The sequence below is a fragment of the Arachis hypogaea genome, chromosome 7, assembly GCF_003086295.3.
Source record: "Arachis hypogaea cultivar Tifrunner chromosome 7, arahy.Tifrunner.gnm2.J5K5, whole genome shotgun sequence".
In the NCBI taxonomy this organism is placed as follows: domain Eukaryota; kingdom Viridiplantae; phylum Streptophyta; class Magnoliopsida; order Fabales; family Fabaceae; genus Arachis; species Arachis hypogaea.
This window is the reverse complement of record NC_092042.1, coordinates 1025506-1160625: the sequence shown is the minus strand read 5'-3', so window position 1 is coordinate 1160625 and position 135120 is coordinate 1025506. Positions and strand designations below refer to the sequence as shown.

Genomic DNA, 135120 nt, shown 5'->3' with positions numbered 1-135120 from the left:
CCAAACTTTTATTAAAAAAATTAGTAATATTTTTTTAAAAAATAAAAAATAGTTCAGTTGGTTCAAATATTTTATTATGACTTAAAATACCAAAGTTCAATCTTCATCTCTTACTTTTATTGTACAATAGTTTTTAGTTTTAAACATTTAAAACATATTGGATTTCGACTGAATTGAGTGTATTCGCATTTCGCAACTCTTTATTCAATAAGTAACACTTACTCTACTTTTGAGTTCAAATATAAAAAATTAAGTATTTTTTATTTATGTAATTTAATATTCTTTTATATTTTACGGTTTATTTAATTTAGTTTTTTATATGATAAAAAATATTAGAATATTCAATAAGTATTGATATTATTGTATTTGTATAAATTGATAAAAAAATTCAATAAATATTATAAATTTTAATATTTGTTCTTCTAATTTCTTTTTTATATATTTTACCGGATATATATTCAAATTTTTATATAAAATAATCATAAAAAATCAAAGAGTTAGTTGATGATGCATTTTTTAAGAGGAAGGCTAATATTCAAGAAAGAAATCATATAACTTTTACAATATCAACACATAGTTCTTCTACGGTTTCAAATTTGGCAATATCACCCAATATCACCCAAAAGCATCTTAACAATTATCTTCTATTTGGCCCCCCACTGCTAGTAGGCACTATACTGAATTAATATTTAGAATTAAGAAAAATTTTTAGTAAAAAATACAATGTAAACTTTTTTTGCTATAAATTTTTATAGAAAGACATATATTTTAAATTGTCATTTTTCAATTTTTAATGGTTAAAGTATGCGTTATCTAAATCGAAAAAAAAATGTCAAAACAAATTTTACTCTTTAGAACTTTACATCATTGTGAGTTTGTGAGATGTAGTTTATATTAGCTTGGGTAACTAAAAAGTGAGAATTGTGCGATTGAATCTAGTCTATTACTAAGACGTGTTAAGAGATAACTGCCAAGTACCAACTTCGGATCTAAACACACGTACGCAAAGAACTTCTATAATCTATCTAATTCTAATCATTAATCACATAGTGATCCTATATTTGATATCTATATCCCTTAAGCAATTGAAAGATGAACACCACTTCCTTTTGGATAAAACTTGCGTCCAATCTCCAATCACGTTTCTCCATTGCATTAATTTTTTTCATATTTTAAAATATATTTATTGATTTTTTTACACATATGCTTGAACAATTGTCAAGAATCAAGATAAAGCTAAACTCTCGAAAGCCATCTTGAAAAAAGAAACGAAAAAAAAAAAGATTTTTAGTATAATGACCCGTTATTCCGTTACTCCCTTTCTCTGTTTCCTTTTTGTCTCATCAAATTCGAAAATTCTTATCAAATATCAATATTATCCAAATCCATGTGTCTTACTTCTATCATAAATCCAAACACATAAACAGTAACAAAAATATAAAAAGAAAAAATGCTGAGCAAATTTGGAAGAAATTAAGGATAACACAAAAAATCATATTTTTTAAAATAAAAAATTTAAAAACTTCTATTAACATCATAGTTAACCTTAATAAATCTGGAAAAACATTAGCGGCATTGGAACAGAGAAGAGAATAATAATTGATTAGAATCCCAATAAAAGAATCCTAATTACAATACACAATATCCTAAAAAAAACAATAAAAGAAATTCACAGAATGATGAACAAATAAAGCAATAAAAAAGTAAGTACTAATTTGAATGAAACTAGAACAATGGTGGCGGCGCCGGATAACCCAAGAAGGGTCTTCCGCTTCCACCACCGCCACCGCCACAATCATCGCAGTAACTAACACTGTCCTTCAGCTTATGGAATCCATGCTTGAAAACTCCGAACCCAAAGAGAAAACCAATGGCAATCACCACAAGAACCAGGCACGTGCACAGCATGCATATTCTCGCCCCACAACACATCTCTCACCAACAATCTCTGAAATCACCAAAGTTTGAATCTTTTCCTTCTGGGTATCTCGGATCTGAGAAAATTCTCGGGTGGGTTGATTGAGAAAAAATTGTGAGAAGAATGCTGAATTTAAGAAGAAGAAGAAGAAGAAGTAAAAAGGTGGTGTCTGTGTCAACAATTTGATGAAAACGTTTTGACGCTTTTTATTCGCTTATAAGGAAAGCTATCTAATCCATTTAACAAAAACTATTTCCCTTTACACATTAAAAAAAAATGAAAAGGAAATTTAAACTTGAAAAAAATATTTTGTGATATTTTTAAATTTATAATTTAAATTAAAGGATTTATTAATTTGTTTAGACTTTTTAAAATCTTTTATTTTACAATCAATTAAAATACTTATTTCCATACCCTCTATTTCAATAGTTTATCTAATTAGTAAAAGTTTAGTGTTAATTTATTTTTTTAAGTATGTTTTATTAAAAAGATATACGTTAAAATTTAGTTTCTAAATTAATTATGAAATATTTTTATATATTTATAAGTATAATAATTAAATTATCATAATAAAATTAAAAAAATTTTAATAAATAAATAATCTAAATTGCTTACAATAATATAATAATTGGTTTTATTATTGTAACGTATTATTGTGAAATTGGTTTTGTTTTATTATGAAAAAATAGGCACGAAGAAGGTGTTGCGTTAAAGGAGGGAGGTGTGGTGAAGTGGTTGAGTTAACTCAGTTACAAACTTAAGCAAAGCAGCTTCTATGGCGCCTAAAAATTAGGTGATTGGGTCCATCGTGAAGCTGACTAATTGCTTGTTTTATTCCATAACTCCATCCCCATGAAACGTTTCCAGTTACTCAATCACACATCGTTAACAATAACGTCTCTCTCTTTGCTTTTTTTGTTGTCTTTCTCTGTTCTTTGCTTTTTCTTCAAATCATTAAACTAATCATAGTCACACTCTCCCCCACAACTTTCCTCTTTTTTCTTTTTTCTTTTTTTTTTCTTTTGGTTTTGGCACAACTTCCGATTTATGACAGAAGCAGGTTTGAAAGTTTGTGTGTTTTTAAGGCCCATTGTTTTTTATATTTTATTTTATTGTATTATGGACAGAATTGCATTTATTTATAGTTTTATACTCATCATTTTATTTTTTTTGTAATGATTATAACCATAGCCCATTTAGAACATGGGCCTATGTAGAAAAACTTGGAGCCAGCCCAACATAACTTTTAACTTTAGGATTGGGAGTTCGAATCCCACGACAGATATTCAGCAACAATAAACTCCTAAATTTAGTGTAACAAATTTGGGTTGGTCGAGTGATCAATTCATTCTTTCGCCTAAGTAAGTATCAGGGGTTCGAATCTCTCCTTGTACATGCGCAATTCATTGGCCAACGACAAACTTTTAAATGGAGTTCAGATCAAATCCGCAACGAATTAATCCCGACCGTTGAGTTGAGAGATACTGTGGGCGAAAAAAAAAATTCTCCTAAATTTAGTTTAAATTCGTGACCAATTATTATTGTTGTGTTCACTCTTTTAAGTTCAAACTAGGTAATTCATAGGCGGCTAGTTAATTAATTAGGCTAGGCAGGTATCAATTCACATTTTTCAATTAATTTAAGTAATAGTTGTACATTATTTTCAATTAATCTTTAACTGATATTCTACGAGTATTTGAAATAAGAAATCATGATGGAACATTTTATGGTTATATAAATACACAGCACAAGCTAATTATACGTACCCAATTATATAATATTTTGTCAACAAAATTAAATTTAATTATTTTATTAATTTTTTTAATTTTATTAAATTTATAATTAGATTTATATATATATATTTTTTAATTAAATTCTTGTATTGCTTTTAATTTTGTAATTAGGTCCTTAATAGTACAAAAATATTAGAATTAACGAAATATTTTTTCACACACTTTAAAAAAAAATTTGTTAATTTTAACGTTTTTTTATACAAAACTGATTTATGTTACAAAATTAAAAACAATATAAAAAATCAATTAAAAAAAATATATAAATCTAATTACAGAAACTTAAAAGACAAACAAAATAACTAAACCTAATATTAAATTTTACTTCAATAATATGAATAATTATTTAATAGAATAAATGTAATTAATTAGGGTTGGCAATGGGTAGGGTAAGTTTGGACTTTATCCTAACCCTATCTATGGGTTAAAAATTTTTTTAAAATTCTATCCTACTCTACCTCTGAGTTGAGAATTTTTCAACCCTAATCCTACTCGCACCCTAAAATTCTAAATCATACCCTATCTTATCTTACCTGCAGAAACATAAAAAAATTTTAAATAAATATAAAATTCAACCATTACAAATTTTATATATATTAATAAAATAAAAAATAAAAAACTAAGTTCAAATTAAAATTAAAAATAATAAAATCTTAAAGAAATCTAACATAAAATTACCAATAATATTATCATCAACTAACTTAGTCGTAGTTTTTATAAGAAGAAGATTGTAGATTTAACACTCACTTTATTCGTTATATACATAACTTTTACATATATATTATATAATATATTAAAATTGCGGATATGGTAAGATAGGGTATATCCTGAATCCGTACCTTATCCTACCCACAGGCAAACTCGCACCGCACTATATCCTATCTATAGCGGATAAAATAGACAACCCTATCCGAACGGATTGGTGTAGATTAAATATCCGCAAATAGAATATAAATTATCAACCCTATTAATAACTATATAAAATATTTTACAACTGTAATAATTACCTCAAATTAAAGTTTATACATAATAGACAAAAGCAATTAACTTGGTGGTGGGGCATAAGGCAAGAAGGGCCTTCCTCCGCCACAATCAAGACAGATACTAAGTTCGTCTTTGAACTTGTCAAGCTGATTTTGGAACACTCCAAATCCAAAAAGACATATAATAATGATAATTATCATAGCCAGGCACGTGCATAGCATGCACACCCTCCCTATGCAGCAACACATCTTTTGATTAACAAGAGATTAATTAAGAAGAAGAAGAAAAAGATTATTGGTTTCTTTGTCACCGGATGAAAATAATGCTTTGCCTTTTGTACGCTTATATAAGAAAAGTTGTGTATAGGAAAAGAAAAACCAAAATCTTGTTTTCTGTTTTTATCCTTTTAACAACCCTATCAATTATAGACTAAACCTAACTAAACCTACACTTCATCGTAAGGCTTTTTTAGTGTGTTTTTGTTATTAAATTTATTTTAGTGCGTTATTGTCAAAATTGGATTAACACATACATGAATAATTTTAACTACTAGCTGTTATGTATAGTAAAGTGGTTGAGTTTGTTACAATAAAACAATGTGTGTGTATATTTAATAAACTCAATCACTAAAACAAGAAACATATATATTTAATAAAAATTTCATTTATAGAATAAGTTAATAACACAGACATATAGAGAAAATGGTTATCGTAGAACTTCTAGCATAATAATCTTAACCATATTTTTTTAAGCCTACGAAATTTGTTGCAGGCCTGAACTCCATTTAAAAGATTGTCGCTGGTCAATGAGTTACTGCATGTATAAGGCAGGATTTGAATCTCCGACACTTATTTAAAGTGACTAGTGAACTTACCACTAAACTCCAAACTTAATTTGCAGTGGGAATTTTTTTTGGTTTTTTGTAGTGGGAATATATATCATTTTTTTGTTTACCCAAACGGTATCCTCCAACCCGATAGGTTAAGGACTAATCCGTCGCAGTTCTGAACTCTATTTAAGGGTCTGCCGCTGGCCAATGAATTGCTGCATGCACAAGGCAGGGTTCGAACTTCCGACACTTGTTTAAGCGGACGAGTGAGCTGACCACTCGACCAAGCTAAGTTTTTTTTTTTTGTGACTAACCCAAGTTGGTTGTAGTGGGAATATTTTATCAAAGGGACTAAACTACTTTTTCTTTTGGACAAAAAGGACTAAACTACTTTTGTCTTTGGTAAATGAGCACAATATAGAGTAGTTTGTGTTTTTGCAAAGAGTTTGCAGATTTTATCCAACAAATTATTTGGACTCAAAAGCTAAATTGGGCTAAAATAAATTGGGCCCACAAACGCATCATACAAATGTTTTAAAATTGAAGGGAAAAAATGTGTCAAAGCCCAATATATGAGAGATTGTGAATGTGACCGAGGTACCTAGGATCGGGGTTATTCAATCCACCGACAAAAAAAAAAAAAGCCTTCTCTAACCAACCAAGTTGGGTTGGTCTAGTGATTAGCTCACTAGTCCGCTTAAGCAAGTGTCGAGAGTTCGAATCCCGCCTTATGCATGCAGCAATCCATTGGCCAGCGACAAACCCTTAAATGGAGCTCAATACCGCGTCGGATTAGTCTTTGGCTTGCTGGGCTGGGCTAGAGGATACCGTGGGAAACAAAAAAAAAGCTCTCTCTAACCAACTTAGGGTTAGTCGAGTGGTCAGCTTACTCATCTGCTTAAACAAGTGTCAGAGATTCGAATCCCCTTGTGCATGCAGCAATCTATTGACCAGCAACAAACTCTTAAATAGAACTTAAATTTACAATAGATTAGTCTTCGATCTGTTAGATTGAGAGATACTATGGGTAACAAAAAAAATTAAAGTTCTCTCTTGTTCCAAAACAAATATTTAATTAGTATTATATTGTTTTTTACCAATTATGATAGAGGCACTAAATCGGTGAGGATTTAGGTGTCTTTATGTTAAGGGGCTTTTAGTTAATTGAAGGTAATTAAAGTCTCTGCATTGATGGCGTTGTTCCCCACTTCCACTCAGAGTCTTTTGAACTAAACTACATACTAAAGATGTTATTATGTGTAGAACACTTTAGTTAGCGTAGAAAAGTAATAAATAATAATGTTATGTATACGTTAAAATTAGTTATTAATCAATCACTGAATAATAAATATGTATTGACTCTCATAAAAAAAGTATATTATTATAAAAAAATTTATTTATTTATTTGTTCAACTTTAGAATAGATATAATATTTTTAGATAATAAAATTAATATATAGTATATGAATAAATTGTGCTTAAGAAGTGAGAATATCATTGTCTACCTAAATAATATTTGCAGCTTGTCCTTTTCCTCAAAGCAACACCACAGATTCTTCTTATTACTTATGTTATATTTATTTATAGGCATAGCTAACGTGATTTTTCATCCTACCCTCATGTGTCCACCGTTCATTATTATTGTCATTGATATATATACACTCTATGATGAACAATATCATATTGTTTTTGTCATTTTATAATTATATTTTCAGCCTCACAGCAATGATTAGGGACAAATGAGCCGCTAGTGGCCCACTAAACAAAAATATTATTTATAGATTAAAATTAATTATTTATTAATATATTTATATATAAATAAATTATTTAAAAAATTTATATTTAAATATATATTTTTTAATTTATTTTTAATATATATTTTATATTAATAATTAATTTTTGTGTATATGTGATATAATGGAAATTAGGATGCCTTTATATATGTAACATAATTACTACACAATATGAATATATATTGATAACGTAAACATTAGGGTATAATTTGTTCTTTCTATAATTTTAGTAAACATTAGATATTTAATATTTAATTAATTGATGCCATCTCGATTATAGCCCTTACACACGTATGTGGCATACCAATAATTGTTAATTGTTAATATGATTGTAATGTTTAAAGCAAAGCTTGACTAACATTTCTCCACAAATAAATAACAATTACTTAGCTTGCATGAATGAATAAAACTACAATTAGCACGCAATAATACATTCTCATAATAATTATAATAAACAACTTGATTACATCAAGTGCAAAAAACACAGTAACATACACGCAGGTTGTGGTTGGCAATGACTAGTATATATGTATATTATTACCTATGTAATGCATTCAATTACAATTAATATCAAACGGACTAGTCAACTAGATATGCCAATTATTACAACCTTTTTAGAAGATGCCAAGTTGGATCTCAATTGCAATCTTAACCACCACGTCACTGCCACGTACTTTTTTCAAATTTAACGTATTTGGTAAAAATTTAAATGCAGTCGACTTCACTTGAAATTAATAGTTAAGAATTGTTAGATAATTTAATCGATTTGATTAAATTTTTATCTAATAACTCTCAACTATTAACTTCACTATTAACTTCACGTAAAATTGATTGGATGTCTTTTTTGTTTAAAGAGGTACTCCTTTTCCATAAATAATCATCAACTACTTATATATAGGGTTTATTCAATTCAAACTAATTCAATCCAAGTTTAAAAACCACTAAACTCTAATAATTTATATTGCATTGGATTGAATTCCACTATACTCTTAACAAATCATATAAATTTGATCTTTTTTCTATAATATATTTTATTTTTACTTAAAATAATATTTTATAAATACAAATGAGATTTTAGTTCTATTCTTGAATATTAAAATTTCATTTTTTTTATAAAACCGAATAATCGGATCTAATACCAATTTCAGTAATATAAATTAAATTTTAAAATAAAATCAAACTAATATAATTTAAATTATATATTTAAAATTGGATATAATTTTACCCTATAAACTATAGATTAAAACAGAGAGTATGATGCTAATAAGGTATAATTCAAATGATATAGAGTTTATTTGGATGTTATTTTTAAAAAAGATATTTTTTAATGATATTTTTTTAAATAATTTTTTATAAAAATAAAAATAATTTTATGTTCGAATATTTTATATAAATTTTTTTTATTTATTAATTATGTTTGGATAAAATAAAATAAAAATATTTTTTTATTTATTTATTATGTGAAAAATATTTTTTTTTTAATTTTTTTTTAAAAAATATAAATTATAACTTTTTAAAAAGATATTTTTTATTTTTTTAATATTTTTATTTTTATTAATAAAAATTTATTAAACACATTAAAAATAAAAAATAAAAAATATTTTTTATTAAATTTTCTTTTATCAATTTAATAACGTATAAATAAACACATATTTTTTTAATAATTTCTTTATATTTATTTTGAGGTTGTAAATTTGAGTCTAACTCTTAATTTAAAAAAATAAAAAGGCAGCATGATATTTAGGAAGGAAGGAAGGCAGAAAATCAAGTTGATCCAACATTCATCAAGTGTCACGTGTTGTTGTTGGCCCTACTGGTCATTCATTCGTTGTACCTTAACTCAATTATCACCGATATTTTCTCTTACTAAATACTAAATATTAACCCCAACTATTCATAGATTTTATAGGAAAAGACAAAAGGCAACTATTTCAATAAGGATGATAAAAATATTTTTTTATGATAATTTTTGTTTAAAAAATATAATTTATTTAATTATTTATATTTAAAAAATTTAAATAAAAATAATATTTTATAATATATAAAAATTAAATTTTATCATTTATCATCTAATAATTAAAATAAAATATCTTCACATGACAATAATAAAATTTTTATTACAATAACCACCAAAACAAAATCCCTTCACGTAACCATCAGTGCCACGTGATTTCACTTTTATCATTCAGATATTTTTCATGCTTCGTAGCTGTACCCTTCCAATCTTTCTCCAAATCAAGAAACGTTTTTATTATTATAAAGTGAAAAATTGAAGAGAACAATAATTACTTTCTCATACTTAGTAGCATATAAGGTAGGAAAGTCCAATTGTCCAATGTCAAAAAAAAATATTATGAATTTATGATTATTTGAATCTGGATGGTTTAAAGTTCCGAGAGCTGATCAATTTATGAAAAGTGGCTAGCTAGATTGCAAAAGTATATAGTTTCCTATAATATATGCTACCATATTTTTGTTTTCTATGTTAATTAGTGGCACTGACAAAATCCCAATAATTGTAACATTATTATTTATATTGTTTCTTTTTTTTTTGAAACTACTCAAACAAAGATATTCAAAATGTTTTTTTAATTATTTTTTAATAATCAAAATTAAATTAGACAAATTAGTTTGACCAAAAAAATAATATATTAAATTTTAAATTATTCTAAATTAATATAATTTTTTTATAAAAAATCACTATAATACTTTTATTATAGAAAAGGACTAAAATGTTCTTATTATATATATTAATTTTAAAAATTCTAAATTTTTACCATTTACTTTTCTGTCGTCATAAGATTAAGACTTATATTTTTTAAAATTAATATATATATATAATAAGAGTATTTAAATTATTTTTTATAATAAAAATATTGTAATCATTTTTTATAAAAAATAATATTAATTTAAATCGATTTAAAATTTAATTTATTATTTTTTGATTAAATTAATTTATCTAACTTAATTTTAATAAAAATAATATAATTTAATTAATTATATATATTAAATTTTAATTATTAAAAAATATCTTAAAAAAAACGTTTTAGACAAGTAGCTCCTTTTTTTTTTACTTATAGGTCCCTAACATGTTGGTGTGTAGTTACGTGTAGATTATGATTTTCCAATTGCTATAAATACCCACCCTTGATCTGTGTTTTTTTGTATTGTATTGTATCTCACGTATTTTTCTCTCTTCTATCTATCTTTCTATCTATCTTACAATTTGGATTTGAAACAGCAACACTCTCTATCCTTTGTGTGTTGCTGTTGTTGAATTCAAAGAGAAGATGACAGTGGGAGCAGGAATAAGTGTTGCAGATGGGAACTTGATGGTGTTGGGGAAGAAGGTGATGAGCCATGTGAATGACAATGTTCTTGTGACTCCAGCATCATCTGATGGTGCCCTTCTCAATGCTGCATTCATTGGTGTTCATTCCCATCATAAGGGTAGCCGTATAATCTTCCCAATTGGGAAGCTTGAGTAAGTTTTGTTTTCCTTGTCTTTTTCTTTGGTGTTTTTTTAGTACTTTAAGGATGTGATTGTGATCATGGAAGTGATGTAGGGGTTTGAGGTTTATGTGTTTGTTCCGGTTCAAGATGTGGTGGATGACACAGAGAATGGGGACATTTGGAAAAGATGTTCCAATTGAGACACAGTTCTTGTTGATTGAGACACATAATGGTTCTGAAGACCAATCTTCCTATGCAGTTCTCTTACCACTCTTGGAAGGTGACTTTAGAGCAAGTCTTCAGGGGAATCATCAGAATGAGATTGAAGTTTGTGTTGAAAGTGGTATGTCTCATGTCTTGTATATCCTAATAAGAATTAAGAACATGTTTTATTATGTTGTGTATGTGTGATGAAACATGTGTTTGATTTGCAGGGTGTCCTTCTGTGGAGGAATTTGATGGGACTCATCTTGTGTTCATTGGTGCCGGATTAGACCCTTATGAAGTCATAACCAATGCTGTCAAGTAATTAATTTCAATTCTCATGACATGATTCAAGTTCTTATTGCAATGTTTCTTATAATTGAGTTGAATTTTGTTCAGGACTGTTGAGAAACACATGCAGACATTTTCTCATAGGGAGAGAAAGAAGGTAAATCTCATTGTGTGTCTTAATTCTAATGTTTGTTAAATGTTAATTAATCATAACATTTTCATAACTTTGTGTATTCAGATGCCAGATATATTGAACTGGTTTGGATGGTGTACATGGGATGCTTTCTATACCAATGTCACATCAGATGGTGTAAAGCAAGGATTAGAGAGGTGTTATTCCTTTTCCATGGACAAAATTTCAAGCTATGATAATAGTTAGATTTTTGTATAATATATGTTTTTTAATGCAGCTTTAAGAAAGGTGGGATTCCTGCTAAGTTTGTTATAATTGATGATGGATGGCAATCTGTTGGAATGGATGCTAATGGTATTGAATGGGAAGCTGATAATTGTGCAAAGTGAGTACTTCTTTTTCTTGATTTCATTGTGTGGATTCTAGATTTTACAACATTGAACATGTTTGATTGATTCATTGTTCTTCGCCAGCTTTGCGAATCGATTGACAAATATCAAAGAGAATCATAAATTCCAAAGGGATGGAAAACAAGGCCAAAGGGTAGAGGATCCAAAATTAGGACTTAGTCACATAACCAATGAAATCAAACAAGAACATGGCTTGAAGCATATATATGTGTGGCATGCAATTACTGGATACTGGGGTGGGGTTAAGCCTGGTGTTTCTGGCATGGAGCACTATGAATCAGCAATGGCCTACCCTGTTTCGTCGCCTGGAGTTGAGTCGAATCAACCGGATGAAGCCTTAGCAACTATAGCCATCAATGGACTAGGCCTTGTGAATCCTGAGAAAGTTTTTAGCTTCTATGATGAACTCCATTCTTACCTTGCTTCTGCTGGCATTGATGGTGTCAAGGTTGATGTCCAGAACATTCTTGAAACACTTGGTGCTGGCCATGGTGGCAGGGTGAAGCTTGCAAGGAAGTACCAACAAGCATTAGAGGCATCAATCTCTAGGAACTTCCCTGATAATGGAATCATTTGTTGCATGAGTCACAACACAGATGGGTTATATAGGTACTAATTAAGGATTTGCTTAATTCTATGAACATTAATCTTTGGATTCAATCAAGTTAGCAATGGAATTTCTCTTGATTGTTTTGTTTATGTAGCGCGAAGCATTCGGCTGTTATTCGAGCTTCGGATGATTTCTGGCCTAGAGACCCTGCATCACACACCATTCACATTGCATCTGTTGCTTACAACACAATTTTCCTTGGTGAATTTATGCAGCCAGATTGGGACATGTTTCAAGTAAGTTCAAATTTCAGATCCTAACATCTTTTTTCAAAAGATTTTACCTGCTTGCTTTCTTGACAATTTGATTTATCATCTGAAACTTTTCTGCATTGTAGAGCTTACATCCAATGGCTGAATATCACGGCGCGGCTCGAGCAGTTGGAGGATGTCCTATATATGTCAGGTAAATGGTGATGAACTAATTAAATCTGTCAAATCATTTAACGACTCTCAGCTATCAACTTCATATATGAAATTAAATGCACCTGAGTTTCCACCTTTAGTATAATGTATTAAGTGAATTAGGGTAATGATTCTTAATATTTGGATATTGTTACTTGATTCAGTGACAAGCCAGGACACCATGACTTTAATCTTTTGAAGAAAATTGCACTTCCTGATGGTTCTATATTGAGGGCTAAACTTCCTGGTAGACCAACTAAGGATTGTTTATTTGTTGATCCTGCTAGAGATGGAAAAAGGTTAGAGAATCAACAATTATACTTGGACTAATTGATGTAACATATTTATTGTTCTTATGGTTCATTTTCATTTTTCTCAGTCTTCTCAAGATTTGGAACCTGAATGATTTTTCTGGAGTTGTTGGGGTATTCAACTGCCAAGGCGCCGGGTGGTGCAAAGTTGGAAAGAAGAACCTCATCCACGACGAAAATCCGGGGACAGTTTCCGGCGTGATTAGGGCTAAAGATGTTGATCATTTATCCAATGTCACTGATGAAAATTGGAATGGAGACACTATTGTATTCTCCCATCTTGGTGGTATGTTTAATTTCTAGGCTTTATGGTGGAAATTCAGGTGCAGTCGACTTCACGTGAAGTTGATAATTGAGAACCGTTAGATGATTTGACTGATTTGACTAAATTTTCATCTAACGATTTTCAACTATCAACTTCACATAAAGTCGACTTCAATTGAGTTGTTACCAGGCTTCATACATTATACTTTTAATTTAAGGCATGACTAATTTATTCTTTTTATGATGTTAATTTTGCAGGAGAGGTTATTTATCTTCCAAATGATGCATCAATTCCAATTACAATGAAATCCAAAGAGTATGAAGTATTTACAATTGTTCCTGTGAAGGCATTGGAAAATGGTGTCAAGTTTGCTCCTATTGGTTTGATCAAGATGTTCAACTCAGGAGGTGCAATCAAAGAATTAAACTATGAATCCAATGAAACAAGCACAAATAATGTTGTGATGAAAGTAAGAGGGTGTGGCCAATTTGGAGCATATTCATTAATTAAGCCTAAGTTGGTAACAATTGATTCAGAGGAAGTTGAATTTAGATATGAAGAAGATTCTGGGTTGGTCAGTGTTGATCTGAGAGTGCCAGAGAAGGAGTTATACCAATGGAACATTTCTGTTGGCTTTTGAATCATAGAAAATGTTTTGTCTTAATGAAATAAATTTAATGTAAGAGCTTCTATAAGCTACTTTTTTGTAATATAGATTTATAGAATGCAATAGAAAAAGAATGGCAAGCACAGGTTACCTATACAAAATTTTTCCCACAAAATTGTTTCAATTTTTTTCTTCTCTTATTTTATTCATGGTTCTCATCATTGTACATTTGAGTTCCGCTAAGAAACTAACTACTAGTAAAGCCACCTCCAACTAACTAGTTGAAAAACAAAGGTTTAATTGCTCTGTTGGTCCCTATAGTTTTGTGAAATTTTCAATTAGGTTTTTATATTTTTTTTAATTGAGTTCCTGTACTAATTTTTTTTTTTCAATTAAGTCATTCTTAATAGTAATTGGCTTAATTTTATAGGGACCCAATTAAAAAAAAGAATTGGTATAATAACCTAAATAAAAGAAAAAAAAGGTATAAGGACCTAATTAAAAAAAATTTTGGTGTAAGGACTCAATTAAAAGAAAAAAAAGTATAGGGACCTAATTAAAAATTTTACAAAACTATAGAGCCAATAGAATAATTAAACCAAAAACAAATTCGTTATAAAGAAGAAAAAAAAAACAATCTTCTACTATTCTAATTTTTCGAATTTTAAAATCAGAAATAAAAGAGATTTGACTTAATTAGCTTATATTATAGTTGGTACTTTAAACTTTTTCTATACATTTTGATTTTTGATCATGAAGAATATTATACATATCCAAAACATTATTTTTTGTGTATAATATCACAACTCAATGCTAAAAAAACAGGTACGGTAGTCAAAGTAAAAGTTATAGATCAGAGGAATAAAAATTTTGTAAACATTATTATTTTTTTAAACATTTGTCAGGTTAAAATATTCATGATAAAAATAGTAATTTACTGAAAAAAATAATAAAAGTAAAAGTGTTTAGAGAAATAAAAATCAAAATGACATGTCTCATATTTAGAGGGATTAACAACATATGTAAATCCAAAAATAAAAAATAAAAAACTTCTTAGATTTATTACCAAAAATCACATAATTTTTTTTTTTTTAAAATTATGAGTGAGACTCGAACCCACAACTTATAGATTAGTATGAAAAAATCATTGACAAAAAACCACATAACTTTTGTGTAAGAAAAAAATAATAATTATTTAATTGAGTATCTCAAAATTAAATTTGATCAAACGGTATGTGTAGTGACCTTCAAATTTAAAAATATAAATACAAATAAATTATAATTTATTTTATAAAACTAAAATTTTTGTTTTTAGAAAATTATTTTTATTATCAATAATTGAACTAATTTTATAATAATTTAAATTTAATTAAATCTATATTATTATTATTATTATTATTATTATTATTATTATAAACATTAGATACAATTGTCATGAGTATTATATGTATTATAAATTTATATAGTTTTAAATCCTAGTATTATGTATTCATTATTGTTATTATATTCATTACGTTGTTGTTATTATTATTATTATTATTATTAATTATAAAGGATGGAAATTAAAGGGGGTTTATAATTTGGATTAAGTTATATATATATATATATATATATATATATATATATATTCTCACTATTATTATGCATATATACATACATATAAATATATAATAATAATAAAGAAAGCTAAGGCGGCTTATAAGCCTTTACAACTCATACGTATATATATATAGATGAACATCGTAAGAAGAAAAAAGGAGAGAGAATAGCGTAACGAAGAGAAAAAAGAAATAACGTAAATTTCTTTGAATTTTTGGTTTCGATTTCTTACGATCCGTAACTCCAATTAAAAATCTAATTCGGTAACAGTATTCGTAATCTTCTCCTCTACACGTTGACACCATTTTTGATTAGTGGAAGTTGACAATGATGTAGCTCCTCTTTTCTTTGGGGTTTGGCCAACGAGAATTTTAGGAGGCATAGACGATTCTGGACATTTTCTTCTTCGATAGCTCAGTCAGAAAGTTTCTCCAGAGCTTTGAATATTTTGATTCCGTACGAATGTATGGTTTTGGTCTCTCGTAGTTAATGTCTAATGTCACGTGAAAACATAGGCTAGAAGACCTTAAGATAGTAGTGAAATGAATGAATAATTGATGAATTGTGTATATGGTATAAAATGTGAGATTTAGCTGTTGTCAATAATTTACTGTTGAAATTGGTCGGTTTGAAAAAAGATTTAATATTAGTATTTGTTTGATTATGAAATAATTTGTTACTGGAAATGATTTGAGTGACTGAGAGGTATTTGGTTTGATAGTTGGGACCCTTGAAGGGTGGCAGAAATTTGAGTCTTAGAGGAGATATTGCCAAAATTTCTTTAAGAATTGGAGTTTTGATTTGAGGTAATATTTTAAAAGGGAAAGATATTATTATGTGGTTTGTGTATTTGAGACTATTTGTTGACCCTCTGTTGCAAGATGTGACCGTGCACTTTAATTCCCCGGATTCCCCCATGGGCATGCATATAAATATGAATATTGAATATTATTGAGTTTGGAGTTTAACTCCATGGAATACTATATTATTGAGCTTGGAGTATGACTCCATGAAATATTATATTTGAGCTTGGAGTTTAACTCCATGGAATATTATTGAGTTTGGGGATGCGTGCACAGAGGGACTGTCCAATTGTTAACTACCATGACTTGTCGGGTTGGCTGTATAACCGACAGATGAGACTCATTAGCCATAGGACAGGCATACATCATATGCATTTATTTGTTTGCTTGAGTGTGCATTATTTTAGTTTGCCTAACTGTTTAATTCTGCTTATCCGCTACTTGTTCTACTTGCTGTAAATGCATCTCTACCTGTGCTTTTCTTGCTTGAACTATATGTGTATGCTTTCTGAGAAATCCTTCTTGGTGAAGGTGTGAGGAGAGATGATTGTTCCACCAATGATTCGGAGGATTAGAGGAGACAGAACGTGAATTATTAGGTTAAAGTTAGATTCAAAATTAGAATACCTTAGACAACTTACCTAATTTCTGGTCTAGTTGAATTCTTGAGCTGAAATCTGAGTGTCGAAGTTCTAGGAATGCATTTGGCTTTCTTGAGACCTTTTATATTAACTATGCGGGCACCTTTACCATATTGAGAACCTTCGGTTCTCATCCCATACTATGTTGTTATTTTTCAGATGCAGGTCGAGAGACACCTCGTTGAGCGTCTGAATATCCTCTTTTCAAGCGAAGAACTACCTTTTAGACTGTCATATCTTTATTTTGGGCTATGTATACATGTTTATAGAATCTCCACATGTATATTTTGTGTTTTGTCCCTCCTAGAGGTCGACTTGGAGATACAGGGGTTTATTTTGTGGTTTGAGTTTTATTTTGGGTTGTATATATATATATATATATATATATATATATATATATATATATATAATCATATACTCTGGCCGGCCTTAGCTTCGCAGGTCGAGTTTGGAGCTTGCTATCTAAGTTTTGGAACTCTGATATGTATATATATGTTTTCAGCTTCCTTTTGATTTTTTTTTCCTGTCCGTTTTACAAATGTCCATGCGAGTGTGACACGATTTTCTATTTATCGTTTTTAATTAGCTTATCCTTCAAGGCTCCTATATATGATTTCATCCAACTATATCTATGTACATATCCTTTTCTTTTAGAGGTCGTAATACCTTGCCACCTCTACTTTACGACTTAAGCGTAAAGCTCTGTGTGATAGGGTGTTACATTACGTAAGATGAATCTATAAATAATAAATTAAAATTGTTTGATAAAATAACTTTTAAAAAAAATTGTTTCTGACTTTAGTTTTGAAATCTAAGAGTATTTTTAATTTGAAAATACTTATAAAAATATTTTTCAAAAATTAGCAGGTGTTTTTTATAGTTAAAAAAGATCTAATATAATCTTATATTTTAATAAATGTTTCCATTTATTCTTATTTTTATATATATTAAAATTATTTTAAATATTAAAAGCAATCTAAATATAACTTTTAAGTATAGTGTACTGCCATATAAAACTAATTTATCCAAGTTTAGAATGTCAATGACGTTTATGTATATATGGTTATTACTAGGGGTGTCAAAAATTTTCAGGAGGCGGGATCTCTGCGGAGATCGTTTCGAATGGGACTCTGTTGGTGTGGAATTTTTTTTGTGGGGATGAAGATGGGAAGCAAAATTTTTCTGAGACAGCCGCGGAGATTCGAGTGGGGATTCCCGCCCCATCTCCGATAATTTCCTGAATGTTTGAAATTTTTAAATAACTTTACTTTATTTCTAACATAGGTGGATTTTCTAGTAATTTCACCAATTAAAAAATTTTAACCCTATTATCCTGTCTTTCCTACTCACTGTGTTGTATAATTTTAATTTTCTCTCCTTCTATGTATCTAAAGCAATTAGACATATAGGGTTTATAATTTTAAAATAGTTAGGATTTGATTTTGAAATAGTTGCTTGATTTTCTCTCCTTTTATGTATCTAAAGCAATTATAATTTCTCTTGCTGAGAATACTGACGATCAAAGAATACTTGATGTTAAAGACTATATCTTATTGCTTTTTTTAGAATGGAAGTTGTATTTTAAAATTTTATTTTATGGATTATAATTTGTTATGTTATATTTCTGGATATATAATCTTGGATAAGATATATTTGTGTGTTTGTAATAGTATTTTGTAGTTTGTTTTTTATTTTTTTGATATTTTTTACTATAATTTTCATATAAATATTAAATATAAGGGGATGTGAAATGGGATCCGCAAAAAATATGGAGAACGCAAAAAATGTGAATGGGAACAATTATCCTCTCATGATAGAGATCAAGGCGGAGATGGAAATTAATTATGGAGGCGAAGACGGGAAGTAGGGAGACATCCTCCATCTCCACCCGCCTCATTCACATCCCTAGTTATTACTTACATGGATCTAATATTTGAAAAAGAAATGGTTTAGTGTCTAAAATGATGGTTAGCCACTAATTAACAATTGCGTCAATGGCACCAATAGAATAAAGATTTCATTTAGTAATATTTAATAGAACTTGATTAGATTGACATTGACGCAATAACTTGCTAATGAGAATCACTAAGTTAAAATTTCTACTTGCTAATGTAATTCAATAACTTGTGGTTTTAAAATGTTTCATTTATTTTAGCAAATCAAAACTACTAATTAAGTTCCTTATTTTCATAACATGTTAAAGACGACTTTATTAGTTTTTTGAAATTTCTAATATACTTCTTCTTTTTACTCGTTTTTCTTCTTCTTTTAGTGTTCTATTTAATTATGTATTATACATTTATACTATTCTTTTGTGAAATTTGTAAATATAAATTCAAAAGAAGCAACCAAACCCAATTTTCATGTTGTTCCGTGTTGGAATGAAGAAATGTCTTTTGTATAAATATCAACTCAAAATGCACAAATATAATTAGGTGGAAACTCAGGTGCAATCGACTTCATATGAAGTTGATAGTTGAGGGTCGTTAGATGAAAATTAGACAAATCAGTAAAATTATCTAATGGCTCTCAATTATGAACTTCACTTGAAGTTGTACCTGAGTTTTTACCATATAATTATATAAATACCCTTATATTATTATTTTTCTCACAAACTTAAATCCTTAGTTATTAAAAAAAATATCACGATTGTATAAATTCAGATATAAAAGCTCAAATACTCAATGTATTTCATGTGCTTTACAACATATATTTTTTCCTTCAATATTCCTTAAAAAAATATATATTATATTTATTTTCATTACATATACCCTCTTGCTCTACCTTGTGATTGTTGAGAAGAGAAAAATCAAACTTTTGAAAGAAGAATTTAAAGAATGGTTGATGAATTGATGGAGCAATTTCCCTTGATTCATCAAAGCTGTTCTTCTTCATCTTCAGGCAATAACGTGACAAGAGAGCCTCCTAAGAGAATTGGTAAGTAATTTCAATTTTGTTCCTACACTTAATTTTATATACAGATTTTCTAATGAATTCATTAATAATCTTCAAGCAATCATAATGTATCAAAAGCAAAATTCATAGTATTGGAATTGCATTCTGGGATGGAAATAAACAAGTAGTGCAAAATTAGTTATTAGACTAGTAGATATGAATGGTAGTTAAGATAACCAATAATAAAAATTGATTCTCAATTTCAAAATCTTAAACTCTAACCAAAATTCAATCTCAGTCTTTATATATAACCAACATTCATATTAAGAATTTAATTTCTATCCATTGAAAATATTAAAGTAGCAAGCAACAAAAATTAGGTTTAATTATTACGTCAATTTCTATAATTTCATTGAATTTTTAATTAGGTCTTTATATATATATATTTTAATTAACTCCTTATATCATATTAAATTTTGTAATTAAATTTCTGTCGTAACAAAAACCTTGAAATTAATGGAATATTTCTTTCGAAGGTAACGTATGGAGTGCAATAGCGCACATAATAACAGGAGTGATAGGGGCAGGGGTGCTGTCTCTAGCATGGTCGGTGGCGCAACTTGGTTGGATTGGAGGTCCGATTTGCATTGTGTTATTTGCAGGCACAACCATGGTTTCTTCAACCCTTCTTAGTGACTGCTATAGACACCCTCATCCTGAGTATGGTGCAACCAGGAGTTCCTGCTTCATAGATGCAGTCAAATTATTTTTAGGTATTAAATAAGGTGAAAACTCAGATAAAGTCTACTTCAAGTGAAGTTGATACTTGACAGTCATTGGATGAAAATTTAGTCAAATCAGTCAAATCATCTAACAGCTCTCAGGTATCAACTTTACGTGAAATCGACTTCATCTAAATTTTTACCATTAAATAATTATTTATTTATTTATAGTTGCATTGGATTGGAGTGAATGAATACATAAGGGGTGTTATGAAAAATGATGATAGGAGAGAAGAAGAAACATGTGTGTGGAGTCATGGCTTATACAACCATGTTTGGCATTACAACTGCCTTTGTTATTACATCTGCCACCAGTGTCAAGTAAGCTCCATTTTTTTATTATTATTATTGATTTATTTTTTTCTTGCACTTTTGAATTTTTTTTTTCTTTTTGTCTGAATTTTGGATGTTTGCAAATTGCAATGACTTTGAGTTTTTTATATACATAGAAGAATAAGTACAATAAATAAGCCTAATTGGGCTCAGTATTTAGGTTCAATTTGAAGAGATACTAGGTGGAGAAAAATGAAGTATATTGTATCAACCTAATAGTCATAGGCTTCATAAGAGGTTTAATTAATACACAAGGCCCAAAATAATATCTCTTAGAAGCTTCGTTATGGGCTCTTTTCATTTCCAATGATTCTATCTCATTTAGGATTTCTCCAATAATCAATTTACTTCTCTATTTAAATAATTATTAAAAGTTCAAATTTTTATTTTGTGTATACAATAATTGATTAACTAATAACAAATTTTTAAATAAAATTTTGATCCACGATAAATTAAATTTTGATCTATCAAATTAGAAGATACTATAAAAAAACACCAAAACAAAAAAATACCACAAAAATTCTATAAATAAATAAATATCATTTTCTTTTGGATCTATGATTAGTGATCTTTTAATTAATAATTTGGGTTAGTTAAGTAATTAGTTCATTCGTTCATTTAAATAAATATTAAAATTTAAATATTTTTTATACATACAACAAACATTAGTCAACAATAAATTTTTAAATGAATAAAACAATCTGTCAAATAAAAAAATAAAGTCAAAAACAAAAAACAAGTCATCTTTTTATTTTATTTATGTTCTCCAATAATAATATTTTTTTACGTAAATATTTATTTATTTGACGAGAAAACATCACAAGTATATGTTAGGACAAAATTTTAAATAATCCTAACAATTATTTTGAAAGACAACAAAATTCTAATAAAAAACATTTTTTTCGACTTTTGATCTTTATTTTTACGGGACTTGAATCAATGTTTTTAATCTTTAACAAATCATTGACACAAGGATTAATTAGTCTCATAAAAATAAAGATAAAAAATTGAAAAGAGTATTTCGTTTGTTTGAGAGCCTCGTAATTCCTTTGAAATAATTATCGAGGACCGGATTGAATATTTATCCTATATGTTATTATAAATTCTATAGTAATGTTAATAAATTATTTTTAATTTAAATGTTATTTTAATTTTTCTAACAATTCGTAGGTTAATTCTGGCAAAAATTGTATAACTTCTTTACAGTTGTGTGATTTTAATAATAATTTTTTAATATGCATGATAAAATCCTAATTAATTTTTTTTCTTGAACAAATATCTTGTTTTAATTATTATTTCCGCTGGTGCATTATTTTAGTCTATATCATTGACATATTTAATTAAAAATGAGTTTCCATTTGACACTCAATTCTACTAGTACTACTATAAGATAATGATGAGATTGTGTTAATTATTTAAAACAAATAAGATAACCATATTCTAAAATTAGATAAATTAATTAGATAAACTATAAAATTCTGAGTATGGCTTTGTTGATGCACATGTGATTATGCGAATGTGTGATTTTGTCCTCTTTGAAGAAAACACATACACAGTAATAGAGACTTAGGTACATTCAATTATTTCATAGATGTCAAAGATCATGTTAGTAGAGTACCCCCACTGAACTTCTACTCGTCAACAAATTCAACTACTACTTTACTTTTGATTTCAATTCAATTTATATCTTTGCAAAATGTCATAAAGAATGTGAATTATTTATTTATATGTAGGGGTGAATGTGAATTAGATTAGATTTTGATTTGATCTTTATTAAAATTATTAGATTGAATCTAATATCCATATATTTTAAGTTTGGATATGATCTAATCCCATAGGATAAAATATTAGATATATCCATAAAATATAAAAATATTTAAAAAAATTTATTTTTACTAAAAATATCAATAAAATTCCTTTTTCTTTTTATTTTTTTAAATATGTTTATTCTTAAAATATTATTAAATATATTTTTAAAATAATAAAAATAAAATAGAATAATTATTAGTTGAAATAAAATATAAAAAGAGTATTTATTTATTATTTATTTATTTACTTTGTATGGATCTCTGGATATGTGGATATTTATTAAAAATCTATAATTCGATTCTATTAATGTGCAGATTTAATTCGATCTGATTCATAACCTTTTAAATTGGATTCATATCCACAATTTTTATATTAAATTTGGATAAATACCAATATATCATAGATATACGAATCAGATTCGATCTATAAATACTCTTATTTATATATAAAAAAGAAGTGAACATGAAAGTTTTAAGTTCTTTTTAGCCTAGGTATTAGTAGTAGTAAAAATAATTTTGATGAACATGAAAACAAAAGTGTTATTTATACATAATGTATATAATTGATTCTAAAGCAATTAATTAAGCAGCTTTTAATGGTTCAAATAATAACATAAGTGACATGAAAATACAACATATATATATATATATATATATATATATATATATATATATATATATATATATATATACGATAGTGGTGGGGTAGAGTTGTTTCATTTTTCTTGATTACTGTTATGTTCAGTAGAATGCATCATTGTAGCAAATACGTATGGGCAACATTATTGGGTATTGCATGTGCTTCAACAACTTGTCAAATATAATCAATTCATAAGGTGTATTTTATACATACAAATATTTAAAAAAAGAATTGAATTTTTGCAATGTTTTGTTATATTCAGTGACCACTTATTAGATAACGATGATTGGCATGCCGGTAGAGATGACCCTCCATGACTTAGTGGTTGACTTAATTAGGGCTATCAAAGGAATGTGTGAACACAAAAATGTGAAAGAAAAAAACTTTGATGCTTATTATAGTATTGGAATTATTTATATCAAGTGGCTTTCAATTATTAAAAAGTCGGTAGGAAATTTGATATACATACAAATTTTTTTTAAGTTCAGAGTGAAACTCAAATTCGTCAATTTGAAATGTTTTGAATGAGAATAAGTTGATTATATGTCATATATAATTTTTTTTTGTGATTAAATAACGGTAAAAATTTATGTGTAGTTATTTTTATATAAAATTAATATTTAATAATTATTAAATAATTTAATAAATTTAATTATTATTTAACTATTCTCAATTATTAATTTTATATAAACCAACATAAAATCTTTTCGGTATCAACTAGAAACAACTTTTTTATTAGCGAAAATACAAAGATTCACACGTAATTACGTAAAATTAATAGTTTAAGACAACATATAAATTTTGAACTAATAAAAAATATTATTGTAGGTATGCTAAAATGGGAAAGAAGCCCTTGTGATTATTATGAATATAGTAGGCGTTTGTTTCTTAAAATTTTATTTAATTTTTATTGAATTTTTATAGTTCAATAAAAGTTTATAATCGAATTTTTATATAAGATAAAAATTTAGAAGTTATCTCTAAAAGACAGAATGTTCATAAAAATTTCATCTCTAGAATATTTTACTATTTATCTTATATAAAATATGTAAATAACAAAACAAAAATTTAAAAAATAATTGCTATTTTTGTTAAACAAAAAAAAGTTTAAAAAAATTTAAATGCAATGATATTGATTAACACAAAGTAGTAGCTTTTACGCCATTGATTTCGCATATACTGCTTTCAAATTCAGAAAGCTAAGGTCCAGGATCAATGGAAAAGGTTTAAGTACTAAGGAATGGTTGAAATTAAACCTTAACCTCCCACTTACGGCAAAAAGACAACAATAATAATATTCACATCAAACTTTATAGTCTACCACTGTACAAGGCTGCCCTCAATTCAAATGAGAGAAAAAATAAATTAACAATATATATTTATTATTTATATATATTACTTTATATATTTTTTATAAAAAACTTATATTTTAATATATTTTTTATGTGAATAGTACATATGATTGACTAAAAATTAATTTTATATGTAAATGTATGATGTAACAGGATGAACACGGATGGAAACGGATTAGATATAGCCAAAATGTCAATCTGATCCGCATTCAAATTATCGGATTGGATACAATATATTCGCAGAACATATAAATATTTTAAAAAGTTTATTTTTATTAAAAAAATAAAATATTATTTTTTTATTTTTTAAATATATTTATTTTTAAAATATTATTAAATATATTTTTTTAAATAATAAAAATAAAATAAAATAATATATATAATAATTATTAATTAAAATAAAATATAAAAAATATTTATTTATTTATTTTTGTAAATCTACATATATACGAATATTTACATAAAATTTATAATCTAATTTTATTAGTATATAGATTAAATTAGATTTAATAACTTTATAAATTGAATCAATATTCATAATTTTTAAATTTAATTTTTTATAAATAATGCGAATATATGAATATATGTTACCCACATGGTTGTCGAAGGCTATATTCACTTTCAAAGAATTCCACATTGGTGTGCAGAAAATAATAATTGAATTCTCTCTTGATTCAATAATTGAGTACTTGAGTCCTCTCTATCTGTAGGCCTTTGTTTTCTAAACATACTGTGCATTTGTTTCGGTTTTTATTGAAAAACTAAAATTTTATAAAATAATCTAATTTTTTAAAATAACTTTTATTAAAAATTAGTTTTTCACTCTCAACTACATTTAAAAATATATTTAAAATGTCAAAGGTAAAATTAAAATAAATTAAAAGTATTTTTAAAATTTAAAAAACAAAAAGTATATTTTTTTATTATTCTATTCAGTAACAATAACAAATTAAACGCCAATAATTATAATTTAAATGACATAAGCTACCCATAATTATGTAAGAAGTAGCAAGTTCGAGTCTCCTTATTTTTAGTAAAAAAATATAATTTTTTATTGTTCTATTCAGTAATAATAACAAATTAAATGCCAATAAATTATAATTTAAATGACACAAGTTATCTATAATCATGTAAAAAGTCGCAAATTCGAGTCCCCTTATTTTTTGTAAAAAAAAATAACAAATTAAACTTTAAAAATATCATCACAACTTGCATCATTCATATCATAGAGCATTACCTAACCATTTTTTCAACTAGATCACACACCCCTATATATAAATCTTATTTAATTCATTACTTAAAATCACACTACACTTATAAATAATTATTAATTATTATTTTTAACACGGGGTTTGTTCTTTTTGTGTGTGTGTCAGAGTAGTTTGTAACCTTGTATGTTACAGGTTTTCTAATTTTTATACACTGATTTAGATCACATTAGTCCAATATGTACCTAACACATGACACATGTCAAGGACAATGATACAGAGACACACATGCATATGTTTTAGATTCATTCTCATGCAACAACACGTTCATTAGAATTCTAAAACTTTTTAGTGTTGCAACAAAATATACATTAGAATTCAAAACAAAACAATAATTATAAAATAGAAAGAAAGAAGAAGAAAAAGGTGGTACATGCCACCTAATTTTTTTTGATTGGACGTTGTTTGATTCATGTAGTCAATTAGATTTAGTGGGATAAGACTCTGTTGTCGTTGTTGTCGTTATCGTCGTAGCTATCATAGGCTTACCCGTGAGGCTTCAAATTGCAGTGACTTTAGTGGTCTATCTTTGAGTTGAATTCTTGGATTGCAAAAATGGGAGTGCAAGATTCTCTCCAAATAACAAGAAGTGGTACTGGAACTTATGATGATGATGGCCATCCCAAAAGAACTGGTAAAACAAAAGATCCTCCATAGGACCATTATGCTATAACCATTCCAATTTTCTTAGGTTCTTGAGTTTGAAAAAATCCTGAAATTTTTTTTATTTGTCCTTGTTTGCATCAAATTCTACTATACCAGGAACTCTAAGAAGTGCAGTGGCTCATATCATCACTGCTGTGATTGGTGCTGGTGTTCTATCCCTAGCATGGAGCACTTCTCAATTAGGATGGATTGCAGGCCCAGTTTCATTGCTTCTATTTGCAATTGTCACCTATATCTCTTCATTCCTCCTTTCAGATTGTTACAGAACTCCAGATCCTGTTTCTGGCAAAAGAAACTACTCTTACATGGATGCTGTTAGAGTCTATCTTGGTATACTAGTCTTTTAACACATCAATCACTCTAATTAGCCTCAACTAAACTATGCCATCATCATAATCATACCATAATCATAATTATACCTTCTAACTCAGTTTAGTGTTAGTTTAGGTAGTAAAAGGACATACTTGGCTGGCTTCCTTCAATATTTGACCTTGTATGGGACTTGTATAGCTTATGTTATTACCACAGCAAGCTGTATAAGGTACTTACTTTAGTGTTAGATTAATTATTAGTATCTATCCTTGTTACTATTTCTGATATAGTTTTTGTTTCAAATTAATGCAGGGCTATTCTGAAATCAAATTGTTACCACAAAGAAGGGCATAAAGCTCCATGTAAATATGGGGATACATTGTATATGATGCTATTTGGAGTTGTTCAGATTGTGATGTCATTCATACCTGATCTTCACAACATGGCATGGGTTTCAGTTGTTGCTGCCTTAATGTCCTTCACATATGCTACTATAGGACTTGGACTTGGCATCACAACTGTCATAGGTAAAAAGCTATTATATGTTATGATATTTGTTTATAATTATAAGACTTAATATGGTTTGTGTTGTAGAAAATGGAAGAATTATGGGAAGTATAACAGGAGTAGCAGCTTCAAGTACTGCTGACAAATTGTGGTTAATCTTCCAAGCACTTTCTGATATTGCTTTTGCCTATCCATACTCAATCATACTCCTTGAGATACAGGACACTCTAGAGGCTCCTCCATCAGAGAACAAGACCATGAAGAAGGCCTCCATGATTGCCATATTCATCACAACATTCTTCTACCTCTGCTGTGGATGCTTTGGATATGCAGCTTTTGGAGATCAAACACCAGGAAATCTCTTAACTGGCTTTGGTTTCTATGAGCCTTATTGGCTCATTGACTTTGCCAATGCTTGCATTGTTCTTCATTTGATTGGAGGATATCAGGTACTACCAAATATTATACACTTAGGTAGCGTTTGTTTTTAGATACTGAACTTCAGAAGATTCCAAAACTGGAATTCAATATTGTGTTTGGTAGTTAGAGATTGTCGAGACATAAAATTTTAGTCCTTCAGTAACTCCAGAAAGTGGGGACGGGACTGAATTTTTTGACAGAGACTGAAATTTTAATAACATTTATTCTAAAAAATATTATTATTTAACTTTTCAAATTCCAAATATATCCCCTCAATCTCAATATTTATCTTAAACTAAATATAATACTGAGATATAACTCAGTCGGTATATTTTATACCAAACACAATATCTCTAAGTCTTTGTTCCAGTCTCAGTTTTCCTACCAAACGCAGCCTAATATATACTTCTATTTTAGCAAATTGTTTTTAAATATGTCTATATACTTATAAATATGTGATGTTTATAAATTTGGGGCGTTTATTATTGATCAGATTTATTGTCAACCAATATACAATGCTGTTGATAGATGGTGCCAAAGAAAATACCCAAACAGTGAGTTTGTGAATAAATTCTACAGAATGAAGCTACCAAAGTTACCAGCATTTCAAGTGAATCTATTCAGAATATGTTTCAGAACAACCTATGTTGTTTCCACAACTGGACTTGGAATATTATTCCCTTACTTCAACCAAGTTCTTGGAGTGTTAGGGGCCATAAGCTTTTGGCCATTGGCAATATATTTCCCAGTTGAGATGTACTTTGTGCAGAAGAAAATTGAAGCTTGGTCAAGGAAATGGATTGTTCTTAGAATATTTAGTTTTGTTTGCTTTCTTGTCACAGTGTTAGGTCTTATTGGATCACTTGAAGGAATAATTAGTGCAAAACTTAGCTCATGAAATTCATTAAAGACTCTTGTTTAGCGTGATTATGTTTCTAGTTTGTTTGCTTATATATTATTGCATTATTATATTCAAATTTCATGTAAATTCAACATACATGGAATTATATTGTTTGCTATTTGTACAAGCAAGTGTAATGCTACAGAATTACTGAAAAAGAAATAAAGTACATGTGAGAAATTTGTATACAAATTTTGGATACGTATAATAATATTATATATTATATTATATAAAGTATTTGGAAGATGTTTAAGTACCAAATAAAATTATTGTATTTTTGGATATTTTACTCTTTTGAGTATTTTCCCTCCATTTTGGACATTGATAGTGAACTTAAATTTGTTTAAAAAATTTAACAATTCTTTTACACGTATATTTTTTTTTTTATAATAGACACTATTTTGACATAAATATTTTTAATAATTAATAAATTTTTTTGTTTTTTAACTCAAAATAATATAAATATTCAATTAATTAATAACTATGTTTTTATATAAATATAAAGAATATTTAGTATATGAATAATATTATTGAATTTTTAAATAGTGAGAATATATATATATATTTTTGGTGTAGTAAACAGGACCTAGGCCCAAGAAAAGGATTACACACCCATATCTTTAATGGGTTTCTAAGTGGTTTTTGGACAGGCGAAAAAAAAGAAGCCCAAAAGAGAAGGCCCGAAAGAAAGCCTTGTAAGGGTTTGTTGTTGCGCGAGCTGAGTTGCAGCTTCACTCACAAAAGCCACCCGCCGGCTGCAGCCACCTCACTCCGGCGACCTGAAACAAAATTCCAAACCATAAATATTTCAATTTTTAAAAAAGGTTTATCTCTTCTCTTCTCTTCAATTGTGAGCATGAAATGAAATGAACTAATTCATCAACCAAATCGATCATTGTTGCAGAGGCCACGTGGCAGTGATGTATTTGTCGAGAACGTTTGGGCGAACACTGTTCGCCGCAGCTGCTAGATCCAGAACCTATGCTTCCTCCGCCGGAGCCGCCACTGCTTCCGGCGACAAACCCCGCAACCCTCTTGAGGAGTTCTTCGAGGTTGACAGGGACATGGAAAGTGATAAACCTATTGTATATGGTATCAACTTTGCGCTTCTTTCTCTTCCTTCATTTCCATTGTTATAAATAACTTAGGGTTTCTGTTTGTTTTCCAAGTTGGTTCTAGCTATAGAATTTGATTCCCACCAGTTTTTGTGGTTGGTTAGCTCACTAAACTGTATCCAAATCAAAGCTTATATCTACTAATTATTGTGCTAATTGGCCTAAACCTAAATTTGCATTATAGAATACTCCTGAATTGCTATAATTATTTAAAATTGTGGTTGTTGTAGCAATTATTGTGTTTTTTCGGAAAATCATAGCTATTTGGGATGTAATTGCTATTGTGATTGCATTGCAGAATGCACCACAATAGTAATATTGCTGCGCAATTGCAGTTGCAGACTGCGAGTTAAGATCAAATGACCAATGATAATAACAAGATTGGGAAATGTTAACTGAAATTACATGATTTCACTGTGTTTGGATGTTCATTTTTGTTGCTTGTGTGTTATGAATGTGGTTTTCTTATTTGCAGCTGTAAAAGATGTACCAATTATGCTCTAGTGATGGGTTTGTTGGTTAGTTACTTGGTTTATGTGCTGTTGTTAGGTCGGGGTTGGAAGGCCTCCGAACTGCGTTTGAAGTCTTGGGATGATCTTCATAAGTTATGGTATGTGTTGTTGAAGGAGAAAAACATGCTCATGACTCAACGCCAGATGCTCAATTCCCAGAACCTACGATTTCCTAACCCGGAACGCATCCCCAAGGTATATATATATATATATATATATATATATATATATATATATATATATATATATATATATATATACATATATATGATTTCTCTACTTGTTTACATAATATGTGGATACTTCATAGAACAATGGTTATGGTGATACTTTTGTGGTTTGAGTTTAATTTTCATGTTCTGTGTAATTATTTTTGCTAATGTAACATTATGTGATTGGATGCCGTGTAAAATGGTTTTATCCCAACAGTACATCAAAATTAAATGGTTTTCTCGTAGGAAATGTTTGCATAGGACAGAATACAGATTAGAGAGAAACACTAGGTGATTAGTTTAAGTGTTTTCTTGTTGAGAAGTTTGTTTGTGAAATCAGGTACGGAAGTCAATGTGCCGCATCAAGCAAGTACTTACAGAGAGAGCAATAGACGAACCGGATCCCAGGAGGTCTGCTGAGATGAAGAGAATGATAAATGCTCTCTGATGATTCGCAATAGAACATTATTGAGAAGGACTCTTGTCTTTGATGGATTCTTGGTTTGCAAGCTTTGTTTTTGCAACAAGTGGTTTACATTGAGATGTACCAGAAAACTATTGAGGCTATTCAACATGAAAGATAAGCATGTATGCAGTATCTATATTCTCTGTTACATCATTATTGGTAGTTATCTAGGTTTTGAATTGGGAATGTCTCATATATTTTCACAAGGAACTATTAAACAATCCAAGCAATTAATACTCGCATATTCTTAGAGCACGTTAATGCGTGCTATAGCCTATAGCCACTAATTACAAGCTCGCTTACCTTAGGCGTAAGAAACTCACCTATAGTCGATTTCACATGAAATTATTTTTGGATGGTTGACATGTGTTACTATATGGTTAAAAAAAAACAGTTTATTTTATACAAATGATTTTTAAAAAAAAAACAATTCAAATTGGACCAGTTACTTTTATTCCCTTCTTCGTTGTTTCACATTTAAAATTCATTCTCTTCCAATCATTTTCTCAAAACTAATATCAAACTTTGAATTAGTATCTTCTTCTTATTTATATTTCTTAATAAGATTTATTATTTTAAATGTATTTTTTAATTTATGTTTTTATTCACTTTTCTATGAATGATAAAAATTATTTAATAAATACGTAATTATTTACGTTTGAAAATTTTACTGTTTATATTTTTGTCTAAAGTCAATACAGAAATTTATTTTGGGAGTTTTATCTTTTTTATTTTATTAAAAAAATAATTATATTAGCAAATAGAACACATGAAAAATATTAATTAGTTTTGAAATTTTGTGTCAATGGTTACGTGGGATCGTGTTTAACATAGTTGGTTAGTATGAACTAAGAAGATAGAAAGAAAAAACAAAAATAGAGATTCGGAAGATATCATAAATGTCAAAATAATTCATCGTAATTTTAAGTGATGGAAGACAAAAATGTTTTATTGTGATGATATAGTGGTAGTGTAATTGTCTGAGTTACGTCCTTTTTATTTTGTTAGATTTTTTCTATGCTATCCTATTCTTGATGGCAAGATATTTTCATTAGTTGTTCTTTTTTTTCTATTTTTGGGTCGATTTTATTTTGAAAAATTTTAAAAAAATATTGTTTCAGACAAAATTAATAATATTATATTCAATTATTTAAGGAGACCAAATTAATATTTTGATTAGATACTTTTATTTCATTGAAAATAAATTCTAATTTGTTAGTAAAAATACAAAAGCATGTATGACAGGAAAATTATAATTTCTAGACAAATAAATTATTGTCTTATTATCTTAAAAAAATAATTTATTTATAGAATAATCTTGAAAAATCAACTATAATTTGCATGAAAATAATTTATTAGTAAAATAAAAGTTAATTGATTGATTACCATGAAATTTAATTTTACGGTAAATTTGTAATTGAACATATTTTTACAACTTAATTTAAAATCTGTTTACAGCTTAATTTAAGATTTGTGTTAGAGAAGAAATTTAGCAACTGAACATGTAAGTCATGGGAAACAGATGACACTATTTATGCCATTTCTATAAAAAAAAAAAACGTGAATTTTATTTCTTTTTCAGAATACTAAGTTTTACTTTTTCAAACAATTTATATACATATATTTGATGAAAATTAAATAAATAAAAGTTTAAGATAAATTAAAAAAAAATTGGTCAATAAGAATAAAGAAAAAGAACTACCAAATTCATCAATTAGAAATTTAGGAATAATACGCAGATTAAATGTAGTTATTTGATTTACTCAAATTAGTTTTTTTTAAAAAACCATTTGTATAAAATATATTAGTTTTTTTTAAACCATATGATAACGAATGTAGTTTTCGGTTACATAAGCTTCGATTAACAAGGTGTGCTGAGTACACTTTGAATAGTTTAAGATACCATCCATAAGAAGATCTCAACGTAGATTTGTTACCGATCCGAGATAAGTTCCGTATAATGCTGGATTGATTAGTCAACACAGATTACGTGATACTGTTTCGTACTTGTGCCAAACCAATCTTGTGGTTCACAGACTTTCACGTTCAGTTTTATAATTACTGAAAAAACTTGTATGGGTTCTGTACTTGATAAGTATCCTCATATTAAAAGGATAAAAATGCTATTCATAAAAGGGGTTAGGAATAAACTATATCCAGCCAGCGTTGAAAAAAAATTAAATTAAATGAATAAATAAATAAATAATGCTAAAAAATTATCAGAATTGATTATTTTTTGCTATAACTTTTAATCATTAACTTAATTATTTTAGTCTTATAATTCAACAACATATTTTTAATACACACTTTTAAACATCGATGGTTAATTTATGACTAAAAACAATAAATTTTGAAACACGTTTTCCATCTACATGTTGATCATGTCATTCTCACGTTACATACTTTAATAATACCAACAAGAAACCTCATAAAAAAAGAAGTAATAATTCATGCTCTGTCAATAAAAGTAGAAAACCTTAAATGCGATTCGTTATTATGCTTTTATAGTGAGGAAGAGGCGGATATAAAGAGTCAACAACTTCTCATCTCTATTGAGGATTGATCTCAACAAACCTTAAAAGCAAGAAACATACATGGGGTTAGCAGCAGAACCAGATTCAAGTAATGGTGACAAGACACCATTGTTGCTCTCTCACCCTCTCAAAAGAACAGGTTTGTTTTTGTCATGTCTCAAAATCTACATGTAACGGCCGCAATAATAATTGGTGCAGAGCCAATTGCCAAGACAGTTGGCACTGCAGCAACAATATTGCGGCCGAAATGTAGAAGAATGAATGAACGAATGAACGAATGATGAATAGGGACGGTGTGGACGGCGGTGGCGCACATAGTGACAGGAGTGATAGGATCAGGAGTGCTGTCTCTGGCATGGAGTGTTGGACAGCTTGGATGGATTGCAGGGCCATTCTCCATTCTCATCATTGCCTCATTCACTCTCATTTCTTCTTTCCTTCTCTCCAACACTTACCGTTCTCCACATCCTCAATTTGGACCTCACCGTAGTGCCTCTTACCTTGATGCTGTTCATTCTCATCTAGGTACATTCTCATCGTTACTTTTCTTTAGTGGTTGTTTTGAGGCACTGTAACAGAGATTAAGAGACTGAGACACAGTATCATGTTTGTTGGCTTAAAAACTGGTACTAAAATTTCTGTCTCCGTCCTTAAAATTTCAGTATTTCAGGGACACATGGGACTGAAATGTTCAGAGACGGTGACTGAAATTTTAATAATATTTTATATCTAAAATACCTTCATTTTAATTAATTAATTTCAATTTTATCCTTTGTACAAATTAAATTAGAGTTTTATTCTTATTTCAATTTCTGTCTCTTACTTTGCACCAAATAGAATACTGAAATTTATTTCGGTCTCTGTCTCTTAGATTATTCTTACTCTTTTTAAGTCTTTGCATCAAGATTCTTGTTGGCTGAATTACAGGACTAAAGAATGGACGGTTATGTGGCCTTCTTGTGAATATAAGCTTATATGGTTTTGGAATTGCTTATGTTATTACATCAGCTATCAGCATAAGGTGCATCATCTTAGACTTATAGACTAGTACTCTCTTGTTATATGCATTATTGCTGATATTAGTTTAGTTTGTGACTACAGAACAATCTTGGTTTCAATTTGTTACCATACCAATGAAGAAGAAGTAGCCTGTGAGTTTGTAGATGCATATTATATGCTAATTTTTGGGGCTATACAAGTTGTACTCTCACAGATACCTAACTTCCATAACATTGAATGGCTTTCGGTTGTTGCTTCAATCATGTCATTTGCTTATTCTTTCATAGGAATGGGACTTTCCATTCTGCAAATCAAAGGTATGGTCTTTACTCTTTAGACAGTTGCTTGATTCGTGCGGTTGCAAGCTACAATTCAAAAGCATTTAACTTTCTTACTCTACAATTTGATGCAGAAAAAGGGTATGTTGAAGGTAGCATTGAAGGAATCAGAAGCAGGAGTAGAACTGAAAAGTTATGGCTTGTTGCTCAAGCACTTGGTGACATATCATATTCCTATCCATTCTCAACAATTCTCTTGGAAATTCAGGTATATCTGTTCTATGATCATACCAGAACTTAACTACTATAGATTCTAATATAAGTTGCTTTGATTGTTGAAGGATACTCTGAAGTCACCTCCACCGGAAAACCAAACTATGAAGAAGGCCTCTGTGATATCGGTGGCGATCACAACGTTCTTCTACCTTGGCTGTGGAGGAGCTGGATATGCAGCTTTTGGTAATGATACACCAGGAAACCTCTTAACAGGTTTTGGATCCTCCAAGTATTATTGGCTTGTTAACTTTGCCAATGTTTGTATTGTGGTTCACCTTGTTGGTGCATATCAGGTACACAAATACAACATAGTCTTAGTATATATATCAAACGATAAATTTTAGAATATTACTACACATCTAAGTCTTTTTATTAATCATAGTCCAACCAAAATAAACAATAAGACTTAGAATAATACTAGTCATAACTGCTTTTCGTTATGTTAGACCAACTTAGATAGACTTAATTAACAAAAAAAACTTAGATATATAGTATTATTCTAAATTTTTTATATGGTTGTCTAATTTCACTGTTGGAGTAAACTATCATCAAATAATTGTGTAGTTTATCATGTCTCCTATGGTATTTTCTCTGTTTTAAAATAAGTATCTCTTTCACTTTTTTGGTGCAGGTGTATAGTCAGCCACTTTTTGCCATTGTTGAGAATTGGTTCCGCTTTCAATACCCGGATAGTGAATTTGTGAATCACTCATATTTCTTGAAACTGCTATTTTTACCGGATTTTGAACTGAATTTTCTGAGGCTTTCTTTCCGAACCGCTTACGTGGCATCAACCACAGTGATTGCATTGATGTTCCCTTACTTCAACCAGATTTTGGGAGTACTAGGAAGCTTAATCTTTTGGCCATTAACCATATATTTTCCAGTGGAAATGTACTTAGGTCTGTCTAATACTGAAGCATGGAGTGCTAAGTGGATCATGCTTCGGAGTTTAAGCATTTTAGGCTTTGTTTTTGGTTTGTTTACTCTCGTTGGTTCCATTCAGGGAATAGTAACTCAAAAATTAAGCTGAAAACAAGTCAAAGAATCCCAGAGAAACTACTCACTATTCATTTTCATATATCATTTGCATATGTTTAACACAAGTTTTATTATATGTTCATTAAGAAGGTAAAAAGATTTTTACCAGATAAAGGGACTCAAATCTGCAATCTTTTAGCTGAGTATGAGAAAATTATGTCATTTGAGTTATAGTTTATTGGCAACAAAAATGTTAAATTAGTTGTTATATATTTACGTATATTTATTTATACATATTGATTTACACATTTTTTTACTAAATAATTAGAATAATAATAACATAATAAAAAAATTGAGATATCAAATACAGATTCCTATATATTTATTTATTTGTAAACATATGATTCATTGGTTAATTGAGAAGAAATGTTACTTAAGAAAAAGTATAAAGGCAAAGCTAAAGTAAAGCAGGGAATAAGTTAAAGGCAAAAGGGAAGAGGTGAGTTGAAGTTTAATTTGCATTATCTGTGAACTATCTCTTCCATTTTGATGGCATCAGTTGCGGTGGACAGCTTGATTATGAAGCTGGCGCGGTTACTGAATGAGGAAGTGACGCTGCTGAGAGATGTGCGGACGAAAGTTGAAGGAGTGAGAGATGAGCTGTGTTTGATCCAAGCTTACTTGAAGGATGCTGATGCCAAGGCAGATACTGCTGACACCTCCTCCCACGCCGTCAAGGTTTGGGTCAACCAACTCAGACGTGCTTCCTTTCGCATCGAAGATGCCGTTGACTTTTACATCATCAAACTAGCACCTCACCCATCTCAAAGGCAAGCATTTGATTTGCATAAATGTTAGAATAGGAAATAAACAAAGTAGCGAGAGAAAAGGTAGAAACTTACGTGTATTTTTTTTTTTACCAAAGATAGGAGATTCATACCCGCAAACTCTTAGATGAGTATGGAGAAACTATACCTTTTGAGCTATAATTCATTGTCAGAAACTGACGTGTATTTGTCTTCAGATAAAAATTATTAGACATATTTGACTAAATTGTTACTTAAGGAGTCACAGAACTGCGAGCCTTTACCATTATATAAGCTATGAGTTTGTAGTTTGTTAGTTGCAAATTAACTAACTTTGGTTTGTTGTGATGAAAGGCGTGGTATGCTGTGTAAGTTTTGTTTGGTGATAACAAGTGTGGTACCCAGGCACCGGATCACATCTGAGATTGTGAACGTGACAGCGTCCATACGGAAGCTCTACGAAGATAAGCATGCTCTTGGGCTCACTCCATCATCAGAACAAAATGTGGCTGAACGAATACGCTATGACCTTCGAATGGGTTCCCATTTTATTAGGGATGATGAACTTGTGGGAGTTGATTATGCCAAGAATTTGCTCACTGATTGGCTCATACATGGAGAAGCCAGGCGCACCATCATCTCCGTCGTAGGCGAAGGGGGACTCGGTAATATTCTTATTGCTCAGTTATTACTGTTAGAAACAAGCTGAAAAAAGAATTTGTGTATTATTGAGTGTATTCAAGTTATCTATTCAAGTTGTTTTGAATGATACAGTATAAAAGGGTATTTATAGGTATTAAGAGAATCATAATAATAAATACGTAATCTCCTATAATAAATATTCAGATATACTTTAAAAAGATTTTACAACTAGTTTTATACTTAGAGGAGTTGTTATTAGAGATGAATCCCAAAATATTATTGAAATGTTACGGACTAATTGAAAGATTTTAAAATCCATACTAGTGATTTGTTAAAATTTATTGTGGCTTTATACTCTTTTCCCCGTGTGAGACGTAATTAATGGAAGAACAGTTTATATTTATATAAAACCATTTTCTAACTTAATTTCTTTCTTTTGTTCTTATTAATATCTCCGTAAAGGGAAAACAGCAATTGTTAGGAATCTCTACAACAAACATAAGGAGGATTTTGATTGTTATGCTTGGATAACTGTGTCTCATTCCTTCAAAGAGGAACATTTGCAGACTATAATACAAACTTTGTATGAGAATGATGGTAAAAAGTATCCTGTGGAGGGAATCAGGGAAAAAGAGGTGGACAAGTGTAATTTGACACAAAAACTAAGAGACTACTTGCAAGGAAAGAGCTACATGATCGTGTTTGATGATGTGTGGGAAATAAACTTTTGGGAATGCATGGAATTTGCTTTACCTGCTGATACCAACATCAGAAGCAGGATCATCATCACAACAAGGGACAGAGGAATAGCTGAATTTTGTCAACGTTCTGCTCCGGTTCATATCCACGAACTAAAACCATTACCTGCTGATGATGCTTTGAAGCTTTTTCTTTTGAAGACATTTCAATTTGACCATCATGGTTGTCCTCAAGATCTGAATGATTTGTCTCAAAGATTTGTTAAGAGGTGCAAGGGAGTGCCACTTGCCATTGTAGTTATTTCGGGCCTCCTTTCAACTAAGAAGAAAACTGTATCTGAATGGCAAAAGGTATATGATAGCCTCCGCTCAAAATTCTCCACCGATCCTCATCTTAGAAGCTTCTATCTGGTCTTGCTAGAAAGTTATCATGATCTTCCTTACCATCTGAGGTTATGCCTTTTGTACTTTGGCCTTTTCCCCCAAGATTACTCCGTTAAGTGTTCAACGCTTATTCGCCTATGGGTAGCAGAGGGCTTTGTGAATGAAAATGAGATGTTTGGAGATCAAACACTTGAGGAAGCAGCAGAAGACTACTTAGCTGAGCTCATTCGTAGAAGCTTGGTTAAAGTCTCCAATGTGTTTGTCAATGGCAAGGTTAAAAGTTGCAGGGTCCATGATTTGATGCATGACTTTATTGTCAGAAAGTGTGAGGAGTTAAACTTTTGCCAAGTGGTGAGCAAGCAACAGTTCGGATTTCATGAATGGACGAGGCGTATATCAATCCAGAATATTGACAAAAGTGCTTTTATTGGAAATGATCAAAGTTTTGTTCGGGTGCGATCCTGTCTTAGTTGTGGCATTGAAGAACTTTCAGAATCTGTGGTAAAATCTTTGTTCTCCGGTTTCAATCTCTTGGTGACATTAGGCCTTGAAGATTTTCCACTTGATCATCTTCCTGAAGTTGTAGGAAACTTATTGAATTTGAAGTATTTGAGCTTAAGGAAGACGAAAATCAAGACAATTCCCAAGTCCATTGGCAAGCTTCAAAAGCTACAAACTCTAAACCTTAGAGATACACAAGTACTAGAGCTACCTATGGAAATCAATAAACTTGTTAAGCTGCGACATCTTTTATCTTATTCCTTCGGTTCCAAAGAACATTGGCAACATTTATTAGGCTTCAGGTTGAATGGAGGGATTGGGGGTTTAACAGATTTGCAGAGTCTTGCGATGGTGGATACAAGTACAGCTAATGGGGATGGAATTATTCGAGAAATGGAGAATATGATCAATATGAAGAAGTTGGGCATTGTTGAGTTAAGTGAAGTCAATGGAAGTAGTGTTTGCAATGCCATAAAGAACATGCCCAATCTTTGCTCTCTATCCATCAAGGCAGCCGAAAACTGTGGATTTCTTGTGCTGCAAGCAATAGTTGATCCTCCTGCTAACCTGCAACGTCTTTACCTGAATGGGCCTCTGCAGAGATTGCCAGAATGGATTCCGAAGCTTAAGCATCTTATTAAGTTACGCTTGATAGGGTCAAGGCTAGCTGAAGATCCATTGCCTAAACTTGAAGGCCTGCCAGAATTGCTGGAACTCCATCTTGATCACTATTGTGAGAGTGAAGAGGTACATTTTAAATGCGGCTGGTTTGAGAAATTAAAGGAGTTAACCTTGCAGAGGATGAATACTCTGAGGACTTTAAAGATAGATAAAGGGGCATTGCCTAAGCTTGAAGTCTTGCGGCTGGGCTCATGCCCTCAAATAATAGAAGGGGCGGATGCTATTCAAAATTTGGAAGCTCTTAAGAATCTTTACCTCATTGACATGCCAATACAATTTTCATATGATATTGCTCTTAATAATCCTTACGACATTGACATGCCAAGACAATTTGCAAATGATATTTCTACCCCATTAAAGGAAAACACAACACTGTATATTTCTCCACCTTTGCTCCCTCCCCCGCAACTTACTCCGCCGCGCCTTCCTCCCAGGAGGGGACAAGTAAAAGTTAAGGTTTTACAAGATGTGGCATCCACAGCTATCAGATTTCTTTCGGCTGCCTAAATGGAGGTGCGCCGTGGTTGAATGCAAAAAGCTTAAAAAATGCATGTACAAACTCTGTTCCAAAATGTTTTTCATGTTGTATATTTGGTATTCATAAGCGTTATTGACCTATTAGTTTTAAGTTAATTATAGCAACTCTCAGGTAATTCAGAACCATTCAACTCAATGCATGTATTTAACTTTCTTGTACATACAAATTGATGTAGAAAAAAAAGGATATGTTGAAGGTAGCATTGAAGGAATCAGTAGCAGGAGTAGAACTGAAAAGTTATGGCTTGTTGCTCAAGCACTTGGTGACATATCATATTCCTATCCGTTCTCAACAATTCTCTTGGAAATTCAGGTATATCTTCCCTATGATCATATCAGAACTTAACTACTATAGATTCTAATATAAGTTCCTTTGATTGTTGAAGGATACTCTGAAGTCGCCTCCACCGGAAAACCAAACTATGAAGAAGGCCTCTGTGATATCGGTCGCAATCACAACGTTCTTCTACCTTGGCTGTGGAGGAGCTGGATATGCAGCCTTTGGTAATGACACACCAGGAAACCTCTTAACAGGTTTTGGATCCTCCAAGTATTATTGGCTTGTTAACTTTGCCAATGTTTGTATTGTGGTTCACCTTGTTGGTGCATATCAGGTACACAAATACAACATAGTTTTAGTATATATATCAAACGTTAAATTTTAGAGTAATCATACACATCTAAGTCTTTTTATGAATAGTCCAACCAAAATAAATAATAAGACGTAGAATAATACTAGTCATAATTGTTTTTTGTTATGTTAGACCAACTTGGTTGGACTTGATTAAGAAAAAGACTTAGATATGTAGCATTATTCTAAATTTTTTATGTGGTTCTCTAATTTCACTGTTGGAGTAAACTATCATCAAATAATTGTGTAGTTTATCATGTTTGCTATGATATTCTCTCTGTTTTAAAATAAGTATCTCTTTCACTTTTTTGGTGCAGGTGTATAGTCAGCCACTTTTCGCCATTGTTGAGAATTGGTTCGCTTTCAATACCCGGATAGTGAATTTTGTGAATCACTCGTATTTCTTGAAACTGTCATTTTTACCGAATTTCTCACTGAATTTTCTAAGGCTTTCTTTTTTCGTTATTCTTGATTTCCATTATTTTTTGATATCAAGCTCTGAAATCATTTTTGAAGAAGAAGAAGCAGCAGAATATGAGGAGGAGAAAGAGAAAGAGTTCTGAATTATGCATAAGGTGTCCTTTGGGTGTATTTCTGTAATCATTTGGGTGTATTTCTGAAGTTTCATTATTTTCAAAACGATTTCAAAGCTTGATTTCAGAAACCATGAAAATCGAAAAAAAAGAAGCAAGAATACCAGTAATAAACGAGTAAAACAACTAATGAAAAGGCAAAGAGAATAACGAAGAAATATCGTTTGGGTGTATTTCTATAATCGTTTGGGTGTATTTCTGAAGTTCTATTATTTTCAAAACGATTTCAAAGTTTGATTTCAGAAACCATGAAAATCGAAAAAAAAGAAGCAAGAATACCAGTAATAAATGCAAGTAAAACAACTAATGAAAAGGCAAAGAGAATAACGAAGAAATATCGTTTGGGTGTATTTCTATAATCGTTTGGGTGTATTTCTGTAATCGTTTGGGTATATTTCTGAAGTTCCATTATCTTCAAAACGATTTCAAAGCTTGATTTTAGAAACCATGAAAATCGAAAAAAAACGAAGCAAGAATACCAGTAATAAACGGTCAAACGCAAGTAAAACAACTAATGAAAAGACAAAGAGAATAACGAAGAAATACATGGAAGAAGAAGAGTTGTTCATAATCCACGGTGAGTGAAGAGGAAGAGGAAGAGGAAGAAGAAGAGTTGTTCATAATCCACGGTGAGTGAAGAGGAAGAGGAAGAGGAAGAGGAGTCGTTCATAATTCACGGTGAGTGTAGCACTTTGGAAACTGAATAACGCATTAAAAGACCCTAATGTGTAGTAACTTGTAAAACTTGTAAGTCAAAAAGACTTGTATGTGTAACAAGCCTCTTTTTAATATTATTTTAGATTTATATCACGCTTGTATTTAAAGTTAAAGTAAATGATTTTAATCTTAAAAAAGATTCTCAATTATTAAAATATTTATTCTAACGAAAAATCCTAAAACTCAATCTCTATTATAATAAATAAAACAAGTAATATTACAAAAAATTTTAATAATTCAAAATATTATTTATATGGCTAATTTATATTCTTTATTGATTATAGAAACTAATTTTACCAATTCTAATATTACTAGACGAAGATGTCATACCAATCAAAAAATTAAGAAAAAAAACAAAACAAATCAAAGACACATTTTTAGACAAAGAATATACATATAAAGATAAAACAAAAAAGATAATAAAAATACATACAAGTTAACCATTCAAAAAGAATATATTGTCACAAAAATATATGACACAAAAAAAAACAATTCAGCAACAACCAAAAATTAAAAAGAAAGATAAATAAAAATTAAGTTTGTCAATTAAAATAAATACAAAAATAAAAAAATAAAAATACAACTTTATACAAGTTTAATATATAAAATTTTTGTACTACAAAATATTCTATATCAAATTTAACATTAATTTACATGCATTTTAATTAATTTTTAAATATTATAATATTTATTAAAATAAAATAATAAATAAATTCTTAAAAATTTATACTTTAAATATATTAATTTCTAAAAAAATATTTATAAAATTTTTTAAAATAACAGATATAGATATATTATCTTCAATTTTGTTAGTATTTTTTTTTGTTTCAATAGACAGTAAGATGTCCCAAATATAAATTTTAAGTACTTTACTGTATTTATTAAAGTATAGAAAAAATTTTAAGAATATCGAAAACTTTCAGTTATTTTAATAGTTAATTTTAATTAATATATATTTTATAATTTAGATCAACGGTTAAAACAACTAGAATATTAATGTTTTCGGTACACTTAAAACTCTTCCTAAAATATATTATATACCAGAAAAAGTCTAGGGGTCATTGATGGCTAATTGATGGCTAACAATAACAAAATTGTTGGCCTAGCATTGCTCTATATACCATGCGTGCATCACGCGGGTCTATGCAGTATGCACGGGTCTCACTCTATCAAACATGGCAGCCATAGCCATGAAAAACTAAAAAGTGGTTGATCATAAAATGCTCCTCTGATGGATCCCTAGTGCTCCTCCATTTTGATTTGTTGTTGAGATGGCATCAGTTGCGGTGGACAGCTTGATTACGAAGCTGGCGCAGCTGCTGAATGAGGAAGTGACGCTGCTTGGAGTTGTACGGACGAAAGTTGAAGGACTGAAAGTGGAGCTGTGTTTGATACAGGCTTACTTGAAGGATGCTGATGCCAAGGCAGACACTGCAGACACCTCCAACCACGCGGTCAAGGTGTGGGTCAACCAACTCAGGCATGCTGCCTTTCGCATCGAAGATGCCGTTGACTTTTACATGATCAAACTTGCACCTCACCCATCTCAAAGGCAAGGATCTTCTTTACTTGCCAATTATATCTCTGCTTTTCATGTATTATTCTTTATACATTAGAAATCAAAGTCAAAACCCTAAGCTAATGTACTTTACTCTCAAAATAAGCTTTGTGTTGTGCAAGGAGAGAGTTAGCGCCAGTAGTAGCTGTTTGGGTTGCTTAGAAGTCGTGACCGAATCCTTAGGAGTGGCAACTAAGTTGATAGCTGAGTTACATGAAAATTTAGTCAAATCAGTCAAATTATTTAACGACTCTCAGTTAGTCAGTTTTCATCAGATTATATTCAAATTGGTCCTAAGGTTACACTTGTGTCCCGATGTGGTCCCAAAATTTCAATTTACTCAATTTGGTCTCCCAAACTTAGCATTCATGACTCATGTTAGTTTCTGACTTGTTTTTGTCACATAACTGTTAATGTGCTAAAATAGACCAATGGTTACCACATTGGACTTTTTAATGGCTATTGGACGTGGTAATTAAAACTTTTTTACCTCAATTATCTCACTATGAAGTATGAAGGTTTTAAAAGCCAAATTTTAATTTCACTTAAAGGTTTTAAACATTTCTTAAGGAGCAATTTGAGGTAAAAAGTTTCAATTGACACATCAAATAATCTTTAAGTGTGACAGGCGTTAGCCTATCTTAGCAGGCTACGGTTCTATGACGGAAACAGGGCCAGGCATTATACCAAGTTGGGAAACTAAATTGAGGTACAAGTGTAACTTCAAAGGTATTAACTCAGTGACACCTATGCAGCAGTTTTCGTAGCCAGTCTCCCATCACCCACTGAAGGTTGAAGTCTAACGAAGTTAGGGATGGTTGGCTCCCGGTTGATACATACTCGAGGATTTACACCTAATGACCTGATAAAAAAAAGAGAGAGTTGACATGCATAACATAGACTAGCACATACAATAGCCACTTAAATTTTAGTTGATAAAAGGGAATTATATAAGCTATAGGCTAGTTGTCTGTTAATTGGATTTAACTAAGTTTTGTTTCTTCTCTGAATCTTGTTATGTAAGCCACAGCATGCTATCCAAGTTTGTTTTCATGATAACAACTGTGGTACCCCGGCACCGGATGGCATCTGAGATTGAGAATGTCACAGCATCCATACGGAAGCTCTATGAAGATAAGCAAGCTCTTGGGCTCAGTCCATCATCAGAACAAAATGTGGCTGAACGAACATGCTATGACCTTCGAATGGGTGCCCATTTTATTAGAGATGATGAACTTGTGGGAGTTGATTATGCCAAGAAGTTGCTCACTGAATGGCTCATACATAGAGAAGCCAGGCGCACCATCATCTCCGTTGTCGGCGAAGGAGGACTCGGTAATATTCATGTTTCTCAGTTATTACTTTGAAGACTTTACAAGTAGTTTTATACTTAAGAGTTTATCTAAGTTACTGGAGTGTTGTTACTATAGATGAATCCCAATTAGGGACTAATTGAAAGATCTGAAATTCCATAATAGTGATTCGTTAAAGTTTATTGTGGCTTTATGGTTTATACTCTTTTCCCCTTATGGTACGTATTCATGTAAGAATAGTTTATATTTAAATACAAACATTCTCTCTATTCTCTAATATCATAACCATTTCCTAACTTAATTTCTTTTCTTTTGTTATTAATATCTCTGTAAAGGCAAAACAGCTATTGTAAGGAATCTTTACAACAAACACAAGGAGGATTTTGATTGTTATGCTTGGATCACTGTGTCTCATTCCTTCAAAGAGGAACATTTGCTGACTACAATACAAACTTTATATGAGAATGATGGTAAAAAGTATCTTGTGGAGAACAGGGAAAAAGAGGGGGACAAGTGTAATTTGACACAAAAACTAAGAGACTACTTGCAAGGAAAGAGCTACATGATCGTGTTTGATGATGTGTGGGAAATAAACTTTTGGGAATGCATGGAATATGCTTTACCTGATGATACCAACATCAGAAGCAGGATCATCATCACAACAAGGGACAGAGGAATAGCTGAATTTTGTCGACGTTCTGCTCCGGTTCATATCCACGAGCTAAAACCATTGCCTGCTGATGATGCTTTGAAGCTTTTTCTTTTGAAGACATTTCAATTTGACCATCATGGTTGTCCTGAAGATCTGAATGAATTGTCTCAAAGATTTGTTAAGAGGTGCGAGGGAGTGCCACTTGCCATTGTAGTTATTTCAGGCCTCCTTTCAACTAAGAAGAAAACAATATCTGAATGGCAAAAGGTATATGATAGCCTTCGCTCGAAATTCTCCAGTGATCCTCATCTCAGAAGCTTCTATCTAGTCTTGCTAGAAAGTTATCATGATCTTCCTTACCATCTCAGGTTATGCCTATTGTATTTTGGCCTTTTTCCCCAAGACTACTCCATCAAGTGTTCAACGCTTATTCAGCTATGGGTAGCAGAGGGCTTCGTGAATGAAAATGAGATGTTTGGCGCTCAAACACTTGAGGAAGCAGCAGAGGACTACTTAGCTGAGCTCATTCGTAGAAGTTTGGTTAAAGTCTCCAATGTGTTTGTCAATGGCAAGGTTAAAAGTTGCAGGGTCCATGATTTGATGCATGACTTTATTGTCAGAAAGTGTGAGGAGTTAAACTTTTGCCAAGTGGTAAGCAAGCAACAGTTCGGATTTCATGAATGGACGAGGCGTATATCTATCCAGAATATTGACAAAAGTGCTTTTATTGGAAATGATCAAAGTTTTGTTCGGGTGCGATCCTGTATTAGTTGTGGCATTGAAGAACTTTCAGAATCTGTGGTAAAATCTTTGTTTTCCGGTTTCAATCTCTTGGTGACATTAGGCCTTGAAGATTTTCCACTTGATCATCTTCCTGAAGTTGTAGGAAACTTATTGAATTTGAAGTATTTGAGCTTAAGGAAGACGAAAATCAAGACAATTCCCAAGTCCATTGGCAAGCTTCAAAAGCTACAAACTCTAAACCTTAGAGATACGCAGGTACGCGAGCTACCTATGGAAATCAACAAGCTTGTTAAGCTGCGACATTTTTTATCTTACTCCTTTGCTTCCAAAGAACATCGGCAGCATTTATTAGGCGTCAGGTTGAATGGAGGGATTGGGGGTTTAACAGATTTGCAGAGTCTTGCGATGGTGGATACGAGTACAGCTAATGGGGATGATATTATTCAAGAAATGGAGAATATGATCAACATGAAGAAGTTGGGCATTGTTGGGATAAGTGAAGTAAACGGAAATGGTGTTTGTAATGCCATAAAGAACATGCCCAATCTTTGCTCTCTATCCATCAAGGCAGCCAAAAACTGCGGATTTCTTGCACTGCAAGCATTAGTTGATCCTCCTGCTAACCTGCAACGTCTTTACCTGAATGGGACTCTACAGAGATTGCCAGAATGGATTCCCAAGCTTAAGCATCTTATTAAGTTAAGCTTGATTGGGTCAAGGCTAGCTGAAGATCCATTGCCTAAACTCGAAGGCCTTCCGGAATTGCTGGAACTCCATCTTGATCACTATTGCTGGAACTCAAAGGTACATTTTAAATGCGGTTGGTTTGAGAAATTAAAGGAGTTAACCTTGCAGAGGATGAATACTCTGAGGACTTTAAAGATAGATAAAGGGGCACTGCCTAAGCTTGAAGTTTTGCGGCTGGGCTCATGCCCTCAAATAATAGAAGGGGCGGATGCTATTCAAAATTTGGAAGCTCTTAAGAATCTTTACCTCATTGACATGCCAATAAAATTTAAAGATGATATTGCTCTTAATATTCCTTACAACATTGACATGCCAATACAACTTTCAAATGATATTGCTCTTAATAATCCTAAAGACATTGACATGCCAAGACAATTTGCAAATGATATTTCCACCCCATTAAAGGAAAACACAACACTGGATATTTCTCCACCTTTGCTCCCTCCCCCGCAACTTACTCCGCCGTGCCTTCCTCCCAGGAGGGGACAACTAAAAGTTAAGGTTTTACAAGATCTGGCATCCGCAGCTATCAGATCTCTTTCGGCTGCCTAAATGGTTGAATGCAAAAGGCTTAAAAGATGCATGTACAAACTCTGTTCCAAAATGTTTTTTATCTTGTATATTTGGTGTTCATAAGCGTTATTAACCTATTAGTTTTAAGTTAATTATAGCCACTCTCATTTAATTCAGAACCATTTAACTCAATGCATGTATTTAACTTTCTTGTACATACAAATTGATGTAGAAAAAAGGATATTTTGAAGGAATTAGTAGCTGGAGTGGAACTGAAAAGTTATGGCTTGTTTCTCAAGCAATTGGTGACATATCATATTCCTATCCATTTTCTTTTTATGGAAATTCAGATATTCGGATCAAATATATTCAACCCAGACAGTGTCATGTGGGGTAAATAGAGAATTAACATTTCTGTTATAAAATTTTCTAATATTATATTTTTGGTGTTCAAGTAGTGGAAAACAAACAGGAAAGGAAGGATTAAAAGGAGAAAAAAAAAACAAGGCATTATCATCGGTTAGCAGACCATACACATTAAATAAAGAAAGCTTTCTTCTTGATTTAGTTGTATTGGTATCATTTGTTTTTTATTTAGATTAAAAATTAAAAGTATGTAGGATATTATTTCACATGTAATCAACTGAGGGTTCAAACATTGGATTCCTACAAAACAAGTTGCATTTCCAATTTTTTTTCTCCCTCTTTCTTGAGAATATGATTGTAGGCTCATTTTTTTTTTTTTTGTTATGCTTTTAGAGAAGGTGATATGCATAGATATGGATGATGGGTGTGTTCTTAAATAAGATTGGAGATCAGGTTTTTGGGAGGTATAAAAAACTAAGGTTCCGATTTATAGAGTGACAAATTTAAATTTAGAAGGTTGTAAATTGGAGCCTCTGATTTGAGTTAGTTTTTTTTTTTTTTTTAAAGGTTGAAAATTGGTGGATTAATTTTGAGATTTTAAAAAATAAAAAATCCAATTCGGTAGGTCAATTTTGTATCTTTCTTAAATTAGATGGTCTGATTTATTTTTAGTCATTTTTCAAATTCTAATTATTGTACATTTAAAATTGGTTTGATTATCTTTTCACTAATTTGCTTCTTTTTTTTTTTAAATTTTTAGAAAAAGTACTTTTATTTTTCTCATGGAAATAATATCCAACAAACTAGTAAAATAATAAATTTTAATTTACAAGAGGAGCAAATACTCTAACTTAAAATTTTAGAATTTGTAATATTGATGAATTTTCTACAACCTATTATAGGATTTTAAAGGAAGTGAATGCATACATTTGGCTCGACTATTTTATTATGAAATTAACAAGAAGTTGGGCAACCTCGGATTCTAGAAAAGTTATCACGCACTTGATCAAAACCAATAGTAAATTTTTTAATAAAATTTAGATTCGCTTAATCCTTCGAACTAGAAAATACTATAAAAAAAAATGTTGGAAGATTTCTTAAGATTCCCTTAACTAAGGACATATTAATGGACAGACCCGCACGAGGGCCCATTTCATTGGATTCTTACAGAAAATTATGTGGGATCTGAGCTCACAGACACAAACTGGCACATGTTCTGACACACTTTAATTAATTTAATTAAATGTAATATGTTTAGTAAACAAAATTAATTCTATAATATTTATATGTTGGTATCTAAATTTTGTTTAATTTATTTTTTATTAATAAATTTTAAGTTTTTAAAAATTATTTATTTTTATATATTTTAAATTAAATATTAATTTTTAATTCTTTTAATAAATAAACACTATTTTTAGATATCATAATATTCACCAGAAAACAAATAGCTGCGTTCACACTGCGCAGTCAAAATAGCTTACTTTGTTTAACAGACTTAACGGTAACCGTGTGCCGTTATTTTACTATTATTTTTCAATTGTGTTTTTGTAATTAACATCAGTGGTGGACCCTAATATAACTTTGATGCATGATCATAGGGATTGATTGATCCATTGAACTTACCTAATTAATATTAAATTAAATTTTTTTTTTTTTTTTTTGGTTTCCCACGGTATCCCCCAACCCGACAGGCCAAGGACTAATCCGTCGCGGTACTGAGCTCCATTTAAGGGTTTGCCGCTGGCCAATGAGTTGCTGCATGCACAAGGCGGGATTCGAACCCCCGACACTTGCTTAAGCGGACTAGTGAGCTAACCACTAGACCAACCCAACTTGGTTATTATTAAATTTTCAAAGACAAAGACAAACAACAATAATGCCGCCGTAGATTATGAGTAGTGGGATTTAGGCTTTCCAACTACAATTTTCAAACACATTAATATTCAATATGATTATTTATTTGAAATTGGCATACAACAATTTTTTCTATATGCTGTAACCTGTAATATATTTTTGATTTATACAATGTAACTAGTAACTGTGTTGGCTAAAAACTTTAAAACTCAAAGTGATTATCATCATATGTGTATAATAGTGCATAAGAGAGAATTAGAAGAGGAAATTAATACAAAAAGGAAGCGTTTAATCATACATAAACAGAGTACAAGAAAGACCTATGAAAAAAATTCGAATGTAATTGTTTTCATATGAAGTTGATAGTCGAAATCGTTAAATAACAATTTAATTAAATTTGTCAAATCATCTGATGGTTCTCGACTATCAACTTCATTTTCGTAGTACTGATTAGCTCACCCTAATTTAAAAAGTTAGAACACATATATATCTTCTAGTATTGCTAGGATTACTTTATATAAATTAAAGCTTAATTAATAAAAATAAAAATCTGAATACACCATTAAAAAAAATCAAAATCAAAATCCAGTTGTATAGATATAGAGCCACCCCAACTAAATTTAGGGGGTGAAGATAATAATAAGAATAATAATAACTTTGTTCCTAAGATGAACAACTCCAAAATCTAAAGATCTCTCAAAAAACATAGTCTAAAACTAATAAAATCATGCACTTCAAAAATATCATGATGATGATGGGCCTTGTATACATATATCACTATCTATGTATATCTATATATATATTGTAATAATTTAGCAAACAAAAGGAAAAGAAAGATCTGTTGATAGTGCAAGGCAGAAAAAGACATCATCAAGGTCTTGTGGAGGTTCAAAGAATGATAATGATTTGCGCAAAGAAGAATTTGTTGTAAGAATCCTTGGCTTCTTTGGAGGAGGAGGGCATGTTGAAATCTCTGGTATCCGAAACTTGTCACCTTTTGGAGTTGAACAAACACTGCTGCTACTATTTACCACCTCTGAATCTGAATCTTTGGATGAAATCAAGTAGCTTGTAGACTCATGCTTCTTCTTCAAATTGCTTCTTCTTCTTCTTCTTCTTGTCGTCTTTCTTGTCCTTCCAGAAGGAGCCATTTTCATAGCTTGTGACAAATTAGAGATTGAGAGAAGAGAAAAAGATTATGGTAGTATTGATTCGTCAAAAGAAAGTGATTCTTAAAGCTATATATATATATATATATGGAGTTAAGTTTTAAAGTGATTCTTAAGTTCAACTAAAATTGTCTTCGAGATTCTAATTGTATTAATTAATTAGTGAAAACTCTTCACGTGAAGTTGATACCTGAGAGCTGTTAGATGATTTGACTGATTTGATTAAATTTTCATCCAACGACTCTCAGGTATTAACTTCACGTGAAATTGACTTCGCCTGAATTTTCAATTAATTATATTTTTAAGATTCACAAAAGTGCACATTTCCATTAACAACATGTTGACGTGACTTAAAGACATAAATTATTAGTAACATATGTCATTTTATAATTTGGCCACATATAATAATATAACGACGGATTAATTAGTAATAGGTACCATGCTGACATATAATAAATATATTGTTGGCATCTCAAAAGAGAATAAATATTCTTAATTTAATAAAAATGAAAAATAGCAAATAAAATATTTAAAATAAAAATCGCATCAAAATTTAAAATTAGGATAATTCTGATAATGTGTATATACAATATATGAACTTTGGCTTAAAAAAATGCTCTAAAACATTGATTAAAAGAATAAATGATTTTTTATTTTTCCAATAATATATTAAATGCCTTAAAATTTAATAAATTTACATTTAATTTTTTTTAATAAAAATTTTCTTTCTCTTATAACTTTAAGGAAAAGTAACTCATGGAAAATCCAAATACATGATTTATCAAAAAAGAAACCGCCAAATTCATATATATGTGTGTGCTTTTTTAAGCACTCTCTTAAAGATTGTTGAACAAAGCGAGTCTAAAACACATTTACCCCACTACAGATACCCAAGGCCTTGGAATTTTGATAAGTATGCAAACAATATGATGATGCAAAAAGTGGGAGAGAAATGAAGATCATTCAAATATTTTGGGACCCTATATATTAGACTTTTTATTGTTGGATGATGAATTAAATTTTATTGGGATTTCACCAATGATCTGACCAAAAGCATTCTCAAGTCTAGAGTTGCTTAATATCTATCCCTCGTACCAAACAAGAATTGATAACCCGGCCATTAAGAATCTACTACTTTTGTTTAATTGGGATGGTATAATTCAAAATTCTCCTTAAAAATAATTTTTAAATTTCAGTTCTTCATTGGAATCATATATTATTTTTGTATTTTTTAGGTGATACATTACATTTTTTATGATTATATTACAACTTTCTTTATATTTTAATTTGTATACGATAATAACGTGGCCCAAATAACGTTTAATAAAAAATATTATATATATACTAAATATTAATTATTATGTATTTATAAATATTTATATATGGTGATTAACATATTTTTTTAATTAAATAATCAGTCAATAAAATAATAATAAAATAATTAAATCGGTAATAGATGAATAATTAAATTTATTTATAATAGTATATTAAAAAAATTTTATAAAATACTAACTATATATTTTTATACACAATAATTAATTGATATAATAACTTAATTTTAGTATACAAATAATATAATTAAATACTTAGTGGTTAAGATTCTCATTAGGTTACGGATCCATTAAAATAGTTTAGTGGTTCTTGTTCAGCCATTTTTGTGTAACAAATTGATTACTCATATTATATGTACTAATTGATTCTAATTTCATATGGAGTTGAAAATTAAGAGACTAAGAGGGGTTTGGCACAGTTTCTGTCGTATAGCAGTGGATCCCTTTGGTTTGTCTTTTTAGAGTAATACTAAATCTTAGCTTAATGAACCTTGTCAGCCACCACCATGCACTTCAAATTTTTTAATTGGTTCGTCATAGAATCCTAGGAGCTGTCTTTGCACTTTAAATTTATGAAACCCAACATCTCTAATACTCAGTCACAATGCACTCAAAAAAGCCACCATTATGCCCCCTATATACAAACTCATTACTAGTTTTTTACATTGTCCAAAAAATATTAGCTAACATTGTTATAAGGTAATCCACTCTTTTTTTTTTCTAGCATATTTCTTAGTCAGCAAGTTAAAAATTAATCTATCATAGATTAGAGTTCTATAAAATAGGATTCAAATCTTTTGATATTTGTTTAAACAAACTAGTAAATTAATTACTAAATGGTTATACGATTATGCTTTTTATTTTTATGCTATCTTTCAACTTGACATGCTTCGCGTCAATAGATTGTTACATACATAAAACAGATTCAAACTTCTTTTTTTTTTTTTTTTTTGGTCGGTGGATTGGACAATCCCCAATCCTAGGTACCCCAATGGATTGGACAACCCCCAATCCTAGGTACACAACACACCCACACACTCCTCACATATTTATCACATTTTTTCTTCAATTGCATCCTCTAGGGTTTAAACCCTAGACCTTGAGGTGGGAAGAGGGGAGAAATGCCACTAGAGCCAAGGCTCATTGGCAGATTCAAACTTCTATTACTTGTTTAATCAGACTAGTGGGCTAAAATGATTGTTATAAAATTAAGCTTATTCACCCAAAGTTGGGAATTAGCCCATTAATCCAGGATTTTATATATCCAGTATCTCTTGGGCTAATATAGCCGGCCTGTTAAGAAATCTTCTTCGTGCATAAATAATGGGTCTTGGGTGCTTAACCAAAATTGGTTATTAGCTATTAGACCATTTCAAAAACGTCCAATAAAAATACTGCAATTCAAAAAATAAATAACTTAAAAAAAAGGAGGGACAAGATAAAAGATTTTCTGAGCCATTTTATCATCAGCCAGTAATGACTCGAGAAAAATTAAAAAAAAAAAGAAAAAAAACATCAGAATCAGAATCTATGGACAAAGACAAAGATTCAAAACCGCCACGTGTCCATTCAGAACCAAACTGAATACCCGTCGAACTGAGTTGGCTCTCTCTCCTCAACCCATTTGGAAAGAACACAGAAAATAACAAAAAGTCAGAAGCTAACGTTGATTTTCAGTTCTCAGCATTTTATTTTTCCTCTCCGAAATTTTTCGACCTCAAGTTTTCGTTTGGTTAAGGTTCACACACTTCAAAAATCCCACCTTCTTCCTGTTCCTCCCTCGTGTTCCTTGCTCTCCAAATTCTCTCTCCTCTGCATGCTTCTTCTTCTTTGACTTCAATAGCTACAAATTTCCAATTTTTTCGGATACCCACGATTCTTCCCTTGTTCAAAATTAGTGGGTAACCATCAAGTTTCCAACTTGGACTATTTTCCGCCATAATTTTCAAGTGGGTGAGTTTTGGAGAAACTTTGAAGCTTGTGTTGTGGAAGAAGAGGATATGGTGAGTGCTCTAAGTGTTGTGGGAACATCGTTGGTGGACTCATATCTTTGCGTGGATGCTCTTCCCACAACCACCACCATTACCGGCGGTGTGAATGGTAATAAGCAGTGTTTGGTGAGGCGTGGGAACAACGTGGAACTGAGTAGTTCCTTTGTTGTTTATGGGGTGAGAGAGTGGAGGCTCTCTGTTAATAGAAGCTTCAAGAAGCAGCGCAAGGATAATCGGAGAGTTGCAATTGTTAACGAGCTTGGTGGTCAATATGAGGAGACTTTTAATGATGTTAAAACGGTAAACACATAAATTCAATATGATTGTGTGAATCATATATGAACAGTTTATATCCATGGTGCCATTTTTATATTTTCATTTCAGATCTATTATTTGGTGTTAGTGATGAAATTAGTCATGTTATTTCAGATCACTATTTGATGATTATAAAGATGTTGCATACCATATGTAGTATTATACTCTCCTAACTCCTAAGACAATTTCATTAACATTGATATGTAAATGCAATTTCGGAGGTTCATAAAATAATAGTCAATAAGTGTTTTAATATTATACTAGATGTTGTTGCTAGTGATCTTATGTTATCTGAATTCATGTGTTGGGTTACAGCAATTACTCAACTACTTCACAGTCAAGGCAGTGAGGACGGTGCTTCAGCAGCTCTATGAGATGAACCCACCTAAGTATAGGTTTTTTTATAAGTAAGTGAAATTCACATATGTTGTATCAAGTATCAACAATAGTTTATTGAGTAAATAGTCAAACTAGTCCTTAAAAAATTACTCATTTTTTAAATTGGTCCTTAAAAAATATTTTTAATCAAATTCGTATTTTAAAATTTTTAAATTAGTCATGTTAGTCTTTCTGTCACTTTGTTTGCTGACAGTGTCAAAATTTGCTAATATAACACATTAAGTGACATCTCAACATACATCTAGGAGTCTTAATTGACTATTAACATGATTAGTTTATGAAATTAGATTAAATCAAAACATAATTGAAGAGAAAACTTGAGGCATTGGAATTCCCTAATTTAGAGTTGATTTGATCTAATTTCATAAATTAATTATGTTAATAGTCAATTAAGACTCCTAAGTGTATGTTGGAGTGTCATTTAACACGTTACATTAGCAAATTTTGACACCATCAACAAACAAAGTGACGCAAGGACTAACATGACTAATTTAAAATCTTTAAAGGACGAATTTGATTAAAAAACTCTTTCGGAGACCAATTTAAAAAATGAATAATCTTTTAGGGACTAATTTGACCATTTACTTATAGTTTATTAACACTAGAATATAGTTGAATTGTGTTGTGACAAATTTAGAAACTAGTTCAACATGAGCTTGTGTTATTGTAGACTCTTAGCTTGTTGGAAACTATATCACTTTTACAATCTCATAGTAATGTTTTGTTTTTCTCGTTATTAGTATAATAATTTTGTTGACTAAGTCTTACTCATGCTTATAATGTTGGCAGTTTTGTTGCAACAAACGAGCCATCAGATGGGAAACGTTTTCTACGATCCCTCGCCAAGGTAGTCTTTGATACTCGAGTGTTTTCAAAACTATGACATGTCCATAGAATTTTCAATCTAACATGCCATTCTTGTGAAAATTGCAATCACAACTCATAATGTGTAATGTAGTTTTTTGTTTTCCCTTTTTGGACCAATTTGATAGGAGCACCAAGAGCTAGCTGAGAGAGTGATGGTTACACGGCTTCACCTTTATGGTAAATGGGTCAAGGTACTAATAATGGAACTCAGAAAAGTAGTTATATCTTTCTTCTTGATTAAAAATGATCAAGCTTAAGATTTATAATCTTTTTTTTACTTTTCATTATTGTGGTGCAGAAATGTAATCATGCTGAGATATATGAAGACATATCGAATGAGAACTTGGAGTTAATGAGGGAAAGGCTCATAGAAACTGTAATATGGCCTTCGGATGACACTAACACAGAAAAAATCGGCTGATAAGTCATGCGTCAGAAAATTTCATATGATGTTTCTCCTGCCTTTGGCTTCTTCCTAGTCTCTTCTAGGGTATAGTTTATAGGTTTCAGTATCAATCACTACTACTTTCTGTAAGCTGTGAATATGTCTACACATTTTTTAAATACACCTTATGTTCTATTATTACTAAGAGAGTTTGGAATGAATGATTTTTATGAATTCGTTGAAAATCTTCAAAGTCTATTATACGTGCCCATTTTCAGGTATGTAAAGGGGTTAACTAAGAACAAGATAAATGTGTAGTAAATTTGTTGCTTATATTTAGGACCTACTTTGACGATCAATAACTAGAGATCAAGCACATAACATCAATCACTACCCTTCAATTGTTGCTTACACATAAAAATACAATTCTACTATTTGGCAAGATAAAGCAGAACCAAGGATGAAGCTGAAACTTGAAGCTAAGTTCTAAACTTGACATTTACTACTCATATTGTACAATACTAAAGCCTGTCGATCTACTTGGAGCATCTGACTTAGAAAGAGAAACACTTGGAGTAATTAACAAGAAAATGAAACTTGGGGGGCGTATCCTGGTTGGTCAGGAGTGCTAACAAAATTGAAACCTTTCACACTGCTCTGACTTGTTCAAAAATTTAAAGAAATAATTTGATTTACCTGCAAAGGGAAACATGGGAAAAGCAACAACGAATTTGAAATTAGAACATCAAAATTCCATTATGGGGAAGAAACTTCAAAAAGACAAAATATTAGGAAAACAGAGATTTGAGAAACGGATAAATCTTGATCCCGGATAAAAGTATTCTTGGCACTAAACATACAAGAGATAACAATAAACTACTACAAACACAACAGAATAAGCAGCTAATCTGAAATCTCTATAACATGCTCGCTTAATGTACAAACATTGAACTGCCATAAACTTTACAACAGATCTTTCATGTTATTAAGTACTATACACCATAAAAGGTTAAACTAAACACTCTTATATCGAAAACCAAAAAATAGTTAATGATTCCAATTTTCAGTGGCATATATCTAGAAAGAAGATTCTATGACAGACAGTAAGCAAGTCATTGAGGAACATCTGCTGAAACATACCATATCCGAAGCTGAGGTTGGATACCCCCTTACATATAATGTACTAGAGAAAATAACTCTATCAAGACATTCTTCTTTGCCTCATCAAAGGGCTTTTGCATGGAGATTCGATTACAGTTTAACTATCACCAAAGGTAATAATCTGCCCAAGTGCATGTCTTGCGCGAAGCTGCACCAACAGAATAAAATTTACAAAATGACTAAAAGTAGTTTAGAACAAATGCAGTAGGGAATAAAAGATGAAATAAAAATTTAAGGACCTTCACATCCATGCAAGAATCATTGGCCATCCTCTTGATTTGAGAAACTACACCAAATTTACGCAGTTCTACAATCCGGCCAAATGCACCAGGACTTGCAGGAAAAGTCAAATTGACTATGACCCAAACAGCAGATGTGCGTAAACGACTGTCACTGCTGTGCAAAAATTGGCAGAAGAAAGAGCGAGACCCATTTTCTGCTGGTGGAAAGAGTAGTTTCATGATAGCTTCTTTATGAAACTCATTCCCGCTTGCAACATTGCTGAGCACGTACATCCCCTATGTAGACCACACAACTAGTTAGATGCATCACAAAGTTAATATAAATACCAAGGGTTGGCTAAAATATCAACCAACGGCTTTAGTTTCGGAAGTTTTTCCAACCTGTATCAAAATTTCGGTTTTTGAAGATTTCCGAATTTGCCTTCCAACAGCATCCAGGATGATACCTTCTTCAGCAAAAGCGTATTCAACACAGTCCATACACCCATCAACAACATTTCGCACAAGAGCCAGGGCTTGTTCTTGAATAGAAGGCTCAGGATCTGCAGAGTATATATACAGAGAATTAAGAACCAATTTTTTTTGGGAGGTGCCAATTCAGAAAATATTAACTTTCAGTGAGGATCATTACCACAAATAAGGCTAGCTACAGAAGAAACCGTCAGTTCCATAAAGATTCCTTCCTTACACATCTTATCTGCCAGAAATACCATGTTTCTCAAGGCCCATACAGCATTTAACCTTAAAGATGGATCCATTGACTTTGTCAATTGAACAAGCTCTTTAATGCCTCCACATTGTACGAACACTGACTTATGTGCTGTAAAGTCAACCACAATGTTGCTGATAGCACCAAGGGCTGCAACCTGGAAGACAGCATAGAAAGAACTTTGGCTTACTAGGTTAGAAAAGGACTATGTCGAAGAATCTCACTAAATATTGTTAGTAAATAAGCATGACTTCCACAAAAGCGACGATGTGCTTGAGATAAATGCCCATGCTAGATCTAATTAAATAAATAAACGCATACCTGGACAGAAGTAGAAGGATCAGAGAGGAGTCGAACCAACGGAATGACAATTCTTTCGTTCATAAAATAACCTACACTCAAATTCTGAATGACATTTTATGAGAATTCAGTTATAGGTACTACATAGCATAACACAAATTGAGAACCATATCATGGTAAGTTGCATACCTTGATGGAACGAGAGACACTTTTCAAGCAAATGCAGGCTGCAGTGCGTACATTGGCTTCATAATGGGTTAAAGCATCAACTAGTAGATTTAACATCTGTGTTCAGCCAAGGGAGAAAATAATGGTGGGTTTAGTATCTAGATATGAATTTACCAGTGCAACTCATATCATAACTCCATGAAAATATGAAATTGGAAGAAACACAAAATTGCTTATAATTAATTCAAACATGTTCACATTGACATGCTATAAAATATCATCAACATAACAATGCATTTCAATAAACATGTTACTAGCAATAAATGAGGTTTACTATTAATGCCGATGAAATAACAGACCTGTAACGAAAGAAACTTAGACCTGCAGCACTCCAATTTAGAGCAAAGAACAGCCAAGGCTAGAAATATCCCTTCAAGACGTTTGGGATGTGAAGGACAGTCTTGCAAGTGATTGTAGAACTTATCAATTGCATTTCCCTCAAATGCTAACTTCTGCAAATCTTCCTTCTCAGCAATTAAACTCAAAAAGGCAAATGGAGCTTCATCTCCAACTTGACCAGAATCATCAAGGAGTTCAAGCAGAATATTTATCAGTTTGGTTTTGATTCCTGTGTCTTGAAGATGGCAAGAAGAAGCATTTTTAACACAAATCAGGCACAAGCAAGCTAGTAATCTTGTCCGAGAATATTTGTCTTTACTTAATTCAATTACAGGGCTCAAAGCTCTTCCACCTCTAAGGTCGACAAATTTAGAGACAGCTTCAGAATTGTTTTTAACAATCGCAGCTATGGACTCCAAACTAGCATCGCGCTGGCTTAGAGAACCATACAGAAGGCTGATGAGTTTGTCCAACACACCAGCATAGCATAAGATATTCTGTTCTTCACCTGTCTCGCACGAATGAATAATAATGCTCGCACCCAGTGCAGAAAGACTTTCATTCTCGCTTTTCAACAGTAAAAGCAGGAACTCCAAGTTCTCTTCCTTGAAAAAATCATATTTTGGGGCCAATTTTGATTGATAAATCATTCGTAGAGAACGTGCAGCTGCATCCACAACCTGAAATCAAGTGTGCAAAGGCCAATCAGATGGCATTGGAGATTAAAATATTAATAATCGCACTCGAAATATTTCTAATAGCTATAGAAGTAGCAAGAACAATCAAAGGAGAAACTGAATCACTAAATACCATAAGAACACTCCAGAAGCTAAATTGAGTTCAAAATATGCAATTCACTATTCTCACACAAGCTATTTCATTCCTACTATCAATGCATTATCATGATAAAAAAATAACGGTCCAAATCAGCGTAACCGAGCAAGTACCATCACTAATCGCAACCTAACGATCAACCTAACAATTCAGAGCATTGCAATTTCATCGCAATCTACAATATCTGGCAAAACAATGATAAGGAAAGAAGAGAGAGAGAAATTGACCTTGTCATCGGAGGCAGAGAGGAGCCTGATCAAGTGAGGGAAAGCTCCGGCGTCGAGGACAGCACGGACACCGGCGTCAAGGCCACAGGCGAAGCTGCCAAGCGCCGCGGCGGACTGTACAATGAGGTTGGGGTCGGAATCGAAGTCGGCGAGGGTTGCCGCGACGGCGGGGACGGCTCCGAGCTTGATGTATGAGAGCTTCTTGGTGCGGTTTCCGATGATGTGGTTCTTCAGCTGCCGGATGGCTTTGAGCTTGATTTGACCATCGGAGGAGGCGAGGCGGTCAAGGATGAGATCGGAGGAGGGGCGGGACGCCGGCATGGCGGTGGCGGTGGTGGTGGATGCGGTTGTTATAGTCGCCGGCAGCGGTGGTGGAAGCTCATGCACGGCGGAGGAGAAGGCGCAAGAAGTTTCACATTCCACAACCACAATGTGAGAGAGAGAGAGAGAGAGAGAGAGAGAGAGAGAGAGAGAGTTTTTATTTATTTTTTTTTTTTACTAATTAATTTTTGAGGGTTTGGTGCTTTTTTTGTTTGGATGATAAATGATAATATAATAATAGTAGTGAGAATAGGGTGAGAGCTATGTTTTGAACTTTTGATGGCAATAAAAGGATTGGAAATTGGAGAAAGGGAGTGTTTCTATTTTCTTCACTTATCTCAATTTAGAAGGTGGCGCCCTTTTCTTTCAATTTTCCGCTCTTTTTTTCTATTTTCTTACTTTTTTATCATTATTTTTCTGTCTTCAACTTGTGCTGCTTTTTTTTTTGGTGACTACCTTGTGCTGCATTGCTTGATTTGTGAGCAGATACATCATACAAGCATGCTAGTTATATAATAAAATTAACAATCAAAATTAGTCACAAAAAAAATATAAAATACAATTAAATTATACATATATTTGTATACATAATTGATTTTAGTGTATATTCATTTTTTTGTAATTTTTAATTCATTTTTGTTTTAAATATTAAAAAACTAGTTGGGCCTTCAAATACAAAGGAGTTCGCACAAACTAAATATCACAATGACATTTCATGCCAAGGTGGTAGGGAAAAAAAATTATTCATAACAAAGTTAATATTAAATTAGATAAATTAGTTCGTATGGAAGTGCCAACCTAGAGTTGTGTTTAAAGCTTAAGTAAACAAGTACCATTTCGAAAAGATTAAATTAATAAAAAAGGTAAAAAATAAAAAATAGAAAGCATGTTTACAACGTTGTTACAGAGTAAGGCCGAAGACAAATAGTAGGGTCTGGAGAATGTAGCTTGGAAGCATATAATTGGGGGAAAGAATGAGCACGCAACCAAATTTGTCTTCTTGTTACGCGACTCAATAGCCCCAATTTGCCAATGCCACGTAATTTTAAAGGATTGTGAGGATAATTTTCTTCGTTCATTGATGCCGTGTTGACTGTTGAAAGTGGTAAAACCTAAACTTTCTAACATGGTCAGATCAAATGATTAAGCATTTCACCAAGTAATAAAATTACATACAGATACAGCAGCATCATATGGAGGATGAAGATATTTCAGTTCAACCAAGAAAAACTGCTAGTAAATCCCAATATCAAACAAACACAACGTCCTTTAAAACAAGAAAGAAAAAAATATTGCTACTGCAACCTAATAATTAGAGACTTGCTCACATAATTACAAATCCATCCAAACTAGAATTCAAGTTTTTTAAAAGACCGTGGCATGGACATCGTCGTCTTCACCTTCCCCTGTTTCGTTGAACATGTACTGATTCTGATACTCCATCAAGTACTGCGTTGATCTTTTGACATCCAAAAATAGATGGTAAACACGGTTTATATCCTCCAGCTCCACTACTTTCCCCTTCCTCTTTTGGCATGCCAATGCAGCTGCTATGATGAGATGAATGGCATATCTCAAGGATGTTTCAACCCCAATTTTGGTTAACAACTGCTTCGCACCTTCAGCCATTTCTACATCTTCCTCTTGGCATCTGATATCTAGAATTTTGCGAATCTCTTCCTCCGTGTAAGGTTGAGTAGAGATGATAAGCAGACGATCAAGCAGATCAATGGGAATCCCATGAGGGGATTTGTAATTGGTGCCTCTAATATTTGTAATGCCTCTGTTAGTAGCAACAACTAATATAGGAGCCATCTCATTCTCCAGAGCTCGATTTAGGAAGGAAAAGCATTCAATATCAAGCATGTGCACCTCATCAATGAAAAGGACACCAGGCACAATCTCTGCCTTTCCTTCCTCTCTCCACTCTGCTACTTTGGTGTCAATTTGTTCTCTTACTTCAGCACGAATTTCACCTGTATCACCAGTGAAAAGAGCCAAAAATCCCTGCGTTCTGAAAATAAGATAACACAACCAAATGTTAGGAATAACTAAGAACTACAGAAGTAACAAGCTTTGTCACAAGTTGAAAGAGAACCTCCTTCAAAATCCAAGGAGTTACAGGATCCAAACATAGGATACACAAAATCTCGATACTCAATGCCTTTTAGCAGAACTTCATACCAGTTAAAAGTAGATTGACAGAACATATAGAAAATGAAAAACAAGAAAATAGAACACTTACCTAAAAGAGAAAAAAAAGGAAGCCCAATTTAAAATTTTATTTGGAAGAGAAAAAGGAATCCCATTCCCAATTAAGATAATAGTCTTTAATATACTTGCATCTCCTAGGTTGGAAGAAGGATGGCCAATGATCGTGATGCTAGCCGGTAAACATTAACCATATGCCATGTAATGCATCTCTCCTTGTTAAGTTCAAATTCCCCCTCCATACACCATTTAAACCTCAGCAGTTGCACCTACAGTCACCCTAACTAAAAGGCTCTGACAGAGTATTGTTCAAACAATGAAAGCAGTAAACTACACATTAAAGAGAAAAAATAGAGGATATCCTCAAGAAGAACATAGGCTGAACACTGAACGTTCTACATAATATGCATCATACTGAACAAGATTCTTACAAGTCTTGCCTACAAAAATTCCTATGCGGCAATAATGCAGCTAGATTAAGACAACGCATCACGACGATATTAAACTATGGCTTGCAATAACACGGCAATCCTTCAATCTAAACCTAACTCTTAATTAAGCACAAGCATTGCCACATAAAAACTAGCCTGAACAAAAAGTAAATCACTTCAGGTGTCTAAGCAAAGTACCTGCTATTAATAACATCAATCTCATGAAGAGTAACACAATGCACGACCTCCTTGCGCTTCTGCAACTCCCCATCAGGACACTGCACGAACTTCACCTGAAAACAAACAGAGAAAACAAAAAACACTCATTCCATCACTAATCACCTAAGAAACCAACTTCCATAACAACAAATAACCAAGTACACACAACTAATAATGCTCTCTACTGCATACTACAAAAAACGCAACAAACTGAAAAACTAACTCTATATTAGTTACAGGCAGTTTATCTGTTACGAGTTAGTTACCTGAGGCCCCATGGCGTCGAAATCCCTAGACCTCGAAAACGACCTCCCAAGCTTCGTGATCTTTCCAGAAGCCTTGTCAATGGCAATGACGTCACCGCTGGTCACCTTCTCCTTCCCAAGGGCCTCTATCATCTTCGCTCCCAAGTCGTAAACGGTCTCCATCTCCGTCGTCTTGAGAGTGAGTTTGCCGGACTTAGAGGCGGCGCCGGCGACGGCAGGACGGTCAATCTGGACCTCAACGACCTCACCTTCGATGACCTCAGTCTCCTCCTTAATGCGAACACCAATGGCCTTACGGAACGCCTGTGTCAGCGCCTCGGTCTTCGACATCTCGAGGGAGAAGAGCTCGCTGCCGGCAATCATGGCGAACGGTGTCTCGAGGCCGAGGGACTTGGCCATCCCCATGGCTATGGCGGTCTTCCCGGTTCCAGGTTGGCCTGCGAGAAGGACAGCGCGGCCGGCGATCTTGCCGTCGCGGATCATCTGGAGGATGACGCCGGCGGCCTTGCGGGCCGAGGTCTGGCCGACCATGCCCTCGGAGACGGCGCGAGGCTCGAGAGAAGAGTCGAGACCAAGGCCTCGAATGTGAGAGTGAGCGCCTATGCGCTCTATGCGGGTCAAGTCCCGAGACTCCGACAACTTCAGCTCCGCCATGGACGCAGGGTGGTGGTGGCGTTAGGGTTTTAGGAATTTGAAATGTGGGTTTAGGGTTTCTAGGAAGTGCTGAGCTGAGCTTAGCTGAGCTTAGTGGATAATTCGAAGTTCACACTACAAGGTACAAGCTCCACGCTTCAGGTTCGGCGCGTCTTTGTCTTTGCGTTGCGCCATTTTTAATGTTATGGGCTTTTTGTTTAAGTGGGCTGGGCTGGGCTGGGCTTGTCAAAAGTTTGAATCTTGTGTGTATGTTGAGTAACTAAAAGCATACTCTTAAATAAAGTTCTAATTCATGACGGATTAATCTTTGATTTGTTGAGTTGGAAGAAATAAAAAAAAAAAAGATTAACATATATTGCAAAAGAGAATTCTTGGACAAATGAATAAAATTAAGTGAATAATAATATTTTTTATAAAATTTAAAATGGATATGTATATTGTATATGATAATTTTTTATTAGTGAATTATTTTATTTAAAAAAATCTACTCTTCACTTTAGTTATTATCCATTACAAATTTTCATACTAAAATAAATTAATTTAATTTGACTAAATAATCAACTCATTCATTCGTTTAAATAAGTGTAAATAATTTAAATCGCATTTTATATATACAATAATCTATTAACTAATAATAATAACAGATTCTTAAATAAAATTCTATTGTTAATTCTTAACCTAATGAATTAAAAAATATCGTGATAAAAAAATGAATAAGATGTTTTGTCCAACAAAATATAACATAATTACTCTACACATAATTACCACATCTCAGGTTGATGTCAATGGTGATCTTACCCACGACAGCACGATGCGATTGATAAATTGAATTTGGGCTACAATATACACAAATACATTCATAAGTTAGTATACATTGCAATAATTGACAAGTTAAATTAAAGGGCTTGCTCTGAAAGATTAATTATGAGTGTAAGAGCATACTATACACTTGTCTAAGATGAGTTTTTCCAACTCACCAATTATGATGACTTTCTCTTGTCACATTTGTTGTTTTACTTTCAGCTTTCATCTTCCTATAAGTTGCCACGGTTCTGTGTGTTTCTAGCTTCTAATTATAACGTCTTTCTCTAACTGCAACGTTTTGTATTTGAAAAATATTTATCTAAAACTACTAAGATGTTTTCATTTTTGTACATGTAATCGTGACTTTGAAGTTGACGTATTATGATTTATGACATATTAAACTTGCTTTTGAGGGTTCCACCTTATTATCATACGAGACTATGAAAGTGGAAATATATTTCTTAGCTTCAAACAAAAGCCGGTATCAGAATTATATATGAATGAGGAAACCCGAAACCATATAGGGGATTAATGTAGGATAAGAGGGAATGGGCCCACAAGAGCTTCGATGATATTTCGTGTTGACTTTATGTTTGGATCTTGATGGGACCTACACGTGTCGTTTCTTTCGCTAACTTGGCGTTGCCGCCATAAGGTTAAGTACTTGTTAAAGCACCGGATGTGTGAATTGCGATGTGTGAACTGTGAAGTGTGATCACCATTAGATTAAGTAAATGTCCTAAAACTCCCTGTCTTTAGTGAAGTGGTGAACACATGGATAGATTTGTTTGACACTAGATCCGATTAATAATCGGTAATCAATAATTTGTCATGAAATTATCCCTACCTCGTATTAAAAGTTTAAGTTGATAAAAATAGAGATAAGTATTGTTTTGATCATAATATTGAGAGTTAGAATTGAAATTATTTTTGATATTATTTTTCTTTAGAATCGTTTTAAACATTTTATTTCGTATTAAAATGATCATTTTTAATAAAATTTTTAATTTTATTACTAAATTTTCTCAACTTTAAATAAAAAAATTATAAATTTAAAAAAATAAAAAAGAAATAATGCATTGGTGGGGAGAAAAAGGAAAAAGGGTACGCAAAGTGAAAGGGAGAGGGGAAAGGGGAGGGGAGATAGAAGCGGCGGCAACACGGTGACCACTCACTACTACTATCGCGTCTTTTTTATCTTCGAGGGCTCTCTCTGTCTCTCTCTTTCTTCGACGGCGACGCGACGATCTCCACCTCGCAGCAGGACGAGGTTGAGCGGCAGCTGGGCGCGATGCATTCCTCACCTCGATGGCAACGTGTGTAACGGCGTCAACTCCTCACTGGCTCGCGTCCTTTCTTTCTATCTCTTTTCTGAGTGCGACACGACGGCGACGGCGACGCGTGTGACGGCGGCGACTCCTCTCCCCTTGGTCATTGGCTTGCCGTCACCCTTTCTTCCCCTTTCTTTTTTCTGTTTGAACTTCTGCTTCTGTTTCTTTGGCTTTGCTTCTATCTTCTGCTTCTTCGGCTTCTGCTTCTGTCTTCTTATGCTTCTTCTGCTTCTAATTCTAATTCTAACTTTGATTTGTTATTTTTTAATTTCATTGTTTTGATTTTGTATGTTGATTTTGTTATTGAAATTGATGTTGTTTAATCTGATTTGGTGTCCTTGAATCTGATTTGGTGTATTTGGTGGTGGTAAAGATGTTGATGGTGGTGATAAAAGTGCTGGTGGTGGTGGAGGGATCTTTTTTCCATAAAAAAATTAAAAGGACGATTTTAATATGAAATAAAACGTTCAAGACAATTCTAAATAAAAAATGACATTAAGGACGGTTTCAATTCTAACTCTCAACGTTAGGGACAAAAAATACTTATCCCTAAAAAATATAATATGAATGATTATATTTTTAATATTATTTTTTTAAAATATAAATTTTTTTAGGTTTGTGTTATTTTTGTAAAAACGATTATCAAAGATCAAACTTTAAATTTTTCAAATATAAAATTCTGATATCATATTATAAAATTACTCATTCAAAAAATTCAAAATAATAAATATAACATAAATAATTATATCTCTAATATTAAAAAAAAAATTTAAGATCATTAGTTTGTTTCATTTTTCAGTTGTTACTATTACACATGCACTACTAACTTCAAATGTTCCATGATGGTTTGTATTTGAAATATCTCCATTCAGATATTTTTGAATTATCAAAAGAAAAATATTTTCATTCTAATGTTCATTTATTAACTCAAGGTTGTATTAGACTAGGTTTTTAAAGACCTTATTGTGAATTCCTTTTACAAGTTTATATGTAGCTATAACAAAATAATTGCATTCCAAGTTTCCAACACATTGTTACCAATTTACCTTTTGCATAGGAATAATTTTGTTAATTTGCGTAGTTTTGTAGCTTTGATAGCAAATATTTTAAAAAGAAGGACTTATATTTTTTATATGAATTTTTTCTTATTTTTCTTAATTCTTATTTATGGTAAGCTCCTGATCCATTTAGATAAACAGTAGTTAACTAGTTAAGTATCTTGCAGAAGAAAATAGAAACTTGGTAAGTGGATGCAGATTAGAGTATAGTCAAGAAAAGAATTGATAACTGATCATAGTTCCCATTAAGGCACTAAGGCACTAATTCTTGCTGCACCTACCTTCAAGCAATATTAAATGCTGGTGCACGCTGCACTAATGGATTATTATCCTGTGTCACAAACACTATATATTTGTTTATTTATTGATTGAACATATTCAAGACTTATGAAGTATAATATGACTGGAGTTTTGGATTTTACTCCTATATCATAGCCTATCCCAAAATTGACGAATTTGAGGTCGATTTTGTGCTCCTCTGTTTGAATGCTAAACAATTGGTTAATAGTCAAAATAATATTGAAAGATTAGCATAAGTCATTTGACCTGTTATATATTTAACAATAATCAAGTTAGTAGATATGAAAAATCAAACATTGCATGAGTGTTAGGGACAGCAATTTTTGTGATTTGTAACCATCAAGTAGCCATTAATAATGTTTTTAATAATATAGGATTACTTATTTTTGTTTTACTGGTTATATGTTGACCAAAATTTAATAAAATTGCCGCTCCTAGACTTTTTCTATAGGAATATATATTTGATATTTTAATAAAAAAAATTATTATATCATTATAAACAAGTATGATTATTTGTTTATTGTAGATTATGTAATTATTCTAATGGCTTGATGATAATTAATTTTAATGTATATTAAATATTTTTATTTAATAATTCCATTTTTTTTAATCTATATGAATTAAGGTAGTAATGTTATAAAGTTTTTATAATTGTTGACATGCAAAATATACTAAAGTTTATTATATGTCATCCTAGGTATCAAAATGTAATCAGATATAGAATTAGAATTATTAATTATTGACCATTGGCTCATTGAAACATAAAAAATATAATAATTTTTAAAAATATATAAAATAAAATATTATAATTATTGATAAATTTTAATATAAATAATAATTAAATATTAATTTATATACAATTGATTACATAATAATTTAAAAAAATAGTTAAAAAGAAAAACATATAAAAATCAGCATCAGAATATGTCACATCAGTATAATTAGCGCTAAAATATAATTTGTTGGAGAATAATATAATGATATAGTGATTAATTTATGAGTAATTATTTTTTACCAATTTAAACATCCACTAGTAAAACAATTAAACAAGCATAACTTGTGCAAAACTTATGAAACTATATTCTTATTTATTGAGGAACAAAGCATTAAGTTTATTTTTTAATTGGGTAATAGATAAATTATATTTTTCAATGAATGAATGAATTAATTAGGTTGATCCAATGCAGTGAGAAACAAATTCGGAAGCTTCAAATAGCACGGTATGGAACCAACAACTTCACACTTGTTCTCTTTCCTCTCTGCTTTCGTTGCTTCCATAGCAGTCCACTCTTCCAACATTCATTGAAGAGTGGCTGTTACATAACCATAATAATTAAAAATAACTCTCTCTCTCTCTCTCTCTCTCTCTCTCTCTCTCTCATTCTTCACTACTTCCTCCCTTTAATAATCTCCTGGATCATTTTCTTATTTCCAACTTAGCTTAGATTACTTCGTCATGTTCATGTTCGTGTAAAGCTCGCAACTTTGCATCTGGGTGGTGAGGAACTCAACTCTCCTTTTATTGCTTCATAATTATATCTAGTATATTTGAATTATTATTATTTTTGCAATCAAATATATTGTGAATATTTGGAATTGATAGTTATTTGTTAGACATGCATTAGGAACTAGGAAGTTCTGAAAATTTCAATTTTAGGTTCAATTTTTTGTTGTTTGGTTTTGAATTTTAAGTTTCAATAACTGAAAGCTTTGTGGTTGTGATTTGTGAAGGGAAATGAGAACAACTGACTAAGCTTGAAAATAGGAAAAAGAATTGGTCTTTTGATTGATTTCAACTTGGGTTGTGAAATGGAGTTCCCTTCCCTCTCTATGAGGGCATGTAAAAGTAAAACCATGGGAGGTTGGACCCTTTTGTTGCCGCTAGTACTGCTGCTATGGAGTTCTGTTGTGCATTCGAATTCAGATTACTTGATTGGTCTTGGAAGCTATGACATCACTGGTCCTGCAGCTGATGTCAATATGATGGGGTATGCCAACGCAGAACAAATTGCATCTGGTGTTCACTTCAGGCTCAGGGCTCGTGCTTTCATTGTCGCCGAGCCAAATGGTAACCGGGTGGTGTTTGTGAACCTTGATGCTTGCATGGCTTCACAGCTTGTGACTATCAAAGTTCTTGAGAGGCTGAAAGCAAGGTAAAACAATGATTTGGTATTATGATTACTTTGCAGAAACTATGATAGATTTCTTAGATTTCGCTGTGTATTTATGCATTTTTTCCATTTCTTAATTATTTACCATCCTTAATTGCATGCCTGAGGTTGTATTTCGCTTGGTTTGGCAGATATGGTGATCTTTACACTGAAAAGAATGTAGGTATTAGTGGAATTCACACTCATGCTGGTCCTGGTGGTTATCTCCAGTATGTTGTGTATATTGTAACATCCCTTGGATTCGTTCGCCAGTCATTTGATGTCATTGTTGATGGAATTGAGAAAAGCATTGTTCAGGCCCATGAAAATCTCCACCCAGGATCAATATTTGTCAACAAGGGTAAGGAAAAGAAGTTGTATTGTTTTTCTCTTTCCCAGTAAGGCACTTGTCCACTCACATGCATAACCATGGCTTCCATATTATTTAAAATTTATAGTGGTTTTAAGTATTTTTCTGTTTAATCGTACTGGGTTAAGATGAAAAACTATAGGAAGCAAATTGGTCAGTTTGTGTTTCATTTTGTTTTGACTTTTCGGTTTTGTGTTATGTCTATAGCAATCTAGAAATGAAAGAATCAGGAAATTACACATGTGCTAGATGAGACACAAATTTTTCTATTTTTTCTCTCAAAGAATAGTATCCAAGTATGTTGACTATTATGTCAACTTTCTTCCTCTATATGGTGATATCATAAGGTTATAACACAGTTATCTTCAACTTACAGGAGAGCTCTTAGATGCCGGTGTAAATCGCAGTCCTAGTGGTTATCTCAATAATCCTGCTGAAGAGAGAAGCAAATATAAGTATAATGTGGATAAAGAAATGACTCTCTTAAAGTTTGTTGATGCTGAATGGGGTCCTGTTGGAAGCTTCAATTGGTTTGCTACTCACGGAACCTCAATGAGTCGTACAAACGCATTAATTAGTGGGGATAATAAAGGCGCTGCTGCACGTTTTATGGAAGACTGGTTTGAGCGAAAAAATGCTGTAAAAATGGATAATGTTGGATTTGAAGATGGTGGCATCCCCCGAAGAATCTCAAACATAATTCCCAGCCTTAACGATAATCGTGAGTTAGTTATTGTTGTTTATATTTTGACTTAATATGTGCAATGATGATATAATTGATTGCATTATCTTAGTCCATAATTTCTAAGTTCTGATAAAGTGCCTCTAATTCGATTCAAAATTTGTGAGTACAGACCATGAACTACTGGAAATCGCAGCCTCCTTCCAATCTCCTCCTGGAAGACCAGTAACAAAATCTTCGAGTATTGCAAGACGCGTAAGAGGTGCCCTTAGGCAGGTTGACAAGCCTAAATTTGTATCTGCATTTTGTCAATCGAATTGTGGTGACGTTAGTCCAAATGTCCTTGGAGCTTTTTGTATAGATACTGGACGACCTTGTGACTTCAATCATAGTACTTGTGGAGGGAAGAATGAATTATGCTATGGCCGAGGACCAGGGTAATTATTTATTGCATTTAAACTTTTCTATCAAGTGCATTAAAAATTTACCTAACCTTTTTTATTACTATATCACATCCTATCACCAATGTGCAGCTATCCAGATGAATTCGAAAGTACACGTATTATAGGAGAGAGACAATTTAAAAAAGCAGTGGAACTATTCAGTGGAGCATCTGAACAGATTAAAGGGAAGGTTGATTCTCGACATGCCTACATAGACTTCTCCCAGCTTCAGGTAAATCTTCCGAATTCCAAGGTAGTAAAGACATGCCCCGCTGCAATGGGATTCGCATTTGCTGCTGGAACAACAGATGGACCTGGAGCTTTTGATTTCACGCAAGGTGATGATCAGGTAACCACTGATTTCATACTTTATGTTGACAAGTTCCATTATCTTCAATTCATGTTCTTAAATTGCTTTCATTGTCTCTGCTTATTCTTTGTTCTAATTGTATGCCAGGGAAATCCTTTTTGGAAGCTGGTCCGCAACTTGATTAGAACACCAGGCCAGGAACAAATTGATTGCCAGAAGCCAAAGCCCATTTTGCTTGATACTGGTGAAATGAAAGTACCATATGATTGGGCAGTAGGTTACTTATTCATCCTGAACTTTAATGAATTCAAACACTCTCACAGATAATTTTATGTCACTATTATGACTACTTGTGGTTTTCCCAAGACACTTATTTTGCTTGGCTGAAAGATGTTCCTTATAGAAAACTATGCACTTGTTTCAACCATTCAGATATCGCTCGTACTAATTAAAAGTATCTTTTTTACTTGCATTAACCTTTCTTCTCTAATGTTCATCGCAGCCTTCAATACTTCCCATCCAGATCCTCCGAGTTGGACAGTTTGTTATTCTTAGTGTACCAGGAGGTATGGACTCTTATTCTTAATTCCTACGATGGTTAGCATTTCGATCCTTCACATTTTGAGACAACTAGTTTCAACTATCAATGACCTCATTTCAATTAGAAGCACTGTATATAAATCAATATTAATCAGAAATACACTCCTTGGATCAAATTTTTGAACATTTTTGAGCTTATAAGTTGTAAGAATATGCTGAAATGTTACTGATACCATGATATCTTGATGATTTGGGATGTAACTGTTTCAATTCTGACAGAATTTACAACAATGGCTGGAAGGCGTCTTCGTGATGCAGTGAAGACAGTGCTAAGTGGTCACAAAGATTTCGGTAACAACATTCATGTTGTTATAGCTGGGTTGACTAATACTTACTCACAGTATGTGACAACATTTGAAGAGTACGAAGTGCAAAGATACGAGGTCAGGCAAAATTCTTTTGCAGAGAGACACGAATCACGTCATCAAATTGTTTTTAGATTATAGCAGTAATGTATCTGCTTTCTATTTTTCTGTATTGTCAGGGTGCTTCCACGCTTTTCGGTCCACACACACTCAGTGCATACATTCAAGAGTTCACGAAGCTTGCAAACGCTCTCATCAGTGGCCAGCCTGTAGAACCAGGGCCACAACCCCCGGATCTCCTCGACAAGCAAATAAGTTTGCTGACGCCGGTAGTGGTGGACACAACACCTCTGGGCTCAAACTTCGGGGATGTCATCTCTGATGTGCCCAAGAACGCTACCTTTAAGAGAGGCGACATGGTGTCGGTTATTTTCTGGTCTGCATGCCCCAGAAATGACCTAATGACAGAAGGTACATTCTCACTTGTGGAATTCCTCCAAGGAAAGGAAACCTGGGTTCCTACCTATGATGATGATGACTTCTGCTTGAGGTTCAAGTGGTCGCGGCCTTCTAAACTCAGCTCGCGAAGCAAAGCAACCATAGAATGGAGAATTCCACAGGATGTAGCTCCTGGTGTATACAGAATAAAACATTTTGGTGCTGCAAAGAGTTTGTTAGGATCCATTCGCCATTTTACAGGTTCATCAAGTGCATTTGTAGTAGCATAAATAAAGGGGAGGATGGTGAATACTCATTATACATGCCTAAAGCTATTCATTACTACATTGTTGTTGATTTCTTCTGATACTGAGTTCTCTAGCAGAACACCATGAATCAAAGGTTGAAATAGTTGATTAAGTTGTTGTATTTATTAACAATTGCTCTTCAGTCTTCAGACATGGTTAATTATTTATACAAGAAGAATACATGCAAAGAAATGTTGAGTTGTTATTTGTGTCTTGATTTTCAAATGGTTAAAATTCTGACTCTGAACATTTCTAAATATTCTTAGTACAAGTCTAACACTGCTGAGGATCATGACTATGTTCATTTTGTTAATATTGAAATTTGAATTGCTAAAATGAATAAATAAGATTCTCAATTGTATTTTTAGTTCAATTAAGGAACATAAAATTTTCCCTTTTTCCATTCATGAAACTAGTTTGAGCATAATACTTGGTTCTTTACAATTATTTATGTTCTACAAAAAATTGGGTTCTTAACTTAATTATTAATTATTAATGATGGTCATATATAATAATAAGAAAGGACTAATTGGGATACAAAAGGTATATAAATAATATTTAATAGTATAAAAAAATATTATTCTGTAGATAAATTACAATTGAATCTTACATTTGTTTTTGAGAACAGCACACTAAGAATAAGATATAAATAATAGAAATACAAAATAATTTTTATATTTTATTTGGTGATAAAATAGAACAAATGATAAAAATTTAATTTATTCTCATTTGTTTTATTTAAAAAATTTGAGAAAAAAATATAATAATAAAAAATATAATTATAAAAAATTAACAAAAATAATAAAAAAAATAAAAATAAATTTGTGTATAAACATAAAATACACTAGTTTAGTATTTTGAACACAATATCTCTCTTCATATTTCATCTGTCAAACACGATTTTGTGTCTTAATGTCCTCTCTCAGTGTTTTTTTGGGTAAATTATATTTAAAAAGGGTAAAATTGGAAAGGCAAGTTACGTAAGGAATACGACGTCGTCTCCGAGAATCTCCAGCTAGGTAGCTAGCAGCTTCAGCTGCAGAAGCGTGTTTCCGTCGCAGCGGAAGAACAATTCTCAGTTCTCAATTACGGTTACTGTGTCTGTGTGTTGACGACGAAGCATTTGAATTGAATTGAATTGAATTAGTGGAAAACAAAAATGTCAGTGCAGGAGTACCTGGACAAGCACATGCTCTCTCGAAAACTCGAGGATGCTGTCAATGCCGCTGTTAGGGCTAAAACCCCCGATCCCGTCCTCTTCATCGTAACCTACTCTTCACTCTTCTCTCTTCTCTCGTCATTTCTCCGTTTTCCTCTTCTCTCAATCGATTCCTTTTTTTTTTGTTTATTCAGTCGAATCACATGAAGAAATCAGTGCAATCAGTCATCACAAAAGTGAAGGCACGTCAGATCCTCGATAGCAGGGGAATTCCAACGGTGGAAGTGGACCTTCATACCAACAAAGGTGTTTTCCGCGCCTCCGTCCCCTCCGGCGACTCCTCCGGCATGTACGAGGCCGTCGAGCTTAGGGACGGCGACAAAGGCGTTTACCTTGGAAACGGGGTTGCTAAGGCTGTGAAGAACATCAATGACAAGATTTCTGAAGCGCTTGTTGGTATGGATCCCACTCTTCAGTCACAGATTGATCAGGCCATGATTGACCTCGACAAAACCGAGAAGAAGGTCCCTTAATTTCTCACATTCTTTCCCTTTGAACAACCAATCACTATTTCTCTTTGTTCATTGTTTTTGTTGCTGCTGATTTTTAGTTTTTTTATTATTTTTTTTCAGGGTGAACTTGGAGCTAATGCTATTTTAGCCGTGTCCATTGCTGCTTGTAAAGCTGGAGCTGCTGAAAAAGAGGCATGCTTTTCTCAAGCCTTTTATCTTTTGGGGGGGTTAAATAACAAGAAGTTCATGATCGTTCAGTTTTTAAGGTGGAAAGCCAGTATGATTGTTTCTGTAATTTCAGGTTCCACTTTACAGGCACATTGCTGACCTGTATGGAAAAGTCAGTCCCATGCTTCCTGTTCCGGCCTTTACTGTTATCAGCGGCGGAAAGCATGCGGGCAATAATCTGGCCATTCAGGTATAGCTTCTGTTTCACTTTGCTTCATTTTTTAGCCATGCTTATAAGTGTGTGAGTAATCTTGCCGTAGTTAGGCTTATAAGTGATTAAGTTCTGCGTTCTGTCTGCTGCTTCGGTGTGTAGACGATTCTTTCACACATGTAAAGCTTTCTTATATGGTTTGTGTCGTTAGGAAATAATGATCCTCCCAACCGGAGCAAATAGATTTGTGGAAGCTCTGCAAATGGGCACCGAGACCTATCATCACTTGAAGGTGATTTTACTTATTTATCTATGTTCTGATTTCCCTTTGATCTCCTCAAAGTCCAATTTGTTGTTTCTCAGCCTCATTTTTCATTGGATTAAAGAATCCTAGCAGCCACTAGCAGATAATATGTTTAAGCTGATACATTAATTTTCTGGTTGATGATAAAAGGGCAGGCTGTTATAACAGAAAAATATGGTACACATGACTGTAATGTTGGTGAAAGTGGTGGCTTTGCTCCTAATGTCTCCAGGCAAGCTATTTTATTGTTTGTTATGTAGTCTTTTACTAAAAAGGGTATGAAAGCATAATTAGTTATGTTAAAGATGCAAGTGCTTAATAATAATACATTTGGAAAAGATCCTAACAAGTGAGAATAATATTAATTTTTTTTTCATTTTGCTTAAATCTAAAGTTATTACTTTCAGAGTTCTTTTGATTTATTTCATTTAGCTGACTTAAGTTAGTATCATCAGCTTTAGAGAAGCCCTGGATCTTGTAAAGGAGGCAATTCGCCGAGCTGGTTATACTGACAAAATACAGATAGCACTTGATGTTGCTGCTACTAACTTTTGTATAGGTAATTGGAATTTTCAGTCTCTTTTGTACCTCCAGATGTTCAGAAGATGGAATATGCTGATACGTGCTTTCTATAATATTGCATAATGCTATTAAAATGAATTGCTTTATATCAATTGTCTTTACTATTTCAGTGTCACTTTCAAAAAAAAATAGATGCAGTTTCTGTTACAACAAAGCTACTATCCTTCCTACAGATGTTAAAAATTCTATTACACTTCTGAGACATCTTTTACCTTTGACTACCTTGAAGCAGTATATGTGTTTCCCCTGATATAGGTACAAGATATGATCTGGACTTCAAATCTCCTCAAAAGTCAGGACAGAATTTTTTGTCCGCGGAGGATATGGTGGAGTTGTACAGGGAGTTATGTAATGGTCAGTAATTTTTAAACTATATTTTTTTTCCTAATGATATCATACATCGTATAGGCTATACTTCATGCTTGTTTTGTATCTTTCTTTCTGAATATGCAGATTTCCCAATTGTATCAATAGAAGATCCATTTGACAAGGAAGATTGGGAACATATCAAGCGTTTCTCTAGTACTGGAATTTGTCAGGTGTAATTTCTTATGCAATTGATATTTTGTATGAGTTAATGCACATTCAATCTCTGTCCTAGTTAAGTTGTGCTAGATGTTATGGCGTAAGCCCTATCTTTTGGTTATTACAGAACATTTTAAATGAAAAATAACTTCTTTGTATTAATGCCACATTTTCACAATACAGAAAAAAGTACAATACAGAATGTCTGTTGCCTGATTGTGGTTTTAAGTTTAGAAATATACTGACATGTTACCAATGAGATGTTTGCTTGATCTACTGGATACTTCTTTGAATGGTTTCCCCTCATTCCAATGTTATGCAGGTAGTTGGGGATGATCTTTTGATGTCTAATGCAAAACGCATTGATAGAGCAATACTAGAGTATGCATGTAATGCTCTTCTTCTTAAGGTAACTGATTATAATTTAAATGAACTTTGAAGGGGTTCATTTGTTTAGTTCAAAATTGTTTCCACTTTTTCTTCATAGAATTAATCCTGTTTCATTAATAGGGGTGTTGGATATCCAGAGTTTGCAAAAAGGTTGCTTTTTTGTGCAAATACATTAGAAGATAGAGTTTACAAAGCCACTTTATATAAATATTAGCTTGACTGCACCTTAGTTTTTCCAGTGCATTTTAGCTTTAGTTTTTTGGTCATTTAAGAGGATATATAAATCCTTCTCTTTGTACCCTTCCGTGTGTATCTTTCCTAAGAATGAAACAACAAATGTGATGATATCCCATTGTAATGTAGATCAACCAAGTTGGAACTGTTACAGAGGTCATTGAGGTGGTGAAGCAGGCAAAGGAAGCACATTGGGGAGTGGTAACTTCTCATAGATGTGGAGAAACTATAGACTCTTTCATAGCTGATTTATCTGTTGGCCTTTCCGTTGGTCAGATAAAAGCAGGAGCTCCTTGCAGAGGCGAGCGACTAGAGAAGTACATCCAGGTCTCTTTCTTATTTCTTATGCTGATGGAATTAGTGCACTTTTGTGGCTTACTTCAAATATTGACCTGCTAACCATTATTCTTCATCCGACTATCGTTGCAAAAAGATGGAAATTATTTATTTAGCATGACAAACCAGTTAGACACCCTTCTCTATCCATACTGCTAAACTTCATGCACAAGTCTAAGCAGAGTTGTGTGAACTATCTACTATCTTGATGGATGTAGACTTTTTGGTTTGCTTACTGTCATTTTAGGGTGTTAGTCATTCAATATTTTAGCCTGTAGTACTATGATTTGAATTTTGAATTTCGCTCAAGAGTTATGATTTGAATTTTGATGCAGCTACTGCGAATTGAGGAGGAGCTTGGAGATCAAGCAGTTTATTGTGGTGTAGATTGGAAGCAATGATGATGAACAATTTAATAGGTTTTTTTTTTTTTTCAGATACGCCTTTTTTACTTTGTTGAAGTTTGATACGCGAGGTCGAAGTTCATTCTTGTACCATATTCAACAGCATCAAATGTACTATTGTCTTGATCATTCCCGCTGTCATTTTTTTTTTGCTGTTACTCTTGGGGTTCTTTTGGTCGCTATGCCATCAGTTTAGCTAGTCTTATCAATGAGTATTCAAGAATGTTTATGAGATAGTGTGGCTTGTTTATTTGGCTTGTTTATTTATACATTGATATATTGGAAATATACTAACACTAATACAAACGTTAAATTTTATGGGTTTTCACATCAAAATAAAAATTATTCTCTGATCAAATGACTTCTATTACGGCTATTCTTGGCTCTACGCCTATTGTTGGAGTGTTAGACTCATCAAGTAAACTCTAGCCTTTATGATAGACCCATTTCCAAGCTTAAACCCAGGGCTAACACTAACAGGAAAGCCTACAACATATCCAGGTGGTACTGTCCCACCTGAAAAACTCACCACACTGCATATACTCTTTATGGAACTCAGCTCCAGGACTTGCCTCAAAGTGACTTGGTGCAAGTTTAAGTGAGAATGCAACCAAATGAAGCAACAACACAGCCTTAGCCAGCCTTAAGAATTCACTGTAAAACTTTGTCCTTGGATGGTTTCCTTAACAGACTTGACTCTGCTGCTCCAAATTGCCAAACAAGGACTCCTCCATCTTTGGATGGACAATGCTAAGGTACTTGGTTGAGCAGAACCTGCCAAAATGGCATGTCGGTAAGATTCCAAGGAGCTCAGCAGGATCCATGGACTTCATGTCTCGGTATTGTGTGAAGCAATCGCGGCGAAACTGATCAGGGTTGAGAAGGGTGGAGAGGCTGCCGTCCATGTAGAGCAATTTCAATTCAACTTGCCATACACAATTTAATTAAGGAAAATGGACCCATGGTGATTGCAAGTTCGGAACATAGGATTCTTCTATTGAAAGAGCTTGCATTTTTGTCATGAAAGAGAGGATTCTATGCATTAATGCCATTCATGAACTAGATCAAACCCACCGAAATCTTGAAAGAAAAAAAAGAAGCAATTGTCCAATGAGATTTATTTCATACATAATTTACATTCCATACAGCAATTTAAAAAAGAAATTAAAAGAATATAATGAAGCATAATGCATGCATGTCCCTTTCCCGGTACTCACAAGTCACAATTCATTGCATGGAAATGGACAACATATTACTACAAAGAACAACATTGTCCTTGTGAGTGTCAGAGAGGCCCATTCCTCTTTAAGCCGTGACATGAGTGGCATGCAATGAAAGCATACTCCAATGTAAATGAGAACATATCAGTGTCAGTGCATGGTTTACTCTTACATAAGCAGGAAAAAGAAAAAGTAGAGGACTATAATGCTATCCATGTGATCTATACAACCAATATCCCTGACCAAACTCACCTAACATCAGTTAAGAGGTGCAATGAGCTTTGAGATCAAGTCATTGATCTTTCATATAAAAAGATGACCAAGAGTGAATTGTTACGAAATTAATATTATAAGCCATCAATATATACCCGTATCAGATCAATAAATTATGCATGTACCAACTACAAAACTCTCAAAGTCCCAAGCATGTGCAGTATGGATTAACAATCAATTATTCAACTTTAGGGACACAGTACAATCCTAATAATTATAAGCATATAAATATAAAACATTGCATTAATCCAATTTAAGGCTGTAGTAATATAAGCAGTATTAGTAGGTATTGTTCATGGCTAAAATTAAATATTCATGTGATGATTTCGTGCGAAGATAATAATTGAAAATCATTTTAAAATAAATACATGCGTTTGCCGGGAGTCGAACCCGGGTCTATTGCTTGGAAGGCAATTATCCTAACCGTTGGACTACAAACGCTGTGGATGCCTTAGATTCTAATTTTTTGTTTTATATACTCTAATTTTCAAGTAAGGTCTCTCTTCCTTGTAAGCCTCTCGTACCTCCATCCATAAATATCTTACAATAATTTAATGATGATACTATGCTTGTCGCAATCTGATTACTTTGTTATTGAGAGCTCATTATGACCATATTTATCACATATTCAATGAAAATACGTTCATATAATAAGGCAATAAGCACTGAGCAAACTTGGTAGATTCTTGAGCTGGCAACCCTTTAGAACTTTCCTTTTTTTTTTAAAACCTATATAGGGAATTAAAAAAATATTATTAAAATTTAGAGATCCCAAGTCATACCTAATCTTTTTCAAGTGCAAGCTACGTACCCTATAATTTTAAGAGAATTCACATAGAAAGCTGTAGCTACCCATCCATATATATTTATTTAATCCATTCTATAAGGTTTGGTTAAATCAAAGTTTAGACTTTAGACTCCATCCAAACTCATCAATTAGTTTGGTATATTTTTTCAAAAATGATATACAGACATAAAAATACGCTACCAAATCAGTCAAATAGTTATTATATATTTTCAATTTTTATTTTGTGCTTCAAATGTATTAATATAAGTTGTTAATTTGGTAGTTAATTTATTAAACTATTCTTTTACTTTAGTTTATGATAAATAATAAAAAAATTTTGTGGTCCACAAATTCAGTCCAATAGAAATTCTGTTCTAATTTTAGTCTTTATTATCTTATCTTATTTTTAGTTATCTTCTTTTCTTATTTTATCTTATCTTTATTTTTATCTTTCGTAAGCAATGCACTATATATATTTAGTTTTACCTTCATAATTCAATGTTCAATTCAATTCAATCATTCAACAATCAATAAAAATTCTTTTCTTATCTTTTCCTATTCTTTCACAAATTTAATTTTATCTACTCTAGTAGAATAGAGTTCCATATAGCTTCAATAGAGAGAGAGAAAAAGAGATATGGCATCAGTGTGTGAGGATGAATTACTTCACATATTCTCCTTTCTTCCAACAAAATCAATATGTAGGTTTCAATTTCTTTGCAAATCTCTTTACGGTGAACTTCATGGAGCCAAATTTAGGATGAACCATGCACAAAATATATCTCTAAAAGATGATACTTACATATTCATTCAACCAAAAATATTTTTCAATAACTTCAACAAGGATGAATTATTCCATCTGTTACCGCCCTTGCCGTTGTCGTCACCGGCCGAAAAAGAATCGAATTTCTATGAGCAGCTGCCTAGAAATTCGTTGCAATTCTTGAAGAATGTAAGAATTCTTGCTTCAAGCAATGGTTTAATTTTGTGTCAAAGTAATAGTAATAAGGAGCTATGTTTATGTAACCCTATAACACAAACATGGCTCCCAATTACTACTCCATCCACTCTATCTGAAAGTCCTTTTCATGAAGCCAATGTTTTCTTCAAGTGCATGAATAATAAGGGTTTGGATTATTTAGATGATTACTTGATAATTTTGATTGAGGGGACACCGGAATGGGGGCAACATGTTATTATTAAATTATATTCGTCAAAAGAAGGTGTATGGAGAAGAATGGAGAATGATTTTTTTGTTGGTCCAATGAACATGAGACTCAATAATTCCGTTTATCTTCAAGAAAAACTGTTTCTGATTTCAAATAGTCCTTCTGTTTTTAAGAAGGGTTCTCATTATCTTCCACTATATATAATGGCCTATGATTTTGCAGCTGGCGGCGAATCAACTACGATCAACCTACCAGAAGATACTTTAGAGGCTTCTCTTGATTGGAATTGTGATCTAAGAATTTTTGAATGGGGAAAGGAGAAGAGTTTGGATCATTCTCTTTGCTTAGTTAGGTACATAAAAGGTTGTTTTACTATATGGATTTTGATAGATTCAAAGTCAAGTAAATGGAAAAAGATTTTAGAAGTTAAGGTTGAAGAGATAGGGTTGAAGGAGGAAAACCCTAATGTTCAAGGGTTTAGAATTATTAATGGAAATTGTTTGGTTTTTGTAACCGGGAGAAAAGTGTATGGATATTATTGTTTCAATGATCAAAGTTGTTGGGGATTGAAAGAAATATGTGAACATAAATGGGATAATATTAGAATTAATTTGATCCCTTATTCTCCAACTCTTCGACCTTGTGGAATCAATATGGCTTGAAATTAATTCAAGCTCTAATTTTAGTATTGAGTTTGTTTGTGTACAAGTAGCAGAGTCTGTTTTTTAAGATTGATGTAATCCAAACGATGAATTTAATTGATATTATTTATATTTAAGTTTAAATTAAATATGATATATATAATTTTAAAATTAGAACTGAATTTATGTATTTTGTTGGGTTGAATTTGTAGACCACGAGACTTTTTTATTATTGTCATGTGCTAAGGTAAAAAAGTAGTTTAATATAATTTTTTTATACATATTTAATATAATTGATTATTTTTCAATTAAATTTAATTACGAGACTTTTTTATTGTTATCATGGGCTAAAGTAAAAAAGTAGTTTAATATAATTTTTTTATATATATTTAATATAATTGATTATTTTTCAATTAAAATACATTGGTTTCTGACTAATGTGTGGCAAGTAACACTCTCAACGGTAGTCATTGCATGCCTGTCCCTCTCTTGTTGGGCTTTTTAATTTCAATATGGTACCGGAACTTCTAACAGACGCCGTTATGGGGGAGGGAGGGGAATGACGAGAGTGTGGTGTCAGTGACCACCCAACTCGCACCGTGCGAGTTCCACTAAGCAAATCTCACCGTGCGAGTTCCGTCCAGCAAATCTGACCGTGCGATTGCCACCACCGAAGACACGTGTCGCGTAGCAGGAGCCACCCCAATTCGGTGCCCTTATAACAGCTCCCTCACTCATGCATTAACTTCTCTCACCCTCCGAGACATCACTCTCCCAGCTTTCGTTTTCAAACCTGAAGCCCCCATTGTTATTCATCTTCCTCCTCTCATTTCTGCATGTTTCAATACATGAAAGAATGCCCAAAAAAAATAAAACTAGAGATGTTGATCGACCTGAGCTTCATATCATGCATTATCTCAGTCACTCTGATTATGTAAGTTTTTTTTTAAGGTTTTTAAATTTTTTTATTTAAAAGTATTAATGTAAAATATTTATTTGTTATGATTGTTGTTATTAGAAGTGCAAATTAGAAATATCCATAGGATAGAATGATTATTACTATTTTTTAGGATTTATATGTATTTTTTAAGATTTATAGAATTTTTGGAATTAATTTTTAGAATATAAGTATTATTGTTAGTGAAATTATTGTTATTATTTAGTAAGTTTGGGACGTTTTTTATAGAGAGCACGGAAATTTTAGAATGTGAATTTTGAATGTTTTGTATTATTATTATAGTTATGTTTATGTTTAAATATAAATATAAGGAAATTAAAAAAATTGGACCCCCAACGGTTATAATTGTAACTAATATTGAGAATAGGTTTAATTTAATTTTTATAGTTATGTTTATGTTTAAATATAAATATAAGGAAATTAAAAAAAAAATTGGAGCCCCAACGGTTTAATTTAATTTTGAAAATAGGTTTAATTTAATTTTTATAATTCTATTTAAATTATTAAGTAGGTATATTGTAATGAATGAAGGTAAATGTTCTTGTTGTTGTGAGTTAGTCTTAGTTTGGGAAACTATTAATTAATTAGTATGAATGATGTTCCAAAAAGAATTTAGGCATAAAGTAATTGTTATAAATGTTTTTTATAATTCAGTGAAATATCTTTAGTTAACTAATGGTATATGCAGTAGTAGGTGGTTAGTGGGTATTATTACATATTATTCAAGATAAATGTGTTACTGTGGAGAGATTTGATTAGGTATTTATGTATTAGTTATCATTATTATCAATAGTTGTTGTGGTATAAAATATTTTTATTTTAGTAGTAACCTAGTAAGTGTTAAGAAGTTGAGTAATACTTTGTTATGAACTTTGCAGAAGTTAAGAATGTTGACATGTGAGCATCCTGTTCCTCCGGATCGGTACAATGATAGGGTAGAGGAGCAGCTACGACTTACTGGCTTTTACCATGCATCACAGATTGGGGTAGTCCAATGTCAAAAGGCATTGGTGAATGCTTTAATCGAGAGGTGGCACCCCGACACACATACGTTTCACCTTCCCATTGGTGAATGTGCCGTCACTCTTGAAGACGTTGCTCTAATACTTGGTCTTCCAACGGACGGACTTCCAGTTACAGGGATGACATTGAGTAGTTTCGAAGCGTTGGAGGCTGAGTGTTTGCATCAATTCGGAGTTGCACCGCGTAAGTCGGAGTGTAGAGGCAGTTGCATTAAATTGAGTTGGCTTCGGGACCTTAAAGAAAATTTACCCTTGACTGATGAAGTTGGTATACAGAGGTATGTCAAATGCCACATTATGTTGCTTATCGGGACGATCTTGTTTGGGGATAAATCAGGTGCAGCAGGTGTGCACTGGAAGTTTCTTCCATTGCTACGTGAATTTGGTAGTATTATACAATACAGTTGGGGATCTGCATGCCTAGCACACCTCTATAGGGCATTATGCCGGGCATCTCGAGTTGACTGTAAAGGCATAGATGGCCCACTAACACTTCTTCTCGGTTGGGCTTGGATGCGGCTCCCATATCTATCGCCGGTTCCTAGGGAGCCCCGCAGTTTCCCGCTAGCAAACAGGTAATATAATTTTTAAATGTACCACTTTATTTATATTTATAACTCAATTATCAACATTAAATGTATCGTATAAGGTGGCGGAACTGGGAGCGGGGTGACCGACGATATAGATATATGAAGCTAGCTGACTTTAGGAAGGCCTTTGATGAACTTCAGGAAGGCGAGGTGAGTATTTATTAAAGTAGTATTACTTTCCTATTTAGGGCCTGTGTAAATCTTATGAACCAAAGATGATGATGACTGTTATGTCGGGCGTAGTCATGAATTTCCTTTATTTTTTTTTCAGTTTGTCTGGGTTGCGTATGCTGTGGATCGCGTGGATCCTAACATAATTCCTGCTGAAATCTATATGCACTCGGTTGTGTGGAGCGCTACAGTGCCTTTGGTATCATTTGAATGTATTGAGTGGCATGCTACCGATAGGTATAGGCGACAATTCAGACTCGTTCAGGGAGTGCCTGAGGAGGTGCGGAATCTAGATAAGGCGCATGGAGAAGTCCTCACTGGTCCTAAGAATTTTAACTGGGCCACGGCACCTACTCATTACATGTGGGTGATGCATTGGACCAACAGGTATCATCACGTTCTTTCCGAGCTTCCCATTCCTTCACAGCCTCAGTTGGAAACTTATATGCATTGGTACCGAGGAGAATATGGGAACCGCTTGTGTTTGTCAAATCTTGTGGGTGAAGAGGATGATGAAGGTAATCAGGATTTGGATGGTGGTAATCATGATATGGATGAGGGTAGTCAGGATATGGATGATGACAATGATGAACAGGAGCCACATTCGCCTGAGGTACCACCTACGAATCCGCTTCCACAAGAACAACCTCAGTTCTCAGGCCAGTATGTACCGCAGTCACACTTCAACCCATCATTTACGCATCATCAACAACATTGGGGTATGTCACAGTTTAATATAATACATATTAATTACTTACCAAATTATTATAAGTTAAAAATAGTTACTAATTTAACATAAAAGCAAAATAAAAACGTCATGCAAAAAAAAAATTAGCTGTCGAAAGAAATCGCGTGATGGTGGAATCTATTAATAACATAACTAAATTTAGTAAATGGTTACCAATGTTGACGACCAATTTTTGGAGGTACGGTGCCTTGAATTTCCGCAGAAAGTTTGACTCAATATGCCTGATGCAAAACATATGAAAAGCTCTAGGAGGTGACCAAGCTCCATTACTGCGCTCCACAGCTGCATTGATGGATTCGTGTCGGTCGGATATTAGACCAATACCATCCCGAGTGACAACATGTTGACGAAGGTTACTTAGGAAAAAGTGCCATGCATCAGAAGTCTCTCCCTCCACAACAGCAAACGCAATTGGGACAATATTGTTGTTCCCATCTTGTGAAACTACCACTAGCAGACAACCCTTATACTTTCCATACAAGTGAGTCCCATCCACCTGGACAACTGGTTTACAGTGTCTGAATGCCCTAATACAGGGGTAATAACTCCAGAATACTCGGTGCAGTACTCGAATATCACCCACCAATTCATCCCCTTGATAAGCAGGCATAGTCTCAAAATGGACAACAGCTGACGGCTCCCTATGACACATGGCCTCAAACCATATAGGCAACGCTTCATACGATGCTTCCCAACCTCCAAATATTTTTTCTACTGCCCTTTGCTTAGCCAGCCATGCTTTCCGATAACTAATGGTGTACTTAAACTTCGATTGCACTTCTGCTATAACCGACTTTACCTTTAAGGACGGGTCCGCCTCAACCAATGGCTTTATCGCTTCTGCAATTGTGAGAGAATCCAGCTTCGAATGGTCCTGTGAAATCATGGCTCGGGTACATGTGTGACTACCATTATACCTCCTTATAACCCAACAGTACTTCCTGCTGATCATGCTAACCCTGATAAGCCAATCACACCCTGATCCGTACTGCGTACACTTGGCATAAAATGTCAACGGCTCAGACTCATACACCCGGTAGTCTACACTTCGTCGTATGGTATACTCTTTTATCGCCTTAATAACAGCTTCCCTCGAACCGAACTCCATACCAACGGCAAACTCACCATCTGCGACAATAGGAATCTCTGCATTTGACAACCAGCATAGGAAAAATCAAATAAAGAGACATATATTACAAATCTGACAACACCTTATTATGTCACTCTAATTAAAACAAAAACACCAGCAAGTCATGTAAAAATTAGACCATAAAGGCCGGTTCGACCGTCGCACGACATGAACCGGAACCTAACCGGTCCGGTTCACTGGATTTTAACCGTTAACTGCGAATGATATTTACAAACTCATGTAAATTTTACCTACCTGCAGTCATATATCCCGGAAACTCCGGAACATGCATGGCTTCCAAATCCAAAACTCGCATGAATGATGGCTCCTCAAACGGCTCATCGTTTGCGAGTGCATTTGCCACCTCTGTTACATCTGGCGCCGTAGCTCCTTCACCTTGATCTTCACCTCCATCTCCATCTGGACCAACAAACTGGTAGTTACTTTCGAACTCTTCTTCGCTGTCAGTATTATAATCTTCTCGTAGAATATTTCGGTCGGCCTCAGATTGTTCAAACTCAATATACAACTCGATGAAGGAGATCTGAGCCCGGTTTTCAATATACATTGAAAACATCTCTTGCATGCTCGCTTCGTCCGTCACATATCTGCTTTGAAACTGGACGAATCCACCAAATACCTGTATGGGATATCTGTATAGAATACATGATATCTTTCTTGCTCTCTCAGAATCAATGGCTTCAGAAATCACCCCTTTCAGCTCTTCAAATGAGATGATAAAGGGAATAACAACATCTAAGGGTTTTTCACATATAAATTTTACTCCTTCCGAAGTTTGTAGTAAAATCTGACCAAAATAATACACCTTTAATAATACTCGGTCACTCATCTCTCTCAAACATATAAAAAGAAAAGAACATAGATTTGGCAAGTAGAGTTCAATTTTGAATCACCAGATAATAATAAGGAAATAAGAAAGAAGAAACAGAAGAGTATGCGGCCGTTCAAGTTGGGGAAGAAGAAGACGCGAGTGACCTACTTCCTTACTGCGTGCTTTTATATGGACCATTTTAAGGAACTCGCACCCATCGACTAGGTTAACATGACACAGCTAAATATTTACAACTCAAATCGCACCATGCGATTTCCTATTCAATTTCCTGGAATAAACTTCATCCCCACTCAAAACGGAGGGTGCGAGTTCCTACCAACATCCACCCCCTACAACTCGCACCATGCGATTTGTTGCACCGTTGTAGCACACCCAACTTTAAACGGAGGGTGCGATTTCAGTTGCAGAAAATCTCATTTCTCCTTATCATACAAATCGCAATGTGCGATTTCATGTAGCATAAATTTTCATTTCTCCTTCTCATACAAATCTCACGGTGAGATTTCTCCACCCTCACAGTGTCAGAAAGCTATCCCACATATGCGTGTATTCCCCCATACTTCCATATCTGTGAAAAGCTCCCCTGTAGGTTCCATATCGATAAAAATTAGCCTAGTTGTCCAATACCTTCTATTGAAAATAATTAAAAAAATTATTTTTTTCACGTTAATATTTCAAACTATTTATATAGATTATTGATTAAAGTTTATTCACCAAAAAACAAATTTAGTAGCTGGGAAAAATAATATTTCTGTTTTATCTACGAACAATCATGAAGTTTGATTCTCTATGTAGCTATAAGCTATGCATCTCACTTAGAATTAGGTATGAAATATGTCTATATTTTACAGGTCCAAATAAGAACGTTGAAAGTATCGTAATCTAAATATGAGTTTATATTCTTCCTCAAACAAAAATTTCTTCTGAAGTTATTCGAATTTTTGTATTTTTTTTCTAATATTTTTTTAAATAACACGAATTAAATTTTAAATTTTTCGATCATATAAGTTTTAATATGATATCATGAAATTATTTTTTAAAAAAATAAATTAATAAAAAATACATAAATAATTATATTTCTAATACATATTGTATTTAGTTTATTAATTTATTAAAACAAAATTAGTTAAAAATATCAATTTAAGAAACTAAAAAAATTATTAATCATTAGAATCACATAATGAAATTAAAATTATAATTTTAAAGCAATATATATAATTTAAAATAGAAGTTAATATGTTTATAAACGAAGATAGTAAATTGGCAAATATAATTTTCGGGAAAAATGTATTTTACATTCTAAACTGACAAATGATTACCAGTTCCTTAGCAGTAATACTTTAAACCATTGATACTTAAATATATTTTGAGGAAGCGGGTTGCTGGTTAGAGGTGTTAAATAAATAAGGGGAAGAGTTAGAACTTAGAAGTGACTCCTCATGACATGAGAGGTCAATTAAAATTAGAGAAACGAGTTAGTTAATATTTTAAACAAATCAAATAAATGTTAATCCAATTCCATTCGTCGGAGTTAACGAATTACACCAATTAACTTGTTTTATTTTATCATAATTTTAACAATTTTTTAATTTGGTATCCTTTTATATATATATAGAATATTTATCATACATCAATATGTTTTTATTGTAAATTATTTAAAGTCTAAATAACTAATTAATAAAAATAAAATTTTGTATTTAAAAAAAGATTGTATACACTTAAGAAAAACAACCAAATCAAACGAACTAACCAATATATGTTCAATCTAAATTCGTTTAACTCGTAAATTATACAAGCCAAATTAAATTGATCTTTTCTTAAATGAGTTTTGACGGCTCTATAATGCTGGTCATGGAATTGGGATCATAAGCTGGGTATTGCAATGAGTTGGATGAAAGTGATCGGATGATAGGTTTCTTTTATTTTTCTTGTGGAGATAGACATAATAATTGAAAAATGTTGTCATTGGATTATTGAGTTAATATTTAATTTAGTCTTTAAATTTATATATAAATTTTAATTTAATTTTTAAAATTTTAATTATTTTTATCTAATCTCTAAATTTTATAAATATAATTAATATTAATTTTTGAGATAATTTTCGACACACAAATATTAATAGAACATTAATATACACAGTTAAGTGTTGTCATACTAAAATTTTAAAATAATCCTATTTTAGTTGTGATATTTAAATAATTTAAAAATAATATTATATTACTTACTTTAGAAAAAATTTCTATAAACATTAAATATAATGTTATTTTTGAATTATTTAAATTTTTGTTAATGTCTGTACGTCAAAAATTATTTTAAAGACTAATATAAATTATATTTTCAAAATTTAAGAACTAAACAAAAAATAATTAAAATTTTAGAAATTAAATTAAAATTTATGTACTAAGTGATAAAATTGAATATTATCCATTGATTTATTACTCCTCTTAAATTTGAGCTTGTCAATTTAACTATGAAAAAGAAAACATAGAATAGATAATGACAAAGCAAAATATTCATAAAATATATAAACAAAACCACTACAAATAATGGTAACAAGAGACACTAAATTATACATAAGTAAGAAAAATAGAAGAAGAAATCGATTACGAAACTACTATTGCTGTAGAAAGAATAGACGACCTTCTCAATTCTCAAATGAGTGAAATGACACCCATAGAGAGTAGGGGTGTACATGAGTCGGGTGAAGTCGGATTTGATGGGGTCTAAATTCGACTTGAAATATATACTGGGTCTATTTATTAGACTCGAACCCAATCTTAAATACGATGAAACCAATACATTTTCGGGTCACAATTATACCGGGTGAAAATTGGGTCGTTAACATACATTAAGTTGATACTTTCTTGTAAGATATCGTGTAAAAATATCCAAATTTCCAAAACTCTAACCATTATTTAACATGGTAAAATTTACTTAAAAAAATATAACAAGAATCAATCCTTCTTTAAAATTAAAGCATAACCACAATCAATACTAAAGCAAAACCACAATCAATACTAATATTGTCTAATAATACCAATATTTAAATTAATACAAATAACACAATATTATGCATTAGTCTAAAGTCTTATGCATTCTAAACATAAAACATTAACTTATAGTCTTATAATGACTAATAACACAAATATTAAGGTTTACAATACTTAAATTTCACATAAGAATAGTCATGATCCATCACTAATAATACAAAATATTAATTGTGCATGATGACCGGGTCACCGGATCGATTTCGGGCGATCCGAGCTATGACCCGGACCCGACCCGAAATAATGATCGGGTCTATTTTTGAGACCCTTACCCGGTCATAAACCCAATAAAATCACACCAAATTAATCTTTAAAGTATTCGGGACCGAGTCGGGCCTTCGGATCAGGCCGAATCTATGCACCCCTAATAGAGAGAATGATCCTAGAAAAAGAGGAGTAAAAATTTGCTATATTAATTCCAGTTTAAGACAAATTAGACGAGTGGGACATCATAAAAAAATGCACGTAATACATAGGGCAAATTACCCATATAAGCTAATGCCTAATAGTACATCATAATTTCACAATTCAACCAAAAAAAATACATAAATTAATCAAATATACGTTTCTATTTAATTCGAATTAGAACAATTCGAATTACATATTTACAATAATTCGAATCATACTGATTCGAATTACACACACCTATACAAGTACTAATTCGAATCAACTTAGTTCGAATTACATATACGCTATCTATAATAATTTAAAAGAGAGTGATTCGAACTACACGTACATTTTGTGATATAATTTAAAAAAATTTTTGTCCATTCTTTTAAATTATTATGAATAGCGTGTGTAATTCGAATCACTTTAATTCAAATTAGTGTGTAATTCGAATTAACCTGATTCGAATTAATATTTGTATGCGTGTGTATAATTTGAATAAATGTGATTCGAATTACTATGAATGTATAATTTAAATTGTTTAAATTTAAATTACATAAAATTGTATATCTAGTTGATTCATGTATCTATTTTTTTTTTTTACTAAATTATAAAATTATGGTGTGTCATTGATTTATACAGATGATTTTTTCTAATACATACATGAACTTCAAATAAAGTTTAAATTTTATTATCATTCGTGTAGTTATTTACATTTATAATTTAGCAGTTGCTTTTTAATGATGTTTATTTTAGGTTTAGAATTATAATATTCTATATATCAGCTAAGAATAAATATTAATTTTTGTTATTTTAGGTAAAAAAAATTATTACTATATTTTTCTTTTATGAGAGATGTCGTCATATTTTATATGTATGGAAAGTTATAGTACACCATATTCTAGTGCTAGCTATGTTACCATCACTATATGACAAAAAGTACGTGAGTATGTGTCAAAATGTCTGAGTACACATGATAGAGGGATTTTCTTTTTCAATTACAATGATAAGTAATAAATAAAATTAATAAATAATTGAAGGTTTGAACTTTGAAGCATTTTGTTTGGTGAAAACTCAACTGGAGTCGATTTTATGTAAATTTGATACTTGAGAGTCGTTAAATAATTTGATTAATTTGATTAAATTTTTATCTAATGATTCTTAGATCAACTTCATGTAAAGTCGGCTCCACATAAATTTTCATCTTATCATATATGCATTCAAAAAGAACCTCCGTCAACATTCCTACTCAATTAAGTTTGTTTACATAAATTTTGTTTAACAAATTTTAATTATCTACATAATTATTTTTTAATCTAATTGATCATGTAAAAGTTAATTTGAATATTCTAGGTAAAAAATTTTAAGACAATTTATTATATTTAAATTGTATGAAAAACTTATTTTAAGTAATATAATTATAAAAATAAATTATATTTAATACTTAATGTTAAATCAATATAATATAATAATTAAAAAAATAATATTTTTTGTTATAATTATAAGCCTTAAAATATTATTTCACTTATAAATGGTTTTTAACTTAAAATGATTAATTTTGATATAATTTAATTTAAAATTTTTTACTAAATATAGCTAACATATATCTTAATTAAAATTATAGGTTAAGATTATTAATGATTTTTTTTTTTACTAAAAGCATATAAAATTTATATTTTTAGTACATTTATTAAAATAAAAATTCAAACATTTTTAAAGTAACATAACATGACATATTTTATATATTTTTTTAGATATTAATAAAATTTTAGTATAACACTCAGTTATTATCATTAATATACGAAAAACGTATTATCTGCTCTTATTTTATAAAATATCAGAAAATTAATAAGTGAATGTTACATCAAAATTTTGTTCATATTCAAAAGATTTGCCAACATATGTCCTAGCTAAATTTACAAAATTAAACCCTAATATAAACTTTAGGTTATTAATGGAAAATTTAAAATTAAATAATAATAATAATAATAATAATAATAAATTGAATAGTGCAAAAGTCAAAGAGAGAATGAATGAGTGGCAGATCTACAACTGCTCTCTCTAGTGCCTAGTCTCTCCTGCTTAATTAGCTGCTTCTTCTCTCTTCTGATCTCTTCTGAATCTGCATCTCTTTCTCTCTCTCTTCCAATATATATCATGCCATCCTATTCCTACATGGCTATATTATAGCCCTGCTCTTTCCCTCTCCCTCCATCTATCTCTATCTATTATCCGTTATACAATACATTATTCTAATCTAAACCCAACCTAACAAATCAATTACAAACTAAATATTATTATGATCATCAACAATAAATAAAAAAAGGAGAAATTTCCAAACAATGAAGAGAAATGCATCTTCTAAAAAACGAGGTCAAAGAAATTATATTTTTTATATTAATCTATTTTTAAAAAGAATATTTTATTTTAAATTCCAAATCTTCTAAAATATTTGAGTTAAATAATAATTTTATGATAAAATCTCACATTCAATTAATTTTATAATAAAATTAATAATTAAAAATTATTAAATAATAATTTAAAGTGAAAACTCAGGTAAAGCTGACTTCACGTGAAGTTGCTATTTGAGAGCGGTTAAATAAAAATTTAGTCTAATCAATTAAAGTTTTTAACAGTTTTTAACTATCAACTTCATGTGAAGTCGATAATAACTAAATTTTTACCATAATTTAATCAATTTTATCAAATTATCTAATAATTATCATCTGTTAACTTCAAAAATAATTGTAAGTGAGTTTTCAATTTTTTTATTTTGTTTTGTTTAAAAGGCAAGAGCATTATTGAGTGGGTTCGTTCCAAAGGGAAGGGATGATATTAATAAGAATTGAATGCATGTTTGGTATTTCTCTCTGATGTCCGTTACAAGAGAGATAGGTAGGTAGGGTTAGGTGTGAGGGGGGATAGATGCAGGAGAAGCATTAGGGGTAGTAGACATCTATATATATAAGGGAATGGGTTTTGTGTCAGAATTAGAAAGACAGAAAGACAGACAAATCAGAAATAAGACATAGAAGCAGGAGAGACTACCATAGCCACTAAACAATACAGATATATAGATCAGATCATAGCTACTCTACTATCATACTTTCTCATCTCAATCTCAATATGTCCCTCTCATTTTGTCCTTCCCCCAACCCCCTCTTTCAATTCCCTCTTTTCAATACTAATTATTTTTTTTTTGTTTTACCATAGTATTATTGAGTCCGATATTAGGAATGAACACAGATCGAATTGAATATGACTAAAATTTAATTTGTAAAAAAAATTATCGAATTTAATATTCGTAATTTTTAAATTTAAATTCGATCTGATCTAATATGTATATTTACAAATATTGGATATCTAATATATCTGCAAAACACACAAAAATATTTTTAAAAGTTTATCTTTTATTAAAAAATATTAATAAAATTTATTTTTTTATTATTTTAAATATATTTACTTTTAAATTATTATTAAACATATTTTTCTTAAATAATAAATTAAAATAATACAACATATATGATCATTATTAGTTGAAATAAAACATAAAAAAATATTAACTTATTTATTTCTTTATTTTTATGGATACGCAAATATGCAAATTTGATACGCAAATACCTGCCAAAAATTCGCAATCCGATTCTATTAGTGTGCGGATTGGATCCGATCTATTTATAACCTTACGGATCGGATCTATATCCGCAATTTTTTGTTCAAATTCGAATAGACACCACGAATATGCGAATCGAATCCAATCCATGATCCGATATCACGGATTGAAACTCTATTTAAGAATTTGCTGAGTTACTGCATATATTAATCAGAATTTAAATAACTAACACTTATTTAAATAAATTAGTAAACTCACTACTAAACTAATTTAACTTGATTTCAATATTACTCATTATTATCCATTATATTATACACCAAGCATCATACATATGTTACATATTAAACAAGTGATGTCTTTTATCCTTGGTCTTGTGTTTTGATAAAAAAATATGTTGTCTATTTTTACATTTCTCTCTTAAAATAGTTATTATTAAAGAAGTTTCAAAATGTTAAATATTATATTATAATTCACATCTTATTTATTACTAAGCTGGCGTTTAAATCCTAATATGACTGTTCATCGAGGTACCTTGCTCTGCCCCTTTTCAATTATAATGTTGATATGATATAATAACAATAAAACAATTATTAACTAAAAAATAACATAAAATAATGTTTTTTTTTTCTGCATTCTTAGCTTACACATGCAGTGTCCTTTTCATTTAGACTTAACATCATGGTGAACAGTTTTGTCATCAAGTAGCAGAAACATGGTTATGACCAACAAGTCAAGTATGGAACCAGAATACTAGTGTACTTTGTATATTTGATCGATATATGGTAAATAATAGATTAAGATTTCATACTCAGATGCACGTGTCCCAAAAAATGTTGCTCAAAATAATAGGGATTCAACAAGTTATAAATGTTACATACTTACACCATGCTCCTATTAAAAACCAAAATCATACTTAATTATTATCAAAATAAAAACCAAAACAAACAAACAAATGAAGTGGTAATACATACAAACAACACCACTGCTTTATTGTCTATTTTATACCAATCAGAATCATATTTTCTATTTAAGATTTCTGGTTCAAGGCATTGTCAATTCAAAAAGTTTCTTTTGTTTGTTTTCGTGTAATGTCTATCTTCTATCATTCTCATTCCAAAGATCTCAGTTCTACAGGAATTCAGAAATAGTCAAACAAATAAGTCTCCGTTCACTTCACAACACCGAATTATCTTTTCAGAACCCCCCAAAAAATAAACTATATCATAAAAATTAATTATTTGCACCGATGTGATAGTATATGAAAATTAATTTTTTTTCCCTAAGTCAGAACATGCATGCACCGGTATCTTGCTGGTTGATTCGAAACATGAGAGGTTGTTAATAACTTAATAATATGGATTCTGATGAACATTGGGGATCTGACCTAGTAGAAGCACGAGAAAGGATATAGTAGTATATAAATTATTTAATGTGCCCGTGTTGTTAATTTAATTATTAATTAGATGTGGTCCATATAGTCATAAAATCTAGGGTCTTAATTTCTTATTTTGCGCATGTAGGCGTGCTTCCCTACATGAATTTTCTATTTCACTTCCAAGAAAAGCGTGGCAATGAATTTTATTATTTGATTACCTTTATAAGCATCCAATCAGCACTATAGTTAGGGTTAATAATTTGAATACTCATTCTTCACAAAGTACAAGATCACTTATCCCATGCATGCCCAATTTCCCATGATATTAATTATATCTTTGACAATATAAGGGTTAAATAAATAAATAATGACAACAATGGATGGATGTGAATGTGATTCTTGTGAGGGTAGATACAAAATGGAATCTAAAATTTGGAATAATGTGAGGCCAGCCGAACAACATGAACAATGAAATCTCTACTCTCAAGCTAATTAAGCTAAGAACAATAATACTATACACCAAAATCCAATAACTGTATAAAGGTGTCATTCCAAGAAATCGCCACGTGTCTTTCATTTGCCACCATGGCATTACCCTCAGGTGCATTATCCCTAACTTCCAACGCGCAACAGAAAACCCCAGCAAGTTGCTCAATGTTCCAAACCCTTAGCATCCGAGAGACCCCGGAGTAAGTTAACACATAACCCAAGTTGATGCACGCTAACAAACCCCTAACCCACGGAGGCCTCAACCGGAACCTACTCAACCGCTCGAACGTGCTGGCGCGTCGCACCGTACCATAACCGTTCCTCTCGACAATCACAAACGCATCGTGACGCGCGTCCAAACTGCTTACAACGAACCCCGTAACAGAACCCACGTCGCGTATAACTTCCTCCGGGTTCCACAAACTAAAACAAACTAATCTCGAGCTCGTGCACGCCACGACGTAATCTGGTTCCGTTACTCTCACGCGCCCAACTGGCTCAACCAATTCTGTTAGCATGTGCCATCCCATAACCGTTTCCGGATCTGTTAACGTCCCGCCCACTGATACCAGTTGCTGGTTGGCCGCGTCCCATATTTGGAAAGCCCGGCCCGGAAGGCCTGCGTATAAGCCCACCCACCACCGACTGTTTCCCGCGAACTCAACTAAAACACCGTTGTTCACCACGTCACCTGCAACCACCTGTTGCGGTGGTTCGTTGGCCACGTTGACCGACGCCACGAAAATATCCCCGTCGAGTCTAGCAAAGGTGAGCGTGCTGTTAGAGAGGATTATTCCGGACACGGACCGGGAGAACGGGCCGAACCGCGGGCCGTGGTTAGTCCGGAATGTGCTGACGTGGGCGAGAGTCTCAACATCGAAAAGGCGGACCGTGCCGTCCGCAAAGCCGCAGGCGAGGTGGCGGTCAGAGAGAGCAAGGCAGCGGCATAGGAGGGTTTGACGGTCGCCGGCGCCATTGGGAGGCATAGAAGGATCGAAGTGTGGGACATGGAAAGAGGGTGCTCCCAATGCAAAGTTCCTAGCCGTCCGATGCCAGTAGATGTACTCCTCTCGCCACGTGTCGCGTATTAAGTAGGCCCGGCGCCAGATCAATCTGGTAAGTCTCTGCCACAGTGGATCCAAGTGTGAGACCCCTCGCCATGTAGAACAAACCTGCATGCACATAAAATAATAATAATAATAATAATAATAATAAAAAGTGGACCAACCAAAATACAGAGCAAGTCCAATTAACTTTCCAAGCATACAGGGTGTTTTGTTATATTAAGCAAAGTCACTAAAATGATCTAGCCATATATAGAAAGTTTAATACCGTTTGGAATCTTATGTGTATCTAATATTCTTCGTTTATCTACTTTATTTTACTTTCTGTCTGCTTAACCATAAGTAGCATATTATATTATTATATTAATCCAGCAAGAGAGAGAAGCAGTGTTATATCATATATAGGCATGAAGGTAGGTGCAGTGAGTAGCATCATCAGCGGAACAGAGAAGCAGGAGATAGATAGATAGAATAGAGACACATGAATGGAAATTAAGTTGCCTAATTAATTAATACAGACAATATCTATCTATACATAATACATGCGCAGTGTACTTGAGTTTAGGGCTTGCTCCATCATGATGCTCATACAAACAGTACCCTACCTATATAACATAACATATACTAATCCAATAATCTCACATAAAATAATAAGGAAGAAGAGAATATGAAGGAAGGAAGGAATGGAGAAGAAGTGAAGTGAGAAAGGATGAGAGAGATTGATGTGGTCCATACCCACAGATATGGGTAAGATAATAACGAAACTAGCTTAGTCAAAATATTAGTTGCTGTTTGTTGTATGTAGTGTAGGCATGTGTTGTGTATCAAATCAAAGTATAAACATGGTATCAAAAGCGTGCTTCCCCACAAACATTTCACTTTCATTTCCGAGAAAGGTATGCCCAAGTGCCTGTCTTGTTCAAACCAGCGAATCTCTACTTCTATTCACGCACACAAAGACCGGTCCAACAAACACCAAAGACAAAAACATCAACTGCTCATCAATCCACCAATGAATTATTCCTACTTCAAGCTCTAGGATTTGGAACAGACACTACAAAACTCTCTACACTCAAATGCAAAAACAAATTCACTTGCATTTTTCTTTTTTTTTGTTAGGTTTAGTTATTGATGAAAACGTAGGTGCAGTCGACTTCACGTGAAGTTGATAGCTGAGAACTATTAGATGAAAATTTAGTTAAATCGGTTAAATTATGTAATAACTATCAACTTCATGTGAAGTCACTGCACTTGAATTTCTAACTTAATTATTTATATATGAAATTTATAGAAAAAAAATAAGGTATATACCTATACCTATACCTATAGATGCTCATCCATGATATATAAAAGAATAAATATATTTATATTCAGATATATACTAATTTATTTTGTTATATTCTGCATAGTTGCTGGTTCAGATATAAAAAGGTTGATAGTTTCTAGTCAAAGCTAAGAATAAGCACGCACCATGTCCCAAGTCACAAGTATGATGTGTGTAAGAAAATTGTCATAATTATTTACTTATATGAATATGTTATATGAGACAATATTTAACTTATTAGGAAAGAAAGCCAAAATAATGATAGGTGTGAACTCCGCAGATATATATACAAAAGGAATGGGAAGTTGTAATGACAACCTTGCCATGGCATGTGCCTTTTGGCATTATGCACAACCTTCTTTTTGACCCATATATATGTACTTTCCATTAAACATGTTTCAAGTAATTAACCAATGCCTAATCACTATTAAAACCCTAATACATATAATAATATAATATTGTGAGGGCGGCCGGGGGTACTTCATATCTAATTCTAGATCTTCATATTTATTTATCAAGATACTAATAATACACTATACTTAATGTGTATTAATTTTGAGAGGTATAACTTAACTACTATATATGGAAATGATGCACTTGTAAGGCACATAAGTAAACTACAAATGCATATCAACTTATGTTCATATATTTAAATCTTAAGATAGCTAGAAAGGCATGCAATGGATCTTGCTAGCCTAGGTAGCATGAATAAAATTTAAAAAAAAAAGTGAGTCAAAAAGGATGAATTCCAAGAAAGGGAAATGGCAAATTGGAATGCAACACAAAGAAACCTTTTTAATTGGATAAATGAAAAAGGAGGTCCCCAAAACTAGACATGTTTTGGAGCAAGATATAAGCTATAGCTAGGTACTATCAAGTAGGAACATTGCCAACAAGAAAATCCAAGCCCCCCTTCCATCTTTGAAAGGGACACTTTTTTTTATTTATTTATTAAGAAAATGACCCACGTAAAAGTAGGTTCTTGATTGCTTTCTCATCATAATACAAACTGTTTCTCTTCTAGGATGCTTGATAAGTAGTATGTAGTAGTAGAAAATATATATCTTCCACAACTTAAACCTAATTTATTTTGAAAAGAAATAATAAAATAGAAAATAGAAAATAGAAAATAGAAAAAAGAATCAGCACCTGCAGGTTGTTGCAATGGTTTTCATGTTTGACTTGACCAATATTTTGTCGAGTTTACAACCCGTGATGATGGAGGAGATTGATTATTATTATTGTTATTATTTTTATTATTGCATTGAAAAAGAAAAGATTGTTAAGGGAAGAACCTGAAACAAACGAGCAACGGCAGGAGCAGCAGCCAAGCGACCATGGCGGTTGGAAGCATCAATGGCAACTTGAGCAGCGAGTATTTCGAGAAGGACCTCGGGGAGAGCCTCGTTCATGGCACGTAGACGTTGCTGGCGAGCAGTGGAAGACTCTCCGAATTCGCGGGTGGACCTCCGGAAAGAAGAGTCGGGGGCAGCATTGGCGTCGGAAGCAGCAGCATTTGAAGGAGGAGGAGGAGGAGAAGGAGAAGATGTTGATGATGAGGATGATGATGTTGATGATGATGATGATGGTGATGATGACATGAGAATTAAAGAAGTGGATGATGGATGATGGTGGGGTTTAGGGGAGAGAAGAAGAAGAGAAAGAAAGAGAGGAAGAAAGAAAGAAAGAAAGAAAGGAAGGACAAAAAGGTTGGAGATAAGGACATAAACTGAGGGTCCCAAAACCGATCATTTCAATTTCTTATATCTCTTTCTAATTTCTATACTCTCTCTCTCTCTTCTCTTCTCTCTATACTCTATTCTATACACTATACTATATTCCAATACCATCATGCTCTTCTCCTCCAAATAAAATACTCGTATTTCTATCAAATTCGTTTTAGATAACGGTTAGAGTCATTAAAATTTATTATTTTTATTAGATAAAAATTTACGTAGAGTCAATTTTATATGAAGTTGATGATTAAAAGTTTTTAAATAAAAATTCAGCCAAATCAGTTAAATCATTTAACCGCTTTTAATCATCAATTTTATGTAAAATTAACTGTACATCAATTTTTACTTTTTTATTATTATTATATAATATTAAAAATATAATTATTAATGTTATATAATTTACATTTTTTAGATAAGTAATTTTATGATATATTATCAAAGTTTTATATTTAAAAAGTTTAGGATTTAATTTTTAGTTAATTTTAAAAATAAAAAAATAATATAAAATAACTAAAAAAGATCTATATAAAAATAAAATAAATTTAAAATAGGCTCTTATTTAAAGAAAAATATTAGAAATATAATCATTAATATTATAATTTTTTTAGCTTAAATTTTTAAAATAATAATTTCATGATATTTAGTCATTAATTCGATTTTTTTAATTTAATAATATATTTTATTTTATATTTTTAAATATTAATAATTAATTGATATTTAAAAATGATAAATTTTTATAATTCTCTAATATTCTCCTTAATTATATTGTACTACTGCTATTTATTTCAAAAATAATAAAACAAATCAATTCAAGATAGATTAAAATTTAATTATAATTTATTTTATTTTATATTTATTTTTAAATTATTATTAATAAAATAATTGAATAATATTAAATATAATAAAAATATAATTATAAATGTTATGTATCAGTCAACGGTATAATTTGAAAACACTAAGAAATTTAGATGATAATGAATAAATAAATAATATTAATAATTTAATAATTAAAATTTTGAATAATAATAGTTGATAATTATGAAAAAAAATTGTTATATTTTTTAATAGTTGTCAGTTGTTAATATATACCTTTTGGTTATGAATGTCTATGGTTCTTTACTTAAGTTCAAAGTATAAGGTAATTATTCGAATGATTTTATATAAAGATAATAATTATTAAAATTTTAACATTTATTATATTAAATCATTTATAAATTTATTATTATTATTTATATATAAAAAAATTATTATTTAAGTAGTCACTTAAGGATAAAGCCAACTAAAATCAAGGAAGTGTTAATTAATGAGGTCAAAAGTCTAAGTCAAAGAAAATATCCAATACAAATACACATTAATATATTTAATTAAATGATTTAATATAATATATCTTTCATGAAAACATATGGACAGCCACCGTCTAGGTATAGAAAACTAAAAAACTAACACTGCTGTAGTTGCTATTAGTTAACCACTTTTTTATGCTGTTTAAAAGCATGAAAAATGTGAGACTTATAAACTAATAAAAAAGCACAAACATGTTTAATAAATGAGAAATTAAAGATGCTGGACCCCAACATCACATAACACAAACTATAAAAGAGTAATTAGGTTGCGTTTGTTTAGAGAGACAAATCGAATACTGAAATATAAATACAGAGATATAAAATTATATCTAGTAGAAAAGACATGAATAAAAATAGTGTATCTAGAGACACCGAATTAGTATATTTTATATTTATCTTAACAGAAAAAACACAGAGACACTAATAAAAGATACAACTTATTTTTCATTTTTTTCATTATTTTTGTTAATTTTTTATAATTATATATTTTTATTATTATATTTTTTATCTCAAATTTTTTAAATAAAAAAAATGAGAATAAATTAGATTTTCATAATTTGTTCTAGTTTATCACCAAATAGAATACAAAAACACAATTTTGTGTCTCTGTCTATCAATATCCTATCCCGTTCTCAGTGTCTTATCATGTCCTGTTCTCGTAAACAAACGCAACTTTAAATCTTGAAAAAGAAATTAATGTATCGAAAAAATTTTATAATAAAAAAATTTAGTCAAAATTAACCAGAATTTATTTTTTTAATATTTATTAATTACTATAATAATTAATAAATATTAAATAAAATAAATTTTAACTGTTTTTTTTGTTGTTGTTTCTCTAACATTATAGTTTGTATTTACATAACTTTCACACACGTGATGAATTGAATCAGAATTAATATTATTATTGAAAGAAATATTACGGTAAAAATTCAGGTACAGTCGATTTCACGTGAAGTTGATAGCTGAGAACTAAATAAAAATTTTGTCAAATCAATCAAATCATCTAACGGCTTTTAGATATCAATTTTACATAAAACCAACTACACCTGAATTTCTACCAAATATTATTACATTGATTTAGCGAAAGTCTTACAGTTTTAAGTGTTGAGTGACATAGTCTCTTGTGCCACAAATCAAAAGAAGAAAATTGTAATGAATAAAGTGTAGGATTAGAGTCTGTAATAGGATTTTGAAAAATAGTGATACTCACAAACTTGCATAATCCATCTTTTTTATATCCCTGCAAAAGTATCTTGTTAGCAAATTCATATTTAATTACACATTGAAAAGCGTAAAATTAAAAAAAATATATATCTTTTACAAATTTTGACACACTAATTAAATTATTTATAATTTCAGAAATGTGTATTAATTTTTGAAGAAAAAATCACTTTTTAGATTCTAAAACATAAATTAAGAAGTTACCAATATGTAGAATAGGAATATTTTCACCATTTTCAAATTGGACTTGGTCATCTGGTCCATGGTCCATTGTATTCAATTTCAGCTGAATTTGCTTGGAATGAAACTGATTATGCTACGTATATATTAAAATTAGTCAATAATATAAAATATATGTTAAAATATAAATATATATTAAAAATAAATTAAATTACATATATATTTATATATAAATATATAGACTAATTTTAGTATACAAATAAAATTTTTGAATTGCGGGACATGATCACATTCTCTACTTATGGCAGTGAATAAGTCTCTAATTTTGTATTGATTATAGTAAGCAATATTTGATAGTCTTCATCAAAGTCTTATTAAATAATTTTAATGTGTTCTTCAGTTGAAAGAGGATTTTCCAAAGTTGTAATAAAATCTGTAATATGCTTGATTTTAATGATTTAATTTGTTGGGGTTAATTTTTATTGATGTATTTCTATTATAATCGTAGAATTTTTTTGTGTCTTTAAATGGGCTTGCCTAATAAACACAACTATATGCTATATGGTATGAAGTGCACATATGATATATGCACAATATTAATTATATTATTTAAAACAGGTGTAGTGCATGCCATATTGCCATATACAAATAGAGTTTCGTTAGAGAGATAATAGACTATTTATACAATATGTATAATAGATTAATGAGTGACAAAATGAATATCTTCCACTTTAATACCATGTTATAATATCACTCATCTCAAAAGCTTCAGTTGATAGAAAAAAATAACACTAATGGTTATATCTCTAATACTCCCTAAACCTCCATTGTACACATTATACAAATATTTCGTTGACTCCTCATACTTTTTCATACAAATAACATCATTATTGCAAGAATTGGAAGTGATTATTAATCTATTATTTATTTATGATATTATTAATATTAATGTGTCAATAAATAGTATTTATTTCGTGTATTTTTATAATAATACGTTATTACAAAGGCGACTTTTTATTTTATTTTACATTTTTTTTTGGAAGTATATATAAACAAAAATGTAACTTTTGAGTTTTGAATATGGTCATCGGTAGAAGCTGCATATATATTCGCATTCGAGGCCATATTGAAGAGAAGAAAGAGACAAGAGAGGAATATGATGATGTCTACATATCTGAACTTTCATAATTTTTTTCATTTTAGTACTCATTTAATTAGAACACAAGCAAGTCAAACATTTCGTTACAATATTTTTACATAATAATATTTTATTATATTAAAAATAGTAAATTAATTTTTTGTAATCATAAACCTTTTAAAAATAGAATTAAATTTTGATACAGCATAAAATTATTATTATATAATGTCATATTAGTAAAAATAACTACTTTCTATATTAATCGTATGTGAATAATCATTCAAAATAGAGAATGATTGTGATTATACGAAAATGTGTAAAATATTTTACACTATTAGTACATTAAAATTAAATTCTTATAAATACATAAAATGAGAGATACATTGAAAAATTATAACAAAAAAATTTATTTTAAGTTAGAAATAATGTAATTAAGCAGAATTTGTAAGTATATTGCCAAATTGAGTCTTGTCTATTGATTTGATGAAAAAGGTTTCTTCTTTAGCACCACTTGTAATAGACTACATTATTATTAGCCTTGCTTTCCACATTTAGTTGGTCTTCATTCTAAATTTCCAATTAACTTTTGCACTATAATCATTATTCAAGGAAAGCACAACAAACATGACTGAATGTTCCCGTTTATTAATTTTATTTTAATATTTTACCATGAGAAAATCTTGGAGAGTGAGAGCAATAAGCGCTAATTAAAGTATAACACTTTTTATTTTTTATATTGGGTTGAGAATAATATTATTTTGGATCGTAGATTATTGAGGTGTTATATTTAAAAGTGACATCGATTAATTCGGAGTATAAAAATTGAACTCTTCTATTTATGCGAGGTATAAAAATTGAATCTTTCGATATACTTAACAAAAATAAGATACAAAAATTAGATCTAATAATTTCTGTACTTTTTATATTTTTAAAAAACACTCAAAATTATGATGTTAAAAAATAAGTGAAAATTCAAGTACAGTTGATTTTATGTGAAGTTGATAACTGAGAGTGTTGTTAGATGATTTAACTAATTTGACTAAATTTTCATCTAACGATTTTCAACTATCAACTTCACGTAAAGTCGACTGCACGTGAGTTTTTACCAAAAAAATATCACTCATCTCACATTCACCCAAAAAAATATTAGCCAAAGTATAAGCGTGAAATTTACTGTCCCCTCATTTTTGTGCCACTATTATGACCACAAAACATATGATTTATAATGATTATTAATCCATCCACAAACCACAATCGACCCTATATAGAATCTAGAGAAAAAGGTCATACTCTAGATCATGCCTTCAATTTGTTGCTAATGTCACTAATTATTTTTCTTGCTTCAACTTGGTGTCTACTCAAGCACATGCATAACGGCGCAAACATCAATAAATTGCAACTCTTTACTCTTGGACTTTTTTCTCTTATAAGTTGAAAGCTTGAATAATTAGGAAATTAATCACTTGCATATTTGTTTACTTAATTACACGGGATAGTTAAACAAAGATCACTTGGTTTATTTGTATTTTCATATTTTGTAATATATTCATTTAATTAGATTATTAGATCTGAATGAGAGATTATTTTTCAATCAAAAATATAATGCTCTATATAAACTTTAGGAAGAAAAAAGTGTAGGACCTTTTTACTTATCCAAGTCCGTCATTGGACCTGGTCTCTTCCCTTTTACATCATAAAATCTTCGTGAAGTCAAGATTCTAATCCTATCAACTTTACTTTTTTCTTCTTTGAAACTTCAAATAATATATATATATATATATATATATATATATATATATATATATATATATATATATATATATATATATATATATATATATATTCGCTCTTTTATTACTTACTCTTTGTTCAGTCTAACTTAATTGGGCTATTAATCCAAAAAAGGGTTAAAATTAGAATATTTTTAATGGAATGTTTTTAAAATATTATTTTTATATTTTTAAGAAATAAATAAATTTAAAATTAAAAAATATATTAAAATTAATTGATAAAATAAAATTAATATTATCTTAGAGATACAGTATTATATTAATAAAAAATTAATAAAATTTTATCACTTATATAATTATATTGATGAAATAATTAAAAATAATATAAAATTCTAACTAAATTAATTAAGGCTAAGTATTAGAAGAAAACAGATTTTACTTTCAATTTTAAATTTTCATTTTATAACATATGATCTCACAAATATTTATACGTCATCTTATAAGACAAAAAATAAAATTGAAATTAGATCTAACATTGAAAATGCTGTTAGTTAAAATACCGACATTAATTAGCTAGGTTTTATTTGTCATATTTTGCAAAATAAAAGTGTTTAATAACAAAAAAATTAATAAAAATAATCAAAATATATTTTATTTAATATTCATTAATTATAATAATAATTAATAAATATTAAATAAGATATTTTTTTGTTTCTCTAATATTATCCTTTGCAAAAATTATTTGTCAAATTTGAGGAAAGAGCAACTAACTAGGAATGTTTCATGGGTGGTGAACAATATAATGACTACTACTCTTCTTTATTTATCAACTCTTTCTTTTTAGTAGTTCTTATTTCCTTAGCTTCCCTTTAATCACTAGCATAAGGTAATTTTGAAGTAAAATAATTTATATTGATAAAAGTTTTCTACCCTTAAAGATGCACTTGTTGAGAAATATGACATTATCATAATTCTTCAAATTAAAATTTCAAATAAATATTAAAATTATTTTCCGAAAAATAAAACATAATTCAAAATCTGCCATGAATTGAAGAACAATCACTACAATGGCAGAGTGGTTGTCCTCGTTTGACTAGTTTGTCATATATGGTTGAACAATGGAACATTATTTAAAATCTTCAAAGCTGAATTATGCATTGAAAATATGATACTATATAACAAACAAAATACCTAATTGGATAAATAAATTCCTAACCATAAAAACATTCAATTGGAGAAAAATTATATACGTATTATTAAATAATTGATAAGAAATAAAAGAAAAACTATGTTGTTCACACACACATATATACACAAAAGATATTGTAAATATAATTTGTTAAGGAAAATATAGGGTACCAATATATTATCTGCCAACTTATTGCTAACAATGATTAGTTATTATATTTTAAACACATATATAAAGAGAGACATCCAAAAATATATCTATAAAGACACTTCTATTAAAACATAGCTATAAAAAAGACATTTTTATTAGACACATCCACAAAGACACTTTCATTAAACACAATTATAAATAAGAGTTGGCAGATGTTGGCAGAAATAATGTTGGTAACGTAGCGGATTGATTTGTTAATTAAAAACAGTGAGAGAGACACATAAAGTACGCTTAGAAAGTTACCACTCAGACAGCTTTAGATCTTTTATAGATGATATGATGAACACTTTACTGACTTGGAGAGAAAATAAAAAACCTTTATGTGTGTAGAAAAACACTATTTCTACACCCCATTTTTAATATTTTCCACTACTCATTCTTCTTTTTTGGTTCTTTAATATCTTCTCACATTTTAATTTCTTTGTCACATTTTTTTTCCCTATTACATTCTTCTCATTCTTTTTCCAACCTATTATTACATACTCTTTTGTCTCTTTTTTATATAGTTATCAAATTTTTTCTTCTAAAAAGTCATTATAACTTTTTAAATTTTTTTTTTTGGAAGTTACATATTTTTCTGTTTAAACAGTGAACATAAAGGATTTTCTTTTTGGACTTTAAAGTGAAGCTCTTGAACGGATCTGGTCCAGGCTACTTAATTTATTTTGGGCCATTCCTGATTAGCCTAATTTGGGTTTGGGTTAGTTAATTAGAATTTTGAGATTAGATTTCCATTGTTCCTAAAACACCTTGTCTTTGTAATAAAAATTAGTTAATTTGTTTTTGGTCTACTCTTTTGGGACCTTCATCTTTTTGGAAACAATTGAGTAACTTTTTTTTTGGAAGGGGTAACTAAGAAGGCCATAAACCCCTTTTTTTGTTTAGGCCCCGAGGAATACCAAAAAATAGAAGGCCATAAACCCTATAAAAAAACTTTATTTCCACTGCCTCAACGAACACAAACACAAAGGAAATGCCAATAATGCCCCTTTCGTTGTGTTCGTTACTTAATCTGCAAGTCTCTACGGCGTCGTTTTGGAGGTCGGAGATGGCAGGAATTACGAGCCCGAAGGCCTACTGAAGGGGAACCTCGTCGATTGGAACACTGCTGAGTAGAGGGGTTACTGAAGGTGGCAAGAATTTGATGGCTAAGGCCGCCGATCAGATTAGGGATTTGGGGAATCTGAATCTCAACCTGAGGTAGGTTTCAAACCCTATTATGGCAAATTGTGGATCTTTGCATACTCATACTAGTTATTTATTCGTGTTGGAATAAAGAAACTTTTATTTGAGTGGAATAACGAACTTTACAGCGTTGATGACTACTCCAAAAGAGGGTCCTCTCTTTCCCGCCATTTCTTACTTACTACTTACTACTTACAAAGCCCCTTTGGCAAAAACAAAAACACCCATGCAAAAACAAGAAACATTCATTGCTAAGCTATGCCTTTCACATTCATCTTAGATGACAGTTCCACTTGGAATCAATGCATCCTTGATTATTGTCACAATCCCACTTTTTATGAAGTACCCATCTGTTTCCCTTGCAGCCTCTTGCACATTGTCGCCGTTTACGATCTGAATCACAACATTGCACCTAAAAGTTAGTTACATTATCTAAAAACAAATAAGGGTAGAAAACTCATGTGTACAATCTTCTACAAAGGCATTTGATTTGGAGACTGTCGCATGACACAAATACAGAACAAAGTTTTCTATCTCTGTATGTTGTATCCTGCGACGTTGCTAAACGAGGACTTAGTGTACTAAGTTCATCAGATTATATACAAAACTATGAAAGCAACAACTTTTGAAGATTAATAGGACAAAATGGCATATGTTTACCTTGACATTTTCCCCAATGCGTGCATTCTTGTCAATGATTGCCCTTTTGATATGAGAATTCTTGCCAATACCAATTGGAACACTGCCTTTAGCCGCCAGGAACCTCTTGTCAGCCTCAGTCTGGAAACACAAATCACAAACAAATATTGAAGTTAGAACTCATAACTGCCAAGCAGAATTCAGTGTTGCAACTTTCATAACAGGCTTTACTTTTTAGCCATATTACCTCATAGTAATCAGCCCCCATTAACAATGTGTCTTCAATGATTGCACCTTCTGAAATGCAAGATCGTAGACCAACGACAGAGTGATGAATTTTGCAGTTCTACAAACAAAATATAGACAAGGTTAGTTTCCAATAAATGAACTAATCTCACTGTATACATCAGCCTCGTGTTCATAAGAAAAAAAAATCGGTAGGTCACTATTGTTCTATTCAGCTTACCTTAATAACACATCCTTCACCAATGACACTATCTGTGACATCTGCATCAAGCATCTTAGATGGAGGCAAATATCGTGGTTGGGTGTAGATTGGGGATGAACGATCATAGAAACTGCAATCAATATGCCGAAAAAGAACATGAAAATGGCATAATTGAAATTCATTGAAAGTAGAATGATTATATCAAATGGCCATATATGTTCACCTGAAGTCTGGAACCGGCTTTTTAGTGATTCCCAAATTGGCATTATAGAAAGCTTCAATGGTACCAATGTCTTCCCAGTAGCCATCGTACAAGTAAGCTTGAACCTGCGAATATTTACAAACATAACATGAGACCCTTGGAAAACGAAGCTCTGAAAACGTTTAGAGATTTGCTAAGAAGGTTATACTACCAACAAACAATAGCAAGACATTTGCTATAACAAAAGTTTCAGCAACACATAGTCATGCTGAGTCCATGAAAAACAAATTCTTTGCATTTTATATTTATGCTATAAGCTTCTCAAGTTATACCCTGTCCATACATGGAAATAACAGGAAACCTCTTAATACTAAATACATGGAAGGAACACATACTCTCATTCCAATAGAAGTTGCACCAGGAATCACTTCGCTCCCAAAGTCATTTGCACCGGGAAACTTGTCACGCAGCAGGTTTAACATCACATCTTTGCTGACCACATATATACCCATGCTAGCAATATAAGGCATTTCCTTTGCTCTCGCATCATCAAGACCCAATATAGTGGTATCAACCTAGCAGGAAAAAAAAATGATAGAAGCAATCACTTTAACCGACTGTGCAGATAACAATTGCAGAAAAAATTATATTCATTGCACATTGTATATGCTTACCTTCATAGCTCTCAACTGTTCTCCTTTTGGCTTTTCTGCAAATTCGATTATACGCCCCTCCTCATCAATCTTCATCAGACCAAATGCAGTGGCACGCTTTTCATCCATTGGCAATGCAGCCACAGTGATATCGGCATCACTTTCCCTGTGGGCTTGGATGAATTTCTCATAATCCATCCGATACAAATGGTCACCAGCCAAAACTAAGAATTCCAAAACGTTGTGCTCCTCAAAAAGCCATAAGTATTGCCTCACAGCATCCGCAGTACCCTGCAATGATGAATGATGACCTTAGATTTGTTGAAATATCACATGAAGTGCCAAAGTTCTAAAATACAAGATGATTGTAACAAATTCATTTTCAAAAGCATAACAAAATCAAAGGAATTAGCACAATACACAGGATTCCACATATGCAGTCAAGGTTGTGATTTTACCTGGAACCAATTTGGATTCTCAGGACTCTGCTGGGCTGCAAGAACCTCAACAAAGCCCTCATTCTTGTAGCCACCCATGTTGCTTGCATAGGCACGGGAAAGGTGCCGGTTAAGGGATGCAGAATTAAACTGTGTAAGAACATAGATCTTGGACACATTGCTGTTTAGGCAGTTGCTAACAGGAATATCAATGAGCCTATAGTTTGCTCCAAGAGGAACAGCTGGCTTCGCCCGCTTCTTGGTCAGCGGATACAGCCGAGTCCCAGCACCACCTCCAAGTATAATGCCAAGAACACTCTAAAGAAACATAATCATCAAAATTCAAAGCATGTTACTTTGCAATCACCAGTGAAAAAACAGAGCCATGAATATCGATCAATCGAAGACGATAGTGTCTACCAAGTTAGCATCATATATGAATGACAAAAACAACCTGATCCAATTTAGAAACCAAAAAATTCTCTACCTTTCATCCTATATATAGAGTGATCGTAATTCGTAACATTATTAAGCAAATGAAATGAAAATTAAGCTCCAATTACACATAAACCACATTCTAGGTCAATGATATAACAAACATGAGATCGTAAAAGATCTCATCTTTACACAAATTGTGAAAAGAGTAAGAAAGAAAAAGAAGTGGCAGTGAAAGCTCACTCTGCTAGCATCGGGATCAAGACAAGTTTGAGAATTCTGTGAATCAGAAACGGCCTTGGGAGTGACAATCAGAGGATTGCGGGTGCAGGTTGACGTGCGTGACGCGGCGGAAAGAGAAGAAATCTTGTCGCCGGAAAGTTGTGAGGAGGAGAATGAGAGGGAGCGTGGGATGCACTTTCGGAGTGCGGCGTTGTTGGAGGCAGAAGGAGAAGAAGAAGAAGAAGAAGAAGGAAGCTTGAGAACGCCGATGGCAGACATGGAAGCCATTGGTGTGGTTGTGTTGTTCTTACAGCTCTCACAGAAAATTGCGAGAGTTGTGTGAGTGAGTGTGTGGCTATCAATGTGTTTTCTTCTTCTCTTTCTTACTCTCCATTTGTGATCCAGATATTTATAATTTTTTTATATTTAAAATAAATTACCATAATAATATAATTATAGCAATCATGTTAGATCTTAGATGTATTAAAATAAATAAATAATATAAAAATAAATAAATAATATATATTTATACACAATATATGCTGATTGAATTTTATAGTTGATTTGAGTGTATAAATAATATTTTTATAAAAACGTCTAAAATGTTTTTTTTAATGATATTTTCTAACAATTAAATTTTAATATATGTAATCGATTAAACCGTATTATTTCTGTCATAATTAAATTGGACAAACCGATTTGACCAAAAAATTGATGAACTAAATTTAAACCGATATAAATTAATATTTTTTTATAAAAATACAATAAAATGACTAAAATACTCATATATATATATATATATATATATATATATATATATATATATATATATATATATAACCCTAAATCTTAACCCATTGCTACTTAGAGAAAAAAAAAAGGTTAAAATTTATGTCAAAATTAATATATATAAGAGTATTTTGTCATTTTCTAAAATAAAAGTATTGTAGTTATTTTTTATAAAAAATAATATTAATTTAAATTGGTTTAAGATTTAGTTAATTAATTTTTTTGTCAAATCAATTTGTCTAATTTAATTTTAATAAAAATAATATAATTTAATTAATTATATGTATTAAATTTTAATTACTAAAAATATCTTTAAAAAATATTTTAAATGTATTTATGTGAGTGACTCCTTTTTATAATTATATAATTGAAGGCTGATCATACTAAATTATACACACATGCATAAAATCTAACCATCAAAGAGAGGAGACTGAATTAGTTTCATAAATTATATATTTTAGAATTGGTAAAAAATCACGTGCAATATAACATGAAGACGATTGTAAAAATCGGTAGATAATTTAATAAATTTAGTAAAAAAGACCTGGTATTATTAATTAATAATGCATGCAAATTATGTCCTTATTTTTTAGTTTAAAATTATGTATTTAAAGACTTATTTCAATTTTTTTTCCCTTATCATGTCTCATATTAATTTGATTCGAATCACATTGGTTCAATGGTAAAACTTTCAATGCATGAATATTAAGTTTTATTTGAACGAGATGAACTACTTAAATTTTAGCGATACGTTATATGGTTATTATGGTATATATTAAGAGTGATATTCATAATTCATACTACTCGATCGTTATGTATATAAAAGTGGTACATATATTTATTTTTTTAATATTTACTAGATTGAGATACTTATTGTATTTATTTGTAGGAGTGACTCATTTTATTGAAAACTTGTGTTGACACATTGTGGTAAAACGACAATGAACATTTGGCATGATAGATTGGCAAGTGGAGTGAAAATAATAATAATATAATTGGTTGGAGGAATGAAAGATGATTTGTGTATTTCCAAAATTGATTTTGCAATTTACACCGTCCTTTTAATTTCAATTAGGACAAAGACAATAATACAACAAGAGAGGCTTTTTAATTTCAATATGGTACCGGAACTTCTAACAGACGTCGTTATGGGGGAGGGAGGGGAATGACGAGAGTGTGGTGTCAGTGACCACCCAACTCGCACCGTGCGAGTTCCACTAAGCAAATCTCACCGTGCGAGTTCCGTCCAGCAAATCTGACCGTGCGATTGCCACCACCGAAGACACGTGTCGCGTAGCAGGAGCCACCCCAATTCGGTGCCCTTATAACAGCTCCCTCACTCATGCATTAACTTCTCTCACCCTCCGAGACATCACTCTCCCAGCTTTCGTTTTCAAACCTGAAGCCCCCATTGTTATTCATCTTCCTCCTCTCATTTCTGCATGTTTCAATACATGAAAGAATGCCCAAAAAAAATAAAACTAGAGATGTTGATCGACCTGAGCTTCATATCATGCATTATCTCAGTCACTCTGATTATGTAAGTTTTTTTTTAAGGTTTTTAAATTTTTTTATTTAAAAGTATATTGCCTTTTATTTTTATAAAAAAGATATTGATTTTTACATAAGTCAACAAGTAGAAGTGTAGAACCCGTTCTTCATCCTTTTGTAGTCTTTTAGACTCTTTTTACTGCCTTATAATCGATCATCTTATTATATCATGATTATCATCCATCCTTTAGACTCTTTTTGAAGAAAAAAGGTTTGTTAAAAGATTTAAAGGTTAAATTTATTTACTCAATACAGCGAATGAGGTTCATTTTATTTTGGATTCATTTATGGACGCTAGTTAAAAGACATGAAATAGAAAATTTTAATTCTTTCAGAATATTGAAAACTTAAAAAGAAATGATGTTATTTTCTGTTTATAAACTAAGAGAACACTGTTTTTCATAGGCCCGAGGATATTTATAATCAAGCCCTCTATTATATTTTACATGTATATATCCAATTGCAGAGAACAGCCCAAAATAAAATAGTAGAGCCCATATTGTTCCACGTACAAAAATATGAACATACCAAGCACGTTTCTAAATTATGACAGGAACAGATTTTGTAGGTAGCATTCAAAATTTCAAATCAAATAACTCAAATTATTTGCACCAGTGTGGGGTGTGTTCAGCTGAAATTAGATTGTGTTCCAGGACTAAAAACAAGGAGAGATTACACGAATCAAGTGTTATATTTATAAATATATGTAGAGCAGCAGATAAATCAAAATTTCAGTGTGTAATTTCCTAGACTACAAGGGTGCTTAATTTTGATTTTAGCCCATAATATACACATAAAAACATAGCAAGAAGAAAAGAAATTACAAGCGAGTGATAGCTGATTTAACCAATCAGCAAGACAGCAACTGATTTAGGGTGTTAACTGTTGACAAAAATTGCAGTCGCAACCCGAGTTTTTTGGCTTGCGTCACCTCGATCACTGCCTCTAGTTTCTTCCTCGTCTCTACTATCTCAATGTCTGTATTTTTTTTTCCTAGGAACGATTACGAAAGGCTTCCCTATGGTATAATTCCTTCACCTAAAATACTCCAATGATGCCAATGGAGCAAAGATAACAAAAGACTCTAATAAGAGACTGAAAGAAAGCAGCAATAGGACGAAACTTGGTTCAAAAGATATTACCAAGGAATTCTCCTCTCTCGTCCCATGGGCGATTTTCAAAAGACTTCCCAATAATGCTGCCTTTATTATTCAGATCACCATCCTTCGAGCAGTAGTGCGGAAAATAATCGTTGAACGTTTTGCTGCCTAGTACGTCAACTCCATTAAAGAGAAAGCCTCTTAGCAAATCCTATGGGATAAAACAGGAATTAAGGATCCGTAGCACTAGGATGTAACAGAATAAGACTAACCTCAAATTTGGTCTACCTTTGCAAGTGTTTCCCCAATCAGTTTCTTCAAAACACTCTGTCCAGGATCCTACTCACCAAATTTTTTAGGTAATAAGAATTAGACATGGACATACTAAAACGCAAGTTCTTGTTAGGTTGGTTGATCAGTGTGTAACAGTTCAAAACTTGAACTGAAAAGCATCCATTTTATTGTTTGAAAGACAGTGGATGTTTCCATCATATACAAGCAAGACCATAATGTTTATCAAAGTTGTGTAATTCTATTTCATAGGTGGGAAACTGGAAAGTGACTTCTCTCTGAATTATTGAAATCATAAACCATCATAACTATGACATCCATTTATATTCTTATGGAAAATCACCAGTCATTTAAAAAGTCAGAAACAAAATAGGCAAACTACCTTTTCTGCTCTCCACACCAGATATCTATGTTGAGCTTCGAGATTCCGGGAAATCTGGGATTCATCAGTCTCTTTATCGGATTTGCTTACCAACTCCAACCATACCTGCAAGAATAATATTCAAAGGTCAAGAATTAGAAAGCCTACTGAGATTACCCTTAGCAAAACATGATTTATTAATGTACCATGCTGCTGGGATTACCTTGTAATAATCCTTGAATGCAGAATATAGAATTTCATATTTTTCTGGGCTTGAATTGAACTTTGTCCAAATGACAATTGGTGAAAAGAACTTTATAGATTCACTTGTGAGCTTCCCTCCCCATGGAAAAAGCTGTTAAACAGTTGAATGGTTAAATGTTCCTATATTGAAGATACTTTTAGCGAGAATCGTTTCATGAATGTTCCACTAAATTATTTCCAGTTACCTCTGCATATTTAAGGCCAAGAGGAATTAAGCTTTTAAAGTACTTCTCCTTGTAGTGACGTTGATTAATGACATCATGCAAAGGGTTAAGGTCCCTGTAACCATAACAGCAAAGCTGCATTCTTAGAACTTGTGTTCCAATTTCTTTTTTTTTTTTTTTTTTTTTTTTGCTTTGGACAACAATTAGTGATCCGCATTACAAATTTATACATAGTATGTTGTCCTCAATCCTCGGTGTTTGAAAATTTAAAGGGAATAGTTGAGAGTTGAGAAAATTTTATCAGATTGTCAAGATAGAGAACATCATTGATACATTTCCCAGAAGCATATTGCAATAGATATGGAAGAAGATGCCAACTTACAGGACGACAATATTTGTTCTAGCGGTGGTGAAAAAGTTAGCACAAAATATGGGGACATCATATTCTGCTCTTGGAAAGACAGTGAAATCCAAAACCTGCATAAAAATGAAGCACTAAGCATATAGTAAAACTTTAACCTACCTCCAAGATCATCGAATATGAAGAAAGATTTCAGAATACTTCAGTAATGACTTCTCAATTTTATTTTATTATATAATTATAAGTAATCTTCTGCTACTTATTTCCCCGTGGCGTAGTTGCTACTTCAAAATAGCTGTAATATGAGTATATGACTAAGGAGGTAAAAAAGAATACTAATATTGGAGGAAATATGCAGAGACATAGCATTTAAAATATTGAAAGTGTAAAACCAATCATATATCAAATTAGATATGATGCTTAGAAGAAATTTTGAAAAGATACCTGCATGGTTTCTGTCTCAATGATCAAACTCCGTAGAAGCCGAATCTCGGCAGCTTCGAATGATAGCATACTAATCTCTCCTTTACCATCCTTCGGCTCCAGAGAATTATACTTTTCCTAGTTAACAGCACAGGAAAGTGTCATCGAAGGTATAAAACACAATAACACAATTTCAGCTCAAATTATTAGCCATAATTAAACTAAATTTTAAACAATAGTAGCAACAATTATGAATGAAAAGCTCAATAGCACACAAGCTTATAATAATATTTAGTGGTTTAGTAGTTAAATAACTAGCTATAGTAAAACAAATTAATTAAGGCACTAACTAATAATCAAAGTAAAAAGTTGTCGCTGTATATAGGTAGCATAACGGCACAGGATGTGACTGAAACACATAATTAAATGATATAATAGTTTACAGTTAAATTAAATTATATTATATATGATTAACCTAATCCAAAAAAAATTAAAAAGTGGAACCTGTAGAGGCGAAGAGAACAAGTGAGTGTGGCTTGTGGTTTCATCCAAAGCGAAATCGACGAATTTACGATACGACACTGAAAATGTTCGCGTGGAAATGGAAGAAAGTGTTGTTGCTCTCTTCTTGCTGCTGATGCTCCAGTCACGAGTGGAAACACAACAAGAATTTTTTTCGGTGCGTAATAGTGCTGTTAATTGTTGCAGACACAAGCTTGAAGAAGACGAAGAAGAAGAACAACCACCAAGCTCCATTGAAATGAAGGTGAAAAGACGTAAAAACCCCCAGGTTCAGTTTCAGTTTTCGGTTTCAGCTGGGTTTTGTTTTCCGAATTAACCGTTTGTGGAAAATGGAAATGGCCACGATACTATAATTAGAAAAAATCAGAGACATGTGACTGCAAACTCTGATAAGTAACAAATTCTGTTATTTTTTATTTTTACTTTTTTTTAAATTGTTAATTTTTTTGTTACGTAATGGGCCAAAAGGTCAACCCATCATTCTTCATGGTCCAAAATTCTCATCGCTTTTTCGCCCAATAAAATAATGTGGGCCTCTTTCCTCTGGCCCAAACAGATAAGGACACATGTGTGCTTGTGTAGTGCTACTTTATCTATAATTCTGAGATCCAGTAAAAATGAAATTAAATTATATTGTGGTTATTATTTGTTAAATCTAAAACTTTTATTTCACATTAAAATAAAAAATATCGTAGTTAGTATATTCTATTAAAAAATTATGTAACTATGTCATTTTATACCAGCAAATAAATGTGTAATAAAATAATTACACCTTTTATCTTAAGATGGACATAGTAAACGAGAAAGGTTTTTTGTTTTTATTATACAAATTGAAACTTCTTAAAAAGTTAGGACAATCAACATTCAAATTATGTTATGGGATATGAAATGAACTAAAGTTGATTCAATAACGTGGAGGAAGATAAAATTTGAACAGGTCACTACTCCCAAAATATCGAAACTGAATTATATATGGACGTTATGGAATTGATCTCAAGTAGAAACCAGAAATACCTTAACACACAAATTTTATTTTAAAGAATAACTGAAAAGAAAATTAAAAATTAAAATAGATGAGAAATTGTCACTTCCTTGGGTAGGAGGAATCTCTGAAACAAGAAGAGTACGTAGTCTATCAAGTCACGTGCATCTGTCCAAATTGGCCATATGATGATGATGATACACAAAAATTTTACAGTGAAAATAATATTATTCATACATTATTAGTTTTTTTTTGTTTTCCAAAATAATAATAATAATAATAATGATAATAAATTGTACATTAGTTTTTTAAAAGTTATTCATAAGTCATAACTGAAGTTAGTGGTAGCACTCTTTTTTTTTGTTTATTTAAAAAAAAATTATTTTTTTAAAAATAGGAAGACTCGAACTTACAATCTCTAAGTGAGTATAAAAAAATTATGCTATTTGAGTTATAATTTGTTGGAAAAAATAATTTATTTGTTAATAATAAATAAACTTGTGAAAACATAAAAGGACATATCAATAATAATTAAATTTCATTATTAACGAAATTATATTAAAAAAGGTACATTTATTGTTAATTACATAATTACATCCACCAAAAAATAGTAAAAAATACTAAAAATAATGTTTAAATAAATACTTTTGGAACATCTGAATTGAAGGCCCCACACAAGGCAGGAAAAGAGAGTATATCCTAAATTACGTTCCTAATATTAGAAGCTACGAAAATATTGGTGTTTATCCGTTCCGGTGAAAATTATAAGCCCGATAAAATGTTACAAGATAATTAATTAATTTGGTGGCGATTACAAAGTTTACTTTTGGATAGTAACTTCTTCATTCTGGGGGTTGCTGGTTGTTCATACTTGTTTGCATGCTACGAGCCACATAGTTATTTGTTTCTATTGATTCATATATCACTATCCAAAGATGCCTTTGTCAGCCAAAAATCTTATAACGTATACAAGTTAGGAATTTAGCGTCCTGATTGGGAGAAGTTTCTTCCCCATGAAACAAGGAATAATCCATCAACAAATAAAACTCCTCAATCCCATGCAAAAAAGCAAAGACATAAGCTAAGGTTAAATTACCATTAAATTAAAAATTAAAAACATACACACGCATACACGTTATAATTAATAAGCTAATAGCTATTATTATTATTTTTTTTTTTTTGCTTTCAAAATATATAAGGGATGGATGAGAGATTCCATGGTTATTCACTTGTAGCTAAGAGAGTAGTTAATAGAAAAATGTCAGGTTCTATCCTATATATAGCGTTTGATTTAGAACCCTTATGGCTGTCTTTCATTGTTTGCTTTCATGTCTTTGTTTTCTGTTTACCTTTTACTTGCTTGTTTGTTTGTTCTATGGATGTTGTTTAGGGATTATTTATCACAACTTACTTGCATTGCGCTAATTAATTGGGCAGATTTCATTCTCTAGCTATAGACGTTTTCTACATTAAACAAATATTATATATTATGAGTGTTTGTGATTACTAAATTTGATGTCTCCTTGAAATTTCTTCCATCAAATCCTATCCCTTTTTTGTTCCACCAATTACATTTTACCACTTGTACTAGTAAGTATAGTAGTATAACTAATAATGGATTAGTTGAGTTGTCAGCTCACTGAATTGACATGTCTATTTCATCAAACTTCTCTCTGTCCAGATCGTTACACCTTTCATGTGGGTTGAAAGATGAAGTATTCTTTGTAGTAGCGATCCTTATATATCGTATTAACAATTGAAAGATGATCGAAAGAAAATATCTCTATTTGACAGGACTTCTTCCTATACCTATGAATTGGATTTGTTTTTGTCTTTTCCTGAATCTTTTTCATAGTTCGATAAATAATTTGATAAGTCAATGATTTTTTTCATGTTTCAGGATACGGTTAACCAACATGTTAACTAATCGATTCTTTCTAACTTGATTGTTGGTTGTATCAATGCAATGCACTCAATACAAAATTCCGCAAAGTTTAAGAGTCTAATGGATCTTTATAGTATAAGATGAAGGTTCTTCACATGTTATTAATTAATATATTCACTTAATTAAATGTCGGAGATTTGAATCTTGCTTTGTGTATGTAGCAACTCAATGGTCAGCGACAAACTGTGCAGATTTTTGAATAGAGCACAAATTTCTAACAAATTAGTCATTGATCTGTCGGATTAGAAAATACTATAGAAAAAAAACTATTAATTTAAGTAACCAACTTGAATTAGTCAAGTTCTCAACTTACTTATTCGCTTAAAAAAGTGTTGAGAGTTCGAATTCCATTTTATACATATAACAACCCATTAGTCAATAACAAACCGTGCAAGCTTTTAAATAACAATACTAATTATTCGTATATCTCCACATTATAGTGAAATTGTTACAACACATTTACTAAAACTATACTTTTTGACCTTTCTTATCAATAAGCGTTTGATCTAAGATACATAAACCTATATATATATATATATATATATATATATATATATATATATATATATATATAAAATATAAAAATTTGAAAAACAAAAAGGAAGTGTCCAATGCAATGTGAAGAAGCAAAGTGAAAAGAAGATGAAATAATCATTTGAAGGCATGCATGATGATCGATGAGAGCAGTAATAATGGAGGAAGCTAAGGATGATTGGGTGTCTTTCCATTATTGAACACATTGAATTCGTTGACGAATAAATAATGGTGATGACAATGGTAGAAGCTGTTATAAACATAGTAGCATAGCTAGATAGCTAGCTAGTTGACCAATTACTATATGTGGGCGCAACTTTACAACAACAAAGTACAAAGCATAGTTGTTGGTGGAGAAAGAATAAATGTAGAAAATGAATGAAAATCAATGGTGAGTTACTTATTAGTTTTAATTAATTTTTTATGGTTCCCAACTTTATAAGTTATTTATTTATATATGTATATGTATATGTCTTTGTTGTTTTGCACTTATCGAGTTGCTAGGAACAAGAATTAGGAAATAGTGCTTCTCCTAACAAGTGTGTCCAACGAACAAGTCCAACCTAATAAAAACAACCCCTTATGACACCCTCTCTCTATTGCACAGTGGGCTCAACAATCTACATACTCCTTAGCTTAATTCCACACAAACATATAAATATATTTAAATCAAATGTCAATCATTTTTTTTTTATCAATAATAGTGTTAGATTATTAATAAGTAGAAATATATTGCAATAATATTAAAAACACGAACTTTCAATATTGTTGAAAGAGAAAATTTAACTACTCTTAAAAAAAAAAACTATTTAATACTATTTGAATTAAATGAACAAGTGTATATATGTTGTGTGCCACATGCCTACTTTTTTTTTTAATGGAAGTCTACTCTTCTTATTCTTATTTTAACACTTAACAAGTTTTGTATTTTAATTCTGAATTTAATTAAAAAAGTAAGTATACAAACCAACTTTTAATTATAGCTAACTGTTCCTATCCTGACCCAATGATAAAAGCCCAGATCCAAATAAAAGGCCTAATCCGAAGGATTAAGCCTAGCTAAGCACGGATCTTCATATAAGAAGTCGGTGTCGATTACGACTTACGCTAAAGAAGTCGGACATGAGATTAGCGGGCAGATAAATGCTCATTCAAATGAGTAACCGCCCCTAAAATCTCTCTACCCGCTTCATCAAGCCATATCTTAACCTCCCTAAGATAAATGGACGGTTAACACCCAAAAGATACGGCACTACTCCAACGGTGGTTATTGGCTCACCACTATAAATACACTGACACCCCTCAGGTATCTCTAAGCCCAATACTCTCTAGACCTGCTCACACTCTTACTAACTTAGGCATCGGAGTGTCTTTGCAGGTACCACCCCCTCTCCTCGTACAAACAAGTCGGACGGAGTCACCCGAGTTGCGCATTCATTCGGAAATCTCCTCCTCCACACTTTTAGGCCAACCTACACTATCTACTCTATTAATCTCAGGTTACCTACCGTAACACTAACATTAGCCAATTTTTTATTATAAAATTATTTTTTTAATCCTCTTTTTTTGAAAGATTTTACTGTTAGGATATATTATTTAGCATTTAAGATTTATAATTAAGATAAAGGGATCGTTTTAAAAAATATAGAATGATATTGATTGAAAAAAAATTGATTTACTAATTGAACTTTAATTAAAAATTACTTATACCTAATAACTCTACTCCTTAAAAATTTTGATGTGTGAGAAAATTAATTTTAGAGGCATTTCAATAATGATTGACTAATTATGGTATTAAGGTTATTATTTTACTATTTTTTTCTATTTTTCTTTGTTAGTATTCAAATTAACACACACACACACATATATATATATATATATATATATATATATATATATATATATATATATATATATAAACTATGTTAGATATATACTAACATTAATTATTAGTGTAAAATAAATATTGAAATATAAAATCTACTTAATATACTAAAACTGGATTTTCCCTCAGCTACTAAAGGTGACGTGTCGATCTCTCATGCCTCTGTTTTCCCTCCAAAACGAATAAAATTTTTTTTCTATTCTAAATTATTTTATTGTAATTATATTATAATTAATACTAAATGAATAATATATAATTATACTAATTTAGCAACATATCTTCATTATAATTATATCAAATCAATATTTAATGCACTATTAAACTATTTATCAATTATCAATTAAAAATACTTTTAATAATTTTAATGATAATAATAATATCAGTAATAGTAATAATAATAATAAAAAATCTTTGTTACCCGATTCACGTATATCAAATAATTTTTTTAAATTATTTTATAAAAAATATCTTTAATATAATTATATTGTAATTAATATTTAATGAATAATATATAATTATACTAATTTAGAAACATATCTTCATTATAATTGTATCAAATCAAAATTTAATGCACTATTAAACTACTTATCAATTATCAATTAAAAATACTTTTATTCATTTTAATGATAATAATAATATCAGTAATAGTAATACTAATAATAAAAAATCTTTGTTACCCGTGATATGATAAAATTAATATATAATTATACTAATTTAGGAACATATATTCATTATAATTGTATCAAATCAATATTTAATGCATTATTAAAAAATTACCTTAATAATATGTAATTTACATATTTATTTTTGTTTTACTAAAGTCTATATATAGTGTTTTTCTGTGGTACATGAATCTAAATTTGAGAGTCAATTCATAATTTTATATTTAGTATTTTTTCTTTTTTACTACTTCATAGAATAAGAATGTATTCTTCGTTTTTTATTGAAGTTGATCCTTTTAAGGTACAATTTATAATTTTTTATAATATTTTTCATATACTCATTCTATTATATTATTCTTTTAATAATTTTTTATTTGTTGTTACTCTAAGTTATTCTTATCGTCTAATGTTCCGATTGTCTTTTGTCACAATTATTTACAATGCATCACATCCATGAAATACCTCATCGAGTTGTCTTCACTGAAACTGGGTTTTTTTCCGACTAATGAAAGTGAGGTGTCACTTTCTCGTGAACCCATTTTCCCTCCAAAATGAATGCATTTAATGAATAATGCATAATTATACTAATTTATGAAAATATCTTTATTTTAATTATATAAAATCAATATTTAATTTATTATTAAACTACTTATCAATTATTAATTAGAAATATTTTTTATTATTTTAATGAATAATACATAATTATACTCATTTAAGAAAATATCTTTATTATAATTATATAAAATCAATATTTAATGCATCATTAAACTAATTATCAATCAAAAATATTTTTAAATATTTTAATTATATTCATATCCTTCTAATTCTTATTCATTATCCAATGATTTTATTAGTGGCAAGTTGTTAACCCATTTATATTGATAATAATAATAATTTTATTAGGATAAATATCAAATTCTATTCCTAATATAAAAATATAAAATTTGATTCCTTCCATTTTTATTTTACCACTATAAAAGACCATGTATGCTAGAAGAAAATATCATTCGTTTACCAATTACTCTTTCATTTGATAGCTTTTACAACAATTCTTTTTCTTCCTACGAGGTATCGTTGCAAGAAGACAACTATCGTAGATACAAACTACACACTCTCCAACTTTCGTGCTTATCATTCGGAACTCTATAAGATATGTTATCTATGAAGTATTTATAGATCATGTATGTATAAATAAAAACTGGTTTGTATTTAAATTTAAGTCATTTAACTGTTTGTGATATATTGTAGTGTGAAATTGCTTTCAATATATGTTATGTAATGATATTATGTTCTAATTTAAGCTTTTACTTTAGAACTGTATTATGATTTTATCTCATTATTTTTTCTTAGATATCAAGTTGACGTATTTTTATTTATTATTATTATTATTGAAACGAATGTGATATGAAATGTACCAAAAAAACTCTCACATTTAATTTATTTTATTGTAGTCTTCTATCTATTCTATTTATTTTTATTTTCTTCTTATTCATTTTATTTTCTTTTCAAATGTTATGTAATCTATCATAATTTATACCAATCTACTTCTATTTAATATACTAAAATTGTGTTTTTCTCCAACTAATGAAAATGAGGTGTCACTTTTTTGTGAACCCATTTTTCTTCCAAAATGATTGCACTATTTCTCTCTTTTAAATTTATTTTTAAAAATTATCTTTAATTGATATAATTATATTATAATTAGTATGTAATGAATGATACATAATTATACTAATTTAAGATAATCTCTTTATTATAATTATACTAATCTCTTTTAAATTTATTTCAGAAAATTATCTTAATTATAATTATATAACAATATTATACTTAGCATTTAATGAATAATTCATAATTATATTAATTTAAAAAATATCTCTATTATAATTATATAAAATCAATAATTAATGCATTATTAACCTAATTATCAATCAAAAATATTTTTAACTATTTTAATTATATTGATTTTAATTATATTAATATAATTCTATTTTTTATTCATTATCCTAAAATTTTATTAGTGACAAGTTATTATTTTAATGGTGACCTATATAATAATAATAATAATAATAATAATAATAATAATAATAATAATAATAATAATAATAATAATAATAATAATAATAATATAGAAAATTATATTTTAGAGAAATATAAATTGATTATTAATAATTAGTTATTAATAATAATGATAATTATATGATTAATTTTTAGTAATCATTAAATATATTTAATATAAATAACCAAATTTAATTAATTAACAAATGAAAGAAAATATTATTGGACGATTGTAGAAGCAACAATATATACATATTAATAACCAATTTAATATTAATAACGATAATTATCGTTATTATTCAATAATAATAATAATAATAATAATAATAATAATAATAATAATAATTTTTTCTTTTATTAGAATACTCATCTAATTGAATTAATATAAATATTTAATGAAAATAAAGAATGGATTTTTTGATAAATTTGTTAGTTGATCAACCGATTCATCTTATTTATTGTGATTGAGATTGATATATAATCATAAAGATTTTTTTTCCTCCATTAATTTTAGTAAAGAAATCCATGACGTAAAATAAAATAAAATAAATTTAGTATCTACTTTTTTTCTCAATATTTTTTATATTTACGGTAAATATTAAATGTAAAAAAGAAAAAAATAATATTAATTATTATCACTTTTATTTGTTTACATTCATAATTAAATTTAATATAATTATAGTAAGTTTCTATAATTATAACAATTTATATCTGTTACATATATAGCAATTATATTATATATAATTATATATCTCCTCTTTTATATATACTTATTAGCAAGTATTTCTATTTATATAATCTACTTAATATATTAAAATTAGATTTTTTTCAACTAATGAGTGAGGTGTGAATTTCTCATGAATTCATTTTCCCTCCAAAATGAATGCATTTAATGAATAATGCATAATTATATAAAATTCATATTTAATACATTATTAAACTACTTATCAATTATCAATCAAAAATATAATAATAATAATAATAATAATAATAATAATAATAATAATAATAATAATAATATACTTCTACTTAATATACTAAAATTGTATTTTTCTCTAACTAATTGAAGTGAGGTGTCAATTTTTCATAAATTTATTTTTCTTCTAAAATGAAAGAACTATTCTCTCTTCTAAATTTATTTTACAAAAATATCTTTATTATATTTATATTACAATTAACATTTAATGAATAATGTATGATTATACTAATTTAGGAAAATATATTTATTATAATTATATAAAATTAATATTTAATGCATTATCAACTAATGAAAGCGAGGTGTCAATTCTTTATAAATTTATTTTTTTTCCAAAACGAAAGTACTATTCTCTCTTCTAAATTTATTTTAGAAAAATTAAAATTCCATGTTGAATATAGGTGGCAAGTAAAAAAAAAATAAGCAAGTTCATGGAATCAAATCATATTTCTATAACATATATAAGAATGTATATTTTATTATATAAAAATTAAATTTCTGCACTTCATGATGGGCGTGACATACTTCTTAGCGTGTTTCTTAATTTATTTTTTATAACTCATTGAATACAATTTATTATAGCAAATTAATTATATCAACTAATTGATTTGATTATGTATTTAAATATCACACTATTTATTATAATTTATATCAATCAAATAATTGTAATTTATTATATCAATTATTTTAATTCATTAATTTATAAGGTACATAATAACATAGTTGATTTATTACTTATAATGATTAAATACAATAAATACATATTAATTTAGTTAAAAAAATCATTGTCTCCTATGTTTTCCTATTTATTTTTTCTAATTCATTAAATCCAATCAATTATAATAAATTAATTATATCAACTAATTAATTCAATCAATTATTTTTTAATTTATTTTTTGAATTCAATAAATCAAATAAAATTAATTATACTAATTATTTGTATTGACTAATTAATTTGATTAATTCTTACAAATATTTTTGTTTAACTTATTTTATTTATTTAAATATAACTAATTTGTTATTTAATTTTATTAGGATAAATATCAAATTCTATTTCTAATATAAAAATACAAAATTTTATTCATTTCATTTTTATTTTACTACTATAAAAAATCATATATGTTAGAAGAAAACATCATTCATTTACCAATTACTCTTTTATTGGGTAGCTTTTACAACAATTCTTTTTCTTCTTGTGAGACGTCGTCACAAGAAGGTAACTATCATGGATACAAATCAGCACACACTCTTCAACTCCCGTGCTCATCATTTAGAGCAATATATGATATGTTATCCATTAAGCATTTATAGACCATGGTATTATCATGTTTGCATAAATAAATAAAAAATTCGTAATTAAGTTTAAGTCATTTACCTATTTGTGTGGTATATTGTAGTGTGAAATTACTTTTAATTTGTGTTGTACAATAATATTATGGTTTAATTTAAGCTTTTATTTTAGAATTGTGTTATGATTTTATCTCATCATTTTTCTTAGATATTAAGTTAATGTATTTTTATTTATTATTATTGAAGCAGATGTAATATAAAATTTGTAAAAAGAAAAAAAAATTCATTCAATTTATTTTATTATAGTCTTCTATTCTTCTATTTCTTTTTATTTTTTATTCATTTTATTTTCTTTTTAAATATCATATAATTTATTATAATTTATACCAATTAATTAATTATAATTTATTATATCAGTTAGTTTAATTCATTAATTTATAATATACATGATAAAATAGATCATTTGTTACTTATACATTTATTTTTTTAAAATCTAAATCTGAATAATTATATTTTCATTTTTTGTTATGAACAAAATATTATTAATAATGAATAATAATTAACCACTCATACTTTTCAAAGTGTTTGGATGATTTTTATATTTATTAATATTAATTATTGATTATTTTTTCATAAATAAATTATATTATAATTTGATGTTATTTCATAATTGATTAATGTTCATGAAACTATGTTACTCTAAATTTTATATTTTATAAATATTTTATTTAAATATAATTTTTTACCATAAAAATGTATTATTTTTAATAATATCATAATTTTATTTTTTTAATTATTCTAATTGAATATTTTATCAAATACTAATTAAAGTCATTCTTCCATTAATACTAAAATAAAGTTACAAAAGGGTCCATAGGATAGAATAAGTAAAATAATGTGATACCCACGTTGCAATATCCAAATGAAACAACTTAGGATTTAAAATTTTTATCTTTCTCTTTCTCGCCGTTTATTATATTATCTATTCTATCTATTCTATTATATAAAAATCGAATTTTTACCTTTAATGATAGAATCAACGTAGCATGCTTCTGCTTTATTTTGTTTAACTCATTAAAGTCAATTCATTATGATGAATTAATTATATCAACTAATTGATTTGGATAGATATTTAAGTATCACACAATTTAAAATTATTTATTTTAATTATTTGATTTAATTTTTATTATATATAAATTTAAGGAATAAATTAAAATAAGATAATTTATTACTTATTTAAATTGAATACAACAAATAAAAATTAATTTAGTTAAAAATTTAATATTTTCTAATCTTCTATACATAAAAATGACAAAACAAAATTATAAAAATAATCTTTTTATCACTTTTGCTATTTTAATTTTATTTTCTTTGCTTTTTTTTTATGTATAATTTTATTTTATATTAACTTTGTTTATTTAATAATAAAATATACTCATATTAATTCTATCATATAATAGAAGTTTAACCCAAGTTCAAAATGCTAAAACAAAAAAAGAAAACAGTGGATATATGATTAGAGAAAAATGTATAATAATGACAAAATATACTAAAACTTGGATTTTTTCTCCAACTAATAAAAGTGAGGTGTTAATTCCTCGTGAATTTATTTTTTCTCTACAATAAAATCATTATTTTATTTTCTAAATTTATTTTAGAAAAATATATTTATTATAATTATATTACAATTAACATTTAACGAATAATGCATGATTATACTAATTTAGAGAAATATTTTATTATAATTATATAAAATCAATATTTGATACATTATCAACTAATAAAAGTGAAGTGTCAATTCCTCATGAATTTATTTTTCCTCCAAAATGAAAGTACTATTCTCTCTTCTAAATTTATTTTAGAAAAATATATTTATTATAATTATATTACAATATTACAATTAGCATTTAATGAATAATGCATAATTATAATAATTTAGAAAAGTAAAATAAAGTCCAGTAATTTATCTTCCGACTGCACACGTGTATAGAATAACTTTTAAGAATGAGTCATGTATAGTAAATACGGTCGATAATTGTAAAATTATATACTAACATTGATATAATATTATTTCACGTATATGTTTTGCATGCATCAAAGAAAATAAAGTGTTGAGTTGTTTTTTAGTAGATTTAGATTATTTATTGTTTATTAGAGAATTTTATGCATTAGAATTCTCTAATAATTTCTTATTTATTTTGAGATAATTTTGATATGTTCTTACTTGACAGTAAAACAACATATAAAACTTTGTTGGTGGGTCTAAATATTATTAAGTTATTTATGGTCACATTGAATATATATGTTTGATTTATTGAAAAAAGTAGATTACTAAAACCAATTAATAACTATTTTAGAATTAATATATTTAACTAGCTTAAGAAAAAACAAATAATACATAACATGTTATATTTTTATTAATCAAATTATTATAATTTAAATTAATTTTAATAAAATAATTTAAAATTATAATTTCAATCTTATCACGTGCATGGCACGGGTGATTAAACTTGTATATATTAAAAATGAGTTAATTATATATGTGTTTGTATAAAAATATAAAGTAATTAATTTTAATGAATAATTTTAATATATAAATAATATTTTTGTATATATGTATATATAATGCGACTTTACTTTTGGTTTGCCTAACCGAAAAAAAGAAAACTAAATCAAATACTATTTCGGTGAATAGCATACATTATGCATCCTCGCTATTTTCTTTTCCATTTACCAAAAAAGGTGTATAATTAATATATAATTCTAGTAGCCACGGTGTATTCTCTTTGTTTCTGAAATGCAATGTTTGGTGCATAATTACTAAAAAGATTAGAAGAAAAATTTAATCAATGCAAAACACATTTTATTGTCTTTAACCAAAGCTAATAAGTATTATTGCATGCATTAAAGAAATTAAAGATATATAACACTTCACAAATTACTACGTACTATATATATACATATTTAAGACACATTGAATTAATTTAGATGCACAAGCTCTCTCTAATTTTTATATTTTGTTATGTCAAAAAGTATTTGACTCGATTATATTTTATTTTTTTTAAGATGGTAGGTTATATTTTATTAATTATTGAAAAATGAAATATAAAAAAATTTAAAAATAAAACAACGTAATAAAAAGTGGAGATTTTTTAAAATAATATATGGAAGATATTCATCCAACAGTGTATAGTCGAAAAATGAAGAAAAATTAAAAAAAAGAATAATAAATTAAATTGAATAAAACTAAGAGATTGTCTTATAGATATGACGATTTAAACTGAGAGTTCTTTGAATTTCATATAGCAACTTGACAGAATTTGCTAGAACAGATAGAATTAAAGTAGAATCTTCAAAAATTAACTGATTGCAAGTTCTTCAGTAGTTTGAGGATTACAGTCAATATTCTTTAACGAATTAAACATTTTTGTTGATGCAGTCTATCATGTCCCAAAATTATTAAGATTTTAAGAGAAAAGATAGTTACCAAAATAACTTTGAGATCATACTTCTTTGTTACTAGAATAATCGATCAAACAATAAGTGATTGATTTTATTATTTCACGATAGAAATGACATATTAACGATATAGATAGAATGTGGTAGTGAATCTGAGGAAGCATATTTATTTCCTAAGAATGAAAAATTAGAGAGAACTATGAAGGCTAATGATGATATTATTAGATAGGAACTTTATTATCGTAGAGAACATACATGATTTATTATTGAACTCGATCATTCCAAGGTAGTACATATATAAGTCAAGCTAAAACTTTAATATATAAGAAAACAATTTCAAAACCTGTGCATATATATATAGAATCCAAAGTTTTACTTGGACCGTTGGAAGAAGAAACTAAGCCGAAACATAGAAAGATATGATAAAGTATAATTATAAATTTAGAGGGTCAACCTTCTTGCTATCTAGGCTTATTTTTGTTTATGCATGTAGCGTACGAACCTTATGCTAAAATCAATAATTTACATCCCTAAACTATAAATATCATCAACCTTAAAAATTAGTGATATAATATATATAAAATAAAAACTCACGCGCAGTTCATCCGAAGTTAATAATTAAAAATTGTTAAATAATTAATTTGATAAATTTAACTAAATTATAATCTAATAATTTTTAATTATTAATTTCACATCAAAATAATTACACGTAAATTTTCACTTATATATAAACACAAGAACATCATCTTGTGACTTTTCAAGATATAGTAACTTTTGTACCTTATTTATTTCTTGACAGAACACCAAATAAATAAGAGTTTTATTAAATGCATTACGAAGTAGGAAGTGGTCCAAATAAAAATCTTACGAAAAGATACATATACACACATGTCTGCATGGATGACTAGTGACTAGTCATTGCAATGCAAAAAATTAAGATCTTCATCAATTCAAAGATAAGAAATCCTCTTTAATTTCTTCCTCCGTGATCTTTCTACGTCTCACATACAACGGTTCTCTATCTATTCTTTTGTTGTTTCTAATTTGCAGCAATAAATAAAAAATAATAATGCAAACAAGGAAAGAAACAAAGAAAGAGGAAATCTAGTAATATATATTACATACCCTGAAACAAACCCTATATTAGAAAAGAAACAAGAGTAATAAAGCCATAGGCATTGGTTCCAGTATTTTGCTTTGGACCATTCTTTTGGCCACTTGCTCTAATCCCTCGATACTCTCACTATATTTCTCTCTCTTCATGCACACATTACACATACAAGTCCAACTATAACAACAAACCAACCTAACAAACAACTATATTCAATGTCATAATATACTGTGCCTGTACGTATAACCCTTTCTTTTTCCTCACACAAGTCAAATATTTCTCGCAACTCACAAGATACAATTAACCCTGTACACACAACTTCTTTTAAAAAATAACTTTTTGACTCTCTTTCTTTTCTTGTGTGTTTAGGCTTTAGAGAATTACTCAACATAATATAAAATTAGATGAAAACTCAGTTGCAGTCGATTTTACGATCTTATATGAAATTGATAATTGAGAGTCATTAGATGATTTGACTGATTTGACTAAATTTTTATTTAACGGCTCTCAGCTATCAACTTCTCATAAAGTCAACTGTACCTGACTTTTCATCATAAAATTAAGTTTCTATCTATTTTTATAAACAGAAATTCTAGAAGCTAAACTAAGGTTAACCATTTCTTATTAATAATTTAAGGAAAAGTATATGAACCAACTAATAATCAGCCACGTTCAAAATAGGAGGAAAGATATGCTAGTGATAGAAGAAAATCACGGAATAGATGCTTTGATCATTCATTAGGTAGTTCCATATAATTAATTATGTTTTATTAATGCGTAACACATGAAACATAGAAATCATATCCAAAACCATTCAATTTATAAGAAAAAGAAACATCCGTGTGCCTATCAATAACAACATCCGATTAAAGTCACCAGTGTCTCTAGTTTACCAGTTGGCTGATTCTTAGCTTATATAGAGTTGGTTTCCTAACATGGTTGATAATTTAATTCAGACTAATTAAGCTTTTAATATGCAAAATTTACATACAAATTGAAAGACTTTTGCAAATGTATATATTAGTTTACACATATATCTAATTACATAATGATGCATCAATAAAAATAATTATCTTTTATATTAATCGCGTGAATAATCATCTAAAAAAACGGATGTAACAGCACAATTATGTAAAATATTTTGAATAAAAAATAATGTGTTATAAAATTTGAGTGTGAATATTGGAAATTGTTTTAAAAGTTGGAGTTAAACCCCACACTTTAGGTTAGTAGTTAGCAGAGTTATGTTATTTCAGATTTCAGTTTCACACATTATTCTTCTTCCCTCTTAAACCCTTCAAACTTCAAATCCCTTTCTCTCTCAACCACCGTGAAGAAATGAAGCAAGAGAAACGGCAGCGGTTCTTCATAAACGACAACATCGACATTCTAAGGGAAATACTTAAACGACTGGACGGAGCGTCGCTGGGAGTGGCGGCCTGCGTGTGCCGTCTATGGTGCAGCCTGGCCAGAAACGACGACTCCTTATGGGAGCACCTCTGCTTCCGCCACGTGTCAGGTCCACCAGCAGCGTCGGTGAAATCGGTAGTGTTGGCGCTCGGAGGCTACAAGAGGCTATACATGGTGTGCGTGAGGCCTGTACTGAGTCGACTCGGTGCTGAGTCTGAGTCGGATCGGAGGCGAGTTAGGTGGAGGCGGGAGGAGGTTCCGGTGGCTGTGGTGGTTCAGCTCTCGCTCTCGCTGTTCTGCATTGACAGTTATGAGAGGCTTCACGGTAACAACAACGCTGCAGGAGGAATCATCCCCAGCGACGCGTCCGCATCGTCCCTCATGTTCCTCTGTAAC

The 135120-nt window shown here is 30.7% G+C and overlaps 18 protein-coding genes, 1 long non-coding RNA gene and 1 other non-coding gene across 25 annotated transcripts in view; 13 read left to right on the top strand and 7 right to left on the bottom strand.

The window, feature by feature from the left end:
• The first annotated feature begins 10414 nt into the window (after positions 1-10414).
• On the top strand, positions 10415-14162 carry LOC112701776 (probable galactinol--sucrose galactosyltransferase 1). Its single transcript, XM_025752534.3, has 12 exons — positions 10415-10797; positions 10880-11109; positions 11201-11291; positions 11370-11418; positions 11500-11591; positions 11672-11779; positions 11868-12413; positions 12509-12650; positions 12752-12819; positions 12983-13117; positions 13198-13415; positions 13652-14162. The coding sequence occupies exons 1-12, from the start codon at positions 10604-10606 to the stop codon at positions 14032-14034; spliced, it is 2256 nt and encodes a 751-aa protein (XP_025608319.1). The 5' UTR covers positions 10415-10603; the 3' UTR covers positions 14035-14162.
• An 11991-nt stretch (positions 14163-26153) lies between these two features.
• LOC112701774 (probable amino acid permease 7) lies at positions 26154-29120 on the top strand. Its single transcript, XM_025752532.3, has 6 exons — positions 26154-26756; positions 26885-27118; positions 27236-27329; positions 27413-27627; positions 27695-28056; positions 28521-29120. The coding sequence occupies exons 1-6, from the start codon at positions 26678-26680 to the stop codon at positions 28923-28925; spliced, it is 1389 nt and encodes a 462-aa protein (XP_025608317.1). The 5' UTR covers positions 26154-26677; the 3' UTR covers positions 28926-29120.
• Positions 29121-29582: 462 nt separating this feature from the next.
• On the top strand, positions 29583-31381 carry LOC112701773 (uncharacterized). Its single transcript, XM_025752531.3, has 4 exons — positions 29583-29752; positions 29833-30020; positions 30593-30750; positions 31108-31381. The coding sequence occupies exons 2-4, from the start codon at positions 29849-29851 to the stop codon at positions 31213-31215; spliced, it is 438 nt and encodes a 145-aa protein (XP_025608316.1). The 5' UTR covers positions 29583-29752; positions 29833-29848; the 3' UTR covers positions 31216-31381.
• A 2280-nt stretch (positions 31382-33661) lies between these two features.
• Positions 33662-36552, top strand: LOC112701772 (probable amino acid permease 7). Its single transcript, XM_025752529.3, has 7 exons — positions 33662-33906; positions 34056-34292; positions 34695-34788; positions 34869-35083; positions 35179-35312; positions 35386-35613; positions 35952-36552. The coding sequence occupies exons 1-7, from the start codon at positions 33828-33830 to the stop codon at positions 36351-36353; spliced, it is 1389 nt and encodes a 462-aa protein (XP_025608314.1). The 5' UTR covers positions 33662-33827; the 3' UTR covers positions 36354-36552.
• Positions 36553-36580: 28 nt separating this feature from the next.
• Positions 36581-40565, top strand: LOC112701771 (disease resistance protein RPM1). 3 transcript variants are annotated; one of them, XM_072199873.1, is made up of 4 exons: positions 36670-36800; positions 36874-37131; positions 37462-37772; positions 38212-40526. In XM_072199873.1, exons 2-4 carry the CDS (start codon positions 36881-36883, stop codon positions 40518-40520), a joined length of 2871 nt encoding a protein of 956 aa, XP_072055974.1. In that variant the 5' UTR covers positions 36670-36800; positions 36874-36880; the 3' UTR covers positions 40521-40526. The 3 variants fall into 3 exon arrangements, with proteins under 3 accessions (XP_072055975.1, XP_029143643.1, XP_072055974.1); XM_072199874.1 differs by having other exon boundaries at positions 36581-37131; positions 37513-37772; XM_029287810.2 differs by having other exon boundaries at positions 36616-37131; positions 38212-40565.
• LOC140174537 (probable amino acid permease 7) lies at positions 40521-41969 on the top strand. Its single transcript, XM_072199825.1, has 5 exons — positions 40521-40526; positions 40653-40662; positions 40727-40863; positions 40937-41164; positions 41499-41969. The coding sequence occupies exons 1-5, from the start codon at positions 40521-40523 to the stop codon at positions 41742-41744; spliced, it is 627 nt and encodes a 208-aa protein (XP_072055926.1). The 3' UTR covers positions 41745-41969.
• A 1576-nt stretch (positions 41970-43545) lies between these two features.
• LOC112701770 (disease resistance protein RPM1) lies at positions 43546-48329 on the top strand. Of its 2 annotated transcripts, none has more exons than XM_025752524.3 (3): positions 43546-44043; positions 45080-45384; positions 45698-48329. In XM_025752524.3, the coding sequence occupies exons 1-3, from the start codon at positions 43763-43765 to the stop codon at positions 48055-48057; spliced, it is 2946 nt and encodes a 981-aa protein (XP_025608309.1). In that variant the 5' UTR covers positions 43546-43762; the 3' UTR covers positions 48058-48329. The 2 variants fall into 2 exon arrangements, with proteins under 2 accessions (XP_025608309.1, XP_025608308.1); XM_025752523.3 differs by having other exon boundaries at positions 43627-44043; positions 45074-45384.
• A 5993-nt stretch (positions 48330-54322) lies between these two features.
• Positions 54323-56940, top strand: LOC112701769 (chaperonin-like RbcX protein 2, chloroplastic). The gene is made up of 5 exons (XM_025752522.3): positions 54323-55029; positions 55360-55451; positions 56233-56290; positions 56436-56501; positions 56609-56940. The coding sequence occupies exons 1-5, from the start codon at positions 54739-54741 to the stop codon at positions 56729-56731; spliced, it is 630 nt and encodes a 209-aa protein (XP_025608307.1). The 5' UTR covers positions 54323-54738; the 3' UTR covers positions 56732-56940.
• A 68-nt stretch (positions 56941-57008) lies between these two features.
• LOC112701768 (uncharacterized) lies at positions 57009-61534 on the bottom strand. Its single transcript, XM_072199872.1, has 9 exons — positions 60736-61534; positions 59635-60354; positions 59297-59392; positions 59129-59212; positions 58730-58964; positions 58480-58640; positions 58096-58374; positions 57836-58004; positions 57009-57391 (listed from the first exon to the last, which is right to left on the bottom strand). The coding sequence occupies exons 1-8, from the start codon at positions 61054-61056 to the stop codon at positions 57954-57956; spliced, it is 1947 nt and encodes a 648-aa protein (XP_072055973.1). The 5' UTR covers positions 61057-61534; the 3' UTR covers positions 57009-57391; positions 57836-57953.
• A 649-nt stretch (positions 61535-62183) lies between these two features.
• On the bottom strand, positions 62184-64987 carry LOC112701767 (uncharacterized). The gene is made up of 3 exons (XM_025752520.3): positions 64184-64987; positions 63897-63991; positions 62184-63070 (listed from the first exon to the last, which is right to left on the bottom strand). Exons 1-3 carry the CDS (start codon positions 64835-64837, stop codon positions 62422-62424), a joined length of 1398 nt encoding a protein of 465 aa, XP_025608305.1. The 5' UTR covers positions 64838-64987; the 3' UTR covers positions 62184-62421.
• Positions 64988-69451: 4464 nt separating this feature from the next.
• On the top strand, positions 69452-74141 carry LOC112701766 (neutral ceramidase 1). Its single transcript, XM_025752519.2, has 10 exons — positions 69452-69828; positions 70062-70483; positions 70633-70841; positions 71227-71571; positions 71705-71969; positions 72066-72324; positions 72433-72558; positions 72788-72851; positions 73105-73268; positions 73370-74141. The coding sequence occupies exons 2-10, from the start codon at positions 70140-70142 to the stop codon at positions 73916-73918; spliced, it is 2325 nt and encodes a 774-aa protein (XP_025608304.1). The 5' UTR covers positions 69452-69828; positions 70062-70139; the 3' UTR covers positions 73919-74141.
• A 654-nt stretch (positions 74142-74795) lies between these two features.
• On the top strand, positions 74796-79047 carry LOC112701765 (cytosolic enolase 3). The gene is made up of 12 exons (XM_025752516.3): positions 74796-75200; positions 75290-75619; positions 75728-75799; positions 75909-76025; positions 76198-76278; positions 76446-76522; positions 76746-76849; positions 77128-77226; positions 77326-77411; positions 77720-77806; positions 78151-78348; positions 78693-79047. The coding sequence occupies exons 1-12, from the start codon at positions 75096-75098 to the stop codon at positions 78756-78758; spliced, it is 1422 nt and encodes a 473-aa protein (XP_025608301.1). The 5' UTR covers positions 74796-75095; the 3' UTR covers positions 78759-79047.
• A 1576-nt stretch (positions 79048-80623) lies between these two features.
• TRNAG-UCC (transfer RNA glycine (anticodon UCC)) lies at positions 80624-80695 on the bottom strand. The gene has a single exon. It is a non-coding gene; the product is annotated as a tRNA-Gly (tRNA).
• Positions 80696-81696: 1001 nt separating this feature from the next.
• On the top strand, positions 81697-82980 carry LOC140174185 (uncharacterized). Its single transcript, XR_011863399.1, has 2 exons — positions 81697-81993; positions 82433-82980. It is a non-coding gene; the product is annotated as an uncharacterized lncRNA (long non-coding RNA).
• Positions 82981-84688: 1708 nt separating this feature from the next.
• On the top strand, positions 84689-86399 carry LOC112701764 (serine/threonine-protein phosphatase 7 long form homolog). The gene is made up of 3 exons (XM_025752515.3): positions 84689-85406; positions 85481-85571; positions 85693-86399. Exons 1-3 carry the CDS (start codon positions 84697-84699, stop codon positions 86389-86391), a joined length of 1500 nt encoding a protein of 499 aa, XP_025608300.2. The 5' UTR covers positions 84689-84696; the 3' UTR covers positions 86392-86399.
• A 24-nt stretch (positions 86400-86423) lies between these two features.
• Positions 86424-88055, bottom strand: LOC112703848 (uncharacterized). Its single transcript, XM_072199824.1, has 5 exons — positions 87866-88055; positions 87299-87486; positions 87102-87214; positions 86562-86981; positions 86424-86457 (listed from the first exon to the last, which is right to left on the bottom strand). The coding sequence occupies exons 1-5, from the start codon at positions 88053-88055 to the stop codon at positions 86424-86426; spliced, it is 945 nt and encodes a 314-aa protein (XP_072055925.1).
• Positions 88056-97089: 9034 nt separating this feature from the next.
• Positions 97090-101339, bottom strand: LOC112701762 (transcriptional regulator STERILE APETALA). Its single transcript, XM_025752514.3, has 2 exons — positions 100917-101339; positions 97090-98405 (listed from the first exon to the last, which is right to left on the bottom strand). Exons 1-2 carry the CDS (start codon positions 101220-101222, stop codon positions 97257-97259), a joined length of 1455 nt encoding a protein of 484 aa, XP_025608299.1. The 5' UTR covers positions 101223-101339; the 3' UTR covers positions 97090-97256.
• Positions 101340-109625: 8286 nt separating this feature from the next.
• On the bottom strand, positions 109626-113044 carry LOC112701761 (glucose-1-phosphate adenylyltransferase small subunit 2, chloroplastic). Its single transcript, XM_025752513.2, has 9 exons — positions 112611-113044; positions 111954-112250; positions 111517-111786; positions 111238-111417; positions 110864-110967; positions 110659-110770; positions 110440-110538; positions 110214-110333; positions 109626-109946 (listed from the first exon to the last, which is right to left on the bottom strand). The coding sequence occupies exons 1-9, from the start codon at positions 112875-112877 to the stop codon at positions 109830-109832; spliced, it is 1566 nt and encodes a 521-aa protein (XP_025608298.1). The 5' UTR covers positions 112878-113044; the 3' UTR covers positions 109626-109829.
• A 2557-nt stretch (positions 113045-115601) lies between these two features.
• LOC112701760 (phytochromobilin:ferredoxin oxidoreductase, chloroplastic) lies at positions 115602-118780 on the bottom strand. 3 transcript variants are annotated; one of them, XR_011863557.1, is made up of 9 exons: positions 118398-118780; positions 117915-118031; positions 117492-117586; positions 117131-117224; positions 116905-117036; positions 116703-116807; positions 116302-116368; positions 116072-116209; positions 115602-115967 (listed from the first exon to the last, which is right to left on the bottom strand). XR_011863557.1 is itself a non-coding variant. In XM_025752511.3 (9 exons), the coding sequence occupies exons 1-9, from the start codon at positions 118647-118649 to the stop codon at positions 115948-115950; spliced, it is 1035 nt and encodes a 344-aa protein (XP_025608296.1). In that variant the 5' UTR covers positions 118650-118780; the 3' UTR covers positions 115602-115947. The 3 variants fall into 3 exon arrangements, 1 of the variants encoding a protein (XP_025608296.1); XR_003153849.2 differs by having other exon boundaries at positions 116072-116197; XM_025752511.3 differs by having other exon boundaries at positions 116072-116240; positions 116318-116368.
• Positions 118781-134652: 15872 nt separating this feature from the next.
• Positions 134653-135120, top strand: part of LOC112703882 (F-box protein SNE) — a 483-nt gene continuing 15 nt past the window's right edge. Inside the window, exon 1 of the mRNA XM_025755510.3 lies at positions 134653-135120. This exon is cut by the window's right edge and continues 15 nt beyond it. Coding sequence (XP_025611295.1) covers positions 134653-135120 — 468 coding nt within the window.

Coding starts and splice junctions, on each gene's coding strand:
- LOC112701771 (XM_029287810.2), top strand. CDS start 36,851: ATGGCATCAGTTGCGGTGGACAGCTTGATTATGAAGCTGGCGCGGTTA. Junction 37,132..37,461: donor GCACCTCACCCATCTCAAAG/GCAAGCATTTGA, acceptor TTGTGATGAAAG/GCGTGGTATGCTGTGTAAGT. Junction 37,773..38,211: donor CGTAGGCGAAGGGGGACTCG/GTAATATTCTTA, acceptor ATCTCCGTAAAG/GGAAAACAGCAATTGTTAGG.
- LOC112703848 (XM_072199824.1), bottom strand. CDS start 88,055: ATGCAAGAGATGTTTTCAATGTATATTGAAAACCGGGCTCAGATCTCC. Junction 86,982..87,101: donor GAAGTGCAATCGAAGTTTAA/GTACACCATTAG, acceptor CATGTGTCATAG/GGAGCCGTCAGCTGTTGTCC. Junction 86,458..86,561: donor TTTCATATGTTTTGCATCAG/GCATATTGAGTC, acceptor TGTTATTAATAG/ATTCCACCATCACGCGATTT.
- LOC112701762 (XM_025752514.3), bottom strand. CDS start 101,222: ATGTCATCATCACCATCATCATCATCATCAACATCATCATCCTCATCA. Junction 98,406..100,916: donor CCGTTGCTCGTTTGTTTCAG/GTTCTTCCCTTA, acceptor ATGTGCATGCAG/GTTTGTTCTACATGGCGAGG.
- LOC112701772 (XM_025752529.3), top strand. CDS start 33,828: ATGGGGTTAGCAGCAGAACCAGATTCAAGTAATGGTGACAAGACACCA. Junction 33,907..34,055: donor TCACCCTCTCAAAAGAACAG/GTTTGTTTTTGT, acceptor AATGATGAATAG/GGACGGTGTGGACGGCGGTG. Junction 35,614..35,951: donor ACCTTGTTGGTGCATATCAG/GTACACAAATAC, acceptor TTTTTGGTGCAG/GTGTATAGTCAGCCACTTTT.
- LOC112701773 (XM_025752531.3), top strand. CDS start 29,849: ATGTATTTGTCGAGAACGTTTGGGCGAACACTGTTCGCCGCAGCTGCT. Junction 30,021..30,592: donor TGATAAACCTATTGTATATG/GTATCAACTTTG, acceptor TGCTGTTGTTAG/GTCGGGGTTGGAAGGCCTCC. Junction 30,751..31,107: donor ACCCGGAACGCATCCCCAAG/GTATATATATAT, acceptor TTGTGAAATCAG/GTACGGAAGTCAATGTGCCG.
- LOC112701774 (XM_025752532.3), top strand. CDS start 26,678: ATGGGAGTGCAAGATTCTCTCCAAATAACAAGAAGTGGTACTGGAACT. Junction 27,119..27,235: donor TGCTGTTAGAGTCTATCTTG/GTATACTAGTCT, acceptor GTGTTAGTTTAG/GTAGTAAAAGGACATACTTG. Junction 27,628..27,694: donor TGGCATCACAACTGTCATAG/GTAAAAAGCTAT, acceptor TTTGTGTTGTAG/AAAATGGAAGAATTATGGGA.
- LOC112701766 (XM_025752519.2), top strand. CDS start 70,140: ATGGAGTTCCCTTCCCTCTCTATGAGGGCATGTAAAAGTAAAACCATG. Junction 71,572..71,704: donor TCCCAGCCTTAACGATAATC/GTGAGTTAGTTA, acceptor TTGTGAGTACAG/ACCATGAACTACTGGAAATC. Junction 73,269..73,369: donor ACGAAGTGCAAAGATACGAG/GTCAGGCAAAAT, acceptor CTGTATTGTCAG/GGTGCTTCCACGCTTTTCGG.
- LOC140174537 (XM_072199825.1), top strand. Junction 40,864..40,936: donor CAATTCTCTTGGAAATTCAG/GTATATCTTCCC, acceptor TGATTGTTGAAG/GATACTCTGAAGTCGCCTCC. Junction 41,165..41,498: donor ACCTTGTTGGTGCATATCAG/GTACACAAATAC, acceptor TTTTTGGTGCAG/GTGTATAGTCAGCCACTTTT.
- LOC112701770 (XM_025752523.3), top strand. CDS start 43,763: ATGGCATCAGTTGCGGTGGACAGCTTGATTACGAAGCTGGCGCAGCTG. Junction 44,044..45,073: donor GCACCTCACCCATCTCAAAG/GCAAGGATCTTC, acceptor TTGTTATGTAAG/CCACAGCATGCTATCCAAGT. Junction 45,385..45,697: donor TGTCGGCGAAGGAGGACTCG/GTAATATTCATG, acceptor ATCTCTGTAAAG/GCAAAACAGCTATTGTAAGG.
- LOC112701765 (XM_025752516.3), top strand. CDS start 75,096: ATGTCAGTGCAGGAGTACCTGGACAAGCACATGCTCTCTCGAAAACTC. Junction 75,201..75,289: donor CCGATCCCGTCCTCTTCATC/GTAACCTACTCT, acceptor TTGTTTATTCAG/TCGAATCACATGAAGAAATC. Junction 75,800..75,908: donor CTGGAGCTGCTGAAAAAGAG/GCATGCTTTTCT, acceptor CTGTAATTTCAG/GTTCCACTTTACAGGCACAT.
- LOC112701769 (XM_025752522.3), top strand. CDS start 54,739: ATGGTGAGTGCTCTAAGTGTTGTGGGAACATCGTTGGTGGACTCATAT. Junction 55,030..55,359: donor CTTTTAATGATGTTAAAACG/GTAAACACATAA, acceptor GTTGGGTTACAG/CAATTACTCAACTACTTCAC. Junction 56,502..56,608: donor TTTATGGTAAATGGGTCAAG/GTACTAATAATG, acceptor ATTGTGGTGCAG/AAATGTAATCATGCTGAGAT.
- LOC112701768 (XM_072199872.1), bottom strand. CDS start 61,056: ATGCCGGCGTCCCGCCCCTCCTCCGATCTCATCCTTGACCGCCTCGCC. Junction 60,355..60,735: donor TCTCTGCCTCCGATGACAAG/GTCAATTTCTCT, acceptor ACTTGATTTCAG/GTTGTGGATGCAGCTGCACG. Junction 59,393..59,634: donor CTAAGTTTCTTTCGTTACAG/GTCTGTTATTTC, acceptor GGCTGAACACAG/ATGTTAAATCTACTAGTTGA.
- LOC112701760 (XM_025752511.3), bottom strand. CDS start 118,649: ATGGAGCTTGGTGGTTGTTCTTCTTCTTCGTCTTCTTCAAGCTTGTGT. Junction 117,037..117,130: donor TTGGCCTTAAATATGCAGAG/GTAACTGGAAAT, acceptor ACTGTTTAACAG/CTTTTTCCATGGGGAGGGAA. Junction 116,808..116,904: donor CATTCAAGGATTATTACAAG/GTAATCCCAGCA, acceptor TTATTCTTGCAG/GTATGGTTGGAGTTGGTAAG.
- LOC112701764 (XM_025752515.3), top strand. CDS start 84,697: ATGTTGACATGTGAGCATCCTGTTCCTCCGGATCGGTACAATGATAGG. Junction 85,407..85,480: donor AGTTTCCCGCTAGCAAACAG/GTAATATAATTT, acceptor GTATCGTATAAG/GTGGCGGAACTGGGAGCGGG. Junction 85,572..85,692: donor ATGAACTTCAGGAAGGCGAG/GTGAGTATTTAT, acceptor TTTTTTTTTCAG/TTTGTCTGGGTTGCGTATGC.
- LOC112701761 (XM_025752513.2), bottom strand. CDS start 112,877: ATGGCTTCCATGTCTGCCATCGGCGTTCTCAAGCTTCCTTCTTCTTCT. Junction 111,418..111,516: donor AACAGTTGAGAGCTATGAAG/GTAAGCATATAC, acceptor TTTTCCTGCTAG/GTTGATACCACTATATTGGG. Junction 110,771..110,863: donor AAGCCGGTTCCAGACTTCAG/GTGAACATATAT, acceptor TATTGATTGCAG/TTTCTATGATCGTTCATCCC.
- LOC112701776 (XM_025752534.3), top strand. CDS start 10,604: ATGACAGTGGGAGCAGGAATAAGTGTTGCAGATGGGAACTTGATGGTG. Junction 10,798..10,879: donor TTCCCAATTGGGAAGCTTGA/GTAAGTTTTGTT, acceptor GAAGTGATGTAG/GGGTTTGAGGTTTATGTGTT. Junction 13,416..13,651: donor TGTATTCTCCCATCTTGGTG/GTATGTTTAATT, acceptor TTAATTTTGCAG/GAGAGGTTATTTATCTTCCA.
- LOC112701767 (XM_025752520.3), bottom strand. CDS start 64,837: ATGGCGGAGCTGAAGTTGTCGGAGTCTCGGGACTTGACCCGCATAGAG. Junction 63,992..64,183: donor TCGACGCCATGGGGCCTCAG/GTAACTAACTCG, acceptor GTTTGTTTTCAG/GTGAAGTTCGTGCAGTGTCC. Junction 63,071..63,896: donor ATTGATGTTATTAATAGCAG/GTACTTTGCTTA, acceptor TCTTATTTTCAG/AACGCAGGGATTTTTGGCTC.